This window comes from Neolamprologus brichardi, chromosome 16 (assembly GCF_056152115.1).
Source record: "Neolamprologus brichardi isolate AB-2024 chromosome 16, ASM5615211v1, whole genome shotgun sequence".
In the NCBI taxonomy this organism is placed as follows: domain Eukaryota; kingdom Metazoa; phylum Chordata; class Actinopteri; order Cichliformes; family Cichlidae; genus Neolamprologus; species Neolamprologus brichardi.
The window spans coordinates 20371417-20489273 of NC_142119.1; the positions used below are offsets into that span (position 1 = coordinate 20371417).

A 117857-nucleotide genomic window follows, 5' to 3' on the forward strand; every position below is an offset into this window, starting at 1 on the left:
CTGAGTTTTGATGTGGGAGAGACGGCTTCGCAGCTGCTGGGGGTAAGTGACCGGAAACTTGCATGCCCATAAAAGGCAACTGCCTGACTGTGTGAACTATGCACCAAGAGAGAGAGTAAAATCTAGGTGGATGAATTAAATGGATGTTGTAAGAAAAATAGTAAATGAATGTTTTAGTCTCTTAATACAGGTGGATTTCTCTCAACCAGGAGACCTGAGTACAGCAGCAAAAGGATAGATTAATAAAATTGGGACGACAGACAGGCCAAGCTCTGGCTCAAAATTTAACAGTTTGACCTCTCACTTTGTCCCCACCCGAAAAAGAAGCTTAAAGGACATCTTCTCCTCCAGTTATCGGTTACCATCACTGGAAATGTTCAGGCAAGTTTTTCACTGAATTGTTTTTGGCACCATGTGTCCCTGAATCTCACAAGCAAGCTCTAATTCCTGGCTGAAGACATGGAATGTTGTTATTTAAGGTGGGAAATCAAAATTTGGGAAACAAAATTAAAAACATACACAATTAGAGAAATGCCTTGTTTGAGAAAAAAGTTAAAATATCCCACCCACAAACGCACATACACGCAATGAAGAAACAGCTTACATTCATGAACACGTGAAGATTTTCCAGCAAGTTTAAAGCAGCGAAACTTAACATACACCTGATGTTAAATGATAAAGTCTATCCACTACTAACAATTAAACTCTCTGGGTTGCAGGACAACAACTTGACTTCAAAATGACAGACACTGGTAAATCACAAACCAGTGATGAAATAATAAATTTAGTGGTTAAAAGAGTCAAATTGTGACATGTTTTTTTTTTCTGATTGAATAATACAAGAGATTACTGAATGAAATAAAATTCCTTTTTTGAATTATTAAACATGATCTTAAGAATTTTAACGTGTACCTGTGTTGTCCTGTCAACTTGGTGGGTTATGAGTTGATTATATAGTGAGAAAAAACAAAAAAAAGGGGGGGAGAAGGCTGACACAGGGCCTGGCCCCTCTCTGAATAACACAGCCAAAACAACATCATTTTCAAACAACATCATTTTCCTGTTCGTCTGTTTTTGTTTTGTTTTTGTTTTTTCTCTTTATGCTTAATTACAGGCTGCTTTGTCGGCCCGGAAAGCCGAGGCTGACCTGGACTCCTGCTCTCCCCTCTACCATCTTGGCTCTCCCCTCTACCATCTTTGATGTGACCCTGACCAAATGCTACAGCAGCTGGACTCACAACAACAGCCTGAGAATGTCAACAGTGCTGCAGGAAAGAGATCTCATGCAGCGGAGACGGAGAACGTTAAATCCAAGGCCCGTTTCACTACACGGGGGAGATTTCCAGACAGCTTCAGCTGACAGAGCTGTGACGAGACGCCTATTAAGCCCGGATGAAAAGTGAGGCCGAGCAAAAGAATGCTGACCTTAACAACTCTGCATTAAAACTGTGCAGGACAGTGATGGACCAACACGGAGGATCGGGCAGCAAAAAGGGCGTGCCAGAGACACGAGGAGTAACTGAGGTCAGAAGGCACCTCAGATTGGACAAAAGCAGCAGAAGAACATAAGCTGAAGGCACAGGTGTCGGGGCTCAGCCAGGAGCTGACCTCTGAGAAGAGCCGGACAGCAGAGCTGCAGAAGGCCGTGGAGCAAAGCAAGGAAAACATCAATAAACTTCAATCTGACGTGTACGGAAAAGACTCTGAGGTTTCTGCCCTCAGTGAGAGCTCAAGACATCAGAGCAGAAACTGAGCATGGCTCAGGAGGAGCTGGCTGCTAATCAAACCCATCAGTCAGGCTTAGAGTCCCAGATACAGGACTTAAAATCAGGCCGGAGCTTGCTGGAGCAGGAGGTTGCCAAACCTGACGAGAAGCTCCAACAGCAGGAGCAAACCCTGAAAGACCTACAGAAGCAAAAAGGGTCAAGTTAAGGAGAAGCTGGACAAGGAGAAGATGCAGGACACTGGAGAAAAAGACTGCCTCAATTGGGGCCAGAACCAGTATGGAGAGAACTTTGGGCAGCAGCACCAATGGACCCAAACGGACTGAAAAGGAGGAGAGCAGGACCCCAGAGCACGCTTCAGGCCATGGTTTACCCAGAACACCAGAACAGGAAAGTGATGAACACAAACACACACACACAAACACACACATTTACATACACTGACTCAGAATCAAGAGAAACACACATATGAACACATATGCACTTGTTGATTGACTGAGAAATGACACACACGCACACAAATCGAAATGCTGATTCAATTCACTGAGAAGTGATCCACACACACACACATACACACATACATATACATGTTTGTGCAATGAAGAGTGATACACACACGCTGCTGCAATGAAGAATGCTTTACTAACAAATGCTATGCTGATACGCAAAATGCTGCACACAAACGTCCAAATACAGAATTTGTTACAACAACAAGAAGCCATTGATTGTTTAATTGGTTAAATGCATTTCATGACACCCAGAGGGCATCTGTGCAGATTTAGGGGACAGGGTCTAGAGCAGTTTGGTTATGAAAACAATGTCTGTGAGTGATGTCTGTTTATGGCTCAAGGCCTCAACTGAATTGTTTACTGTGCTTCGCACAGCCTGATAAGGAGCAGTGGTACAGAGTGAAAATTATGAATTAACGGTGTGAGCCTTACTTCGGAGTGCCACATTTTTGTGATTGAGATTTAATTTAAGGAGGAACACACTGAAAAAATAAAAAAAAATAATAATAAAAATAAAAATAATAACAATAATAAAATATAAAATTAAAATTAAAAAAAAGAAGAAAAGGGGGCCAGCCCTTGGATTTACGTAAGCATCCCACGTGTATTTAACACAATTGCCTCAGGCTTTAAAGATCTGTACAAAATTTAACAGGAAATCATAGCTTCCCTGTATTTCCTACATTGTTGGCATGCTGGTGAGTGCTGTTGCTCCACAGTAAGAAGGTCCTGGGTGCAAGTCCACAGTCTGGCTAGTTTGCAGTGGTTTCTCTCTGGGTATTCTGGTTTCCTGCCACAGTGAAAAGTCATGCAGCTGTTAGAGCTAGGTTAATTGATGATTCTAAATTATCCGTGAATGTAAGTGTAAATGGTTGTTTGTTTCTAGGTGATAGACTGGTGACCTGTTCGGGGTGCACCCTGCCTCGTAACCTATCACTTTAGAGTTATTTCCCAGCCCTCGTGCAATCAGGATAAAGATAGGAGGATGGTAGTTGTTGTAGACCCATTCAATTTTTATGGTAATCAGAATTTAGACTTTGTTGAACCGTAGGCAATATGAAGACAACATGTAGTAGTTAAGGGACCAAGTAGAATTTGGATAAAAGTTATTGAATAGTGTTGAAATAAAATGACAGAATTGTGAAGAATTAAAATATTCCAGGAGCTCAACTTACTCCATCTGAACATGTCTTAATCGTGTAATATGAACTCAAAATGCACAGGTTAACTGAAAATGAAAAGGTTGTGTTGATTTAACTCAGTTGTTTAAGTTTTTACCAAAGCAAAACATTTGTGTGCAACTAGTGTCCACTATTGAATCAAATAAGTCCAACACGTTTTTGTCAGTGCAAAAGAAGTTACGGTACCTGTATGCTTACACAATATTGTCCCGGGACGGAGAAAACTTTCTGGTGAAGTTTTTGTTGATTTTGGGTTTTGCTTAACACTAGGTTGATTTTATCAGTGAGGTTTGGATTGTTTTCTTTCTCTAAGAGAGAGAAAGATGGTTTTATGCTTGGACATGTTTCCAACAGGCCCCAGTATTTGTTATTATATGAGTATTTTATTGGTTACGTTTGTCTTTGCTTTTGTTACAGTGCACTGAAATAAGAACATCTGAGAGGAGTGATCCACCGGTGGTGATATTTTGGTATTTTGTGAGTTCCTGATTTAACAAATCAGCTCTTTAATCCAGGCCTGAGAGATTGAACTTTAAAGCGCTATAAAACATGATTACTAGAAACAGTCGCAAAGTATTTTTCTCCATGATTATAATGGGCTTGGGAGAAATTCACTTATATGGGACATTGATCACATGAGAAGTCCTGAGCCTAAAAGGATTGCAGCGAGTCAATCCAGTCCAAAAAAAAAACAAGGAACTGTTTTCCTTTAAAATGATGACGTCATCTTGCTGGTGATGGAGGCTTGATTAGGTTGCGTGTGAGACTCCATTATCAGCAATATCTGGTATGAATGTGTGTGAATGTATGCATGTGACTGGACTGTGATGGACTGACGACTAAATGTTTAAACTGACTTGACACTGAGACAAAAACGGTACCGACTTTAGGATTAGTACATGTCTACAAATAATTCACCCAGCTTGTAAAAGAAGGGTGGATGTTTTGTCTCGCTTTGTTTTGTTTTTGCAGGAGTAGGAGGACAGAGACTAGGGGGGGAGGCTGTAGCTTCACATGAGTGTGAACTGCAGACTTAACCCTTTGGTTGCTAATTTTGAGCTACTGATGTTTCCATCAAGAAAATTGTGTTTTATTAGCTGTGTTTCGATTAATGCAGCACATTATATTGTTGGGAATGTTAAATGCTAAAGTGAAGAGAAGCTTTGATTTCACTCATGACTGAACATGTTATTATTAACCATAGCGGGCCACTGTAAAAAGTCAATCAATTTTGATAGAAAAAGCAAGAAAAAAACTCTATTGATACCTACACAGCAAATCCAGCATGTCCAAATTAACACTGTCAGATTTGATTTCAACATTTTTAAAGTGTCTATATGGGTCCACACCAGAGAGTGTTAATTTAACTCTTTTTGGAGAGTTGGTACGTTAACTCTGATTTAGTGTTAAACACCAAATCTCTCTGGAGTTGATAATTTGGCACTTGGTGTTAAGAGTTTATATATTAACTCTCAAAGAGTATTTTAGTTTAGCTACGTAAGAGTTATCTTCTAATTAATTCTAAAAAGCGGGAATTTTACTGTTCTGAACTTCTAGAAATTTCTTTTGGAAATAAACATTTACTAAAAAGACACAATGGTTTTTGAAAAACATTTATTCTGAACTGTGCACCACAATTTCAAAACATTTTCTGAAAGATGTAACAGTGTACATGTTCTCACTTTCATTAGAATTTCGTTTATCAAAAGGTCTGACATAGGTGAGTTGGTAAATGCAAATAACAGCATTCTCATCACTTATTTCAATAAATACAAAATACAATATGCATGTCCTTCATTCATCACTTTGTGGAACTTCAACGCACTTCTGCTCTCCCCCATATTCCATCTTCACAATCATATCCTATGTGGAGATTGAATAAAAATTAGTTGACACTAATTAATGGCACAAATCAATTGCAGCACAGTAAAAAAAAAAAAAAAAAAAAAAAGGAATCCTTTTTGAGCCATTACTTGTGTAAAGTATTTTCCCAAAAGACAAGGACACAGACAACAGGTAATACTGAACTAAATGTAAAACCTCAACCTTTTTCATTTTTACCTAAAACCGTGTGCACAAAACTCTGGAGGAATCTAAATGCTAACGTAGAACTCAGTCGGGACTTGGGACGTCTGCTACTGCTGTTTGCTCGTTTTTTATGGGAGATCGTTTTCAGGCTTCAAGTAGCACCATTATATCAACATTTCACATTCTAGACATTGTTTTAAGTGTATTTGACCAAGAAATTTGACTGAAAATTCACATGCAAGCTTTTTTTTCAAGGCTGTGGTATTTGCCCGCAAACAATACCTTTCAGCTAGCTAAAACAGAATAATATGCTATCAGCGAGCAACATGGCTAATGCCTTTCACACAGCTTTGTCTCAACTCCAAAGAGCCACAGAAGTAAAAGCTAATAACAATAATTGAAACAATCTTTGAAAACATGACTTACCAAGCATGGCAAACAACTCAAATATGTAGAGCAAAATGTTTTGAAACGGCTTCACTTCAGCTTCGATTGGAGCCGTGCTGGGGGCGGAGTCTGTGAATTTACTCTATTGGTGTCATAGCCCCTGTAGGAGTTCAGAGTTAAGAGGTCAAGAGTTAATGTTTCCATTGTAACACCTCCAGATTTGAAATGGAAACACTCATTTTTAACACTCGATTTTAACTACTATCATTTTACACCTCAGAGTTACATTAAAAGAATGTGACTCTACTTAGAGTAAAATTAACACTAACACCAAAACATTTAACACTTTTGAATTTGCTGTGTATAAATAACAGGGGAATGATAAACTTGTCACATTCAAAATAGAGATATGTAATGACAAACCTTGGTCAAAGTCATTTAGATTCTCCATTGAAATAGTCAATAATTTAGAAAAGTAAGATAGAACCGACAGGGGCATGTGCTGAGATGTGGTGCTGCACAAGAACAAGAGCAAAATAAAGAAAAATTATTGTGTTTAGCTTTGATAAATTAAAATTAAAATGTACCATTACACTCAGAGGATCAATATGAAATTGAATATATGCTAATTTTGTATGAAGTACATGACTGATAATTGTTCTGTCCTGAGCTTTTGTTTTTACAGCACCCACTTGACCACACCAACAGTTTCTCGCCACCAAAAGTGGGTACTTGCAAAGAATAGGGAGGAATATCATCAGAAGTGGGAAAGGTAAGCCCCGATGGGGGTGATAATGTAACACACCCAAAGAAAGATTTTAGGTCTGACCAACCGTCTCAGTCGTGGGCAAAACGATGACAGTCAATAAAATTCTAAAAGATAATTTAGTGACAAAAAATATCAAGAGATAAAAGATAAAACAGTCCAGTGTCCCATTCATGAATCAAATAAAAACACACAGTCCCAAGGCCAGAGCCAGCTATGCCACACGGCCAGTTGCACTCCACATGTTGCCTTTAACAGGGGTAGAAGTTGTCCTTGGAGACCCACTACCCTGCAAGCATATAGCCAGTGATCACTCCAACCTGTGCAACTATGCTGCCTTTAGGCTGTGGCATATAATAGGCCCTGGCCTGCACAGAGAGACAAAATGACACAGCAGTGTTTGTAGTGTGGGCTATAAGTAGACCAGTGTATCAGTGCAATCAAGTACACCTGCCTCTAATTAGTCCAACCCCATTTTTGGCTAACCAAAAATGTGACACACGCACAAAAAACCACTCCCAACCCAGTGCAACTTCACACAATAATATGGAGCTGAATTAACACAGGCACACTAGTCTACCATGTTACAATAACACCATTAATTTCACGTATGGTCAAATTCTTAAAACTTGACCCCAAACATGAAAAATTGTGGAGTTCTAGATAAACATAATGTAGCAAACCACATAAGGATGGAGCGTTGGAATCAATAAGATGGTGAAAAAACACGCAGGAAAAATGTTGATCATGTTGATTATGTTTATTCCAGTGTGCAGGGATTGGCTAATCTGACCAGGAAATGTTATAAATGGATTGTCGGAACAATCAGCGTTAAAGTCACCTTTGACAGTCCAGACTAAGATGGCGTTGGACATCTTCAGGGCGGAAAAGGGTTGGTGTGACCAAAGTGTGGTTTGGCTTGTTGTATGTATATTTCATAATGATATAGCTCTGGATGGACCAGTTACCAGGGCATGGAAGGAGGACAGACTCATTAAATGAGGAGAAGGAATTTTCTGGGATTGGAGATCCTCTGGGTGAGTGGTTGACTAAAAGCCTGCATAAAATAAAAGCTGTCGTTTGTTATTGATTGTCAATAGATTGATAATTGGCCACATTTACAGCTGTATTGACTTGTAGTGGACGTAGTCTACTTCATGTTTAAGCACTCTAATTAACAGATTGAAAATAGTGACATTAAAGGAAGAATATGCAGCACCACCCTGTCAAATGCCAGTGCCGGTGGGGCTGAGTGATGAATCAGGTGAGCTTCATGGCTGAATTAAAACATAGATGCCCCTGCTGTGGTCAGTAGGGGATAAAAAGGGTGTGTTTTACTGTTATTTTAGCATCAGCATTATTGTTACATCAGAATCATATAACAAGCATTGCATTGAACATTTATTGAAGCTATTGACATATTAACATTTGTATTACAGTGATTGTTATAACCCCATGTTAATCTTCTATTTACAGGTGTCAAAAGAAGTCAACAAGTTCATGTTGAAGTGAAGTTCATAATAATACAGGTTTTGTTTGTAGACGATTGTGAAGACGCAGGCTCTGGGCGGAGCCAGGTGTTGAACAGATCTAACATGACAATTAAATTGATTTCATTCCCTAACACAGGATAACAAGACTGGAGCAATGACACTGGACAGGAGAAAGTTTGATACTTTCTAAGATATGAGCTCACTAACCTTTTCTTTTAATTTTTTAGCTTCATTGAATGGACACATGTTAGAATTAGAAATGGCTAATTTGTTTTTTATGTCTTTTATTAGAATGAGTGGTTTTAATCATTTTTATATATCTTGCAAATGTGCTTATAATGAGTTGGCACTCGGTCTTTTGAAGGTCATAAGCTTCGTTCGGCGATAGTCCGGACTGATAAAGTGTAAGAAATGCCTTGAGTGCAGCGGGTTACATGCAAACACGCTTACACACACATACACTAAATTAGGATAAGTCCTTGGGACATTCTGAATATTCTAAACAAATTCTGAACCACCAAAAGATCAGTGGACAGCAACATTAGATTGTTAGAGCTAGGAAGAGAGGTGTTTTGGTTTTCTGTCTCTTACAGAGAAAAGAACAGACACCAGACGAGGTCACAGATATACGAGGATCCTTCGCAGCAGAGACAGACACGGTGACTGCGGAAACATCAACTGGGTTCAAGTGTCATGGCATTTTGGGCTCCAGTTAGTCACCTAAAAAGGATGGATCCCATAAACACAGCAATAACCATGAAGGGGTTGATGGAAATCCAGGAACACCACACCAACGACGTTCGAGAGGCTGTTGGTCATAAGGAGAACACCTTTCTGTTCCTTTTCCTGGGGAACACAGCTGTGATCCCAGAATACACAGATCATTGTTTGAAATCGGGGCAGAATAATCCCCTGATCTGTGCAACGACTGAAGGGTTGTCTAACCCCTGAGGTTGAAGGAAACAAGAGCAGAGAATAACCGACTGGAAGACACTGGTGCCTACAGCAATAAAATAAAGGTTAAAAGCTCCTCGGACAGAGGTTCTAGTCCGAGTACGTTTGGAGGGTATAAGGTAGCACCGAAATAAAGCTGTGGGAGAACTGGGGAGTGATGGGAGTATCATCTGTACCTACTATTGTTGTTGTAATAAAAGTTTTTCTTGCATCTGAACTGCGTAAACACAGAGGTCATCTCACATATGGTTCACCCAACAGGGGGACAAAAGGCCTGAGGAGTAAGGAGAAATGAACCCGGCAACACTGGATTGCAGGGTGTAAGTGAGCTCTTTATGTCTAAAGAGCTCATCAGGGGGAATTGTGGGATTATGATATTATTTTATGCCATGTTAGACCCCTAATTAAAGATTGTGAATTATTATGTAGTTTCAGTTTGCATTATGCTCCTGAACTAGAAGAAGGTGATAATTATTACATTTGGTAAACTGATTTGCATTACATTAGACTGTTGATTTATTGTGAATGAATGATATTGTTTTATGATGCATTATACTGCTGAGTTATAAGAAATACTGTTCACAGAAAGTCATCGTCTCATTTGTCTGATTAGAAGAGAACAGAGCATACTGCCCCATTTCATCAGGAGCAGATAAACAGGGAGCCAAGGTCGTAGCTTAGGCGCTGTGTGAGAAAGAATGTTTAGGCTCTGATGATTAGGTGGGGGCCACTAGAGGCTATAAGAGTTTGATCAAGGCTCCACCATTTTGAGATCTGATGCTGTCTGTTGTATGGTGTCCATCTCCCACGCGTGTGTTCATTAAATCATCGTTTGACTTGACCCGGCCGGACCAGTGTTGTTATTTTGGTTTTCCTCTTGTATCCATTCCCAATATTTGAATCCGTAACAGTGTCTACAAAGTGAATGTTCAGAGGGTGGTTGCAGACAAAATAATAACCTTAAAGAACAATTACAGTTATGAAAGCAACAGCAAGCTTGGCCTTTCAATGACTCAATGACTAACTCACTCAGTGGTCTGATTAGAGGTACACAAATCAGGCATAACACTATGACCACTGACAGGTGAAGTAAATAACGCTGATTATCTCTTTATTATGGCACCTGTTGGTAGGTGAGATAGATTACAGAGCAGGCAAGCATGAGGATTTGAAAGAGTCTGACATGGGCCAAACTGTGACAAAGCACAAGAGCTGCACTAACTGCAGCACAAGGGCTGCAGTTTTGGAAATGCTCTCACCAAAGAGCATTTCCAAAACTGCAGCTCTTGTGGGGTGTTTTCAATCTGCAGGGGTCAGAACAGTGATCAACCAGCAGTCAAGCTAGCAGAGGCAGTGTGATGTTCTGGGCAATGCTCTGGTGGGAAACCTTGGGTCTTGCCATCCATCCATGTTACTCTGACATGTACATCCTTTCATGAAAACTGCAGTCCCTGATCATTGTGGCCTCTTTCAAGAGAATAATGTGCCATGCCAGAAAGCAAAAAAATGGATCAGAAATGGTTTTAGAAGCACAAGAATGGACTTGAAGTGGTGACACTGTCTGTGAAGCTGAACGTTTGTTTCGTGGTGTCGCAAAATAAACTGTTTACGGCAATATTTTTTAATCATTTTGATGGTCACTGTAGTGGCTATATTACTTTCTTAAAGTTCTCCCTTTCTCTTATATTTAATATTACCACACTACCAGTGTTGGGTAAGTTACTTTAAAATAGTAACTTAGTTACATTACTAGTTACTTCTATCAAAAGTAACTCAGTTACTTCAAGTTACTCGTTACTTTCAAAGTAACTAGTTACTAGGGAAAGTAACTTTGGTTTTACTCAGAATTCTCTTGTTAATGTGTTGCTTCCATAACTTTGCCAGTCTTCTAGCTTGCTTACTTGCCACAAGTGCACTGTGCCACCTACCAATAGAAAGGAAAAGATAATGTGCATATTTCCACGAGAGAAATCCCACGCCTGGACCGTCATTGACTGCTGCCATGATTCTAGCCTACGTCACAGCGTCATGTGCGCCTTTTACATCCAACACAAAAACTGCAGTCGTGATGCTTTGATTGTACTCAGAACTCAGAAATTCTGCCTTCTGAATAGGAAGATGTGGGTAACACCAGACTGCAGATGAGCTGCATACAGGGCTGGACGGGGACAAAAAATCAGCCCGGGCGTTTTGACAAGAGACCGGCCATTATAGGAAAAATCATAAAGCCTTTGACTGAAAACAAACGCTGTTGTGACAGTGATGTTCACTGTTCTGATGGTATATATGCATCAATCGTTTGTTGTAAGATTCAGATAATTATTTAATAAAAGCTAGACATTTTAAATGAGAATAAGAAAGAAAAGTACTTCTTTGTGCCCCCCTCTCCCTGTTAATGCCCTGGCAAAACTTTGATAGACCCGCCCCTGCACAGTTACCAGCTGTCAGCTACCTAAAAAGGATCCTGGGGTTATCTGTCTCTCAGAAACAGTTCATAACTTCCCTTCAACTCATTTATGTCACCTAAAAGGTAAACCTGTTTCTCCATCACCTGTTCAGCTCTGATGGTTCAGTAAGGACATCTCCTGGTTTCATGTTTCCCTCTCACCAGATAACCAAACCCACATCATGACCAGCAGCTTTACAGCTGTGGCTCCAGCAAACATCAGCTGATACTAGAAATTAATATTAAATAAATTCTAACAACAGCTGATCAAGCTTAAACGTGCTGCTGTTGTTTAACGCGACATCGGCTGGTTTCCTCTTTCTGGCGCAAAGTGGGCGATAAACAAACAAGAGAGCCGATCAGCTGATCATTGATCAGTTTTCATGATTGAAGTAGAAACGGGAGAAGGAGGGGAATGAAAGAAGAAGAGGCAGCTGTGCAGCAAAGACACAGAATAACTCCAGCTTTGTGTCTTTTTCATTGTAGCCGAATTACGGGACAAACTGTTCCTCTTCGCCTCAATAAGAAACGCGTAATGTTTTCTCTGAATACCAGACGGGACGGTTGGCAACTCTAATAACTTATGAACAAAATAAAGTTCAACATCATTAACTTCATAGCACCACCCAGCTGTATAGAAACTCCGTCATGCTAGCTAGTACGCAGTACGGAAAAAGTCAGAATAACGAAAATAAACTCCACCTAAACTTGGTTTATATCTGACCCAGATAGACTGCAGCTCATAACTTCTTACCTGAAGTTCAGTTCACACTTGGACCGGCGGCCGCCTCGGGTCTCTTTTCCTTCTCATCCACCTGCTGGCCTCCACCACTTGCTAATGTTATTGAATCTGTGGAAGCTCCGCGATAGCCACCACACGAAGTAACGAGTAACGACCCTATCTAAATCCCAGTAACGACTAACGCGTTCCTGATTTTGGCATAATAACTAGTTACCGTGCTCGTTACCACAATAATAACGTAGTTACTGTAACGCGTTACTTAATAACGCGTTACTCCCAACACTGCACACTACAGACAGACAAGCGCCTAATCACAACGATGGTAAAACCACCGCGTGTCCGCTTGTTTATTTTCCACATAAACCTTTCACAATAAGGCTCAAGATCCTGTTGAGACTTTTCAAAAATAAACTGAATCACGTGGCAGATGCAGAGTATTTACAGAAGAAAAGCAAAAAAGAGCCTCAGGTGCTAAAAAATAAACCTTAGACTCAAACGTTAGAACAGGCTTTTCCCGCAGCACGCTGTGTAATAAATGACTCCAGGTTACATTTCAGATCTTCTTAGCCTGCACTTACCCACTGGAGCTGCGCTCCTCCAGTCAGATGGTTTTATCAGTTCCACGCTCCCAGCTCAAATCTAGAGGTGACAGGGCTTTCTCCATTGCCGCCCCGAGACTCTGGAATAGTCTTCCCCCCTTCATAAAATCCTCTTCATCCTTGGAAGTCTTTAAATTGAATCTCAAGACCTACCTATTTTCCAAGGCTTTCGGATCTCTTTGATGAGTGATCTCTTTGATCACTCTATATATCTTTTTTTAAAATCCTAAAGTCTAGGTATATCTACTAGTGCAAGTATATAAACAAGAACAGGTGTAAGTAAGCGGAAAATGGGATACAGTGGTTTAAATGGGAAACTCAACAAGGTTCACTTCACACTGGAAAGTAGCGCAATGAATGAGCCATTGTGTGTTATGAAAAGAAATGAGTTTGGAACTTGAAAGCTACGCCTTCTTAAATAATGGAATTTTAAAAAAATACTACAAATAACAATTTGGGTAAGATATGTCTAAAATTTAAAAAAAAAAAAAATATATATATATACATGTACACACACAACATCTCACAAACGTCACAGAGGCTGCAAGAAAAATCAGGCTGCTTAATCGAGCACCGAGCGGTCGCTCATCTGTTATTCCTTGGCCCAAGCGAGAGGAGCAAACTTCGACATTTCAGTGGTGTTAAAATTGGCGACTTATTTATTCTCGCGGTGCTTATTCGAATATGAACGTTAGCCACGGCTTATTTCTGCTATTGTTTCAATGGCAGTTATATTTAGTTTAGAATCGTGTTATACAGGCGTAGCTTAATGTGAAGCTAACGGCTAACCGTCCGTAGTGTTATCAATGCGTTACAGTAGTTTGAAGCTGTGTGATAGTCACATCCGCGTGCGAAAGAAGTAGCCATGTACTGCAGCTAATATGACCGCCTTCTCCGTGTGGGTATAAATGGGGTCAGCGAATAAGTTTAGGCGAAATTGTGAACGTTGACACTCCACGGTTTAGATTGCCACCTTTTTGTGTGCTACCTGTGCGTGCGCTGCTAGCCACGTAAACTGCTCCCGCTCGGTGTTGACGTAGCAGGACGTAGCATCTGTCCCTTGCCTGCCCCGCCAGGCTACACTTTCTGTGAATTTGTGGTGCCATCGCCAGCCTGTCCGCCCAGTAAAACCGAGACACACCGAGGACATGAACCGATGTAAAACAAAATGCTATAGCTGGACCTGAACGTGCGGTTCGCTTGTTTCCTGGTCCTGCTGCATTGAGCGGATGATGAAGCGGATCATCTGGATGATATCAAGCTTAAACAGAAGAATCATGAAGCTGCTTTTTGCCCTCGCTTTGATCGCCTATATTGCCTGTAAGCGCACGATTTTTAAAAAATCTTTGATTCAAGTTGCCATCTCTACAGTTTATTTTCACTCTTGACAAACTGTACTCGTGTGACAACAACCAACTGTTGGGTGGCCAAGCCCTCCAGTCCCCCAGAGTGCACCTTTCAAAGGGTAGACTGCCTACAAGTCGCCCCTCTGGATGTTTTTGATTTCATATAATTGTTTCTAATGCCTTTGGGAAATTTAAAGGATATTTTAGGAATTAATCTGAAAAATTGACAAAGTAATAAGCAGGCTAATTAATACTGAGAATAAAAATTTGTTGTGAGTGTTCAGAGATTGGACACAGTCAAAATGTGACAGTTCTAGTAACGACACTAACTGCTATAGTAAGTTCATTGCTCAGTGATTTCAGATCCACTTGTGAAACTGTACAGCAGTAGTTGAAAAAACAATTGGATCAGTTTTCATTACTTGTTTGTCTTCAGCAGTTTTTGTGTTTATCATTGAAAGTCTAGCTGCCTCTTAATGTGACACTGCTCTGTTTATTCGTATTGCATTCATGATGATGGCATTAATATGTGTTCTCTTTCTCTCTTTTAGCTGTTTGGGGAACATACACCAACATGAGGTATAGTAATTCATTTATCTTCTGCTTGAAATTATATATAATCATATATCACATAATCATATAAAAGAGAGTTTTCACAGAACTCTGCGCATTCCTTTGGGAGAACTGAGTACACACCCCATGATTCAGTAGCTTGTAAAACCAGCTTTAACAGCAACAACTGAAGTAATGGCTTTCTGTGTGACTTTATCAGTCTCTCATATCAATGTGAAGGAATTGTGGTCCCACTCTTCTTTACGACATTGCTTCAGTTCATTCACGGCTGGGAGCATTTGTTTATGCAAAACTCTCTTAAGGTTGCAATAAAGCATTTCACTCAACACCCCTTCCTCCACCCTAATGTCCAAGTTATTCTGCTGTCGATTTGCTGCTGTTCTAGGGTTCATTAACCAACTGCTTGACCCAGTTTCAGCAAGGCTTTATCTGTCAGGCAGATGGTCTCATATTTGACTTTAAAATACTTTGGCATAGGAGGAGAGGAGTTCATGGTCGACACAATAAATGCAAGGTGCACAGGTCCTGTGCTGCAAAACAAACCCTAATCATCAGCCCTCGACCAACATGCCTGATTGTTGGTATTACATGTTTGTGCTGATAGGCTGTGTTTGGTTTTCTCCAAATGTGGTGCTGTGCATTATGGGCAAACATCTCCACTTTCTTCTTGTTTGTCCAAAGGATGTTGATTTTGTTTTTTAATGTCTCCGAGTATTAAATGGTCTGACCTCGGGGTGAATTTGCTGGTATGTTCACTCCCAGGAAGATCATAGCATTATGTTAACACACGCCTGACTCCTCCAGATCAGTGTACGGCTTCTACTTACTCTCTTAATTCCTAGAAGTAAGGGTGTACTTTGTTTTGCAGAGGACTGCACAGCATCCTGTGGATTTTCTTATCAATATGACTGTATGATTGATGATAGTCTGTTTAAAAATACACGTTTTATTTCCTTTGTTTTACTTCTAATTCTGACACAAACTGCTCTGACTGCTTGTAGGCCCAGAACTTTGGGGGGAAATATTGATACATTTATTTCTATTATTTCTATGTTGTAGAATAATAGGTAAAGTATTAGAACTGTAAAATAACACAATTCTAAATGGGGGAAAATGAAATGCACCTGCCGTTTGTCTTCATAACACGTTTGGAAGCTTTTATTCTCAGCCATCTGGCAGCTTTTGTAGATACTCGCGTTACAAGTTTTTCCACCAGTCACTGCTGCCCAACTTGACTAACATATAAACCAGGTTTGAGGTCAGGAGGAGACACAAACTCAGCGTCAGGGGATCAAAAGCTGGTTTACTCATAGTGCTGGTCCCAAGCGTCCATAATGGGAATGGCAGCTGATTAACCCATGACCAATTTGCCCGTGTGCTGTGTGTGAATATAGTATTGTACCTAATGCGTCACTAATTTACTGGCCAGAACAACTCTGTCTGTCTCATAATGGTAATGTAGTAGTTGGTAGTCTGAGAGGGTAACAATCTGCTTTTTCCTTTATTCATGCATTTATGTAATTTCAGAGAGAAACTATACTGAGATACTGAACTGTTGTTCAGTCCTCATTAGCTCCAACATGACCCGCTCAGCTCTGTCAGCGTTATTTAAAGTGCTCAAAGAACCTGAGACAGAAACATAGTAGCATTATTGCCATCTAAAATGGTTTTGGATGTGTCACTACAGTGTCACAAACACGTAAAACATAAGATGAATTACAACATACTGTTTTTCATTTTTAGTTTGATTATATTTGTACAAAAGTACAATAACTTTAAGCATTTACATTGAGACTTGAGGTAAAGTGAACAATAGTATCTGTAACCTGTTGTAGCAGGTGTAGAGCCATTAAAAGGTCAGTGTTTTATTATACATATACAAAATGAAATTTCCATTAATGAAAAGATAAAAAAATGTGTACTGTTAATTATAGTTATTAGAGCAATTAATAAAGCAGAACTGCTTTATTAATTGAAGCCTTTGTTATACACCATAGCCTATTACTGACTCTGAAAAAGTGCACAACAGTCCCTGCAGTGATTGGCATTTTATTTGTTAATGTTATCATTGCAGTGTTTTAGACTAAATTAATAGCTGTTTAAGAGCAGTGGGGATTTTATACTGCATACACGGTTTAGCAAACAGCAAATGAATGAGAACTGAAAAGTATGATAAACATTCATAAAAGTTGGTCTTAGTTAATTGCCATACTTGGGCAATACAGTGGTTAGCACTGCCGCCTTACAGGAAAAATGGTCTGGATTTGAATCTTCTTGTTGGCCAAGGCCTTTCTGTGGAGTTTGCATGTTCTCCTTGTGGGTGCCTTAATTTCCACCCACAGTCCAGAGACATTAGTGATTCTGAAATGGTTGTAGTTGTGGATCCAATGAATATAAAGCATTCAAGTTCACAGAATGAAGTACTCTATGAATGTGTTTAAAAACACACACTTTCAGTTTGAGTAGCTACTGTGGGGAAAAGCTCAATACTAGGGCTGCCACGATTAGTCTAGTAGTCACGAAATCATCGACGACTAATTTAATGGTCGACGCGTCGTTTGAAGCTTTGTAAGATCCCGAAAGACGCAGGAATACGTAGTAGGATTTAAGAGTGTAATAATGGACTGAATCAGAAGATGGTAGCGCTGCATGTTCAGGGATGCCAGTTGCCGTTAAACCCCCGAAGAATAAGAAGAAGCAGTGACCTCCATCCTTCATTTGAAGTGTAACTGTGTAAACTTCAAATATCTGCTCAGTTTATCAAGACACCACATATTTTCAAAAGCGCTCCAATGTTTTCGGAGACGTCTGTTACCCACTAGCTCGATAGCTAGCCAGGGTTCAAGGCTTATTAGAGCCGGTGAGAACACCGGACTCCCAGCCTATAATTTTCAAACCCCTATGGTCTTTCGTTACTCAGGTTAGACATGATATATAAGTCACTCAGATAATTAAAAAATTTTATTGTTTGGCTTTTTTCAGTGTTTTACTTGTTCCTCAGTAAATTGGTTTGGCTGAGATTAAAGTTATAGTTTTTACACAGCTGAATAAATATCAAGCAGAACTGATTAAACAGAAGTGTGAGATGGTAGAGAATTTACTCCAGTGTCCTGTTATATTTTACATAGAAAGAACAGACGGCCGAGTTTATTAAACTCCACTGAGACAATCTGCAAATTTCATTAAAAGTTTAATAAACAATCATCTTGTCTTTATTTTTAGTTAGCAAATACCTTAAACACTTCAAGCTGTAAGCTATCAAAATAATCGTTTGTTGCAGCCCTACGCAATACTAATACTTTTATTCCATTTGGATCAAATTAAAGTGAGGAGAATTCACATTTGGACACAATTAGATTTTTTCCTTGTCTCAGCTGATGTCAGCAGTGCTCCCTCAGTTATGGGAAGTTGTATAGCTAGCCTTCTTTTGTGTTGTTTTAGAAAATTAATGGGTGAATGTAAACTGAGTCAGTGTAAACCGGCATGTAACCACTCGATGGGACTGATGTGTAAACACATGCTGCACAGCTGTGTGAAAATTAACCTTCAGTGATAGAAGACTGCTGTCAGTAGCACTGTTAACATTAGCCTCACTCGGCACATTAATCTGATTATCTGTACAATGTTTTGCATGGTTTGCCACACCAGAATTTTATCAATGTTTTAAATGTGATTAGGCTATTGACAGATGTGGGCTTGTCTTTTCAACAAGCCCTATGAAGGGCTTGTTGAAAAGACATTACTTTATGTAGATGTGTTTAATAAACTCATAAACATAAATACCAGCTTTTTTCTGTTTCAAATTGTAAACATGCCGAGGAACCTTCTGTATTAGTAGTTGTGGCCAAATTGTTGTACTTCAAATGGGTGGGAAAAAAATATAGCCGATGTAAGTCTCCAACAATGCACTTAACACTAATCAGAATTCATAGCTTTCCCTGAATGCTGGCATAATGTTTACTCATCTCTATAATGTCTCATTTTTTGCCAGAAGTAGGGCGTCTCATGAAGACGACCATTCTGCTCTTCTGTTTTGTGCTGTTTTATCTGTTTAATTAACCAGTCCTGACAAGTGTCTGTGGAGCTCAGTCTACAATGTGTCATTACTCCATAATGACAGATGCTTATTGCTGCACAACAACAGGAATTTACGGTTATGAATATACCGCCTTGTATGATATGAAATAAAAGGAGTAATATAAAAAAGGCATTCTACTCCTGCCGTTCTAAGAAGACTTAGCTGTCAGGGTTAGATTGAATTGTAATGAAACAGCTGCAGTGTGGTAGCGATGGTGAAAAAGCAGCGCGTAGTAAGATGTGTTAATCCTCTTCAAAGATGGTGGGTATGCTGGCTGACTTTAAAGTCAGCTATGCTCGCTTCCAGCTCTGTATTTTATTCCTGGATTGTGCTTTAGGTGCTTTGAATGATTTTGCTGTTCAGAAAAAAAATTTGTATTCCTGTCAAAAGATACCTGAGAGAAATGGGCTGGAATGCAAACAGAAGTGGAAGCCGTCTGCACTCAGGAAATATAGAAGTGCATAAAATAGTGATTGTGTTGCATCTCTCTTATAGTTGCTTTTAACTGCTTTTCTACATACATTTTTCTTAGCTGTTGTAAAACAGCTTAAACGACTTAGTGGGATTACAGAGAGCAGCTTTATAGCAGACTATAGTCATAAGCTGTTTGATCTGATTATCCATACAAGACAAACATTTCATTGATATAATGTTATTTACATCTAGAGGTTCTGGCTCTTCAGCAGTGTAATTTACAGATGGGACTCCCCCCTCTGAGAGCATTAGCCTAGCCCAAAATCCGGCTTCAAGTTGGGCTGTGTTGTTGAGTCATCTGTGATGTTGTGAGAACAAACATTTTGCCTTTTGGCTGTTGTTGTGGTGTCAACCAAAACAGAAAATACTTGCATACTACTTCCTTTCAATTGACATCAGCACAACGCAAAAGTAGAAAAAAAATGTTGGAAACTGAGCTTTTAGAGCAGTCTCAAGCCGGCGCTTTTGGCTCACTGGGATTATTTATGCATCGATTTGCAATATTTGAAATCAATATTTGAATGTTTGTTGTGTCGGTCTGTAAATATGAAGGGTAAAACACGCCATGTCAGTACTAGACATGCAAATAAATTCAAATTAAGTTTAGAATGTAATTGATGAAAACATTAAGCTACTTAGGTGCATGTAATGAAATAAAGCCATACAAAATATTTACTGTGAGTTGGGTAAAGCATGTAAGACATTTCTGTATTGTATTAATCAGTTGCATTTAGCTGGACTTTTCCCTTGTCTTTTAATCATTATTATAATGGATTACCTTCTTGAGCTAGCCGGAAACACTCATCCCTGTTCTGCTTCGCTATCAATTAATAGTAAGCAGAAACGATGAATGTAGAGGGTTGAATGAACAGACAGGTGATGTGTTATGTGTTGCTGCTTATAGGTCACAGCATGCTTAAACTTGTAGTTATATCCTTGTCCTTGATTAAGTCCTTTGGCCTTTTTTTTGTATCTCTCTCTCTTCATAGATCAATACAAGAAATCGGAGAAATGAAGATCAAGCAACAAATTGAAGACGTGAGTTTGAAACAAAAAAGCAGTTCTCACCACACTGATCTATTTCATATTCACAGGTCCAAGAAGCTCTGCTCTGTGTTATCAGTTACTGTTTCACTTTCCCACAGACATATTTGACATTTGTATTAATAATTTACTAGAATACGCCCCCACAAAGGTGTACCTGTTGGGACAATCCATGCTTTTACTTCTTTCCTTATTAATCTGACCTAGATTTGTTTTGTTTTTTTGTCAAAAAACACACCACCACCCCAAATCAGGTCACCTTCTTGTCAAAATTGTTCAATAATATTCAGACTCTGCTTTTCATATGGTTGGAGTCACTTTTCTTATTATTTGTTTATATACTTTTCATTGACCAGTGACTTTTGTATGTATTGTAGTTTTTCCTGTTTTTATTTAGTTTGGAAGACCTATAACACAATTAGTTTCTTTTCAACGTAGTCTTTAGAATTTTATTTGTTTTTTGACTCACTTTTTTTTTTTCTTGACTCACAGATTACCACGAATTTAAGAGTACAGTAGATGGTTGGTTTTTTCTTTTTGTTTGTTTGTTTTTTAACCTCTATGATGACATTTCTTTGTTTTAAGCTTATCAATACTCTGCTAAAAACGGAATAATATGTTGACACATACTTTCCAGCCTTTTTGTACTGCTTGCTGTCAAATTGTCATGAAGTTGCTATTGGAAACCAGCTGTTCCCAGTTCAGCAATTGTATTGTTTATGTTTCTTGCTCTAGTTTTTCTGTGACCTGTTTGTTTTTTTTGTTTTTTTGTTATTAGAGCAAGTGATAAAGTTATATAAATGAGGGTGCCTTCTGTCAGCAAGGATCATCAAAGCTTTCAATATAACTCCATAAAAAGTGTGATAATGATCTCATCAAGCAGCACTTTTGCAGATAGCCACAGTTAAAATTAGAGATGGACCGATCCGATATTACGTATCGGTATCGGTCCGATACTGACCTAAATTACTGGATCGGATATCGGAGAGAAATAAAAAATGTAATTCGATCCATTAAATGTCAAAAAAAGCACCTCACAAAACCTGCGACACGGCGTAACTGGGCTCATAACGGTAGCACGTCGGAGCAGTGTGGTCACGTGATAGAGCGGCTGTGTGTATTTGTAGCCTGCTAGCAAACATTTCATCTCCGAGGAAGTTATCTCAGAGAGAAGTAAAGCAAGTGTGTAAGTTCATCTCTGAATGTTTGTAAAGCATTCCCGCGTTAAGCTTAACAACTGATATATAGAGCAACTGCCTCTTCTCTCTCCTTCCCTCTCCTGCTGCTACTTCAATCGTGAAACTGCTTAATGATCAGCTGATCGGCTTTTCTGTCGCGAGTCCGTCTCTCTTCTTTGTTTATCGCCCACTTCTCACCAGAAAGAGGAAACCAGCGGCTGAACAACAGCAGCACGTTTAAGCTTGATAAGCTGTTGTTAGAATTTATTTAATATTACTTTCTAGACCAGGATCCTTTTCTACGCAGCTGACGGCTGGTAACTGTGCAGGGGCGGATCTAGCAAAGTTTAGCCAGGGGGGCCGATAGGGCATTAACAGGGAAAAGGGGGCACAAAGACATACTTTTCTTTCTTATTCTCATTTAAAATGTCGAGCTTTTAATTATTTAATAATTATCTGAATCTTACACCCAAAGTTTTAATCTGATGTAAAATGTATAGAAGTCCATTACTGTATATAGTAACTGTTAAGTCTAATATACCCTAGTAAGCTATACTACTTTTTCCTTTGGGAAAGTACCATCTGTGCAGTCTGCAATTTTGTTGAAGAAAGATGTTGAATCTATTTAATTATTCTTGAAAAATAATTTATTTCTGTGAATTTTTTTCACCCTGCATCAAATTAAAGTTGATTACATTGATTAAGAATCATGAGGAAGAGGGTGGTTCCCTATTTTATTTTGCTGGGAGTTTGCAACCCTATTAGTTAGGTTGCTTAATATTTCTGCTAAGTACTCTTTAATATACCAGGATAGGGAGGATGGAGTAGGTTTAACTTTATTAGATTGATCAGTGTTGCTGATCTATGAAATATTTTGGGTGCAGTGTGTTTTTTTTACATACAGGTATAACAGAATAGCTTTAGTGTTGTTGTTGTTTTTTAACTTGAGTATGAACTTATACAAAAAGCAGCAAGATATTAAAAAAACAGTTTTATTGATTAAAAAACACACTATATCGGATTCATATCGGTATCGGCAGATATCCAAATTTATGATATCGGTATCGGATATAAAAAAGTGGTATCGTGCCATCTCTAGTTAAAATATTCAGTTTTTCTATAAGGCTGGAAGGGTCACCCAAGCAATGTAAACGATGTGGAGAAGAGCATGTAACTGCAGTTTTTGTTGAATGTAATTTAGTACATGCATAAGACTGGAAACATTAATCATAAATTCTTTTCTGAAGTATTGAATTTTGGTAAAGAGTAAATAGCAGTAAATCTGCATGCACATCTTTATCTGCCCTCTTGTGACTTGGGTGAAACTATCGTTAGACGTAATCCTGGATGGGAGATATATTTCAAATCTGTTAAGGCATTAAACATCAAAACCCACAAAGAGCAAATTCTGTGACAAGACTGTTACTGATAGTGTCAAAAGCCTTGGACAGATCTACAAATAGTGCACAGCAGGGTTGCTTCTTGTTGAGTGAATTAACAGTGTCGTCATCAGTAACAGCTGCAGCAGTTACTGCGCAATAAGCTCTGTAGCCGAGGGAAATTATTATTCTCAGGCGAGCGACAAATTGTGAGCTGACTCCTAATTCTAGGATTTAGAACAGGCAGCACAGGTGGATAGTTAAGTGTGACCAACTGCAGGGGATTTTACATGAAGTGAAAATGGATTTAAATATTTGTACAAGTGGTGACGAATAGGATCGTAGATGCGTGGAGTCAGGTCTGCAGACCAAAACAAAAAAACACTCACCAGCTAATTTTTTGCTGTTTACATTTGTCTACGCCTCATCATTCTGTGACAGGTCTGAAAAAAATGTTAAATAAAGACTAGAAGCAGAAAGGTTTTTTTAATGGTTGAGTTGTTGGTTTTGACTTTGGTCTTAAATATACAGCACTAACTTATAACCCCCTGTCAAAATAATAATTAAACGCTTACCATGTCAACTTGGTGGTTATTGAATGCAGTATGTGTATAGAGTTTTCTTTACTATTTCAGTATAAAAAAGCTAGATAGATGCTCTTTGTTTCTTGTAAAAGTAATGAAACATTTCCTCTGAGTTTTGACTCTTAGAAAAAAGTTGTTGTTTTTGTTGTCGTTTTGTTACATTTACATTAAGGTTTAATGTGAGTATTCACTTTGTGACACAGACTGGTAGACAATAGTTACTTAGATCAGGGCAAGATTATTAGAGGTAACATAATTGTTGTTTGGTTGATAGACTGCAAATCTGCTGTAACATATACGTTAATGAAGATTTGTCGATTTACATTAATCCAGGGGTAGGCAACTCCAGGCCTCGAGTGCCAGTGTCCTGCAGGTTTTAGATGTCCTTGATCAAACACAGCTGATTCAAATGGCTAAATTACCTCCTCAACATGTCTTGAAGTTCTCCAGGGGGCTGGTAATGAACTAATCATTTGATTCAGGTGTGTTGACCCAGGGTGAGATCTAAAACCTGCAGGACACCGGCACTGGCGTTGCCTACCCCTGCATTAATCTATCCATTATCCTCCCTTTATACATAGTCAGGTCATGATGGCAGCAGGATAAGCCATGTATTTGAGTCCTGCTTCTCCCCAGCAACACCAGTTTCCAGTTGTTTCAGATGATGAGATATAGAACCTTTCAAGCAGGTCGACACAGTCCTGCAGGAGGCATCCTAACCTGATACTCAAACGACCTCAAGTGGCCTTTTGACATTAAGGTGAAGCAGTTCTGCTCAAAGCTCCTTCCAAATTTCTGAGCTCCTCACCCTGCCTTTAGAGCTAAGCTGGGTTCCCTACAGACAAAACTCAGTTCATCTCAGTTTATTCGAAACCTTTTGGTCATTACCCAGATGTCTTCACCATAGGTGAGGGTCAGAGCATAGGTGGACTGGTAAATCAAAAGCTTCACATTTTTGGCTCAGCTCTCTCTTCACCACAGCACTCCAGCACAGCACCTGCCCTGCTGATCCACCACCTTGCTATCAGTATTGAATAGGATACCAGGTGATAAAGTTGGTGTAGCATTGCATGCATTGAAATTTTCAGTTGCTGTGTATCACTCAGAGTTTTTGAATGTAAATCTGTGTTTTTATTCAGGAAAACAGTTATTTGGAGTTCATTTTTGTTGGCTCCATCCAGCAAATTGAATCGAAACCGAATTTGATGCACACGAGGACACACACTGTTATAAAGTCAGCTTTGTAAAAGCAATTATAATACCCTTAATATTGAATAAAAGTGAGTGCTTATCACAGATTGCAGATGGTCACTGAAATAATTGCAGTCTGTTATGATGTTGACCTTAGAGTTTTTGATCCCGTGAAAGCCATCATATTACTGGTAACCTTTTTAATCAGTCTGAAGTATAAACTAAGTAAATCCACACTGTGATTATAACATGAGGTGCAAGCAGACTTGTTATTTATACACTGAAGCTGCCATAAAGCACTTAAATGAATTCAATAAAAGGTTGTGAGGAGATTTTACTCCTGTTAGCTAAAAAATAGGATTGTTGCACTTTGTGCATCCTGAAACCTCTTCAGTCCTGTTTATGCCTCAGTGCCACGACAGCTGTGCCCAGAGGTGCTGCGTTTTTTTGGCTTGTCCGTCTGTACCTTCGTCCAACTGTCACACTCTCATTAACGTGACTCCTCTTGAAAGCAGGGGATTTTTTTTCATAGTTGAAGTCAAAAGTGAATAATTTTTATTTGATGATCAGATGTCACTGTGAGCTCATGTTTGGCCCATTCGTGGGAAGGATATTGCAGGAACATATGGAGGGAAATTGTTTACATTTGGTGCGGCTGATTAGATTTCTTTTTTTGCCATTGGCCAAGGTCACTGTGACCACACAACACATGGTTTTGTTCATGACTTGAGGATTTATTTGCTCTTATGGTAATATTACAAACCAGTGTTAATGGGATAAAACAATAAGGTGAGGGTATTTTATAATATGGGCTGTTGCATTTTAGACTACATGCCATTTCACCCGACCACATAAGCACACATACTCTGTTCTGTGCCTTTTAAGCAGATTCTAACTCACACACAAGCTTCTGTGATTCATCGGGGACAGTTTAGGGTTTAGTATTTTACTCAGGGACACTTTAACATGCTGCCTGGAAGGGCTGGGAATTGAACCACTGACCTTCCAATTGGTAAATGCCCCAAAAATATCTTTTGACCTTTTAAAAGGTCTTTGGTTCCCAACTATTAAATACTTTGAAAGTCTTTACTCCATGTATTTATTTAAACACACAAATGGATGCAAACCACAAGTTGAGTGGTTGGCATAGAAATGCAAGGGGTAGATTCTAGTTCAGTTATACAGTTATACGTGTAGAAAACACTGTCACTGCAGGTAGCTGCAGGGAGTTTTGAGTAATAGGCAAAGACTTCATTGAATAGTTATTTTTAATGCAATGATACTATAAATTAGTTTTGTTCTGGTTTCTCTCGAGTTCAGTGCATACAGTGAAGTTGTCATTGCTGGTTCAGAGTGTTGGTCAGACAAAACAGACAGTGTTAATATAGTCATGTTGGTTTTCTGTCCTTTAAAATTGTTAGATATAAACTAACATAAAAAATCTATTTCTGACATTTGACAGATCAGGTTTTTTATTAAGAATCCTGCAGTGAAATAGGCAATTATATTAAAACAATCCGCAGTGAACGTGTTTATAGCATTTCGTTATTACAAATCATTGGATATACTATACAGGAGTGCTTGTACACTTGATTATAGGCTTATCAAGTATTTGACAAAGTTGCTGTCTGTGAAGTTCATCCTTTTTCCATCCCTTTAATCTTGAAATTCGACTCACATTTCTCTTCAACTACAGTGAAATGTTTCTATCAGCCCTGACTCAATTCTCTCTCGGAATATCTGTCATTTCTTGCTGCTTTAATCTGTACCAAAGGAAAAATATTTTCAAATGTCCATAGGGATCACTATGCTTTTTGAATTGTTTGCATTGTATAGGCCAGTTTGGGTCTAAAGGACAGGAATATTCAGTAAACATAAAAATTTGCACATTTTGCAAGGAATACACATGATTTCATCTCTTGACTAAATCAATGTTATGAAAATAATATGAACTTAGTGATAAACTTACATTAGCATGCTGCGGTGGTAAAATTGAACCACTGGAGGATTAATTTATTATTTACTTAAGGGCATTGCTAATTCAGCTCATGCATTTCTCCCTTTTTTATCTCACTTTAGGTTGTGGCTCCTCTCAAAGAAAAGATTCGTGACCTGGAACAAAGGTTTGCATGCATCTGGGTTTTTTTTTGTTTTGTTTTGTTTTTTTTTTGTTGTTGTTTTTGTTTCCATCGAGATGTTAAAATATTTGCTCATAGCTTGGTGTGAAGGAAAGCATAATGGACTAATAGATAGGTTTAAGGGTCAGCGTTATATATGCCTTCATTTCCTACTTTAAACTGTTGAATTTTCATTTGAAATTGCACTTATAGACTGAGAATGCAGCATCTGAATAACTTGCACATGAATTAACATTCTGTGCTTATTTAAAAGGTTTATCTCTCTTTAACAGATGTTGAAGACAGAATGAATGCAACGGCAGCTAATTAATTGCATCTGGTGGTCTTTGTTATTTGTGATAAGAAGATTTCTACATCACAGGCTATCAATTAATTAACCTAATTTTGCATTGTTTTTATGATAGCATCTCTGGGTACAGTAATCCAGCTTGAAGGTGTTAATTATACATATTTGTCTTTAGTACCTTTAATGCTAATAACACTGACATACAAAGGTATGTGTTTAAATGAGCCCGTTATCCCTAGTTTAACATGTGTGAGGGCAACAAGAACCTCTAAATGGAGCACATTTTATATCTACCTTATGCTCCTGAAGAGCGACTGTGGATCATTGAAAGCTAAGCCCTGTGAAAAACAGTTCTCCCTTACTGCTTTAACAGGATTTAAGAGGGGAAATATCAATTAGGTGTCGCCAATCAAATGGTCTTAGTTATTTGATCATCAGCAAGTGTGAGCACCTCTATAAACTAGAAGATCTCAGGGTTTGCTGGTATGAAGCATTCAGGTGTGTGTTACTAAAAGGCTGCAGTGTTCCTAAGAGTGGACGTTCTGGTAAATTCAAAGTGGAGATGTTTGCCCGTAAGGCACAGCACCACATTTGACAAAACCCAAACACAGCACATCAGCACAAACACTTTACACTAGCTGTCAAGCCAAAAAAGGGGCTGCTTTTCACAGTGTTTCCTTGTGAGTGAACAATATTAAAAGAAAGTAATTAAATAAATCAATGAATAAAAGCTTGAGCTAAAATAATGGAGGTACTGAATATTGTTTCCCCTTGAGTGAGCTAATTTTGTAATGAAATATATGATTGTTTAAGATGTCATAGATAAGGAATATTGAATACTTTTTGATTTTTATGGTAATTCTAAATATTCTTTGGTTCATGATGTTTTGGAAAACCATAAATAACCAAAAGGCAATAGTAAAAATTATTATGAGTAGTAGCAGCGCATTCATTTTAAATTTTCCTATGACAGCCAGGCCTTCATTTGTTCATATGTTTGGTTTTGCTACAAAATGTGTTTGTAAAACACATGAAATTATTGATAAAACACAGAATTTTGCGTGAAACGTTCATACACACAATTTATGCGCAGACTTGTGTTTACAGAGATTCTAAAGTGATCCTGAGCACAGCAGCAAATCTACAACAGAAAGGCTAACATGAAAAAATAGAAGAATCAAGGTGCTACAATGGCCCGGTCAAAGTCCTTTACTCAACCTGACTGAAATGTTTTGCTGCTACCTTCAAAGAGTTGAGCATTAATGAATGCCAGCGAATCTCAATAAACTTTAGCATTGTTGAAGGAGTAGAGTGGGCCAAAATTCTTCCACACAAAATGTGAATGTTCTATGAAAAATGTTCGTTTTTTTTCATCATGCAAACAGCACAGGCTTAGTGGTGCAGCGTTGTGGTTATTTAAAGGCCAGTTTTAATAATCAAGTTGAGGTTATTTTTGAAACAGTGTTGTATTCCCATAAGCAATCTTGAAATAAATACACTTCTCTAAATGATTAACCAGCTCATATCTTTGTTTTTAATTGTAGCTACACCAAAGGTAACCATAAAATATAGTTTATTGAGATTTATTAATAAGATTACAGGACCTGGATTGAGAGTAAGGTCCTAGATTGTTCTGTTTTGCTTTGGGCTTATGTGATTGTTTCTCCAAATGTTCTCTACAAAAGGTTTTTGTGTTCTCTCTTACAGTTTTTCTCAGAAATACCCACCGGTGAAATTCCTGTCAGAAAAGGATCGTAAGAGAATTTTGGTATGCAACACATCTAAGTGCAAATTGTATTTTCAGTAACCATGACATGACATAACCCTGAGCTTTCATAAGCAAAGGCCAACAGAAACACAATTTTTCCTTGAAGCCTGACTTATCTCCATGTTAACAGTAAACTGAGGGAAGTGTATCTTAAGTAGGGATGGGTATTGTTTAAGTTTTATCCAATACCGGTGCCAAATCGGTACTTTTGAAATGGTGCCGGTGCTTAAACGGTGCTCTACCGGTGCTTAAAGAATGGAGAACACAAACTTTGTCCAAAAACCTCTTATGTTTTTATTTTTAGCAGTCTCTTTTTTTCTGCAAAATGATAAGCACCGTCCAGCCCCACGCACGGAGCGATCCGCGCTAACTCGCTAATGGAGATTTACCACACCCAGTAGATGTGCTCGGTGTGAGGTCTTGCAGCAAGCTATCAAATACGGTGCATTTCTCGGCTTTTAAAAAAACGCTATGTGTTGCCAGGTGTTTCATCAGATTCGAGGTGTTACCTCCTTTGCACAGTATCACCTTAAAGCACTTGTTGCAGGCTGCTGAGTTTGCATCTTTTGCTGTGAAGTACAGCCAGACTTTTGACCGCTTTGCCTTGGGCACCTGTAGTTCTGCTCTAAAAGAACATACGTGCCTGGGCCCGCCTACTATCCTTGGAAAGGTAAAATGATTGGCTAGAATCCAAAGTGTATGACATCTCAAGAAAAAAAAAAAAGCACTGAAATAAAGCACTGAAACGTGCGCATCTTTTCAGTCTGGTTACTACCGTTTATGTCAGAACCGGTGCCATAATGGCACCGGATACCGGTACCCATCCCTAATCTTAAGGTGCTGTCTGAGAGAGCAGACCTGGATCGAAGGCCATCAGTGCTTCCTATAAAACACTTGCTTTATAGCAGTTTTACAGCAGCTATCGCCCGCCCTAATTCTTGAAGTGGTGCTCACTATTGGGCCAAATGGGTGGAGCGGGACCTAGTACTGAAGTAGAAGGTCAGTAGTGTTGTGTGACATGGTGCAAACTAAATACAGCTTATTTATAACTACACAACATCAGACAGAAAACCATTGAAACATACAGATACCACACAAGCAATTATGAAAAAATAACTTTAAGCTAATTCATAGTGTTCATTTTTACGTTATGCTTAATTTTATATTCTTTATATGATAAAAAAGGATAAGCTCTAGTATTAATGTTGGCAGTGTACCACAGAAACATCTTGAGATATTCTCAAAAGAAGTCTGAACTTAATTATCTAGCTCTTTAGCCCTCCTTTGAGTCAGACTGTGAGCAGTAATGTAGCAACCAAGGACCTTCTGAATTACTCACCATCCTGCAGTGGAGCAAACAGGAAGTTGTCACATGGGCACAGTTTTTTTTTTTTTTTTTTGGTTGTTTTTTTTTTTTGGGGGGGGGGGTTAGTGAAGAGTTCTGTTTTTTTCTTACGGTCAATGAAAACCATTTGGTAACTTTAGTAACTGTACATAAAAGATGTTAACAACAGTGGCCTCAAAATACTTGGATTAGACATACACACATAAAAATAAGTGAGTCAGACAAAAAACAATTTCACAAAACTAAAATAAAAAATGTGTTTATATTGTGATCAACAGTTCAACTGAATCCATATCGGTCACATGCACTACGCTCCAAAGACCAGTGAAACACATTCCATGCTGTTTATGCGGGGTCATAAACAGACTGATTATGTTGGCTGCCACAAAAGCAGCAGTCCCTGTCCTGCAATTTCAGCCTTTGTTACCATGTGAAACAAAAACATTGCTAACGGCTGAGATTGGGAGTGTGCTGGAATTGAGAAGCAGTATTCAGATAAAGCAAAGAACGCATGATGAAGGTGCTTATATTGTGTCCCATTCTTAATTTCTAATTTGAGTTAAAATAGTTCCACTTTTTGACCGTTTTCTTTTGCCTCTACTCCAGTGACATATGTCTCCAGAGTCACTGTGGAAGAACTTGCTTTCGGTGTATGCCACTGAGGATCAGTGCAGTCAAAGGGATGAATCAATTAATAAATATTTCCATTTGACAGACAGGAGAAGATCCACTCCAGAAATACCCACCCAGTCCTTGAGCCTATTTCCGTTAATTAACTTTGGGTGATTGATGATGTCCGGAGCTGCACTGAGGTCAAGCAGCACCTGGACGTAGATGTGTCTGTCCTGGTCTGAAGTCTGAAGACATGAATAAGTTATTTGTAACCTTCAGAAAAGCAGTTTCGGTGCTGTGTAGCTTGCTGTTGTGACTAAATACCACTAGCAGTTATTCTAAAACCAGTTTCTCAAGATTGAGGCCAAATTTGAGATTAGTTTAATTTCATCAATTTTCTAAATGAATATGTACGAATACAAAGCATTGTCTACTGCCATGGCTACATGGCATAGTTACTTCAAATTTAAAAATGTACATATCATCAGTGCAAAATAAACATTTTAAGGGATTATGTGAGCCTACTGGTAATGAGCAAATGAAACACAATATGCTTCTTATTCCAACAACGGGCAATAATTCAGGTCATGCATTCAGTTAACCTGCTAAAGAGTCAATAAGTTAACCCTTTAGTATTTTATTCAGTGTAGTAGAATCATTAATCATTTAGCAGATAAAGTGTTGGAAAGGTTAGAAAGACACTGCAAGCATAAAAAACAGAAAGTAAGCTTTCATAAAGATTGAAGAGGTCACAAGAGTATAAGTAGTGCAATGAACATGAGTTGAAACACAAATGCTGCATTGATTAAGAGGCGTACTGTTGGAAAATGGATGATCGTGTGTCTGACTTGGCACGAGTATTAACTGTGCGGCAGTTACTTTAGTGACTGCATACAAGGTGTGAAACACACTTAAAGATATCAGCCTCTATGTATTATGAGTAAGAAGGAAAAAAGTGAAAGAGATTAAACAGCTCGGGGACACCAGCAACTGCAAAGTGTTGGCCGTGAAACATGGAGGTGCCTTAATATTAAAGCTGGATATGGGTGACGAGTGACATTTATGGATGGCACTATATATATATTCAAGTTTGTATATGCAACTATTGATTGATTGCACAGGAATGCATGCAAACAACTTGGTTTTAAAGTTAACGTCTTCTAGTTTTTTCTTCTATTATCTTCTAGTAACCCTAACTCCTAAGTTGTTTGTTTGGTGGATGTTAAGAGGTAATAGTGGAAAGTAAAGCAACAAAATATTAGCCTATTATATTATGATACAATATCACAATAATCTATGAAACAATGGCACAAAACCTCTCCACAGATTTGAGTCTCCCATTAATATTCATTTAATGGGAGATAATGAATCCTGCTGGCTTACGTAGCATATTTAATTGTATTTTAAAACGGTGGAACACTTGCAGTTAGTGGAATACAGCTGTGGATTTGCATGCATGCTATGTTGAAGGTACTGTTTGCTCACAGGCTGCATTTCATTGCTTTGTAACGTAATATACTCTTAAGAAGACTCCGCATACCCTGACATTGCAAACATATCCATCACTGTATGTTTGCTATTAGATAACTGGAGGAGCTGGTTTTGTGGGTTCCCATCTGACCGACAAATTGATGATGGATGGCCATGAGGTGACTGTGGTGGACAACTTCTTCACAGGAAGAAAGAGGAACGTGGAGCACTGGATTGGTCATGAAAACTTTGAACTCATCAATCACGATGTGGTAGAGCCTCTCTACATTGAAGGTGAGTGAAAAAGTGAAAGTGGTAGGTAATGACCTTTTCTACTTATTTCTACTGTCTGCCTGTTGGTTGAAACAAGTGGTATAATCCACAGTGCTGCTATCTCAAGTTATTTTCCATTGAGTCAAATGTGTTTGATTCCAATCAGTATATCTGAAATAAGAAAATACGCTCTGTTTACTACAGCCGTATTGAATAACACCCCTTAGAAAACAAATATTACATCACTGCCTTGTGAACAGCTCACTGAGATATAAGTGCTCTATGTCTTCAGCATAAAGTAGCACAGTGCTTGATGAAGCCAGGCGTTCAAATGATGATGCAGGCTTATGTACACTCTAAGTTGAAAACTCAGACTTCATCCTGAGCTAAAAGCTAGGATTTTAACATGATTTTAACACAGTCATCCACCTGCTCTTGCCCACTTTGACGTGGGCATCATGAGCATGCTTATTAAAACTCTGCACGCTTTGCTGGTTGATCACAAAATGCTTTTTCTGTTATACAGTAAAGTTGTTTATTTTTAAAGAAATGCTAAAAGTTAAGGTTCTACCTGCAAGTGGAAAGAGTATTGAAGTGACTGTGTTTACCTCAAAATATGAAGTTTTAGAGTGAGGAACATGTTTTTTCAAATTCGTTTTTTAGTTAAGTGTTTCTCAAAACCATTCGATTGTGGTTGCTGAAGTCTGACCTGAGCGAGCCAGAAATAATGGAGGAGGGCAAAAGAGACAGGGGGGCTAAAAGGGCTTGTTTCATATGGAGCATAAACTGATGGTGTTGCACAGAGGGCCAGTATAACAGTTGACATGCAAAACTACTCTACTGGAGTCCCAGAATAAGAATGTAGAGCTAGAAGCTACAAACATAGGTCATCTTTAATGCTGTTCTGAGTAGAGGTTACACCACTCCAACCCCCAAAAGGATCCAAAAAAAAAAGAGTAATTTTAAGAAACATACAGTACTTTGGTGTCCACAGTGATGACTTATCACAGGGTCGTCTGACAGTGTTGTAATCCTAACTGCATTTACATTTTAAAAGTTTAATGCTGGAGAACCTCAATTAAACCTATGTAACTCAAAACATTCATGCTTTGTAGTGTCATACAAAAATATACAAACTATCAGGTTAGCATTTCCTGGATGTGGTTATTTTTAAGAATGGCATTTTAGGAGTTATGAGAATTGAAAATGGGATACAAAAACAAAAGCGTCCATCAATAGTTATCAATAGAAGCTATCTGCACGGATTGGAGTGATCAGTAGTGGTACGGCATGTTTGATGCACTTTCTATCACGATCTGACACCTCAGAGTGGTCAAGATCTGTAGGTGCCTGTCAGGATGGAAAGAGCTTTGGTATTCTGTTTTGATGCCAGAGTATTTGAGTTTCTCTGTTTATCACTTTTTCTTCCAGTCTATCTTTAAATTCTCAGTACATGCTTAGAAGAGAATTGTTCCAGGATGCTGAGTGCCTTGATATTCTCAGTCAATCCAAGTGTGTTGACATCATTTGTTTGCTTTGGTATACCATCTGTCAAAAGCAGCCTAACACTCTGTTAGACTTGGTGTCTACATAGGTGGACGAGAATGGGCAGAGGTGGGATTGTTAACGGCAGGGAAGATTGACGGCTGAGGTAATAGCAGCCAGCATGTCTGCTGCAGAAAGGACATACTTAGTATTTTGTTCCAGCGTAGCAATTGGTTTTTCTGCCTGATAATGTCTTAAAGACGTCACTGCAGTTTGGTGTGAAAAAATTTCTCCATTAAAGTACCATACGCATGGAGAGTGCTAATGATGAACACATTTCATATGGAAGAGATCAACCAAACATGTCTGATTTACATTTAATGTTATTGCTAATATACAGTCTTGAAAATGTATTCTAAAAATAAATGTGCACAGTGAAAGAGATCTCCTGTTGTTCGCAATAGTCTGATCTGACGTCAGTGTCTTTGGAATTTTGAGAGGAACACAAGGTACTGCAATGGACTTAAAAATACTGAGTGATGGGATGGAATAAGCTTTGAAAGTAAGGCATTGAAGAGGAGGTCACGCTTTCAGTGGCTGATAGGCTTTGCCTTGAAAAGAAATGATTTAACTGGCCTACAAAAGAGGAAAATGCTGTGGAGTGCTGGGAACGAGACAGATAAGTACCTGTTCAAGACTTATAGGGCAGTAAGGACTACTTACAAGGATAACCACAAAGATCAGATTAAGTACACATAATGCATTTCAAGTTTTTTTTATTGCTTATTAAATAACTTTGAGGATCATTGTCATTTTATGAAACGTTTTAATTTGACACATTTGAATTAGTTTAGTTAAAGAAAGGATATGGAGAACAAGTTTTGCTCCTCTCCACACAAATGATGGATCCAAAGGAGGAAAAGGTTGCTACAGTTTGGTGCCAGTCAGGTTACAGGAGTTTCCATTTAAAACCAATGTGCAGCTTTTAGGACTCTGACTCTGGGGTTTATTCTCAAAGCCTTTGTATAATCAAAGATTCCCGGGAAAGCCATGGGGGACTCAGTGAATATGGAAGTATCCCACATATTGTTTTACCCATTGGCCATTTGCAGTTTGGGGTAAAAAATAATAGAAATAACTCAAATAACACAACCTACTAATTTCTGATTACGTATGTACGATTTATATTGTTCTAAACGCTTTTAAAAACCAGTTTTCTTCCATTTAAAATGTTTGACACATATAGATTTGCAACTCAACCTTGAAAGCCTCAAAGAACAACTGTTCTGGTTTGCAGTAGTACTGTTTTAAACCAAGCATTTCTTCAGAGCTAAAACTTGTTGTATTTGGAGTTACCTGCAGCTCCCAAAGTATAGATAGTTGTTTGTAGTCCATTGTTCTAATATGATATAGCACATATATCTGTTACTCTTAAGCCCTTCAGCTTGAATCTGCTGCATTATTACAGCTTTTTACCTCTCAGCCGTAAAAGGTTAAAGGGGTATTGTAGTCACCCACAGACACCCAAGTTTGTGAATGCGATAACTCAAGGACAAAGTGATGTAGGAGTTTTTTGCTTTTTGAGTTTAGTCTCTTCTCCTGCTCTTTTAAAGCCTAAGCTTCTTAAATTGATTATCAATAAAGGCTTTAAAACTAAGGAAAAAATCTTCATATACAGATTTTATGAAAACAGGATTGATTTATTGATTATTGTTTCCTCTGCTCTTCACAGTGGACCAGATCTATCACCTGGCATCTCCAGCCTCTCCTCCTAACTACATGTACAATCCCATCAAAACACTGAAGACCAACACCATTGGCACACTTAACATGCTTGGTAAGTAAACTCAGTACTCAAGGATAACTTAAGGATAGGGTTAAGAAGACTCACTAATTGCATTGCCTGTAAATCAGAATTGATGCAGCCTTTTTTTTTTTTTTTTTTTTAATTTTTCCATCCGTTTAACAATAAAATATCGCAAATAATTCTTCAGTCTTCAGTTAAGCCTGTATAAAAAAATGTCTTTGTTGTAAAGTCAGACTGAAGAAGTAAAGGGAAAGAAATAGGATCCATTAGTCTCGCTCATTAAATTGTCAGCTTTTTGTCCAGCTGCTCCAGAAAAAAATGCCTGTCATATTATTTTGTCTGGGTGCTGTCAGAATATTCAAACTTAGGTTCATTACTTAAGGATATATGATTCTGCGACCTATTCGATCCTTCATGAGAAGTCTGGTGAGGCTTTTTTTGTGTGCTAACAATAGTGATTAAGCTTTCAGATGTAAAATGCATTTCAAAACTCCATCAGTGGTACAGCTCTGAGAGAAGCAAATAACTTTTCTTTTTCATTTTCCTGCTGTCAGATAATAAGTACTGAGTCAGAATAGCAGGTATATCCTTAATAGTCCTGTCATTTTTGACTTAGCCACCATGAAACATTTATATAATAGAAACCATTGTTGAACAAGTCAAGAGTCGTCTTTGTTATTGTTATGGAAATCTATTCTATTTTTTTTTTTTTTTTTTTTAAAAAGGCTAAGAAACTTTGGACATGGATACCAATATAACAAAAAGGACCAATGTACTGCTCTATGAGAATGATTCCAGACACTCTCGAGTTGTATTGTCATTGTTTGAAGACAGGTTGCCTCCCACCAGATCACTTGCGCGGCCACCTCACAATCTAAAGTGGTTGCCCAGAGGTTCAGAGTGTTACCCGCTCAACCTACCATAACACTGTTGTTTTGTTTGTGTCCTAGGCCTGGCCAAGCGTGTGGGCGCAAGACTCCTGCTGGCTTCTACCTCTGAGGTTTATGGAGGTAAGAAAGATCTCTGAAGCTGGTTTTGTTTTCCACTGCCATTGTGAGCCTTTCCCACACCTGATGTTATTTACTGCTCATTCCTATTATCCATCCTGCATCTTTCACTAAAACGCAGTTTGGGTTTCAATCACAGCAAGAGCACAAGATTGAACAAACCTGGGTGTTATCTTATGTGTATGTGTGCGCTGTTATATTCATTCACACACGGCAACTACAGTTAATCAGATTTTGAGAGTCATAATTGATGAAGAGGTTTAAAAAATCCAAATGATTTCTTAGAATTTGTGCTTATTGTGAGGCTGAAGTATTGTACCGTGTTTACTGTGAGATTCAGAAATGGCAAATGAGAGCCTGAATGCTAATGAAGGTATGTCATTCAACCTGTTCTTACAGGCCTTAATTATTCATTGCAAATGTTTCATCTTATCTGCTAAGTGGTAAAATGCAGCTGTATCTTCTAGGCATGGACCTGTCTGTGTGTGCACCAGTGAACAAGCAATTTTTTTCTGTGTGGAGAAAGCTGAGCTGAAATTATGTGAAAACTGCTTGATCTGTTCCTGAAATAATTTTGTTTCAGATCCAGAGGTACACCCCCAAAATGAGGATTACTGGGGTCACGTGAACCCGATCGGTCCTCGAGCGTGCTACGATGAGGGGAAGCGTGTAGCGGAAACTATGTGTTATGCCTACATGAAGCAGGTATCCTCATCATTTAACATTTACTGTACAATAACATCGTCTATTCCTGATAATTATTATAAAATAAACCCTACAATAATCTAAAAAACATTTAAATACAAATGAAAATCTCTACAATAATTGAATGTTTCTACTTAAACAGACACTTAATACTTTCTGGATGAGAGGACTAGAAATAACTGTCCATGCAAGTGGTGAAAGGGTTTCTAAGATAAACAGGTTTCTAGCAATATATTTTTTTAAAGTGATCATGTTTTGCTATGAGGCTGTTTTTAAGGCGATAGCTTCCTATCAGGCATGTCGACCTTGTGTTGAGACTTGTGTTTTATGATGAAAAATTCAGCAAAGCTCTTCATGATTTCAGTTATGTTAAGACTGATTGGTATTGACTTGATTGACAACAGCCTTTGATGATCAGATATGATTGACTTCTCTTGCCTTTCCTTCAGGCAGGTGATATTTATTTATCTGCCTCGTCACCCGCGCCCCCCTCAGAGCCTCATTATTTTTTTTCACACTTGCTGAGAGAATTCTTGGAAATGGCTGGCTTTCAGAATCAAATGTCAGCTGTTTATGCTGCGGGACGAGAATATCGCACATAACATCTATTGCCCGGTCATGCAATCAAAATTCATTAACATTTAAAGTGATGAATGTGGGTTATGGAGCAGATGAAAACGCATGTCTTACCTGCCTGTCGCCATAAGGAAACATTAAAGGGTGTGTGTGTTTTTTTCCAATCAAGTTATTTGATTGGACAATATGAAATAATGCTTAAAATGTCTCTTTACTTGGTTGTTATATTAACGATCATATGCATAACTGTGTTACGTTGTAACAAAGGTGAAGATGAACAAGAGTTTAAACAAAACATGCGACAGAGAGAGGGAAAAAAATGGAGCGTATGCTTTTGTTTTTTGCTTTTGATCAGAGATCCGAGGGCTGCCCATTTCTCACACTTGGTTACAAAGAGCAGAGGCAATCCTAAGGTGCTATTCAACACCATTAGTGACATTGTTACTCCTGCTCTGCCTGTGGCCCCTATTTTTTCTAACGAGGACTGTGAAAATTTTCTCTCTTTTCTGCTTGCAAAAATTCATAACGTGAGAATGAATTTTACACACTCAGGACCTGTTATCTCGATCTCTACCCCATCTCGGCCCATTATCTTGGATACTTTCTCTCCTGTTTCACTACCTGAGCTGGTAAAATTAGTGAATTCAGTAAAAGCATCCTCCTGTTCACTTGACATTGTACCTGCATCATTATTCAAAAATGTCTTCCAGTCTATTGGCCCATGTATGCTCACTTTAATCAACTCTTCACTGGCATCTGGTATAGTTCCGGTTTATTTTAAAAACGCTGCTATTCTTCCACTTTTAAAAAAACCTCAGCTAGACCCCTCTCTTTGGAGCAGCTACAGACCTATCTCTAAGTTACCGTTAATTGCTAAGCTTCTAGAAAAGGTTGTGGCTAAGCAACTTATGGCAGCTCTAGATAAACATGGCATTTTATAATAAGTTTCAGTCCGGTTTTCGTCAATTTCACTCCACGGAGACAGCTCTTCTTAGGGTCTCAAGCGATATCTTGATGAATAATGATGCAGGAAAATGCTCTGTTCTACTCATGTTGGACCTCACATCAGCTTTCGACACAGTTGACCATCACATCCTCATTGAAAGGCTGAAAAATTGGGTTGGTGTATCTGGAACTGCATTAGAGTAGTTCTCCTCTTATCTCCATCACTGATCCTTTTCTGTGGTGGTCTCCGATTTTAGGTCATCCTCTTCTTCCCTTACTTATGGTGTCCCTCAAGAGTCAGTTTTGGGGCCTTTATTGTTTTTAATATATCGTCTCCCCCTCCAGCATATAATGGGCTCTTTTGAGGACATTTCTTATCATTGTTATGCTGATGATATTCAGTTGTACATTTCTTTTAAGCCCCAGGATTTATCTAAGCTTATCGTCTGAATGACTGCTTAGATTTGATCAAACGTTGGATGGCTGCAAATTTCCTCCAACTCAACAAGGGGAAAACCGAAGTCCTTGTATGCGCCCCTGATAAATTTTTATCGCAGATAGTGAAAGCCCTTGGTCCTCTTTCGGTGTATCTTAAATCCTCTATCAGGAATTTAGGTGTCACCTTTGACTCGAGTCTCACATTGGATGGGCATGTGAAATCTCTGGTTCGGTCTTGTTTTTATCATTTAAGAAATGTGGCTAAGCTAAGCCCTATTTTATCTCGCTCTGAATTGGAGATTGCTATACATGCATTTATTTCATCACGCTTGGATTATTGTAATTCGCTGTTTATGTGTCTAAGCAAAGGTTCTCTGGATCATCTGCAGGTTGTGCAAAACGCTGCTGCTAGGCTTTTGACAAAATCCTCCAAGTGACATGTGACACCGTTATTATCTCAGTTACACTGGCTTCCTGTTAAATTTAGAGTCAATTTTAAGATCCTGGTCTTGACCTACAGAGCTGTGCACGGACTGGCACCAGCCTACATCTTTGATCTGCTACAGCCCCATGTCCCTAGCAGGTCTTTGAGGTAATCTTATCAGGGCTTACTTGCTTTAAAAAAATACTAAGAGGAAGACTAAGGGTGACAGAGCTTTTGCCACTGTGGCCCCTAGACTGTGGAACTCTCTCCCCCAAACATTAAGAATTGCGGACTCAGTAGCTGTTTTTAAAAAAACAACTCAAAACTTACCTTTTTAAAACTGCTTTTGGTAAATTTTTTGCCTGTTTTATTTTCTCATTTTAAATCTTTTTGTGACTTGTAATCTTATGTGCAGCACTTTGTGATTCTGTCTTGAAAGGTGCTATATAAATAAAAATTTATTAATTTATTTATTTGTGGTACAAAAAACCCTCCGATCATTCTCTTGAAAAATACCTGTGAGGAACAAAAGAGGTAAAAGTGTCATCACAGATTTTCAACAGCAGGGAGTACACGTTTCTTAAATTAAGCACAGAGAGCCACTTCCTTATGGGAAGTGCCTGATGTGTTTTACATAAAGACAGTACTGTGCAAGTCTTGAACTACTTCTCATTTCTTTGTTTTTTTGTCAGGAAAATTGGGAAATAGTTTATTGAAACATACAGCCATACATGGAAATATATGAGGCAAAAACAGAGTTTTTACAGTTGTACAAACTTGGAAGTCAATATTTGGTGTGACCACATTTATTCTTTAACACACTCTCGTAGGCAGATTTTCTGATAATTTCTTTAAGTAGTCTTCAGGAATAGTTCGAATGTTTTAGAAGAATGGGGGTTTTTTTAAGGACATTCAACACTCTTTTTTTGGATGTTGGCTGGCTTTGGTTCAGGTCTCTGCCAAAATGATCCCACACTACTTCAATAATGTTGGAATCTGGGTTCTGGGGAGGTCAGTCCATGATTGATTGTGCTCCACTGGCTGATTTTTCTATCCAACTATGTTTTTACTCCAGCAGCAGGGTGTTTGGGATCGTTGTGATGCTTAAAAAAACAACAACATCTGCCAATCAGAAGCTTTCCAGATGATATTGGATTAAAATCTGATAGTACTTTCCTGCGTTCATACTTCCATCAGGTGTGATAAAAACTTAAACTCCACTGGCTGAATTGCAGAATGACAGAGTCTCCACCATGTTAGATACTCACTGTTGGAAGTCTAAGGAAGTCTCACTGTTGTACCTCGCTCCTCACGACCTCTGGTACATATTGACAGTGATTTGAACAAAAGCCTAAAAATCTGGATTTGTCACAGAAACACTGATTTTTAGTCCAGTTCTTGTGTAATCTCAGCATTTTCTCTCAGTTACCCTTGAGAATGGTGTCTTTACAGCTTTACAGATTAACTGAAGGGACAGATGCAATTTTTTCCCCAGGTTATTAAGGACATGACTTTCAATTTCTTTTAATCCGTTACAGCTATATTTGGGGCGTGTCACTTCTTCTTTTGTCCTCAATTTGTCCAGTTTCCTCAAATTTTTAAGGGCACACTGCACACCATGTTGAGATATGATACGTTTTCAGCTAATAGTTCTTTAGGAAACACCTTGTGTGGTTTAGGCAACAGGCTGTTAGTAACAAAGTGGCTAAACATACAATTTGATTTTTTTTCTTTGCTGAGTGTTCTGTTGTGTATAGACAACACTGCCTCATGCCTTGGTTAAGGGTTAACAGATGAAATTCCTCTGAAAACAGTCAGGTGCAAGAACTGGACTGAAATTGAGTGAAAAAGACCTCAAGACCAATTTTAAAAAAAAGAAACAAAACTCTGACTTCCTGGAAGCAAAATATAAAGAAATGAGGTGTGACTCAAGACTTTTGCACAGCACTGTATACTACTGTACAGCCTGTAGTGGAGCACAACTTCCTGTTTCTTCATGAGTATCTGAAATCATGCTGAAAAGTTGGAGACTGTTAGAAATGATGGAGTACAAAATGTCCCCCTCCCCAATATTATCAGATTTATGCTTCAATATATGAAAGTGAATAAAATTATTCAGCTGGAGCTTCACTTGAAATATTTTTGAAGGTAGAAACCTGCCAGTTTTGAGTGACTGGCTAAGCAATGCATACAACCTATAGAAAATGTTCAGCATAAAATGTGAAATGTAAATGAAACATGAGGAGTGGGGGATTAAAAGGTTCTGAAAATGGACCTTTTAAACATGGAAAACCGTGCCGAATTTAGATTTGGCGGGTTTCCTGTTTGGCATCATGTTGTCATGCACCTCAGGCTCTTTTCAGTGCATCTGATTTTTTTTTTTTTAAAATATTTTTTTATGTTCACTCTAAAAATGTAGCTATGTCCCCTGAAGCTGGGTCTCCTGTAGTGTGTAAAAATGGCAATCCCTTAATCAAATTTTCTTTTTTCATGAAGTGGGCAAATTTGCATGGAGTTTCATCTGGATCAGTCCAGGTTGAGAGAGAAAATTGTGTTGGTGTGCCAAAAACAGTCTCCAGGCTAACTGGCACTTTCTTACTCTGACACCTCAGGGGGCCAAACAAAACTCTGCATTAACAGCCTGACCCTGAGCTTGAACCGCCTTTAGGTTTGAACGCCTCGCCTTGAGGCGACTTTTGTTGTGATTTAGCGCTATATAAATAAAATTGAATTGAATTGATTTGAATTGAACACTGTGACCACTTCAAGTGTCTTTGATTTAGCTTGGAAATCCAGCTCTTAACACCAGTCATGATCCATTACTAAATGTAGGTCAGTTTGAAACCCACGTTGATGTTTTCTTTCATCTGCAGAGATTAGGCAAATTTAAATCAGGTGTTTTTCATTTTTGTAGGCCCCATTCCCAGAACCTTTTGATCACACTCTCCTATTTATGTAGAAGAGGGTGATTATATAGATATATATGTATATAGTTGTAGCTTACATGCATACCAATGCTTACATTAAGACTTTCTGTGTTCACTGGTTAAGTGATCTTTCTATATTTGCAGTTATGCAGTCACAGTGTGTCTAAGACTGCATTAGCTTAATGTTAATTTGCAGCTTTGTTAATGTCAGAGTTTAGAGGTTCCAGGTATTTTGTCTGAACTTGTCAGTCTTCTTCCTCTGTACACTGGAGTAATTTTTCACTCTGTTTAATGCTGGAACAGCCTCATCCTGGCACTAAAGATTTATCCTACGGGCCAAGTATTCAGTGTTTCATCTGCAATTCGGCACGTATTGGTACATATTTATAAATCCCAAATTTTTACATTTTTAGAATGCCATCCTGTGCTTTGAGTCATATTTATTCATTCATATTTATTTTTTTCTTCTTTTTATCCAAGAAGTTATATTATGGGTGGTGTTCCTAAAAGTTTCCCACAGGTAATGTAGCTGCAAGTAATTTAAATGTAGTTAGTCTGGCTCATGATCCGAACATAGAATCACAGATATCCAGGGCTACAGTTTCTTAAAAATGACATATTCCTGAGAGTCCTGTCAACTCTTTTCATGGTTCTTATTTATTGTCTATTGTCGTAAGTGTACTAATTTCCTCTTAGACTGTTTTCACCAATATCTTCGGTGAGGTGCATGGACTGAGATTAGTGGAGGAAAAGTAACCCTGCTGAGTGTGTAGAAGTTTACCATTATTTACGAGACTGGGTTACATGAGCACACACGCACAGCCCTTTCGAGACCTCTTCATCATGTTGTCCTCATTGTGTCCTTGATCCTCACCACACTGAATATATTTGCAGGATGTGCCTTTTGAATTTCATGTTCCACATTTTCAAGAGAGCAATTTCCATAATTTTCATGTTTTTATTCATATTACACGACCAAAGACGATTCCACGTAGCATCTGAAGTAGTTTGTGGTGGTGCATGAGAGTGACTTAAGAAGGTCTGTGGATTTAAAATAAGGAAGAACTTTCTCACTCTGGGATCAAGCAGAGTATCTATCCTCTACTTGGCCTCGATTATTTACTGATTTTTGACAAGTGGAGGTGATTATGTATGTGTCGGGACGGTATCCTGGAAAAAGTTCTGGCTAAAGGAGTTGGTTTAATTTCCTCCAAATTCTCAGATACTGCTTGAGTAGAAAACATGTTTAACGAGCAATGCAGGAAATTCTTTCTAGATAATCAACAACGTATGCAAAATGAGTCCTGATGCTGTGAAGATGACTTAAAGCTCTGTAGGGTCCATGGAGTTGATCAGGAGGAAGTTATCCTTTAATTGTTATCAGGTCAAAGAATCAACCTCAATAAAGTGGGAGATGGTTTCCCCATAAACGGAACAAAGAAAAATGTCCGGTTAAACTAAATTACTTTTTTATATTTGGCTGTTTTGCTGGGCACTAAATATAATTGAAGCAGTTTCCTAGTTCAAAGCTTTTTCTCCATTCATTGACTACAGATAAAAGTTAGCATTTATCTATGAGAAGTTCATTATATCTGATTGTCCATGTCTAAATAAAGTGTTTGTCAGACATTCAAATGCTCATTATGGAAGTGGGCTGCTAAAACAAGTTATTAAAACAAGGACATAGCTGTGTTAGTCTAACAGCTGGAGAGATTCTTAATATGTGATTGTGAGACAGACAGTGTAGAGCCAGTGATGTGTATAAAAATGTATATTTGTAAAAACCACAGGAGGCTCAAGGATTGAGTATTGAGATCCTTAAAAAGTATTCAGACACCTCAGAGTTAACAAGTTCTCGGTTCTCCTTTGCTTACAGGAGGGTGTAGAGGTGAGAGTGGCAAGAATCTTCAACACGTTCGGCTCCCGTATGCACATGAACGACGGACGTGTTGTCAGTAACTTCATCCTTCAGGCTCTTCAAGGAGAACCTCTCACTGTATGCATTTTAAGCTTTTTACTTGCTCGGCTTTCACCTCATTTGTATGTGCTGCAAGTATCGAGGCACATCGGGATCATTTTAAAGCGCATTGGATTAGTCCCACGTGGAAGATGGTTTAATATCCATATTACATATAATTTTCTTTAACTGAAAATTAAAGGATGGGGTTTTATTATTTCAAATCTAGATCCTGACCTGTTTAACATCATTTTTTACATCGTAAAAGTGGTTTAAAAGCATTACATTGAAACCAAATATGGATGCAGTAGAGAGAAATGTAAGGAATGGGAGCAGGGGAATAACATACATCCAGAGATCCAAAGGGGAATCTGCTTCTGAGGGTATTTACACAGGGTAATGTTAACCTTGGCCTTGACTTTGACATTTTACAATGTCAGCTTGCTCATCACTCAAGGATAGCCTCTTTATTTTATTTCTTCTTCTAGGTTTACGGTACCGGCTCCCAGACAAGAGCCTTTCAGTACGTAAGGTAAGTTTACTAAATTAAACCCATTATATTTATCCCTGAAATGCACAATTTTTCTCGTCAATCTCCATTGTCTCATTATCTTAAACAACTCTTAAGCCACACCCCCTTTTATTTTTATTTTGCTTCCAAGGAGCCAAACTTTCCTTCCATTTTTTTGAAGTAATCTTGAGCAATAGTTCTCAAGACTTTCTGAAGATCATACAAAGTTGTTTCTTTAGACATTTGTTGCTTTTTCACTCGTTTTCAGTCCAGTTCTTGTATTTTCAGCTTTATATAGTAAGACCCTCAGCACTGACCTATGAATCATTCAAGTATAACAAGGCACCTGATTCAAAGGATGATCCTGTGTCTTAGCAGAAAAATAATTTTAAATTGCATATTGAAGCACTTTGTTATGAGCAGCTGGTCACATAATTTGCATTTCTTTAGTTGAGTCTACAAAAAATAATAGTAAGGATAACATAGTTTGACATTCATAAAATAGTATTTTTACAAGAGCTTTTAGCTGAAAGCTTATTCAGTTTCCTCAAATATATTACGAATACACTGCTTGTCGAAATATGTCAAGTGGCAGGTCTAAAGTAAACTATCTACAACAAACGAACAGTATCTGAAAGTCAAGTTTTTAAGAGACCAGAAAAAGTCTAGCAGAGGCCTGACACACGATTGTTGCCACTGTAAATCTTGTGTATGTTTGGAAGAGGTCAGGACAGGGTACAACAGTGAGTGTGTCCAGCCATCTGTAAAACACAGTGGAGACTCATTTCAGCCAGTGGTGTTTGAAGTCTGAGAAGTACAGTCAGATTTTGAGACACCATTCATACCAGCTGAAAAGCTGCTGATTGGCAACACCTTCATTTTTCAGCATGACAATGACTCGAAACACACTGATAATGCAGTAAAAGCATTTTCAGACAAAAACCCCGTTTTCAAATCTCTCCAGGCTAGTGTGGACATAGCCCAAGGCTGTCAGTCATGGATTAGCCTCCCCAAAGATCCATCCTCAACATTATTGAAGCGGAGAACAGAACAAAAGGCAGCCAACATTCAAAGAAGAGCTTTGAATGTCCTTGAAGCTGCCTGGAGAACAATTCCTGAAGACTACTTAAAGAATTTAAAGAAAGCCATGAAGGAGAGTTTAGACCAGCGGTCCCCAAGCCCCGGGCCTCGGACCGGTACTGGTCCGTGAGTCGTTTGGTACCGGGCTGCGAGAGTTGAGGCTCAGGTGTGAAATTTATGGTTTTCAGGGTTTTTATCAGTTTTCAGCGTTATTTTGTTATCGTTTTTATCGTTAACTCTGTTTCCTTGGGTCTTTTCACGTGTGTTATGAATAAATCTTCTTTTTTTTGGTACCGGTACTAGTTTTATTTTGTTGTATTTATCCGCGACACCTTAACAGCCAGTCCGTGAAAATATTGTCGGGCATAAACCGGTCTGTGGTGCAAAAACGGTTGGGGACCGCTGGTTTAGACTATGTTAAATTAATTAGTTAATACCAAATATTATGTCTTGTTAGTAATGTAAAAACCCTGTTTTGTTTTTTTACCTCATCTACTCTATTTCCATTTATATTTGGTTATTCTTTACTGAACATTTCTTTATAAATGAAACGAGGTGTGGCTCAAGACTTTTGCACACTATTGTGTGTCACCTGTTTCAAATATTATAACAAAAAAATACTAATAATGACAAATAACTTTTAATATGAAATATTAAGCAGTCTCTGTACACACACATATGCCAATGTAAACCAGAGTGAGGCTTTTGTTCATGGTGGCATTAAAATGTATGAAAGATATGTTTGTGGGTAGAGTTTTACACTTTTGTAGATTTTAATATAAAGTAAAGAAGCATGGTGTAAGTTCAAAGAGTATTTACTGGTTTCATTTCGTCAGACTGAGCAACAGGGATCAGAGGCACAGAGCATTTGAAGCTCTCGTATCTGATCGTAGCATTTACCTGATGCCCTGTATGACTTTCGTGTTGTGTAAACAGTCTTTGGGTAATCAGATCTAAACTTTCACATCAAGCAATTAAAGATGCGCACTGGAGAATTTCATGATTTCAGTTCTAAAATGTTTTATTAAAAGTTTTTACAGAATTTACAAACAGCATTCATTCATGCATTCAATTTTGCATTGAAGTTTCTTTGTGAGTGATCAAAAGAAAAACAAATAGTTGGATTTCTAAGTGAAAGTAAATCCTTGGAAATTAACAGCAAATGTACCAAAAGTGTTTATGTAAATGGTAACTGTGTCAATAAATAAAGTAATATGATGAGATAAAAGGAATGAACTCAATGAACTTTAGATTTTTCAAAGGAAGAAACATAGGGTGAAAAGGTGTAATAAATATGGTTGAAGTTATAAAGAAAATTTGCAGAATTATTTATAAATAATGAACAATTTGGGGAACAGCACTAAAAGATTCATTGGTGTGAAGAAGTTCACATCAAGTTTCTGCCGGGGGAGGTTCAAACATGCTGCTTTGTCTAGTTCATCGTCCATTTTCTTAACTGCTTATCCAGCTCAGCTGTTTAAGAGGCAGGGTACATCCTGAATACAGCCATCACACGGCTGTTTCATCAGAGTTAATTAAATATAAAGTAATATTAAATGTAATAGAAACACAAATCACAATTAAGTTCCCTTAACTGTCTCTGTGTTTGTTTTTGATTTCAGATTGTTAACCTGCTAAATTCTAAATTAACTTTTCCAGAGTTGGACAGTCTTATCTCAGTGTGCACTTGCCTGCCAGTGTTAAGGTCTAATTATGTTAATTGTGTGTGTGTGTGTGTGTGTGTGTGTGTGTGTGTGTGTGTGTGTGTGTGTGTGTGTGTGTGTGTGTGTGTGTGTTAGGAAGAGAGAGAGGGAGAGAAACAAATGGTCCATATTTGATTTGCCCTTTAGGTGAGAATCATAAATTGTTCCGTACACTCTCCAGACACTTTGTTAGATACACCTTTGCTAGTATCATGTTGGACCTTTTCTTTCAGAACGATCTTTAATTCTTTGTGGAAACGGTTTTGGTTGGAAATTTGTTGGTTGCACATCCATGATGGGAATCACCCATTCCACCACATCCCAAAGGTGCTCTGTTGCACTGGGACCTGGTAACTGTGGAGGCAACTTGAGTACAGTAAACTCATTGGCATGTTTTAAAAGCCAGTTTGAGAAACCAGTGCATTACCCTGCTGAAAGCAGGCATTAGGCAATGGATTCACCATAAAGAGATGAATGTGGACAGCAATGATACTCGGCTAGGCTGTGGAATTTAAACAATGGCCAGTTGATACTAAGGGGTTCAAAGTGTGTAAACACCTTTACACCACCAGCAACAACCTCAACAATTGATACAAGACAGGATAGACCCATACTTTCATCCAAATATCACAAAAATGGAGTTCAGGCAACATCTTCCATTTTCCAATTTTGGTGAAAGTGTCAAAACTTTATCCTCAGCTGACAGATGTGGCACGGTTGATGTGGTGTGTACTCATAGATGTTCATTGGAACACCTTGGTTGTAACAAGTGGTTATTTGAGTTGCTGTTGCCTTCCTGTCTGCTCAAAGCAGTCTGACCATTTTTCTCTGCTTCATATCTTTGTGTGTGAACATGTGTGAGGTGAAACCCCAGCAGATGTTCAGTTTCTGAAATAATGGTTTCTGGTACATCTGGTACCAATGTCAGTGCCATGTTTAGTCATCTTTCTTTCTCATTTTGATTAACAATTTCAACTTCAGCAGGTCATATTGATCACGTCTGCATATCTAAATCCATTGAGTTGCTGCCATGTGATTGGCTGATTATACATTTGTTTGGTATATTTTGTTTGTGGTCTGTGCAAGTGTGAAATACGTATACCTTTAAGAATGACATTATTTAAAAAATAAATATAGGACAACAGAAAAAAAATCAAACTTCTGTTCGTGGTTTTTAATTAGCATCCCTGAAAAGGAGCCTTTAGCCAGCCACAATGTCCAGGATATTCTGAGAGATTATCTGAAAGTGGACGTGCCCTATCTTTCCGGAAAAGTGTTTATAGCCCTGTGTTGCTGTACTAGGGTAAAACAAGTGTCAGTCAGGGTGTGCTGATACACTTGCATAGATAACACGTGGAGTATACACTGTGTTCTGATTAAAGAAATCTGTGCATGTTCATAAAGTGTCCTTCATATTAAAAATAGAGCGTGCTCCTGTGTTTTCCAGTGATCTGGTGAATGGCCTTGTCTTGCTGATGAACAGTAACATCAGCAGTCCAGTCAATCTGGTGAGTTCATAATATGTGGCTGCGTTTCATAAATTGAAAGGCAAATTGATTCTGTGTGTCTGACACTTGCTGACTCTGATGTAATGGATTAATTTGTTTTTCAGGGAAACCCAGAAGAGCACACTATATTGGAGTTTGCTCGCCTCATTAAAAGTCTTGTTGGTAAGTCTTGTGCGGCCTGTGCCAGCTCATGCCTCGTCATCTTTTTATCCTGGTGGTATAAGGTCGCCCTCACAGGGAGGAAGTTGACAGGGCATTTAAAAGCAGGATCACTTTCTTGTTTGGAGCAAATCACAGCTAACCATAAATGCAACCAAAATAGCGTCAGCTGCAATGGGGATGTCAGCGGGCCTCAGCATGAAGTATGCTAATGAAAACATACCTGAGGCAGAGAACCATGAAAGATTGCTCGGTCATAACCAGAATCCAAGAATGTGATAAGTTGATGGATGTAAGGCGTATTCCAGTGGATTGGTGACAGGTGAAGGTTCACAAGCTTTAAATGGGCTGCAAAAAGTGACCTCATGTGACAAAATAACCAAAAGAAGGGACAATATGTCAGATGACACAGTGTTGTGTATATCATGTGTTGATCAGTGTTACTTATTTGTGGTAGTAGAGGCTCCAGTCTGCAGAGCAGTTCTAATCAAGACAATAATAAGTCCAACATGAGAGTTATACCTGCTGATTTCTTTTCTTTTTTTTAAACGTGTGTATACATGCAAGGAAGGTTTGTTTAAAAGTGTGTCTTGGGAAGTCTGGCAGCATCTTATGCCCACAGAGTGTATGATAAAAGATGAACTTTTGGGGTCTGAATAGTGAGGTGGAAGTGCCCTAAACCTGCACTCTTTCCTGTGGCCAACAGGGGGCATTTCCTTTGTTGGCACCAAAAAAATCTATCTATATGTTGAAAATAGATATATTTAAAAAAATGTGAAAATGAGTGTTGATGTCTGCTTTACTACCTCAGTAAACTGTTTATGGATTTTCATTTTCATTTTGTAAATTGTGGTGCCCAGCAGAGTGAAAAAGACGTTTGTGTTATCAAGTTCTCACATAGGAGGAGGGATGACTCCTTAAGTACACACTTTAAATTTAAATCGAAGTTCTGCACTGCAGAAACACCAAGAAGGAGGTGTTTTGTTGTTTTGCAGTGGTAAACAAATAAGTCTACAGTGTGAAATGTTTGTCATCATGTGAAACACACTCTGTATTGAATGAATAGTTGTGATTGGTCCAGCACTATCAAAACCAGGCGTAATCTCAGGGGTGTCGAGGGTTATTTAAGGTGGAATTACTTTTTTTTGTCTTTGTGGTCTCTGCAAAGAGATGCATGTTTGTTTGTTTGTTTTTTATGTTTTACTGGTATAGTGTCTTACATTATCACTATAGTGTGACATCATATTGCAGTCTCTGACTTACTTTCATAGTAAACAGCCAGGGCCAAATCTGGCACTGAATGTAGTTCCCTAAAGGTAAAACAGTCCCTTCAGTTGGCTCTGTGAAGAATAATAACATCCTCCTCCCTGCTGTCCTTTAAAACACTTCCATGTACACACACGCAGTGAGCCGAAGCCAGATCCAGTTTCTTCCTGAAGCCCAGGACGACCCACAGAGGAGAAGACCCGACATCCGCAAAGCCAAGATGATGCTTGGCTGGGAACCGGTGGTACGTGTGACGCACGACAGACGCCGAGAATATTCTGAGATATTTGTAGTGCACACATGCTGTCTTCCACCATCAGTATACTTGATGTCCTGAAGTTTTTAATAGTGACTGAGCTGAGTGTTAAAAATGTTACATAATTTAAAGTTTATTTACACATGAGACTGTTATACATAGACTTGCGATTAAGTGTAAAAGAAACTCTTTGCAGTCCTGTGAAAACAAAGTACTGCGTCGATAGGAATTAGGAGGATAAATACCAGCTGGATGCTGCTAATCTTTATAAAAGCAGAAGTTTGGGGAGTTATCCCACGGGGGGAAAAAATCAGTGATGAGCTTAGCCAACCAGCTACTCCTAGCATCAGTTTGGCACATTTCAGACTCTAGAGTTAACAGGTCTCAGTTAGCATGTTCAGTTTAATTCAGTTTTATTTATATATCGCCAAAACACAACAACAGTTAGCTCCAGGTGTTTGATATTGTAAGGTAAAGACCCACAATAATACATAAAAATCAGAGAAAACCCCCTATGAGCACATACCTAGGTAACAATGGGAAGGAAAAACTCTCTTTTAACGGGAAAAAACCTCCAGCAGAATTGGGCTCAGGGAGGGGCGGCCATCTGTCGCAACTGGTTTGGGGTGAAGGGAGGGAATATTAAAGTTAAAGACAGCACAGTTTGAAACAGGAAAAAAGAGCTTATAGATGATAGGTATATTTAGTTTTTCCCTCATCCAGTATCAATCTCACTGTTACCTCTTTAACCTCCTGAGGGAAAAATAAATGAATTTATCCAAAACATCAAAGGCCAGTCACACCATGACTTCATAATATTTACAATTATTCCTATGAATTCAACACCTTAACTCGGAAAGAGAAGGGCAGGCTGTGAACATATATGACAGGGGCCTGTATTAGCCGGACTGTCAGTGATGTAAGATGCTAAATGATCGGTTAAGGAAAGGTATTCGACTCCGAGGTGTCGAACACCTCCTGTTCCTCCTGGTAGTATGTCAGCGTTTGATGTGTTGTCTTGTGTTGACAGGTGCCCCTGGAGGAAGGCTTAAACAAAACAATTCAGTACTTCAGCAGAGAGCTGGAGCACCAGGCTAACAACCAGTACATCCCCAAACCTAAAGCTGCCCGCATGAAGAAAGGAAGACCCAGACACAACTGAGCCTTACTGTTCCACCTCAACACAAAGATGTAAAGACTCCTTAAAGTGCAGCTCTGTGAAATACACTGCTGATTGCTGCACTCTGGGAAATGGAGTCTTTTTTTTTTTATTGACAAGCAGAGACATCCTACTCTTAAAACGTATTTTACAAAGACTGTTGGCCTGCACTGGACCTATAGTTTTAGTGTCAGTAAGGCCGCCTTACTGCAGCTCGTGTGACAGACGAGCCTGAATCAGAAGCAACAAACTGAAGGCAAGAAACTTGCCTCAATCTACTTTCTTTTGTGAATTTATGCTTTTGCTATTTAAATCGCCGACATGAGAATTCTGCAAACAGCTTGCACTGTGCATCTGTGCTTTGTGTTTACTTTGTGTTTTGTCTGTAGAAACAAGCTATCTGAATTTGGTTTTTTCCACTGGATGTTTTGTCCTTCGATCAGTGGCGTGCCGGCACCCTGTTGGCTGTCCGTGCAGCGCACCGCAGGGCTGGGATAAACCTTCTAGAAAGACTGTTACAGATTTGCTTTTCACAACATCTTCCGTGTTTGTTGATTAATTATTTCGGGTGAAGATGCTATTTTAATAAAATATTTCCAATACTTTGCATTTGATGTTGATGGTTAAAGACACCCATGTACTGTTGAGTCGGATTTAAGAAAAAAAAACATGGCAGAGCCAAAGAAGTACAGAGCTACATCTTTATTTACAGCTAAAGGCAGAGAGGAAACCAGCTGTAGTTGTCGGGCAGGTGGATGTCTATGAATAAAAATTATTTTAGAATTAGTGCGTAGAAAGACAGAAAATTATCATGAGAAATATATAAAGAAGGGGATCAAAGGATGATTTTCAAGGGGCTACACTACACAAAAGACAGAATACCTGTGAAGTACTTGAACAGGTGTGAGACTAAAGAGATAGAAGGCGACTAACTGAAAGATCCAAAACCTTTGGTGCTTGTATTCTCAATGCAGTGAGTGCATAACTCTGCTCATAATGCAAATGATTCATTTTAGTACACCTAATTTAAAGTTGGAGTAAGGGTAAGTCTCCTGGGAATGAATGCTGCTTGATGTACCACACTCTGATGGGACTGATATGCACCCAGATGTGTGCGTGTCTGTGGTTAATAGTAGTCGTAGTTAACATTAGCGCCGTGTCTGTAAGAAGAAGGATCTCGCGGGGCAATGGGAGCGTTTTCATCATAGTGGTGCTGACGGCCGGGGTCGTTGGCACGCGCATGGTCCCTCCAGTACGCCATGTCGGCCTCCAGCCTCTGGTGAGACAAAAACACCACGGACGTCACTTGTTAAGAAAGCCAACAGACGCACAGGGTGCTGATAAGATGACCACCAAGACTGTCAGCAGGCATAGCTGTGGCAAATAGACCTGCATGAAAGGCAAACGCTGAAAAGGCCGATGCTATGACAGCTTTGGCCTTTTAAAGGAAGCAACAGCAAATGGCATTAGCACAAGGTGTCAACATGGCGCTGCTGGAGAAATACTGCTGTAGCGGGGTGAAACACATGCTGTCAGCTGTCAGAAATGGTAGCGGGGAGCTACTTTGTGCACTCGGCTCTCCTTTTTCTGCCCTTGTTCTGCGTTCCCTTCGCTCCTTAGGGTCCCCGGCGAGTTCTACACGAGAGCCGCTGACCTGGAAGAAAGCTGAATCTGGCGCTGTAAGTGGGTTTCTGTTTGTGCGTGAGAGAGAGGAAATTCATGTTGTCGCGTGTTCAGCCCTGCACCTGTACTTATCTGTTCATGATTTGGCCTTTTGAGGAATGTTTCAAGCATCGTTCAGCCATCAGACCAGTGTTTAACTTAAAATATTTGTCTTAAAAACAAATGACATGAATGAAAGGTCTCAGCTTTTTGTACTCTCTGTGTATGTGTTTGTGTTACTCTCAGTTATTTTTAAGTGTTCCTCTTGGTTTTACTCACCTAAACCGACATTACTGAATAGTTGTAATGGTATTTTACTATAACATAAAGTAAGTCTTAAAGTTGACCTCTCCCAGAAGAAACATAACTCACCTGCTCATCATATCCCATGTACATAAACTGCATGATCCACTGCTGTACGTCAGGTCTGCTGCGATCCCAAAGGTTCCTCTTGGTTCTGCTCAGTTTTGCCAGGAACTCTTTGGCTTTGGAAGAAGGAACTGCAACTGAGGACCGTGATGCTGCAGTACCAGTTCCTGCCACTGGATGGAGGCACAACAGGGGGTGGTGGGGAGAAAGGCATGGTATTTTGAAAAATACTTAATGTTGTTGAGTTTTCTATCAGCCGCACAAAGACAATGTTAGGTATGTGTTTAAGGATGTTACCATCTCGCTTCAAGATCTTGTGTAAGTGGCCGTCACTGGATACTGTAAAGGAGAGTCAACAGAGACATAATGAGCTGCAGTACAAATGCTTTTCTTCGTGGCAGGTATGTTAGACTGGTGATAAAATAATAAAAACAACTAACTCAGATATAATTAATCTTTAAAACTTCCACACATTTTAACCAGTCAGTTTAAGGTGTCTGTTTCTTTCTGATGCCATCTTCACAAAATTCTAAATATTATTCATTTATACACACTCACCGGATGATTTGTTAGCTACACCAAACTTCACCAAACCTTTATAACAGCCTTCATTCTTAATGGCACAGATTCAAAAACATTCCTAATTTTTTGACATGACCGAATGACACAGTTGCTGCAAATTTGCCAGCTACATAGCCATGATCCCGCTCCACCACATCCCAAAGATTCTCTATTAAATTGAGATCTGGTGAGTGTAAAGACCATTTGTGTGCAGTGAACTCAAACATACAGAAGAGCATGGTTATTTTAAGTGGTTACTTGTTGCTGTTGCTTTCCTATCAGCTTGAAGCAGTCTAGCCATTCTCTGGCCGCTGACCTCAACAAGACATTTTCATGCAGAGAACTGCTGGTAACTAGATAATGTATCTTTTCCTTGTTCATTCTCTGTAAATCGTACAGATGCTGATCAGCAGTAACACCTAGACCAGACTATCCCTCACTGCACGATCTGATATCCTCGTGTTGGTGTTGTTCCCAGATCATCATACTAAAGGTTGTTCCAGGATCAACATTGCAAGTGATCAATCAGAATGTTGTGATGTCATACTTTTGCGACTTCGGGAAAAACCGGCGTAAAACAAAAAACTGTACTTAAGCTGCGAGAAACCGCCTTTGTCCGCCGATCAACGGACCCTAACCCTGACCCTAACCCTTTAATAAACGCTAAGCAGAATTGATATTGTCCTTGCAACATTGGAATTTCATAAATGCACGAATGGGTTGGTGCGCAAAAGAATAACGTCACAATAATGTGATTGGTCACTTGCAATGTTGAACCTGGAACAACACCAACACGAGGATATCAGATCATCCATCTCACTAACAACTGCTCCGCATTCAAAGTCACTCACATCACTTTCTTCCTCATTGTGATGCACAGTTTGAACTTCAGCAGGTCGTCTTGACCGCGTCTACATGTTTAAATATACTGAGTTGCTGCAATGTGATTGGCTGATTAGATATTTGAGTTAGCAAGCAGTTGAACATGTGTGCCTGACAAAGTGGCTGGTGAGCATCTGTCCGCATTTCTTTATGTTGTTTGCAGTGCAGCAGTTTTTCTGGTTGGCATCAGTAGTTTTACACCCTTCACTTGTGCTTACTCAGCTGGCAAGTTGCCAACTCGCATCCAAAGAAAGCAGCTTCTGGCAAATTTGCATGTAAATAAATGTGCTGCGGTCACTTCCTAGAGCTCTTCTGGCACACTGTTGACCCAATGTTTGGAGCACTCGTGTCCAAGAGTTCACCAAACCAATCTAGTCAGATGACATTTTACTGCACTTTATTGAGCCCCGTGCATGTGGGTGATGTTTCTGTAACTTAGTCTTTTGTTTGTTTCGGAACATTTAAACAGAAAACTGAGCTCAACACCGGAAGATGCACAGAAATACAGCCGCACAGGCATTTCAGTGGCATAATTCGAGATAAAGTTGGAGAGAAGTAGATTTATTCAGAATGTTCTCAGTACTGCAGCAGCTTGGCCTTCATAATGTACTATTAGTCATTATTAGTCATTCTTTCCACAGCTCTGCAGTAGTGTAGGTAATTATTCTTTTCTCTAACCATCATCATTAGAAATGTGTCCACTTCCTGACATCTGTAATAGTGCGTCAATCTGCTGACGTTTGAACCTTCTAGAAGACAAATTTGAACTATGAAAATATGTATTTAAGTGTTTTTCTGAGATTTTTTTTCCGTGATGATGTCATTTCATCACAAAACATGAAAACATGTCATCAACTGTTGGTCTTGCTGCTGTGACATTTTACACAAACGTTCAAGGTCCCTAGATGATTTATCCTACTGGCTTTGCTCATTTACTGACCTACTCTGTAGTTCCAGCAACTAATCAAATAATCAAAATCCAGCTTTGGTTGTTTGAGTACCTACAAGAGTCCTGACAGCAACTTCATCCTTGGTTTAACCTTTTTGCCTTGCAAATATTATCATGCTAACATGATAAACTGTGATTCATTCTCACAGAGGAATGGGCAAACTGCTTCAACTTGGTAGGAATATAATGGTAACTAAAATAACCACTAATTACAACAAAGGCATGACTGAGAGCGTCTCTGAATGCTGTTGAACCTTGAAGCAGATGGTGTACAGCAGTAAAAGCTTACTTCAAACAGGAAACTGTGGCTACAGTTTGTACAGGCTCATCAAGACTAGACAATGGAAGACTGAAAAAATGTTTCCTGGTCTCACGAGTCTGTTTCTGCTGTGACACTGGGGTGGTCTGATTAAAATATGCCTTGCTGACAATCTCGAACTGGTTTCTTGAACATGGGAATGAGTTCACTGTACTCAAATGACCTCCACAGTCACCAGACCTTAATCCAACAGAGCACTTTGGAGTGTGCCGGAACAGGTGATTCCTGTCATGGATGCACACCTGACAAATCTGCAGCAACCGTGTGATCTGTGAATGAAGTGTATTTTAGCATGAAAAAATTAGCATTGCACTGTACCTAGCAACCTCACAGAGCTGCTTGCATGAGCCTCTGTAAGCAAAGCTATCTGTTGAATATTTTGATCCGTTTTTAAAGTCTGATAGTGCGATACCAGGGCACGGTGGCTGTACAGCAGGATGCTAAAACCCATCAGTCCTAAAACTATGCGTGATGCATGTCCGGAAACATCGTTTGCTGTAGAAACCACATGGTTTGCAGGCTGGTGCTTCAGACCATGAAGTTTGAAGGAAACCATAAATAAGCAGAAGCAGAAGCACATTCCCTTTTTTTCAGAATGACTTTAATAGTGTTTTCCTCAACTATTTACCTTCACATTTCTGTTTCATATCATAGTTAGGGCCATTTAAGTGTTGGATATCTTGTTAGATCACTGTGTATTAGTTAACTTTGTCTTATTCCTCATACTTGAACAAACTTTAATTTTAAAACAGATCCTTTTCAGATTCAAACATGCAGGGATTGTTTTACTCTTATTTTATTTAAAGAAAAGCTCTTTATGAGCCATGTGTTTGCAGGCGTTTCAACAGAAGATTATTGGAGCAGATGTGAAGCAGATGTGAAGCAGATGTGAGTTTGCTCATATGGATTTTTCATTTAAAGTGACTTTAAATTCTGTGGAACCTTCTTACAAAATAGAATGAACTGAAAACAAAGACGACTTTGCAGGTTTCTAAAATGCATTTCAGAAGGGATCAATTGCACTTTAAGTTTGTGGAATATAGTAAAACACCTAAGTCTGATCCTTTTTTCTTAACAAATGTAAAGAAGTGCATCTTTTTAACTAGTGCCAGTGCAGTTAAAAAGAAAAAAAGCAGCTGCAGAAATAAGACCTAATGGTATTGGAAACACTCGAGTCAGTAAAAGATGTAAACTTAGAAGAAGCCAAAGAAAAACAAAAGCTTTTGCTTACCTCTAAGAGCTAATAATGTCAGGAGTACAGCCAACCCCATTACCCTCAAATAGAAATGCTGGGATGCCATGTTGTACCCACTCACTCTTTCCAGATTTCCTTAAAGGCAGCAACTGTGCAAAAGCATTTGCACAACCATAAGAATGGGCGGAGACCCCAACTTTCCAAGTGGAAACTGGCCTGTGGCAGTGGAATGGTTTCACCTCCTTGCCTTCAGAAACACGACTGCACCTGGGAGGGTTTTTTTTCTCCCCCTTAAGTGAATTTTCATGTGTGTACCAGATACTTTTCCATCTCCAGCTCGTACAGTGTGTGAGCAGCGGGGTTTGTGGGAATGCAGTTTGTCATGTGGGTTTATTCTGTGGAAAAAAACATTCCAGATTTTGAGCCTTTGCAAAGTGAAGTTGGTTAACTTCAGCTGCACCAATATGTTTTAATTTAACAAGAAATGTTGATACACTTTCTAAAGGGATTCAAACTGTGCAGCTTTAAATCTTTCTGCATTTTTATGCATATTTCTAGCAGCAATTTCCCTCCAAAAATGCACTAAAATACCTGAGCAGGAAGCCAGAAAGTGGAGAGAGCTGCTTGAGTTTTATTTCAGCAACAAGTCTGTGACCAGCAGCGAGAATCTCTTTGCTCTTGTGTAAACCTTCAAATCTTTTGCAACTGCCTGAGGGACAGAGCGACGCTGCGAGTCTGAAGAATGTATAAAAAGCAACATTCAGCTGAAGAGAAGGTGAAATGACTGAGTGGCTGCAGCTTGAATTATCTTCTCTCTTCCATATTTTAAATTCACCAGCTGAAAGTGGAGACTTTCAATACAGCCACATTACATCTAATCAGTTTACACATATACTGGCACCTTTCAGCCAAGCGGTATCTTACTCTATAAAACCTTTTTGATGTGAAACATATTTGCATGTTAATGAATTCTATTTAATTCTATATACAATAAATTCTGGATTTCTCCTCTTAAAGAAGTTGTAGTTCTGCCTTTCAGACAGTTTTTCCGCAATTCAATGTGGGAGTAATCTCTGATACAGAAGTCTGAGTACAGAAGCCCCGCTCACCTGTTATTCAAAACTTCAGATTGAAAAAGGTAACCAATCAGGAGACGGTTACCTAAAGCTAAAGTTGGCTGTGCCAAGCCTCAGTATAAGGCAAATATGATGGATTTGTAGTCTGGATCCCGCAAAGCTTCTCTGTAAAGTCCAAGAATAAAAATATGGAGTCTTTAAAAACCTTCAGCTGCTGGAGTCACTGTTGTTATTCGCCTACCTCAGGGGCTTTATTTCATCTGTTGTTGTGTGTATTACCTGGAGTGGTTGAAATATAGGTTTTTTAGCTTTTGTGTTTGTCAGGTGGCTGATTGAACATGCACATTACTGTTTCTGCTGCTGCCTCCGTGCTCCACACAGCAGATTTACAGTTGTGGTCAGATGTTTGTGTCAACTCATCACTGGCATGAAAGTCATGGTAGTTTGGGGGCTTTTAATTACTTCTTTGAACGGTTCATTTTCCAAGGTGGAATGATTGTACAGCAGACATCTTTAATGACTTTAAGAAATAAGAACTGAGTGAGCATGTTATTTGGGATATTTTTCTAACTGAACACAGGGTCAAGGCTCGTGTATACGTGAGCTCAAATCTTTTAATAAATGGTGTCCAAGGCCTATTAACTTTTTGTTTGTGGTCATGATGGACTACAACTGATAGTTTGTCTTTGCCAGCATAAAAAGGACACATTGATCAAAACTCGAAAAACAGGAAAGTCCGAAGAACTCAGTGCAAATGTAAGAAGGAGAATTTTAGATTTACACAAGGTAGGAAGGTCCCATGGTACAGATGTGTCACCACTTTGCAAAGGTCTTGAAGAAACTCAATTCAATTCTCTTATCCTGTCTTCCTTCTCTCACCCCAACCGGTCGCAGCAGATGGCCCTGCCCCTCCCTGAGCCTGGTTCTGCTGGAGGTTTCTTCCTGTTAAAAGGGAGTTTTTCCTTCCCACTGTCACCAAAGTGCTTGGTCACAGGGGGTCATATGATTGTTGGGTGTTTCTCTGTATGTATTATTGTAGGGTCTACCTTATAATATAAAGTGCCTTGAGGTGACTGTTGTTGTGATTTGGCGCTGTATAAATAAAATTGAATTGCTCCAAAAATTGTACAATACACTTAAAAGATGGGACCATGCGAGGAAACCAAACAATTAAAATCGACTCACACAAGAAAAGAGTTCCAACATCCAGCCAGGATTATGTCAGAAGCTTCTTGATGGATACCAAAAGCATCTGGTCAAGGTGCTGAAGGAAATTTAACCAAATATTAGTGGGAGTGTGTGAATTATAGAAAATCCAAAATTATGCACCAAATTCTTTTTTTCTTTCTTTCTAGTCCTCAGAAAAAGCTTGAAAACAGCTCAAAGACATTATTTAAAGTCTAAAATTGCCATGACATCCATGACCATGAGTGCATGTAAACTGTGTATTGTAAGGATGTGCAGCCCAGAAAACTGCGTGTATAAAAGTAAAATGACGTTAAAGCTTGTTTTCAGTGGGAGGTGACCTGCCAGCCTGTTCACAGAGGTCTGCATTTATAGTCTGCAGTAACCCTGAATGGCAGCACAGTGTGCAGCTAATGATTAACACTTATTTACTAATAGAAGCTGGTGATAGTCATCACAGCAGTTAGAATAAGTGTTTACAATGAAGCCGTTCATCTCCTATGCATTCAAACTTTCATGTGTAAGGAGAAGAGTGTGATTAATAGAAATTAAAAAGTCTCAGATGAGTAACTCGTGGCAGTTGTCACTGTGTTTGTCACCAGAATGAAAACAAACAAACACTTTTAGAAGATTTATTTAGAAATTCAAATTTGACTTGGCTTCAGTTTGTCATATAATGAACGTGTGTGGGACTGTGTTTGGTTTGGAACAACAAGCAGCCTTCGCGTCTCTCAGGGGTAGAGCTGGAATGCAGGAAACCAGAAGCTGGCTGATGACTGTGCAGCTTTCACCGTGAGGTTTGAAAAGAACGGATAAGACTCAAGTAAACAAAAGACAGAAAGAGGCGCGATACGGAAGGTCAAAAAATTATTAAAATGGAGGAAAAGCGTGAGTATGAATATGTTCAGAAAGGTTTTTTGTATTTTCTTCACTCAAGCTCTTACAGAAGTGGCTTTATAAAACCAGCACTGCTGCAGCTGTGTGCTCTTCACACACAGACACAATTCAGCTCTTTGCTGATCAGATCAACAAAAAAAAGAGAAAGAAGTTGTTCCTTCTGATCTTGACCGGCTGGGTGGATAGCTGGATGCTGTGAACCTCGGTGAAAGAGAAATGCCTCCACTCTCAATTGCGGCTTGTCTATAGAAATGATTGCACAGGAGTCTATCTTAATCACTTCATGCACCGAGTCCTTGGGCAGGATGGAAAACAAAATCAAATAAAGATGCATGTGAAGTTCTTTCTGTACCTGAGCTTCAAAATAGTTTTGTCTGAAAGCACCTCATCTCTGAGAAAAATGTGAAACAGTTACAGTTTTAAACTCTGCACAAAGTGTTCACAGTAAAGGCAGTAAGACTGTGAGATATGAAGGGCTGAGAAGGAGAGAATCCTGCAGAAAATGTTTACATAGTTGTTGCACAGACTGTCCTGTAATTATGAAAGTGTTTTGTGTGAACTGTAGATTTATTAATTGTGCAATCTGTCATTTAATTGTTAATCTGTTAGTTAATTACAATAGGAAAAGCTCTAAAACCTATGAAAATGCACAAAATTTTTTTAAATCTACACACCCCTTCACAAGTCCAGTGGGCCAGATTCGACTTGATTCAGGCCCTCGGGCCTTATGTTTGAAACCTATTTTAGAGCCTTTGTGTTATATTTTGCTCTGTGGACCACTGTAACTCTGACACACTGGAACAAGGGAGGAGAATGGGAAAAAACGTGGAAAAAGATAAAGGGCTGAAATTATGTTTCTGACATAATGAAGAACTTCACAGCCACGAAACCTTCATCTGGCATCTGTTTGATCCTGCCCAGTTAAAGAACAGCAAAGGTTTGGGATATGACTGCCACAGGGACTCCAATTCAGACACAAAGCTTTCAAAAAAAAACTTGACACAAAACTTGCATTTGCTCACAGAACCTTGAAATGAGCATCTCTGTATCAGAGCATAACTGGGAAAGGATAAAGTCAAAGAGGTAATCCTCTCATACTGTATATGCCAAAGTGCCAGCTGGTAGTTCAGGAAATTAGGAGCAGGAGCATCATAAGATCTGAAAAATACACTGAACTTTGGACTGAAACACAATTTCCTCTTATCGGTCCTTCACTCTTGCCCTCCGCACTTGTCTTTGCTCCCTCCTCACCCCTTCTCACACTTGATTTGACAGTCTGTGTGTTATGACCCGAGTCTGACACAGACATCCAAAATGTCTCTCAAAGGTAACACAAACACTGGGGAAAAAAGAGGTGCCAAAGTAAATATCAGACTAAACTGAAAGTCCCTTTTATACAAAACACACCTTATTTTAGAGAAAGCTTTACCTTTATTTGACCCCCTGAAAGTGCTATAATGCTTTTCCTTATTTTTTTAATTTTATATATCCATTTGTAAGATTCTCTCTCTTATGATGATGATGATGAGATAGCCTTTATTTGTCAGTTGTAGGTCTTTTGCCCACAACCGAGATGACAGACCTTGCCGACCGTACATACAATACAAACGTCACATTGGGGAGACAGGTCAGGCTAGGTAGCGAGGGAAAAAAAACATCGAAATGTGTAACACAAAGGGATGATACAGGAATGCACAGATATCAACACACCATAGCACAATAAACACAGACAAGCAACATGGGAAAGAGTTCCAGTGTGTACATCTGATCTGGGACCGCTGCAATCTTTCGACTGCGCCTCCAACTGACCCGATGTCCACATCAGAGGGGAGGTAAGCGTTGGAGGTGGCGTTGGATCCGGGGTAGGGAGGGTGATGCGTCGGTGAGTGCTTATCAGTATCAGTATATGTATGTGTGTGTGTGTCCAGAGTTCAGCTGAGACAGTGTCCTTCGCCCTGCCAGGCTAAGTAAACAGTCTTCCAGCCAACCCAGGTGGCCTTGCATGGAATGGGAAGGAACAGACTAAACAGTCGTTATCAGGGAGTTTTGTTCAGCTCCGGCCTTGCAGCTGGCGCCGAGAGGGTATCCGCATGAAGTGATGGTATTTTTTACTTTAGTGCGAACAGCTCATATGAATTTCAAAGCAGTTCTACAGTCCAACACTGGTCTCTCAATCTCCCGTTGGAGAGCCGCGAGCTTCGCCATACTTGCGTTCTGTGATGTTGTCATTTCTTGTGCTCAAGGAGCCAATTTCTGAGAACTCACGGCAGTGTGCCTCCCCGAGATGTCATCCAATTTTGCGCCCAGAGATGTTATTCCGGGCTAGCCCTTCCGAGATGTATCCAGTCTGCAGTCAGAGATCTTATTCCGAGTATTCACGGCAACCGTAGCCTCTCCAAGATCTTATCCGTGCTGACTCAATGAGCCCATTTTGAGAAACTCACGCCTCTCCCATCGTTCCAATCCCAGCGGGCAGCCTTGTGGGGGTTTGAACAGCCGGTTCCGCTTTCTTAATTCTTCGATAAGTCAGGGCCAAGCCAGCTCCGATCAGCCAGAACCCTGTTACCATGGTTCCGAATAGGTAGATATCTTCAGCACTCAGGCTCACCCAAGCCCAAACTTCTCGTTGAGAAAGGGCTGTCAATTGCATTTAGGGACCAGTTGATCCAATCCATAATTCCTCTTTTAGAGAACAGACTGTGAGAGAATGTTCCAGGGAAAAGTAATAAAAACCACGAGACTAGACAAGGACATAAGCAGGGAAGATAAGGGAGAGGAGAAAAAGTGCGTCCGCCTCCTCCGAGAGCCAAATACAACCTCAGATCAACCACAAAGCGTGCCATATTACATCACATCACTATTTATCTAAAAAAAAAACCAAAGCTAAAATGAAGATCCGCTGTTGAAAAAATTAAGTAAACCCTTCCTATTTCCATGGGAATTATGAGTGGTAAATATCAGCCAGGTGCTGCCTGACAAATGTGCTTGATTCATGTACCATCAGTGAGTGTGAGTGTCTCTGTAAAAGCAGAGGTTCTGGCAGTTTGTTGGTTGTGAGCCTTCAGGTGTGCATGAACACAACACCAAAGAGGAAAAACATGAGCAATGATCTTAAAGCAGAGAAGCGAGAGCGACGTGTCAGACTCTACAGGTCTCAGCTAGAGTGAAGTTCAGACAGTGCAATTAGAAACAGATTGAACAAGTATGGCTTGTTTCGAAGAGCCTGCTGAATTTGGTACCACAGCGGTGGTTACTGTGGTGATTGTTACATGTTTTGCAGGCACATGACCTGGGCACCTTGCAGTCATTGACTCAACCATGAATCCCTCTGTACTCAAAGTATTCTAGAGTCAAATGTGAATGAATTTGTTTAACAGCTAAAGCTTGGCTGAAACGGGTTCATGCAACAGGAAAATGATCCCAGGCACAGGAGCAAATCTACAAAAGAATGGCAGAAAAAGAAAAGGATCAACATGTTTCAATGGCCAAGTCAAAGCACAGACTTCTACATGACTGATGTGCTGCGGTAGGACTTAGCAGAGCTGTGGATAAATGAATGCCTGCAAACCTCAATGAACCTTTTAAAGAAAACTGGGCCAAAATTCCTCAGCAATGTGAGAGACTGATAAACTCACACAGGAAATAATTACTTCAAATTACTGTTGCTAAAGCTGCTTCTGCAAGCTACTGAATTATGGAGTATATTTAGGTTTTCGCAGGACTTGCATCCATTTTGCCTTCATGATTCTTCATGGCACAGATTCAAAACAGAGCGAGGTGCTGCAAACATTCCTCGGAGACTTCGATCTCATGACAGTGTCGCATCCTTACACTTCCACAGTGTGAGTCTCCTGTTCCACGACACCCCAGAGGTGCTCTGTTGGACTGAAGCAACTGCACAGTCAGCAGTCTCCGCCTTTCACTGTGTTTTTGCATTTACTGAGCTAAACTGTCAGCACGTACAAAATATACTCAAACCAGCAAAAAGTAAAAGTGCTCATTCATCATCATCCTGTGACTGTTAATGTGATGTTATTGGAGTGATTTGGTTTTCAGGTACTTTACATACAGTCATGCAGTTTGAGTGATTTACTCCACGGCACAAATGGGAAGAGAAGGAAGCACAAACAAAGCTGTCCTGCTGCAACTTGCTCTAAATTTATTTCACTCTTTGTGCTTTATTTTTAATGACTGCAGCGTATCCCAGCTGTCAGTGAGCAAGAGGTGGGATCACCTCGACCATGTGCCAGTGTAATACAGACAGAGTAAAGAAGCTAAAGTAAGATGCCCCAAGTTTGTATCTACTTATATAATCCCACATTACATCTCCCTGCTGTAAACATGTTTAGATAAAATGCACACTGACATTGTTTTGTTTTTTTTGCAATGTTTAAAGCATGTAAAAAACTCTAATAACAATGATTATCATCATATGTGATGATTTTTTTCTAGTAAACATCTAAACAGGTAATACAGGTAACTTCTTCCTGTACTAACATCTTTCAGTTTTCCATCTGTACCCTTCATCTCACTCCTCAGCCTCAGTCTCGGGCTCGGGACTGTCATAGCCCAGCTCGCTGCTGATGGGGAAGTGAGCCCAGAAGGTGCGAGCCAAGTCCAGCATCCCATTATCGGCCGCCTGGGCTCGCAGCTCCTCCATCCATCCGAAAAAGTCAGACGACCACAGGCCCCAGTACGGCACGCTTCGCTTCTCCCTCTCCTCCCTCCTGCCAGCCGCCTCGCTCCCCTCTGAAAGCAGACACAGACGGCAGTGTGAGTGCACATTTCACACCTTGTCTCTCATCTCAGAATATCTACGAGTCACAATAGCAGGTCCACTAATGTGTAATGCCTTATACGAGCTGCAGACATACCTGCAGGAGGCAGGAAGCTCAGCAGCAGAAGAAAGAGCAGCGCTGACACGTACGGAGCATGCATGCTGAGAGACGAAGAGACAAAACACAAAAGACGTCTCATGAATGCCATCTCAAAAGCAGGTACAATTTCCACGGGATTATTGCATATTGTTTAAAAAATATTCACATTTCAGCCGACTGCACGTGTCTATAAAGAAGAGAAATGTTATCACGTGTGGATCCATGTTGTCTTACCTGACCAGCAGGGGATTCAGTTTTAGTCCTGTCCTCTGTCCTTCCTCAGACTGATCTCAGCACGATGACTGCATCTCGGTTTAAAGGTGAGAAAAAGGCGGACATGTTTGTTTTTCACATTTTGCCTCCCTTCTTACCTCTTATGGTCCTTTGCCAAAATCTTCTAATGTCAGATGGGTAAAAGATTCCTGTGTAAACGGGAATGTCAAGAAAACATTAGTAATTATAGATTTAGATGAGGATGTTCTAATATCTGATGGAGCCGATTAAAGAATGAATGACTCTAATATAACCAGACTGTCACAACCATCAGCAGTTAAGTGTGACATCTGTGGCCTTGATTTTCTTTCAAGTCAAAAAGAAGTGAGAAAAGCAGCGAGAGGAGAGGAATGAAAGGCCATTAAAAAAAAAGACACACACACATACCAGGCGGTTTTCACACCTGCTATTCAGACAGTCTACACCAGCATTGAGCCAAAGGGCATAAAGTCAGTTGGCAGGTTTTGCACCCTCAAGTCTTCTCCCCTGTGAAATCTGCTTCATTCATTCATAACTGACTCCACGCTGATCAGAGGAGCAGCGCTCTGATAGAGAAGACGCTGCACAAAACTTCAAGTGATCTTTAGAGGATGAGTGAATGTTATTGACTTACTGAGAGCAAATCCGGTGAAAAGACCAAAACAAACAATAGCTCTCGAAACTTTCTGACTTCCCTGCACCTCTCCTTTCTGCCCCCGGCTCCAGCTGAAGACTTAAATCTTTAAAGGTACCTCAGACATGTAGTTTTACTTTTTAAACAGGCTCAGTTAATCCCCAAAGGATGAAAGCCTGAATGAATAATGGTTTTATCTAACCTTTGTTTAACCACGGAAACACCACTAAATTAAAAAAATAAAAAATAAAATAATAAAAAGGCCTTTAAAGAGCATCCTGGCCAAAAGAGGAGGGACTGACAGCGAGCGGAGCGGTAAATTGTAATTACCAAAAGCTTAATTAAATTTCTGTTAGAAACTGAAGCTTTATTATAAGCAACTTTTAATAAAGCTTTTTTTCTACAGTCACACTTGGTTGGATTATAAAATTATTGTGAACACGTGCAACAAGTTTGCAGTCTCATTGCTTTTAAAATAATTGCTTGGAAGACAAAGACGAGTTTGAAGACTTGAAGTCAGTCGGCATCTTTAAAACAACTTTGGTGAATCAAGATGACACAAAATCAACAATAGGAGCTGCATGCAGCCGAGCTGGCAATTGCATGTAATCTGATTGGGATGCTGTCTCGTTAACTATGATAAAAGACAGAAACTGTGAACCTGCTGCCATCCATCCATCACTCCAGCTTCCCTAACCTCGCTAACTGCATGTCTTTGGACTGTGGGAGGAAGCATGCAGACACGAGGCAAACATGCAAACTCCACACAGAAATAAGCCAGCTAGATGGCGGCTTGTAACCCAGGACCTTCTTGCTGTAGGGCAACAGTGCTATCCACTGTACTGCCGTGCTGTCTTACACAGAAATTTACATCAACTAATTATATTCAGAATAACGGCAAAATCAGAGATTTTTTAAACAGAAATTTCCCCACAAATAGTGACATAGTTGCTGCTGCAGGATGACATAATTGCTCAGCAACTTTTATATGGCAATATAATCAGAATCCAACCAGATTCAGTTCGATTACATTTTATTTATATAGCATCAAATCACAACAACAGTCACCTCAAGGTGCTTTATATGGTAAAGACCCAGCAAAAATACAGATGAGTCATGTCGCATGTTCTTATCCACTGTTTCTGTTACAGTGGAGGCACGGACAATGATTTTAGCCACAGGTGTTTTGTGGGTTGCCCTTGGGTTCTTTCTCACCTCTGACAGTCTCAGCTCTCTTGTGAACTTTGCCCACTACTTTGTTGTGTTGTGTTGTGTTGTGAACACCCTGGTCTATAGAAATGATTTTGTAGCCTTTTCTTTGGGTACACAGGAAGAAGTGTTGAACAATTGAACAGATTCCCATGTATCATTTTTCATTTCTGAATTGTAAAAAATGACTCCAAGCAGGTTTTTCTTAATTTTGAAACTCTGACAGCATCACTCATCCGCTTTTTAAATATTTCTTATATCATTTTTAACACTGGATTAATCTGTTTTCCTACCTGCAACATCTGTGCTTCCAAAAGTGTAAAAGACCTACTTTTTTCTCTCACAGCTGTCTCATTTGTCTTTTTGTATTACCCAGCATTCATTACTCCACACTATCACTCCATAGTATAAGAACTGCAAACCTTTACCGCACCAACATACCCTTGTGTCACTTCTCATTTTTATTTCCAGTTTTTAACCAGGTGGTAACAACTGTGGTGTTTATCCAGGACCATTTTGAGCTCTAGCTTTTGATAAGAGAAATCTTTCTCCTTGTTGGAATCTGGACAGATTGAGTTGGTTCACACTGCCTGCTCTCCTGGCAAAACACCATAGCTTATCTCTTTAAAAAACTTTTTGTTATGCTGCAAAGTATTTTAAGGTTTCTGTTTACGTGAAAACTTTTTGACATTTTGGGGGGTTTAAATAGGCTGAATTTGATTGAAAGGAATAATGTTTATAATCACAGTTATGTGCAGGGCTGATGAGCCAATGGATCATCATTAAACTGCAAATTCTCAACACATTTTAATGCTAAATCATTGGGACTTTTACTTTCCTCAATAATGAGTCATTAGAAAATACACATTTTAGTTTTTCATGTATTTTGAGACTGGGTTTTTATTGTTTTTGGAGAGCTGGAATATAAATGTGTCCAGCTTTAAAGCACTTTGGGTCAGCTTCTGTTATTTAAATGTGCTACAGGTTGTAAAAAAAATCTGAATTTAACAGTCAACACAAAAAAGTTCAATTTTAATGATACATGCCTGAGGTATATTTTAATTTAACACAATTGTTTGGGCTAAGTACTGAACTGAACGATATTAATACTTAGTTGTTCACCAACTATATTTACATATGAGGCCAGATAATACAGTCAGTTAAGTTAACCTACTCGTACGTCTTTATGATAATAAATGCATTGATTATCTCTCATTTTAAACTAATACATTCAGACAAAACTGAGGTTATTGAACTCTGCACAACACTATCTTGACCTTCAGTAACACTGTGAGAAATCTTGGTTGGTTTTGACCAGGATGTTTCCTTCACTGTGAATAATAAACACATACATGAGATTACTTTCATTAATATGCACAATATCTTTAAAACTGTAAATATCCCTTCTCAGATTGATGTTGAAAAACTAGTTAAAGCATTTCCACTGAGAAGCCTTCAGCTGATCCAAACCCCTGCAGCAAGCGTACCGACAGGGACTAGAAAGAGAGAACATTTCTCCCACACTGGCTTCTCTTCATTGGCTCCCTTTAAATCCAGAATTGAATTTAAAATCCTTCTCCTCACATAAAAAATCTTGAGTAATCAGACCTGTCATATTTTAAAGATCTCATAGTAACATATTATCCCAACAGAGTACTTCTTTCTCTGCTAAACAGACATCCTCTCCACTTTTACGATTTGATAAATCTTATTTCATTACACTGATATACTCTGACTGCTTTGAGGCTTTCCATAATGAATTGAGGGTTTCTTCTTCACTCATCTCTTTTCACGCTCTGTGTTTATGCATCACCACTCTCCACATCTGGTCATGGCAGATTCCACCCTGAGCCTGGTTCTGCTGGAGGTTTCTTCCTGTTAAAAGTTTTTACTTCCTACTGTCGCCAAGTGCTTGCTCATGGGTGTCATATGATTATGGAGGTTTCTTTCTATATTCTAGTGTATTTACTTTACAGTATAAATTGCCATGTGTTGTCCCCCAGCATGTTGACAGCACTATGTGGGAAAGCAGATCACTGGATCACTTGTCTACCAATGTCAAATTAAACTTTGGCTTCATCTTGAAGAGGTCAACCAGGTGGCCAGTGAAGCCTATTTTGAAACAACAGATTTAGTTGTGCAGACCACATGGGGGTGATATAAATAACATTATTGAGTGCGTGACAGTGGCTGTTTTTCTAAAAACAAAATGACCTACAGACAAGTATCTGCTGATGGATAAATAAATAAGAGGAGAGGTTTGGTGACAAGAACAAGCTGAAAAGGGTACAGTTTGACCTTAAGGTGAGACACGGGGAGTGCAAGGACTCCCACAGACGAGCTGGCAAATAAATTAAAGCAAAACAACATCAAGAGAGGTGTGGATGAGCATGAGGCAGATTATAGACTTTGACATCAAAGAGTAAAAAGAAGGGGAGGGCAGGGTAGATAGGATTGGTGTGAACGCAGTGCTGTGAAAAAGCATTTGTCCTTCCTGATCGCTTAGATTTTTGCGCCTGTGTCAAAGATAACCTGAGTAAACACAAAACGCAGTTTTTAAATGATTTCAGTTCTTAAAGGAGAACAGCTTTCATACCCATCTCACCTGTGTGAAAAAGTAATTACCCCTTGTTAAATTATGAATTGATTGATGTCATTGAGGTGATTAACCACATTTTTCACAAAGCTGAGTTCAGTTTCATTGCCACAACATATCACTTAAATGAAACCCGACAAAGTGAAGCAGGCTAAACGATCTTAAAGATCAACACATAGCACAATCTAAAGGAAAAGCTGACAAAGTCACTGACACCGATTAATCTGGAAAGCATTACACAGTCATCCCTAAGGCTTTGAGAGCCACAGTGAGAGCCATCATCTACAAATGGAGGAAAGTGGGAACAGTGGTGAACCTTCCCAGGAGGGACTGGTCTATCAAAATGACTCCAAAAGCACATCAATGACTCATCCAGGAGGTCACAAAAGACCCTAAAACAACATCTAAGGAACTGCAGGTCTCACATGTCGCAGTTAAGGCCAGATTTCATGATTTAACAATAAGAAAGAGACTGGGTAAAAATGGCATTCATGGGAGAGTTCAAGGAGAAAACCACTGCTGGCCAAAAGGAACACAAAGGCTCGTCTCACATTTGCCAAAAAAACCCATCTTGATGACTTTTAGGAAAATACTTTGTGGACTGCCGATACAAAAGCAGAACTTTTCGGAAAGTTTGAGTCTCATAGCAAATCATAAAAGATCACGCCAACCATCAAGCATGATGGTGGTTGTGTGATGGTCTGAGGCTGTGTTGCTGGACTCGGGTTCTACATTGGGACGATGATCCAGAACACACCACCAAGTCCACTTCTGAATGGCTCAAAACACAAAATAAAGTTTGTGCAGAGGCCTGGTCAAAGTCTGGATTTACATTGAGATGATTTGGGATGACGTCATACAGGCCACTCTTCAAAACCCTCCAGCATAGCTGAAAGAAGAGTGGGCCAAAATTCCTCAACAGTGACAGGAAAGACTCCAGTTATCCAAAATGCTTTCAGCCAAGGGTGGCACAATCAGTTAAAAGGTTTAGGAGGCAATTACTTTTTCACAGCGCCAGGTAAGTTTGGATAAGCATTTCCCCTTAATAATAAATCATGATCTAAAAACTGCATTTTGTATCTTCTCAGGTTATCTTTGTCAAATATTAGAGTTGGTTTGATGATCTGAAACATGTGAGACAAATAAGAAAACAATAAATCAGGAAATGGCGAAATGCATTTGTGCTCTCTGCTGGATAAGCCGTACCTCAATATTGAAATATTGTTTTATTTAGTGATCCCGTTTGTGTTGTGGCCCCTTCTCTCAGTTGTCGGTGCCGCACACGGATGGCCACAACTCTGCTTTCAAACAACAACTCTGATTGTGTTTGTGTTTGTGTCAGTGGGGTATAAACATGCTGTGGAGCTAAGAAGCACAAATGTCTTCATTAATTTAATGTTTCTGTTTTTCCACTAGAGACGGGGAGTCGACTCAGCTGCTACGAACACTACAAAATAAGAACAATACCAAAATAAGTGACTGTGATAATTGGATTTGAATTACTCTAAACAAGAGCAGTCAGTCAGTAATGATCCCTCTCCCTGCTGAGCCTTTGGTTGCTTTGAGCTCACTCTCCTTTTACAGTTTTTCTCCATTGGTTTGGCTCATTTCTTTAAACAGAAATTACATTCTCAAAACTTTAAGATCATTTGGCAAAACACTCTTACAGTTTAGCACAACACTATAGCTCACCTGCAAAAGCTCATATCTCTTCCAAAACTGTTCACTCAGGCTTCAATCTAAATCCCTTTCTCATTTAAACAGTGTCTCCAAAATGGCAAAGATCCTTCTCAATGGCTTTGGCTCATTTCTCGACACAGATCGGACATTCTCATCATTCTTGGTGCTTTTGTCAAAATAAACCTGGATGGTTGATCACAACAACATGGTCCACCTGCAAAAGCTCATATCTCCCCTAAAACAGTTCACTCATGTGTCAAAACTACATTTCTTTCTAATCTGAATAGTCAGTGCCCCCAAAATGCATCGTCCCTTTGGCATTGTGTGAGTACTGCCATACAAAATGTTTAGATGTTTTGTCACTATGGCAGAGGACCAACAATATACCACAGAAAAGAGTAGCCTCCAAGGTTTGACATCACAGATTGCACTCACACTACCAAGGAAATGATAACCATTTTTTATTCACATGCAAAAGAAAGTTTCATACATAAGTAAAAAGAAAATGTACATTACAGTAGTAAATTGTATGAACACAAAATCAAAAAACAAGGACTTATTCAGTGGTCGCTGTACTCATTCTCCCGCTGCACAGTGACTGGAATACTACTCTAAACTGTATAAATTATGTAATTCCATAGTTTACAGTAATTTGTTCAATATATTTCTTGTCATATTTAGTATCAAAACATTCCACTAGTCCTCTCCACCTGCTAGTATAGACCTACTACTGTAGGCAGATGCACACAAAATCTCTACAGTAAGTTATACATTTTTTGCCTCACGCACAGTGCCCTGTCCTATACAACATATAATTCCATCATAGATTACATAGAGTACATACCTGTTTTCCCTGCGAAAGGTGTGGATGATGGAGGAGACTGTAGAGCGAGGCACATTAGGCTGAACTCGACGACCTGCCTCTGCCATTGTGAGGCCATGGTTTATGACATGGTCTATAATTGTGGCCCAAATTTCATTCGGGACTGCACAGTGTCTTCGCGCTCCTCTTCCCCCTATTCCTCCACCACGCATTCTCAGTCCTCCTCCTCCTCCTCCTCTTCTTCTTCTTCTTCCTTGAGGAAGAACTTCCCCTTGTCCGTTTGCTTGGCCTTGTCTATCCATGTTCAGAGATCGGACTGGCTCTGGTCAAGCTCTATACATCTGTGTTTGGCAGCACACAATCATGGAACACACCTGTGTGTGACACCTAGTTTCACCTGACTGTCAATGACTGTCATCAATTTATCAAATATTCAAAGAAATTCATATATGGTATTTATGGTATTATGTTCTTGACCAATTTTGACAATTGAACAGACGGTTGTGCATGCGAGTACTTATACAATGAAATCATGCTGACATGTTTTGGAGAGAATGATCATTAGACTGAGAATCAACTAATCAGTTTAGATCTACAAGATCTATTCATTTGGAAAATGTGCTACATGTGGGCTAACTGTATAACTGTAGGCTACTTGTACTTAATCATTTGCAAAGATGCATTGAGACAATTGAGACATGTACTAAGGCATTTGCCATTTGATAAAATGAATGAGAAATGCCATTCTGTTGTGAACATTTGCCAAGAGGTTTGGAGGTTTGTCCATGTTATTTTGAGAATGTAATTTCTGTTTCAAGAAGTGAGCCAAACCAATGGAGAAAAACTGTAAATCAAGTACACTAATTTTAGATAACCATTCACGTGTGCTCCCCTGTTCACCAGTTTATTCTTTGGCCAGCTAACCCTGCATTATTATTGAAGACGAATTTTGAAAGAGGCTGAATGGAAATCAATGAAATTGCTGACATTCAGCTTTAAACGAGTTTAATTCATTCAGACTAAATTTGCCAAAGACTCCCAGCAGTGTGAGTTGCCAGAACAACCAAACACATAATCCTGCTGCTCAGGTGAACAGTTCAGGTGACAATCGAAAGAGCCCAATACTGCCACCATGTGGGGAATTCTGCGTACTGCGGCCCACATTTTCTCCAACGTTTTCAGTCATTATTAAAAATAATAATAATAATAATAAAGTAACTTTTACAGCTCTGTCTCATCTTTCCACTTGGACACTGCTTTGTAAATAACAGCTGGCCCAAAAGACTGTGTACTCGATCTCCATTAAAAATGTGAGACTAGAGAGCCAATCCAGATAAACCCCGGTGCAGTTAAAGGTACGTTGACATGCTGCAGTCATCACTCTCACATAAAGATATGAAATCCCAACTGGCAGCTTGGTCCTGTCAAAGCTGAGGCAGATGGTGGTTTAATTGTGACTGACTCAGACACAAACACCCTGCGAGGGTGACCTCAATCATCAGAACGATTCTGGTTACACCAGCTGACGTTTGTAGGGGTTAGCTATTTGCCAGACAGGATTCAAGAGGCCTGGGGGGACTTTAAGGCTGAATGGTCTTGTATACAGTGGTAAACCCCGTTAGATTCCCTTAAATAAATGTGTGAAATAAAACAGGAAACGCTCCTATTTTAAAAAATAAAATTTTTTTACACTAAGATCTGTTCAGACCGGTGCAGTCAGGTTTATTAAAAGCAGATGTGCTTCTCCCCTCTGTTTTTCTTTCTCTCCCTCTCTTTCTTTCATTCTTTCTCCCTGTCCTATCCCCCAGTCATGTCTGTCCCGTTTGTCGCATCCGAAAATTAAATAAATACATAATTATAATAAAGGTCAATCAAATGGCCCAATAAGGCAAGGCCATGATGATCCACTTGGTAAAATAAATCCGCTTGGCATCTTTCTTGGCCTTAAGACAACAACTCTGATGGCTAAAGATCCAAACGGGACACACACAAAAAAAAAAAAAGCAGATGTGCTAAAAAGAACACATAGGAGCATAAAGTACAATCCTGAAGTGGTTTTAAGACCCAAGGATGATAGAAAAACATCTTTAAAATCTTCATCTTCTCCACATTGTGCTTAAAGCTGCTTTCATATAGTTTAGACACCAAAACAATCCCAGGACAATACTGAGACAAAAGTTAAACTCAGCCAAGCAATGAAGCACGGTGGGGAAATTATTTGCAAATGCTCTGAAACCTCAGGGCCTTGATTTCATTGCTGTCTAATAATTAATCAGACAGCAATGAAATCAGCAGAGAAGGAATTTAACAGGAGTCTCGTATCACCGTTAATTTGATCGCATTAGAAAATGAGAAAGTCTCTCTCTCAGAGCAGAACGGCTACACCATGCTGGCATTAACCTTTCAAAGTAATCACTGAGACAGTAACCAATCACACGTAATTTAGTATTCTTCAAAAAATTTTATTGAACAAAAGTATCTCAATTCTCATCACGTTGTCGGTGATACAGTACCATAGTTGGATCTTAATGATTCATATATGCACCTCTTCTTATTTTGAATATATACATACAGTGGAGACAAGAATTAAATAACAATGCTCAATAACATTCAGATATATCATATAAAAGCTGAGGACCCCATGATCAACACTTCCATTGGTAAACAAATGCACATAGCAAACGAAAATAAGAGGAAAATGCGTGGCGGGACTAAGATTATAACTTTCAGCTAAGATGAGAATGTATTTGGTTTCTTCACAGTGAAAGATGAATTTTTTTTATATATGTGTATATAAAGAGACAGAAACCTAAGCCCTGTTCCACTCTGTTACTGTTCCTACACCTGTTAGACATGCACAACACATATCAAGGGTACAATGGTATCTCTATATTTACCCAGAAACAAGTATCTTTGATTTCACTTCTACCTGAAGTGTCACAAACTGTTTAGCTGGCCATGCTAAAGGCAGCCAATCCCGATTTCAGGGTGGATTATTACTATTCATTGTACTTTTATAAAGATAAGTTCGTTCAATTTTTCTTTTTTTGCAAGATTCAAAGAGGCCAGGCTTCAGACCTGTCATATGTTCAGTAAAACTGGACTACTCCAAGTCATTTTGTGATTCATTTGTTAATAAAAGAAAGATTTTGTGATTTGTAAAGGCAGTATATTATTTCCTAAATACTCTGAAACACGGTCTCAGGTAATAACTTTACCATTTTTCCTTTTTAAAGACTTTTTTGGTATAATATCCCTTCCAAAGTTCTCATCGGTCACATGTGAGAAGGTATTTTATTTCCATGGGCAGGCGCTGGAGCACATCAAGTGTAATTACTCAGGTTAGCAGAAAAAAGCTTTTTATTATTCTTCAGTCAGTATCGTGAAATACTGGAGAACAGTAACATGTCCAGCGTGACACTATATAAGCATGAGCACAGAGTTATGAACGACTGCCGTACTATGGCGAGTGCAGTGCAGCCCTGGAGCCAGTAGTAATGGGTACAAGGTGGCACATTTGGTTACACAAATAAAACATTTAAACTCTACAGGAAATCAGAAGTCTCCACTATTGCATTAGTGCTCCCACCTAGACTGCTTTTAGGAAGTGCTGTATCCAGATTTTAAGTACTACAAACTAACGATGGGGTCTGTGAAGATGGAAACAAGGAGGGATTTAAGTTAAACAAAAAAGAAAGTAGAAATTTAAATGAGGAGAAAATGAGGAATGGTGAAAACTCTGAGACAAAGGGCAAAAGGCAAGAGAGTGATTCTGGTCACTTTGTGAAGTCACTGAATGAAGAAGCAACAGTTTAAACCTCCAGAGAGGAAATTAATTTAACTATTTTTTAAAAAGAGACAAAAAAAAAGCATCAACTCTGTAACAAGCATTTCTTAAAAAGAAAAAGCAAAAGTGAAGAAAATAAAACAATGGCCAGCGATTCGACAGGACAACAACAGAGTTAGGTCCCACAGAGGTCTGAGTTCACTCTGAACTCTTAAATGTCTGTTCTCCTGTGTGGATTAAGAGCAATGGTGTAACTTACAATGTGCGTGCTAGTAAATGGACATTATGTATGACATCAGAAGGAGAGCTCAACACCCAACAAGGCTTCAGGCGTTCTGTTAGCAGCAGATTTGGTCACTGCAGTTTGCACATCTTAGATTGAGAGGCTGTTTTGTTTTTTCCTTTTTTCTCGTATTTAATTATTTTGGCATGGTGTTGTAAATGAAGGATGCAGATATTTGCTGACACAGTGCTGGCTGTCTTCAGGTTAACGGCTCGTTGGAGAGCTAGAGAAAGTTTCACCTGCTCACTGCTAGGACAGATAAGACGCGGAGGTGCGAGAGAGCATCTAGACGTGGTACAGACGCCACAGCAAGAGGGTCCAGAGCTAAGGCTTGAGTTAAGACAGTTGGGGAGTGGCATTAGTGTTTGGTGTATGAGAGCGCATGTGTGTGTGTATGAGCATCCAGTGTAGGTGTGAGGGTGTGTAAATCACAGCAGCGCTTTGACCAGGTACAGCTTCTCCCCATGTTCGCTGGTGAAGATGGGAGCTTTCTTGTAATGCTCCACAAGTTCATCCATGGAGTTAAACCTGCGCTGGCCAATACAGTACACTCCGTCTGACAGCTGCACTTTAAAGTGCTTATTCTTACCCACCGCCTTCAGAGACACGGAGAAGTCACTGGGCTGAAAAACAAAAAGGCAGACAGTTGTTACGGTTAGAAATGTGAGAGAATGACTGGGGGAAAAATGTGGAATTAAATTCAAAAGCACACTGTGTTACAACCAGCAGGTGGCAGCATACGCCTAAACTTAAAGAGCTTGAACTACATTCATCCAACTGCAACATGTGAAATTCTGGTGTTCCATGAGGACAATAAATAAATAAAATGAATAATCCCATATACCATCCAACTCCACGTAGAAAGGTGTTTTAATGCATGTCATTGCTCTTCTTAGATGTTCAGTCCGAGCAGAGTTGTACTCTTAACGCTTCAATTTCCACTGCTGTAAGTGGGACGTTTTTTCTGAGGTCACCTAAAATCCAAGTTTAAAGTGTGCAAGCTGTATTTATGACATCAAAAACGTGCTGAAGAAATCTGAAACCCTGCACCAAGACACAACCTAATCTTTTTAGATGCACTTAAAACAAAAAAAGAAGACATTCACTTCATAACAGCTGACATCAGATGGCTGCAGTGCAATGACAGAAGTGATCTACAGCAACAAATAATATACAATTCAATTTAACGGTCACCGTGAATTGTCCTTTTTTTATTAAATTTAATAAACTCTGTCCTGCATGGAATCGCCTTTATTCCTTATAACACAAAGATGCATTTCAAAGCTGTTGGTTTGTAACCATTTCAGCCAGTAATGAAGCCACAAAGGCTTTTGCTCCAAACCCTTAACCAGATTTATGCCTTCCTTAATCAGCAGCTTTTCAGCTGTGCTTGCATAACTGAAGATATTTCAAGACAAGCTTGTTAACAATATTATGTGTTGTAGGTACTGTATTAGGTTATACAATGTCACTGGACCACAAAAAATGGTGGTTACGGAGAGAGCACTGTGCAGGCTATGCCATCATACACTCACTGGCAAATTCATGTTCAGGTGCTTGTCAATAAAAATATCTAATCAGCCAATCATATGGCAGCAATTTAATGCATTCAGGCATGTAGACGTGGTCAAGATGACCTTCTGAAGTTCAAATTGAAAACCAGAATGGGAAAGGAAGGAGACTAAACATGTGACTGAACTGGCACTGTCATTGGCACCAGACAGGCTGGTCTGAGTATTTCAGAAACTGATGATCTACTGGGATTTACTACACAGCCACCTCTGATGTTTACAGAGAATGGACTGAAAAAGAGAAACTATCTACTAAGTGGCAGTTCTCTGTGTGAAAACGTCTTGTTGATTTCAGAGGTCAGAGGAGAAGTGCCAGACTGCTTGGAGCTGACAGGAAGAGAACATTAACTTAAATAACTACTTGTTACAACTTAGGTGTGCAGAAGAGCATCTCTGTATCCACAGCATGTTGAACCTTGAAAGAGATGTGCTACAGCAGCTGAAGACCACATCTGGTACCACTTCTGTCAACTAAGAACAGGAAACTGAGGCTGCCACTCACATGGGCTCACCAGAATTGGACAACAGAACACTGGAAACACTGGAATTGTTGCCTGGTCTTATAAGTCCCTATTTCTGCTGCAACAATCAGATGGTAGAGTTTAACTCAGAATCCATTCTGCCTTGTATCAATGATTCAGGCTGGTGGTGTAACTGTGTGGGATATTTTCTTGGCACACTTTGAACTCCTTAGTACCAACTAAGGATCATTTATCAACAGCTGAGCATTGTTGCTGACCATGTCCATCCCTTGAACAGCCCAGTGTACCATCTTCAGATGTGGTTACATGATAATGCACCATGTCTCAAAGCTCAAATCATCACAACATGACAGTGGGCTCTCTGTAATCAAATACCGTCCACAGTCATCAGATCTCAATCCAATAGATCAACTTTAGTATGTGGACGAAGAGTTTCGCATCATATGCAGCTAGCAAATCTGCAGCAGCTGTGTGACGCCATCACTTCAACGTGGACCAAAATCTCTGAAGAATATTTCAACACCTTGTTGAATCTGTGTCAAGATTTAAGATGGTTCTGAAGGCAAAAGGGGGTCCAACGTGGTGTAACTAATAAAATGGCATGTACTGGAGTGTAATTATTATGAGCTTCAGCAGCAACACATCACTGAAAAAACTTGAGGATTTGACCAGAAGCCTTTTGTTGTTATTAGTGTAAGCAACAGCAAAGGGTATATTCTGTATAGATTTAACACAGTTCTACAAATTAAGCTTCTAAGTAGTTAAAAAGATGGATGAAAAAAAAATCCTTGCTAGAAGTTATTTTCACTGAGAGTGTAATTACTGTAGCAGTTTCAGGTTAAATATTTCTCCGACCAGCTGCTTCTGCTCTAAGCATGTGAATGTGAAAAATCATGTGATTACTTATCAGCTGCTCTTAATGTTTGTGTTAAATAGGACTGATTACTAAAAATGTCATATACATCATGTCTTTAAGCTTTTAAAATACTTAAACGCAGGTCCTGACATGGAGAAACATGCGGACTATATTTCCAAACTCTGAGGATGAATCCTGGTAGAAAAAAAAGAGCAGTTTCTCCCAGTATCCAAAATACTACTCTATCATCACTTCACCCAAGTGACTCACCGATGACTCGCTGTCTCGTATGAGGAAGTCACCCTCTTCGCCTTTCTCGTTGAGTATACACTCAGCCTGGTGTCTGGTGATGTTGCCGTAGTACCAGTCCCTGCCAGCGAACCTCCCTGAGCGTGCTGGTGCCAGGAGGCGGTTCTGTGGGGAGCTCGACGTAGAGGAGGGCGGGCCAGGCCGCTCGTCCAGCACCGTCACATAGTTTTTAGGTACCAGGCCCACCATGCCACGTGAGTTTTTACACCTCCACCACTCTGGGTCGTTCTCGGGCTTCTCCACCACTTCCATGACTTCTCCCTTCTCAAAGTTTAGCTCCTCCTCCGTCACAGAGCTGAAGGGGTAGAGAGTCTGAACCAGGTGAAGAACTCCCCCACGGCCACCTGTGCGTCCGTTTGCCAACAAAGTTCCTTGAGAAGCTTCGAGATATCCCCGCGAGGAATCGCCCTCCCCTCTATCATCTGACCCTCCGAGCTCCTCTTGGACATAATTGGAGGGAAACCAGCCTACCCGCCCCGCCTGATTACCCCGCCACCAGCCGTCACTGCACTTCTCCATCACGATCACTCTGGAGCCTTTCACCAGGGTGAGCTCATCATCCCTCTCTGCTGTGTAGGCAAACTTAACTATAGCAGGGATATTGAGGTCGTAGATTCTCTCTGCTGCTCCTACCCCAACTCCTCCACCCCCACTGCCATTGGAGTGGTACTCTGTGTCTGAGCTTGGTGTTGGGGAAGCATCTCGGGCACTCGTCTTTCTCTTAGTTTTTCCTAAACCTGTACACATAAACAGAAACAAGAGTAACGTTACACAGATGGTAGCAAACACACAATTTTTCCCCCGCATTTCTACCAGATTAGTTATATCATAATTTGGTCTCCGCAATACCCCACTTTTCTTACCAGGTCGACACCAATTGTGTCTGTCTGGTGCTAGTTAACAAATCTCATATGTCCCCATAGCTTGTCTTATACATGTCAGCTCAAATAACTGGATAGATCGCTCGTTCTACTCTGCATGTACTTTCCTGGTCAGACTTGTTCCAAATTGTTGACTATGCCACTTTCCAGTAAAGAGTCAACATGGCAGACTTCTCTCACTCGCGTCATACTTTCACTTCATTTGTACAAACGGTCCTCTCACATACACCTAGTTGGTTTAGTGTGTTTAACCATGTCTGCCCAGCTTAATAACCTAGTTAATCTGCGAAGGTGCAGAATCCATTCTGCATCCAAACTTGCATTTAGAGATAAAGATGTGATCATTTTTAGGATGAAAAGGCTTTTGTAAAAAAATGCCACATTTTGGAAAAGCATTGAATAGTTTAGTTTTAAAATTTTGCCATTACAAATTCTAATAAAGAGCACAAAGGGCACCCAATGATAAGTGGGAAATGTTATAAACAGCTGAAAAGTAGGAAATTTTTCAAATAGTCATGGACATTACAACATTAGACTACCAACATCTAATGTTGCAGGTTGTTGGAGAAAGTCTATGCCCCACAGCTCTGATATATTTCTACACTACCCTTATTAAGAGAGCCTTCAGCAGCTGCACGTGTGATTCTACATGAAGCTGCACTCATCACAGAGCAGGAGGGTGCAGGGGACTAACAAACTGGGTCTGCCAGTACTCTCTATGGCGAGTGGCAGAGAGGAGCAGTACATTCAGCTGATCAAACAATAGATAAAGATGCATAGCAGTGCATGGAGGGGAGAAAAGAAGAAGAAAAAAAATCCTACATTCTAGCTTTCAGTCATTGTGATCTTTTTATATGAATAGTGCTGTGAAAACTTTTTTTAAACAATTTTAAACAGCTTGAAAGTCAGTTTATTCCATTCTCTGTAGAGATGATTCCATACTGCTTCAACAGTGTTGAGGTCCAGGCTCTGAGGAAGCTTGGTACATTTTTACTCCACCAGCAGCATGTTTGGGATCACTGTCATGCTGAAAAATGAAGCTGTTGCCAATCAGAAACATTATAGATGATATTGCACGGGGATCAAAATCTGATGGTACTTTTCTGAATCCATAAATCATCAATTTTGACAAGATCCCGAAAACCACGGGCTGAAATGTAGCCTCAAACCATGACAGAGTCATGCCTGTAAAAACTCCGTTGTACATCTCTCCTGAACTCCTCTGTATACATGGATGATCATTTACACCAAAAACTTCAGATTCTTTCCAGTTCTTGTGAAATTTTGCAGTAGCAGTTTCAATTTATCTCAGTCTTTTATAGTTCCCAGCTGTCATTTCTTTTGTCCTGCACTTGTCCAGTTAAAAAAAAAAAAAAAAAAAAAAGTACACTGTGGAGATATGCCTAGTTTTCTGCTAAAGCTCTTTCAATTCAATTTTATTCATATAGTGTCAAATCACAGAACAGTTGCCTCAAGGTGCTTTGTAAAACTGCCGTCTTTGGCTTTTTTCATATATTCAACTAAAGAAATGGAAACACATTATGTGTTTTTGTGACAGGGTGCTATTAACAGAGCGCCTAAGGTAAAAATTAGTTCTTTGCTATACTATTATGACACAACAATGGTTCATCCCTTGAGGCAGGTGCCTTTTTCTGCTTCAGTGACTCATAGGTGAATGTTAAGTTGCTTAACAAAAACAGCAGCAAACTGCAAAACAGCAACAAAAAAAACATTCCTGTGAAAATGGTCAGGTACTAGGATTGGACTGAACGAACTAAAAAGCAGCCACTGTCCAAAAAGACATCGAAAGACCTTCAGAAAGCCTGGAGAAGTATTCCTCAAGACTACATTTAAAGTAGAATAAAATCTGGTTGCTTGGAAGCTACATAAAGAAATGAGGGGAGCTCAGGACTTTTGCACAGTAATGTAAACACTGCTGGAATGACGGCAGCCGTTGTCATTAACATGTGGGTATGGTGATTTTGTCAAAGTGTGGCTACAAAAATGTATTTTTACAGAGCAGAGCAGCACCTTGGAAACAGCTGTTTTGACTGCTGGTTATCATGGGCCATACTTCTGTTATTTAAAACTCCTTCAGCTATATGATAATACAAACATGGGTAAATGAGAACGGCTTTTCTGGGATTTCTCCTGTTGTAAAATAAAGTGTATATGAAATTAGATAGTAGCAGATGAGCCAACAGATGCAACTAACTGACAAAACGGCTGATAATAAATCACAAAATTTGCAAAAATCTGTATTAAATCAGTCCTCAAGCCTTTCACTGAATTACAGTTTAGTAGTTCTGATGTTCATACATATGGGCCCCATATTGTACCAACACTAAACATATAGAGATATTTCTGTTGTTGTGGGGAAATGGCATCAAAAATAAACCAAAACTGCCAGAAGGATGAAGCTTCTTGATCATCTCACATTTTGTGGGTCTTCAGACTCACTGGAGGGATGTTCATAAGCAATCAAAAACTGAATTTTGCATAATATGTTCCCTTAATCTTGTAAGAAATAACTAAACATTAATCAGTTCTTGTATATGAGCAGTAATGAAAGTTGCAATAACCTGAAGTAGATAACTGGAAGTAAGCAATAGTCAGAATGGCCTCTGCTGCTATGGGAAAGAAGGCAGTTACAGTCACAAGAAAACTAATTGAGGCTGCAAGTTGTACTCGTGGGCTGTTTGAAGCATTACAAGTGCAAAAAATACTTTAGATACAGGATATGCTATGAGAAACCTCAGAGGTAAAGGGCAGAGTGATACTTGCGATATTAGAATTAACAAAGAGCTACTCCTCCACTCACACCGAGCACCCCCGCTACTCATAAGGATTGAAATGAAAGCTCATTATCTGCTTGGTATTCTGACGACATTCATCTACACATCTATTTAAATCAAAAGGCTGAAAATAGTTGGTGCTGACATGGGAACGAAAACTGGAGCAGCCACCATGGGCTTGATAATGACAGGCATATCTAGGATCAAAGTCAACTCCTGTCTTACCTGCCTCTGACTTTTTCATTCATGTACTTTCAAAGAGAAGTATTTAAAAACACGCGTGCACTTCAGTGAGACCTCAAGTTAAAGTCTCTGAGCTGAACATAACCAAGGAGGTCTCCTCTTTTCTCAAATTCATGTTAAAATAATAATGATATGCCACACGGCTGACAACATTTATACCGTTTACTTGACAGTTGAGGCTTGTGTCATATGCTCATGTGTGCCACTAATGAGTGAAGTGAGCATCTTGACAGCTAATCACCCATTTGTGCCACAGAGCAAGCTGAAATGTCACTGCTGAATAGAACATTTACATTGTTTTGAAAATTGCAGGGTTCACACAGAGTACCATGAAACTTGTTGGCAGAGAGAGGGAGGAGAGAAGAAGTGGAGTGAAGAGAGACAAGAGGTCCCTTGGCAGCTGTTCCACACACACACACATACACAAAACATGCAGGAGACCAGGCACATCAGAGGCCACAGCTGACAAAAATGCAAAGAAGAGGGATGAGATAGGAATAACAAACAGATCATGTTTATGGATAGCATATATCTGATGGCTGTGTGTGTGTATGAGTGTATGGGGGAATATTCTGTATCCAGTGACTGCAATCCAACTACTAGACTCTTGGGCCCATTTCAGGTGAACCTTTACGGAAATTTAAACACACAGACATACACACACCACCCAAGTAAAAACACCTGACTGCACGGGGGTGGGGGGGTTTACTTGTCAAAGAGGCTAAATCATCCTTTGCCAAGTTAACACTGATACGCGCTATAAAGTGTCTTTCTCCCTCGTTCAAGTACATATATGGACTAAAGCCAAAAACGGCTCAGCTGTTCAGTCTGTACCTCACTAGTGTAGAGCCCAGTCAAAGACCCCAGGGTTAATTTCTTTCCTAGCGGAAATGTTGCTTTTATGTTAAAAGCTGTGGTGGCAATCGGCTAGAGTCTCATTCAAACATGCACTGCACCACCGTATTTCTATAGGCATCAAATGGTCTTTAACCTGACAGATCTCTAGTACAATCCCCGAGTAATCACTATGCCCATTTAAGAACACCAGCAACAACTGTCTAATTCAGAGCAAACGAGTGGGCATCATGTGTCCTTCCTCCTGCATGTTCTAACCAGGCAGCTTCTCCACCTAAACCAGAGTACTTCCAGTACTAAGAACCTGCCCGACTATACCCTGCTGAGCACCATGTGTGAGAAAGCCCAGTTGTGAACAATGTCTATCGACACTGTATAGATTTTTCTCTGTGTGTTTTGTAATAACAGCTCAGTGAACTAAAAAGTTGATTCTGGCAATGTTTGGTGCCACACACCAAGAACTCTTGAGCACATGCATGAAAAACCAATCACTGTCAGGGGTCTCTATTAACTCATTAGGAACATTAATGTACAAGTGACCTATAACTGAATGATAGAAAGCAATGGTACCTATCCTAGATAGGTACACATACCTCTCAGGTGCACATTTTTCCCCCCTACTCATTTCCACTTCAAGGCACTGGCCTACTGGTTTGAGCAGCAGCAGGCTTTATTCTCTCCTCCCACACATTCACTCCCAACCTTCACCTACCTCTTCATCTTCTGAAAGAAGACTCGATTTTCAAGCCCAGAGGACTTCAACTCAGAGGGAAGTGAGTTGATGAAAGCCTCAGTGTCTGCATGTTGCAGCATATTGCTTCACTCTATAACTGAGAGTTGAGGACAGTTGAGGGGAAAGTTACTGTAATAAATAAGTCCACAAAATCCAACATTGCCCAGCAGCAAGTCTGTGCAACAATCAAAAAGCAATACCTGGTCCTGGAGGAAAGTATTGGCACTGACTCATCGAGTGGCATGATTTAGGAGTAGTTGAAGTGAATCACATTTGAGCAATGCGTGTGTGTGTGTGTATTTTTTTTTTTATAGCAGTGTTGCTCTGTTGATATGAGTGCCATGGGAAGCAGCTATGGACACCAGTATACCACTAGTGGGCCATGGGGATCTTAATGCATTACTGTGTGTTAACACCAGCATAACCTGCCAAAAGGCTCAAAGGAGACAAATGAGGTTGAATAAGCTGTAGATCCCCCTTTTATCATACACTTGTTTACATTTTGTGTGTGGTATTGCCCAATTGGCCATTAGCAGTTTATATTTGTACTGTGCCCATAAATCTATTAGCATACACATATGACTGGATTACTTTCATATTAAATAAAAAAAAAAAAAAGATTTATCTGTTTTTTGTTCTGCTGAAAGTCTACATCTATTACAGATCATATAAAACATATTCAGTATAGTTGCTGGTAATCTGACTCTGTTGTAGGGATGTGCAATATGACCAGAGTCTCATATCCCGATATAAGACATTTATCGTCTTGACAACGATATAAATCACAAAAATTTAAAATTTTCTGTAAATTCTGTGAATCTCGGGCAACTCGACTCGTGAAGTGTTTCCAGCTGGGTGTCCTTTACCTGGAGTCCATGCATGAAACTATACATTTTTAGACATAAGTTGTAACGGCCAACATTTTCTTTCAACGTTTGAGTCTAAGGTTTATTGTTTAGCACCTGACGGCTCTTTTTTGCTTCTCATCCGTAAACTCTCTGCATACTCTTTCACGTGATTCGGTTTATTATGAAAAGTCTCAAAAGGATCTTGAGCTTTATTGTGAAAGGTTTACGTGGGAAAACAAACAAGCGGACAGCGGAGCCACGTGATGGTTTTACCATCATTGTTGCTAACGACAACACGTAAAAAACAGGCTCTTGTTCGTCCGTAGTGTGGTTATATTAAATATAAGAGAAAGAGAGAACTTTAAGAAATTAATATAGCCACTACATTGACCATCAAAACGATGAAAAAATATTGCTGTAAACAGTTTATTTCACGACACCACAAAACAAACGATAGCGTAATAGGAAACGATAGATGTTTTTATATCGTCATCTGATATATATCGTTATATGGAACAGCCCTACTCTGTTGTGTTAAAAAAGATGGGTGATCAGAAGTTGCTAGAACCCAAGACCTAAAGTACCAAAATAAAGTGTGCTTGAAATGGCTGCACATTCTTTTGAAGCTTGTATAGTTTAAGCAGGACACAGGTCTATTTAACCTAGCACTGACAATGACCATGTTTATTAAAAAGCGCTAAGTGAAATGGGCCATGGGTATGCCACTTTTTAACCTGAGACAGGAAGAAGTGCTTTGCACAGCTCCATATTCACCCACGCACCATCACTCACTGATCGCAGCAGATCAAACAAAAAGACAACAACAACAAAACAACAACAAAACAAAACAAAACACACAGGTGGACGGAAATCTAACTTTTCAATATGTTGTACAGTGAGTACTGGCCCTGTTTCAGGATTAAGTAGGACTTTAGCTGAATTCTTTCAGTCATTACTGTTTTTATTTCCTGGGAGAGCAAAGTGGGGCACAAGGCAGCATGCAGCCATTTAGAGTTCAATTTTGCCTCGAGTGATGTTGATGATACAGCCACATTAAAGCACAGAAAATGAAAAGGAAAAGCTGAAGATAACAATAATTATAGACTACCAACACGCTGCATAAACACAATGGACTGACTGAAGAGTTGAAAAATAGAAGAAAAGGGCCAGGCTACTGAGAGGATGAAATAATCAAGCTCCCAGCCAATCAGATTCTCCATTTCAGTGTGTAAGTTCCATTAGCGGCCGACCTCACCTATTGCTCATCACCTCATCATGACAGCGTACTCGCCTATTGAATTTTCTCTGGCTTTTAACACTAAAGAGCTACTAGCTGGAAGCACGCTACTTAGACTGAAATGGAACTAGGCCATAATGATGTAGTCGATATGTAACTTAGTCAGGGGACAGAGAGGTAATCCATCATTCTCGCACAACCATTAGGCGGTTGATTTCTCCACTAATTAAACCACTGATCATAGAAAAGCAGAGACCTACAGTGACGGAGAAAAGAGCTGATGGGAACAATACTGAGGTGGGGGAGTGAGTGAGGGGATGCTATTGTCTCTGTACACAGTGAACTCTTATGAGGGTGACAGTGGCAGGCTGTGCCACGCTAGCCCACATGAGGCTACAGAGTTTCCCCGAGGGCTGGTAGCCACAGAGCTGAGAGTAATCAGAGCATTAGGCTAGACTCCTTTCAGCTCTTTCTCTATTCTCCACTTCACTGTCCTCCCCTCAAATCTAAATATGGCTGCCTTTCAGGGCCACACAGTTACTATTTTTATTCCAGTTGCGCATCTTGATCACCCCCCCCCCCCCCCCCCCCCCCCCCCCGTTAAAATTTAACAGCAGGCATTTCTATTTTTTCCCCTTCTCACCATATCAGCCTCTCTCTCCTTCTCAAAAAAGATATGTCATACTGAAAGTGTCAAAACAGATAAATTTCAGTGTTGCTCTGCCTCCGGCTCTTTTCCTGTTACAAAAAAAACAAGAGCAGGCTTATTTCTTGATGTCGGCTGTTTACCAGGACACACCACAAATCTGTAAGCAATCGGCCATCTCATTTGTGAAGGCTATTTTTCTCGGTGGTCACCTCTGTGGCATTTGTACTCCAGGGCAACTTCTCTCCAATCATTTTGTCACCCTACTCCTAAAGTCCAAAAGAAATATGTAAAAATAACTTAGAACACGCGCTATTCGAATACTTGATATCTAACAGGACCCCATTGTGAGACTATTTGTCTTGCTACGAGTTATAATAAATTAAACAAATACCAGGATGCCTGACAGCCATCACAGATCATATTTTGGAGCCGTAGCTGAAAGCTCAGAAATAGATTCCACTGTGCAGCCGCACTAAGGAGCTCACTGTTAATTTAGGAATGTCTCAAAATACCAACATCCGCTACTGTACAGAAAGTTAAAGTCAATGTTCTCCGGCACGTGTGAAAGCCCTGTGTGCCACATATTCAGTCTATGCCACTTTAAGCTGTTGTATTATGCATAAGGTCACATATAAACTCTACTATATCTCTGTTGATGTCTTGATTGCAAGACAGGCAAGCACATAAAAGAATTACACTTATTTTCTTTTAAAGGTTTGTCATACTTGATGCTAACAGTCAAAACTTTGCTGTCTTTCATCCATATTGTTTTTATAATTGGCTATTATAAAGAAAACCTCTATTTTGATCACGGTGCTTAAATGGTGAATGGTAAATGTATTTAATTCATTCAGCCATACTATATTCTCTGCAATCCCTGTCACAAGCTGACAGCTATGGCAACATATAATTTCTAATATATTCAAGTCACGAATGGGGACTGAGAGACAAGAGTGCTGACAGCTGAGAGCAATGGGCAACTCAACAAGATCCCTGCAGGGCACAGTAACAGCTCCCAGCAAGGAGGTAGACATGGTGAAGAAATCATTTTACTTTTTTTGAGAGAGAGAATTCAAGCAAACACAAGTGCACACACACAGACAACTGCTTAACACAGCATCTTATCTCCTTCACCACGGCGCACAGAGTATTGAAAAGAGGATGCAGAGATTTTCTGCTTTTACTGAGAATAATCTCCTGGCAGTAGCAACTTGTACACACAAGGCAACCTTTGACTTCTAAGCAGCGTGTGACTGAATTCCTCTTACCCAGAGTGTCTTTGATGTTCTTCACAAGTGAGCCTTTCTTCAGGCTGTTCTTGCGCTCGACGTAGTTTGATGGCACATATCCCGTTTGATTGGAGGCGTTGCGGACACGCCACCAGGTCTTCGAGTCGTCCAGGAGGAAGAGACGCTCATTTTTACGGATGTCAAGTTCCTGGTCCTGCTGGGCCGTGTAGTCCCACTTGGCTACAACAATCACCTCCTCTGTCATCTTTCATGGAGTCCTCCTGTGGGGGGGAAAGAGAAACCTGGAGTGAGCCAAGGACTAAAACTCTTTGTGAACTGCCATACAAATGGTGTACATCAGTATATACATTCACAGCAACTTATGTGCTATTAGTAAGCACATAAGTTAATTATTATAAGGAAATACCGCTTCTGACTCATCACCTGACTCCAGCCGTTAGGCAAGTTATATTTCATCTATAAATCACAACCATAGAGTTGTTCTTTTGTTACTTATTAACCAGATTTGCTGTCCAACATTATTAACAATGACAAATACAAAGACTGCAAAAACATCTTTTACAAAAAGTCAAAATATGTATTTTTTCCCCCCTAATGCAAAGGATAATTTAGAGGTGAGTTTATGTGAGGCTCTGCACTGCTGTGACACATAAGAAGTCATTAAAAAAATAATCCATACTCATCCCTGCACAAAGTTATTAAACCGCTTATCCCAGCTCACACTGGACATTATTCTGCATACACCCTGTACGGGGGTTCCAGTCTATCAGAAGGCTAGATTACGTAAGCAAGCTAAATATGACAATCTCATGTTTGTGAGTCATATTTAATCAAAATTTAAATAGATAATTCATTGGGTGGAGACTAGAACAACTCTTCAAACTGCTAATGAAATTCTTACTGGCAACCTTTTTCTTTTTCAGGATAACGGTGCTAAAAACATCAACCCCTCAAAATAAATAAATAATAATTCTCAAAGGACTTCTTTGGAAGAAAACAACAAACACACAAAATCAATTTGTGTGCTCATTTTGAATTCACCCTCTCTAGCACGCACACACATCCACATTACTTTGCCTATTAGATTTTTCTGACAGACAGTGAGCAATTACATGCTCTACTTCACCAAGCTTTAGGTAAGGTCATTCGACGTGAGGCATTGACAAGGAATCACTTATGATGCAACCAAATTTGGGGGAATCTGCACAGAGATATAAGGAATGTTTGATGGAATTTTTTACTCCAGTTTGTCAAAATCCGCTCTGTGATAAAAGCTACCTCATGGTATGAGAACCATCTTAACAATCCAGTTTATATTTAGCTCTCTGCCAAGTAAGGAGTTTACAAGTGGAAGCTCGATTACTTCAAGACATGACTGACGAGAAATTAGTGGAGATTATAAGGAGCCTTTTGAAGATACGGATAAGTTAAATAATTGACAGTTGAAAGGGGTGTTATAAAGCTTTTTTGCCATCTATTGCCAAGCAACTTAATCAAATAAAACTGCCCGTTTGATATCTACTGTCTAATCTAATGTAAGGCTATCAGGGAGCTATTGTGAGGCACCAAATTACAGCAGTAACAAAGTTCAGGGTTCAAAACAGACAAGCACAAGCATGGGGAGCATATGTATGCATATATGAGCACAACAGTACATGGACTGGACACAAGGGAAACAATCAGCAGCACATATTTATAATGCAGGGGGATTGTATATTCCCTTACGCCTATAATCATTTACATTTTAGTCTTTAATGAGAGGGCATAGCACAGATAAAGAACAACCACAAAAGAGATTTATGACTCATGAGAAGAGGAGCTGCACAAATTAGACCGTATAAAAAGATTCCATTACTGGTGGAACGATTGATATCTTCTGGGTAGGCTACATTTTATGAAATGCAAATGGAAGCACTCTAAAGCTCCGGCTGTTTTTTCAACCGGAGAGATTCAATTCTGCTTCAATTAGGCCACGACCGCAGAGACAGTGCAGCCGATACAGAATACATTCTTACAGTTACAGCCGAAAGCAGGGTTGTGTGTCACTGCACGGCAGCATCTAATAGCCGCTTTCTGTCTCTGCAACAGAACAATAAAAACTGAAATGCAACAGTTTGAGCAGATGAAATCTGCACTCATGAATGTGTCTCTGCTTGTTGTCACTAAGGCTGTCAAACTGGATTTCTTCACGGGCTTGAGCACGGACAACAGAAGAAAGGAAAGGAGGAAGCTTGTGCAATGCTGTTATAGCTAAGTTCACCCTAAGTTAAATTACTCAACTTTCCAGGAGGTGACAACTTTTAGTGCACTACAAAGAATTCAGTAGGAAAAAAAGAGACAGAAGGGACAGTTTGATTTTCAGGAAAAGCAGCAGCTGTGCATCTTTGGAGAGGGCAGGAAATTGAAGTGAAAAGGCAGATTTATGACAAGATGAGGGACAGTGACGTCAACTCTTCTAGGAGACAGGAGGTATGTGAACGTGCTGTGGCCTTTATCTGCCCCAGGCTACAGCTTCTAGGCCGAGCTACTTCGGTTGCATGATTACACTAAACCTGAGGAAGTCTGATTGGTTATATGCTGTACAGTTGTCGCTTTTAAGATGTTGTATAAAGCACATAAGAAATGTTCAACAGCAATAAATCTGGCCACACTTCTACACAAGAGTGGTTGTTACACTCACTCAGACCTTTGAGCTGAAAGTCGTTTTCACGCTTGTAGTGCAACTAAATTTGAACAAATCAAGTAAAAAGCAATTACACTGATTCCTAGATCTGAGCTCATTCGTGGTTATACTTTTGAAGAACAAATTAACAGCTGCGAACATGCAACCAACTCGTTCCCTCAACCGATTTGCTGTCATCACAAAATGTCAGTGTCACATATAATCCATTGTATAAACTCTAGAGCGTAACAGCAGGTCTTGCTGCACTTAACTGAACTTTATGTGCTTACTTTTTTCCACCCCACTGGTGTCACCCCAGCGAGTACTCATTAAGGAACAACTGATGATTATTAGATGAGACTGCAGTGACAAACAGGTAGAAAACACATGAAAAAAAGCCACAGTACCATCATGTTATGGGGGAGTGCAAAATGAGTCAGCCTTATGTATCTGTTGATATCAGCTTACTACAGAGAGTATTTGAGCAAAAACATAAGTGAGTAGTAAGGCTAACCAAAATAACAAAACGAATCCAAACTAAGACAGTCTTAAATGTCAGTATAAACTCCGTAACAATGACACACTGGCCTGATTAAAACATTAAAGATCCATTTGAAACTGTTAATCACATTCTTCATTAATCAAACCACGTTTTAAATTGTAGGTATAACGTTGCACAGACATGATGCAATAGTGTGGAGATTGGGACTAAAGTTAGCCGTATTAACAGCTACAGCCTTCCTGCCTTGCAAGCTACCATCCAGATGTCTGTGCAGACACTGCTTAGGTCCTGGGGTTTTTTTTTTAAGTTGTTGGAAAATACTAAACATACAAAGCACAACTGCTGAACAGCAGCAAAACAAAGTGGTTACACATTGCACCAGAATAACTGAATAATATGTGACCGTTTTTCCCACCATCCTATCATGATGGTCACCACCTATCAACCATTAGGCCAATTTCTGTCTCTCTGCCATCCTTGCATCAGGCAGAGTGATGGCAATGCTGCTTCAAATAAAATCTGTCATCCTCTGTCAGCTATCATGTATGACACAGTGGCAGCTGTATCACAGCTCAGTGTGATACCCACATTGCTCTTGCTGTTGCAATGAAATCCATCAAGGCAGTTAATATAGAAATCAGTCTGAATGCCTTTTTTGATACAGTGAACTGAGCTTAAAAACAGGATCTGCTAAAGAAAGAAAATTAGAAAGAATTGCCATTTAATAGGATCAAATGGCTTCCTTGGTATTATTAACAAACAAGACAGGTGGCTAAACAAAAAGGTCTCTCTCTGCATGAACGCACACAAATATACAGGAAAAGAAAATAAACCAATTTAGGCGAGTGTGAATTTGAAAAGGGGGGGGGGGGGGGGGGCACACATTTGAGTGCTTCTCTCATAACCCCCCGTTATTCAGCTAAGAGAGTTATGAGAGAAAAGATGAGCAGCAGACTGCTGAGCTGGGCTTCACCAGCACTTCACAACTCCCTTCTAAGAGGGTGTTAGGGGCCCTTTCAAATGTGCACAAAGAGAGGGTGAAAGTAAAAGAGGATTATGAAAAAAGAGAGGATGTTTAAAGGGTGAAAAAAAAAGAAAGAAAACGTCTGGCAGAGCTTTCCGTGTTCAGCATTCAGGTCAAAGCTAGCCAAAATTCAGCCAATGGGAGAACACTTCCACCTCCCCCTCCACTCCACACTGTTTGCAATAGTTGCTTCTCACAGGAAGGAGGACTGCTTTACTCCCTGCTGGCGATCAGTGTCGGAAGCATTTGGAGTGCACTGAACAGACTGAAACATGAGGAAGCCAGATTCACTGCTACAGCCACTCTGGACAAGGCTCTGCAATTTAACGAGGCCTAATGGTCCTCTTCACAGAATGATTCGTCTCCAGCAACATAACCATGCCAGAGCAGCATTCAATGCCTTTCACATACAGTCAGTGTTGACAATATTTTCTACATGTATGCCTGCTGCCGTCTCATTTACCCCAGTTTTGCAGGCTGAAAAAGTGTGGCAGCTACGTTGTTAAACAGAAATATGTTACATCCTCTCGATAGGCTTTCAGTGCATCACCCACTCACACACAAAGTACATTTTCTGTCTCTCACAGCCCTTCAACAGAGGGTGTGGTATATGACATGAGCTCATCTGCCTCCGTATTGAGGTTGGTGAGTGCTCTTCAGTTTCAGGAAAATAAATGGGCGCTATACACATGGATGCCATCAAAATAATAAAAAGAAGACGGAAAAAAAAGCACCAAACTCAAACCACTCGAGGACAGCTCCAATACAACACCAAAAGCGCTTCTTGCTGTCTTCTCAAAATAGGACTGAGAAGAAGGCACACTCAGACCACACAAATAGAACCCGGCCTGCTATCACAACACCATATGACTGAACATCTGACGACAGAGGAGGCTTTATCAAATTCAACTTTTCCAAAGCTGCAAAGCACAATCTAAACCAGAGAACAAACACAGCCAACTCTAGTAATAACATCCCTAAAAATCCAGCCCTGTTTTCTGATGATTCCATTGAGTCTGAGCAGCAGACCCCAAAAGAAACATATAAACAGAAGTATCCAAAAGTAAAGCCAAATAAACATTTGAGTATGAGGTTTTAAAGTGATACTACACTATCCAGCACTGTGCTTTTAAGTTTGGGATTTGTGGATGAGATTAAACAAAATCAAAGGCAGGCTTAAGCATCCTACTATCATTACGTACTTCAATTGCCTTATATTGGGGCATTTAGCATTCAGTACCTTTTTAGCATCTTTTAAAGTTTTTTTTCCCCTCTATGTAAGATCAGTTTATGTACGACATAGCCTGTGATTAAAGTTCCAAATCCTCTGTGCCTGTAGAGTGAATCTATTTAAACTATAATTACAAATACACACAGCCCCAAAATACTAAAATGATGCTCTTTTGTTGCTGCGTTGCGCAAACAAAATATGATTACATGCACACAAGCCACAAGTTAATATGCTGAGCTTGTGCAATTCAGGTGCACGCAGCCACCTGAAAACAGAGTTTAGAAAGTTTTCTGTTTAACCCTCTGAAAGCAATATACTAAAATTCCTGCTGCTCTAGCAGAAAAGCATCCGACTGTTCCCATGAGCCGAGCTGGAGCGCGAGCATTCAGCACACAGATGGCAAGTCTTCACAAAAGCGCCAAATTATATCCAGCATGTCAACTCGTATTAAAAGCTTTGGGTGTTTGTATTAATGAGAGTATTAACTGCTTCTCATGGGGGGGAAAAAAATCACTTGACATAAGGCCAAACAAACAAGCAGGGGCTTGCTTTTGGGGCCTGCTTGTTTAAAAGCACTGTAAGTGTGAGTAAGGGCTTTTGATACCTTTTGCATATACACAGAATGTGCCAGTGGTAGCGAGTAAAACCAAACCAGAAAAAAAAAAAAAAAATACAAAAAAACCAAAAACATGTCATGGAAGTTTTAGGGTATGTATTAAAGCACCAAAAGACTAATTGAAAAACAGAAAAAAATAGATACATTGAAATTTGTAGTTGCCATAGCATACTGCGCATTTTTATATAATCAATAAGAATCACTCCAGTTCACTTCAACCACTGATGAAGCAATCTTGCAGTGTCACAACACAACCATAAATCTTAAGCTGCCTAAAAACCAATGAAAGAAACTTCCTTCTTTAACAGGACCTTCCTCTCTATAAGCAATTTTTCACATGTCACTTTTATTTTCTGTCATGACTTCAGCTTTTCTCTCCTATACAGAGCCAAAATTGTTAAATCGATCTCCATGACAATAATCATGGGTGGTCCCTTTTTCACTCGCAGGGGTTTAAAATAGAAAAAAAAGGAGGTGGAACCAGAAGAGTGTTTCCAAATGCCTTATGAAGACACCATTAAAGAACAAGGTTGGTGTTAACATATTTTATGATAACTTATGTATTTCATGTTAGAAATTACATAAAAATGTATATTTAACACTTAATCTCAACAGTGAATCTGTTCTGAATGTGAAGTGTTATTTAATCTGTTGATGTTAAGATACAACTGTACAATATCCACTAATCAACAAATCAGTGATTACTACAGCAGTACATGATGTGCCTTACCAATCCCTGCATCACACATGATCTCTGCAGACAAATGGTAGGTGGTGTTTTTCCTACTTAAGCGTTTCCTATTTAAACTTTTTTTAATGATTGCATTATGCGAGTTGCTGTTTTAATTAGCATTTTCTTAATTTAGCAACACAGCAGTGAAATCAGGTTAATTTTATATCATTATTCCATCATAATGATTGCAGTGAACGATGATAAACAACACTGACTCCCTACTGCATCGAGTTCCTGCTAAATTCCCTATTTTCTCTCCTCTTCACGCTTAAATAGCAGACTTGGGTTGTTTTCTCTACTCCTTGACGCCTACTTTAACTCCCTTCGATAACAGTGCAGAGCTTGTTCACTTTCCACACCTCTCTGCACTCCAAACACATGACACTGCTCTACTGTGCACCTTGTTTTCTGTAAATTTCATAACCCAAACCTCTGTACACAACCTCTCCCCGCTCCATGGCATCACCTATTAGCATTGTTTTCTTGTATCTGTTTTATCCAGTTTTGTAGCCCTGGTTCACATAAGGAATAGACAGCCTCTATTTTTAACAGTGTGATACTATAGTATTCATCTCCCTTGGCAGAACAACAAAAAGCAAGCACAGTGGGGCGAGTGTAGTGAACACAGCTTTGATGTACAATGGCAATGTTTTCTCTCGATTGGAGTGGAGACAGAAAGCACCTGAGGTGATGCTGTGTTTGTGTCTGTGACAAAGCTCGAGAGAGAGCGATAAAGAGAGGGGAAAAAATGTGTGAAAAGGGTCACTTCCAAGCCAAACACCAAAGATGGTGCACTGGCTTTAAGCTACAGACATGTTTAATTAAGTGCACCAGACTATTTTTCTAATCCCTCACCATAAACCATGCCTCCAAGGATCTGCGCTCTGCACGTCAAGACTAAAGTGGTGCCCAAACACTAAGCTTTTTCAAAAAACAAGCCTTTATATTGGTTAATTGTATTGCAGTCTGGAAAGGGCTTTGGAGTATGCTGATACAGGTATGCAGGACACATGATGACCACTGCAACTACTATTATTATTCCCTGCCCTGTCTCATACCATCACAATTTTACTCAATCTCACGCCACACTGACCTACATCATACTAGAGAGTTGCTACGATTGATTTGACTGGGTTGCATATTTGTGTTTTCAAATGCATCTCCATCAAGTAATGTCTAGAAAAGCTCAGGGATGGAGTCCCTGTGTGAAAACTGCTTAATCCTGTGTTCATGTCTGCTGCATTATGTGTGTGGATTGCAGTAGACCAAAGCAGAGGACAGATGGTTTACTTGGGCAACAGTGGGAAGGAAGAATGCTCAGTGTATCATGACAAGCCCACAGTATCCTAAGCCTAGCAGCGTAACTAAAGAAGGCTTCAGGGTCACCCGATCTAGTCGTAACTATAAGCTTTATCGAAGTCTTAAGTGTGATCCTAAAAGTAGAGCATGTCTTTTTCCTGAATCCAAACTGGGAGCAGTTCAGGGGCCTGAAAGCTGAAGACTCTTTCTCCCATTCTACTTTTAAATACCCTAGGAACCAGAAATAAACCAGCACTAAAGTGCTCTATTGGCGCGATATGGTACTATGAGGTCTTTAAATTAAGATGGGGCTTAATTATTAAGGACAAGATTCTGTATTTGAGGAGAAGGATTTTAAAGTCAATTCTGGATTTAACATGGAGCCAATGAAAAGAAGCCAATATAAGAGAAATATGCTCTTTCAAGACTGTTTCAGTATTGTAAAATCACTCAAACAAGCGTTAATTTATTCAAAGCAATCAAGTTAGTGGGACACAGACCATCAGTGGATTACTTTGACCCTGAAATCTTAAAACTGGACATGTCTCAGGCAAGTTCAGAAGAATTTCCCACTCTTGTCCCTTAAGTCATTTGCAACTATCTTAAAAGATAAGAGAAGACTTTATTGATCCCACAGCAGGGAAATTTTTGTATTACCTCAGCTCAGGTATAGATATCAGAAGGAAAATACAAAAAATACAAATAAAATACAAACAAATATAAAATAAGTAAGATAATACACTATATACAATGGTAGCATACACAGTATGTGATTATGGATATGGTTGTGGAAATATGCAAGACATAAAATATAAACTATATAGTTATAACATAACTATTCTACCACTACTATTCCTATGTATAATCGAGATCAGAAACAAGAGTTTATCTGGCCCTCATAATTAAGACTGTTAAGTGTTACTCACTAAAATAGCATATTTAAGGTTTCAAAATATGCGACTCCCTTTCAGACTACTTGTGCACCTCAATTATATGGCCTTGGACCAGACCAGGACCAGGTTCTGACCTGCGATGCATACCAGTTTATCAAAATATGCCAGCACACAGCACACAGGAAATCCTAGTATTTTCTGGCCAACACCAACCAGATGTAACAAGCACTTTCCTGAAAATTAAATTCAAGTTGAACAGTTGTAATAGTTGTTTTGGCATACAGGACATAAGCACTGCTGAGACACAATTGCTAAAACATGATCAGTCCAGACATGCACGAGGAGGTGACTTCAAGAAGGAAATATGTCAAATTTAAATTGGGTACTTTTTAAAAAAAATTCTATTATATATATATATATATATATAAAATATATATATATATATATATATATATATATATATATATATATATATATATATATATATATAAAATATATATATACACACACATTTTACAGAGGATGTTAATGAAGTGGACTTAAAATATATCCTTTTGTTCAAAAATTTGCCACAAAATAAAAACCACTGGTTTTGTTTTTTTGTAGGAACTCCAGGTTTCATAATAAAAAGTTAAAAGGATATAGATATAAGATTGCTGGGTTTGCGCATCATTAGGGTCCCCTGAGTGGTAGGGTGGAGTTTTGCCCGCTCGCACTTCTTCATGATGCATTCCGTAAAGGCATAATTGGATTGGGATCTCGGGGGTTTGAATGCTGGGTCATCACCTTGGGCTCTATGCCATATTCATCAAGAAAGAATATTCCTGACAATAATGGTCTTTTTTTAAATTTCTTTTTTTTTTTTTTTTTTTTTTAGACTTTTCTATTGGGGAGGGGGGGGGGGGATTAGCCGTTTAGGGGAGGCAGCACCCTTGCACTTGCGGTGTATGTTTTGTCTGTAACTACATTTATGTCCACATAATTGTCAAGTCCCAAGGTTTCCCGGAGAACACCGTAACAATGATTAATCTTTCTCTCTTCACCTGTCAGCAATCAGTGTATCAAAATGCAAGCTGTGGCATCTTCATAAATGAATAAATGGGGTTATGAAATAACGCACCAGATACAGATCAAATACAACTCCCTCGTTACAGCTGTCCAAATCATTTCTATGAAATTGGCTGGACCCCTCAATTTTTTCCCCCAACAATTTCTTCTTAATATGAACTGTTCTTCCAGAGGATACTTAATTATAAGGCAAACCGTCATTAACTATGGTTATTTTAATGACATCACATACAAAAAACTATGACGTCCACATTGCTAACTATGGCAAAAAAAAATTGATAATTCAGAATAATAATACAGAATTAATTTTATTAAATGTTTATTGCTTATTCACTTTTACCTTCTGCTTTTATATAGGATATTATCTGGTCCCAGCCCTAAATACAGAATTTAACACAACCACAGAATATCACATATATGCTGGCAAATGGTCAAAAACCCTGTCTGATTATGTGTTCATTAAAGTAACTTGGAAATGATATACACATACTCTGCAAAAACAATACTTTCCCCAAGAGTTAAATCACCATCAACATTTTTCACTTTGAACTGCATCACAAAGTTCCCATACTACAGGAAACAAAGACTGGTTTCTTATCTTTTTGAAATTGCTGCGTCCCATTCATGACTCACAAAAATGTTGGATAGTTTAAAAAGACCTGATCTGCAATGTTGATGTAAAGTAAGGCATCAGAAAACAAATCACAGAACAATAGCTCACAACTAAGCAAGTAACTGCTACTATTACTCAAAATACAACACCCTCCAGGAAATTATTATAATAAAGCATGTTTGACCACTGCAAGCTCAGGTTCAACAAGCCCTTACTTCTAATGCACTCCTTTACCTTAACTAGAAAATAAGGCGTCTATTTTACTGCAAACTGCAGGTTCCTGTCAGAGCAACATTAGATCTCGAGTACACTTTATAGCAGTAGCACAAACGTGTGTGCGTCTGTCGGTCAGTACAAAGCAAAGTGCTAACAAAAACCTAATACTTCAATGGATTAGTACAAAATTTGGTTGTTTCCCAGTATGAGTGGAAGTTGAAACTCTTGACACAATGCTCTAGGACAGGTGCACCACTAAATGTATTATTTTAAAAAACATACAAACAAAAAACAGGAACATAAATGATTAAAGAAGCAAAATGGGAAAATGAAAGCTTTTTTACAAATATTTTTTACTAATATTTTTTACTCTCAAATAGCTAACTTGACAAGTGTACAGTGACCATAAGCATGCACAATTGGACTGTAGTTTAATACATTAACATGGAAGATAAACAATTCAAAATGACTGTTGTGTGTATAAATTGCTTCTTCGACTTAAAGCATTACATATTTAAAAGGGGTAAGATTGCATGCCGTGCACTAGCAACAGTCCAGCGTTGTATGAGGAAATAACCACCCAATGAACCAATGCACTCATTTCATGTTAATACTCAACACTCTCAGAATATGTTGTGAAAGACTACGATAGAAAGTGAGGAAACAAGAACACTGAGCAAAGTCTTCTGAAACTATTCTACACCCATCCTTTTTTGTGTAACACGAACCACTGCTGACTATTAACCATCCCAAGTTTTACCTTCTCTCTGTGCCTTCAACTCCATTTGGTTTTCATTCTACTCCTCCCTCGGCTATGGACCTGAATTATTCTCTTTGATCAGATCCTACATTGAAGCTCCCAAGAGAGAACAGACTGATGTAGTAATAGCAATGCAAAAAGAGTGGTGCAATTCAATGCAGACCTGTTGAACAACTTCTACACCCCTGTGCACATGTGGATAATTTACAGCATTTATTCTTTATTCATAGTCATCCTTTGACAGTGGCTTGTTTTTAAAATAGTATGTGCCTAAGTCTTCATTAAGCAGATCTCCTAACTAATATCACTGTAAACTACCGTGTCATCAGACTTTGAGTGCATACATTTGTTTCCTTTACTCAGGGGGCTCGTTTCTTTTCCTCCAACCTCACAACAATCAAAAACAATCCAGCAAAAAGGTCTCAGAGTTAACACACCATAAAGCCTCTCTTTCTCCGGAAAGCATGGGAGAATAAATGGAATTTACAGCATGTAGTGAAATTATTTTAGGCTTCTGAAATTGTGATTGTGGCATTAGTATCAGAATCTGGGTTTTTTTTTTGTTTTTTCTTTCTTTTTTTAAATCTGAGCCTTAATCTTTGCTTAATGATCAGCATATAAAAACAAAAACAAAGACTTTGCATACTCCACCTACATTCCCATGCGTCTGCTCTGTGCACTAGTGCTCACCGCATTTGAAGAAAACATTTTCCAGGAAAGTTTACCATGTTATTCATTTTTCCTGCCCAAGGATGTTCCATGATCTATATTTATCTACATTTTCCAAGACACTTGGGAACTCTTTAACAAGCTTCAAAATAAAGTTGTTAAAGCTTCTCTTTCTTTCACATGTTTATTTGTCTGTATTACATAACTGTTTTGGAAATATACCCATGGAAAACAACAGAACAGTGTGGTAAAAATTAAAGTGTCAATACCTCAAAGCAACAAAGCCTTTTAATATACAGTCAAGGTCCATTTCAGTTCTTAGCAGCCATGTTTTAAAATCAGCCAACTAAGTTACAGTGGTGCTGTATATTCTCTATGGTTTGAGGGTAGATAAAGCTGGAAATGTGCCATTTCATGCCATCAGTGTGTTCTTCTTGCTGGCCACTTCTTTTTGCTGATAACGTAAACAATTTAAATACATCACACCATCTGAGCTCTCCTGCTCATATTATATGGTTTTCTGCACCACAGGCATCCATAGCTTGACATTTTACACTACACTTCAGTGCCAATTTAGTGTGGGCTGAGCACCGGATGCCATTTCTGCTTCCACGACATGCAGATGATATCATTTCTTCCACATAAAACAGTGAAGCACCGTACACACATCTGCCGGCAGCTCTTTCTGCCCTCCCAAGGTCGCGTTCTAACAACTGTAGCTCTGCCAACCCAAAAAACAGCAGACTGGGTGAATAGATGTCCTGTAGCAAGTGTATATGACTGTGTCCATGTGAAAGCAACAAAGAGACACTCAACAGTGGAAAAACAGAATGTGTGCAGTATTTAATTCTCCGGAGACCCCTGTGGCATTCTGAGCCTTACATCTCATAAATAAAGAAGGATTTCCTTCGGCTGTAGCCATGCGTGTGAGAGAGGCTAAGAGAGAGAGAGAGCACAAATGGATTAGGGGATGCCTATCATATTGCTACCAGCAACTGAATCAACTCCCAAGCACGCAGCAGTATATTTGAAGACAAATACAAGACAACAACATATCTTTAAAGCCTAGATTTTAACAAGTACATGATCTGGTGATTTCAGATGGTAACCTTCCTTAAAAGCAAAAATATCCAACTTGAGTTATTCCAAAGCATAAGTCTGTCCTTGAACAGATTTCATGGGCTCCAAGTTATGTCTTGGTGAGCCAAACTGTCACGCAGACAGTAGCTGTGACTGCTTTTGACTGAAGTTCAGAGAGGCTGTCTCTGCAGCTCTTACATCACACAGAACTGTGATACAAGCCTGGGAAAATACAAGTCAAATAAAGTTAGTAGGCCACTAGACAACAGTTGTAATCCAATTACTGCATAGATCATAAATATTCAGTAGCAGCAGCACGATCGGTCTATTAAATATTTCATACAAATCAAGATAAAACTGGGTCATTTGACTAATGGCGTTAATTAATCAATTTATTCGATTAATGGTGCAGTCCATGTTCAGAGGCACATCAGGCTGCAAAACACTGCTGAGCAGTTTGTAATAATTGAGGTTTTCAGGCAAGGCTAAGGGTGGTGTCTAACATTTAATGAAAACATCTCTAATGCTAATGGAACTAAAGGGCTGCCAGTTTGGGCTATATAACATTAACCGAGCTAAAACCTGCAGCTGCATATAGATGTTCTGTGTTATTTCTTGTTTTCTTCACCATGTAACTGTGACAACAATGTTTAGCTCCTGTATTGTATAAGCTGTGGAGCGGGTGGCACGTTTTCACAAGAATTGAATTCCATCCATATAATCCCTCCCATAATGCATGCCCCAGCAAATGCACACTGTCTGCTCTTACTTTCTTTTTCTTTTCTGTAGTGTGGGGATTTCCTTAATCTCAAGGATTTCTGAATGATCTTGTGGGAAATTACTTAGAATCACATACCCGATTCTCTGCAGACTAAAGTCACAAGCTATCGACAAACTTCCTCTCAAAGTCATACTGATGAGAATTCAATAAAACCCTTTAAGATAAGCAGCTGGGCAGTGGGGCAAGCTACACTGCATGCCCTTGGTGCACAGATGGCTACGAGTGCATTATGTTAAATCTAATAAATTGCCAAATAGGCTGGTTTTGCTGATCTCGGTTTGCATCTATGCTTATCTTAAAGACATGTAAACTGGAAAAACTGGAGTCCAGAACACAGAACAATCTCAGATCAGTTAGGCTCATCTAAAGTCCCTGAACTTCCAGTTTGTCCTCCATTACACAGTTCAGAGCTGAAGATGCTGAACTTGTGTATCTGTATTGCAAGGGCCAAGAGTCAGAAATTTCTGAGAAAAATATTGACTATTCAGGATTACAAAGTTATACAAACTCAGAAGATCTCACAATACCACAAATTTACAAAAGAGAGAGAGAAAAATTTTGCAATATAACATTTTTTGGGGTTCAGGGAGACACACGGGGTCTCACTATACACGGCTGGTAGACCCACACACATGACAGACCACTGCTTCCTGTGTATGTTATTGGTAAATGATACTGAATAAAATTTGTAACTATATTTTGCTGAAGAAAACTACATGTGATTTTACCTCAGAATCACAATATCATAAACATTTGGAGTTTAATAAGAAAAATGATGTGAACTAGGCTCTTCAGAACAAAAACAAAAAAAAACTACACAGTGATGTGGATAAGGCAAGGGCTTTTTAATGCATTAAGATCTAAATTGGAGAGATGCAGTGATAGCTGGTTCCATCATGTATACTCATATACCTGAGTATGGATGTATGTGTGTAAAGCAGTCCCTCTGTGGTATGAGGAGGCTGCTGCAACCTTGCAAAGTAAAATCAGTGGGGGTTTTTTGTTGTTGTTTTTTTTAATACATGCAAATTAATCTAACACTATAACATGCCATTGTATGTACTAGACAAACTAAACAGACACAGTTATCAACATTTGCACTCAGAGGTAGTGTGTGCCCCTTATAATCAGAAATATTCAGCTGATAAACTCTGAAAGATGAATGAAATCTTAACTGACTCACAAAACTGAGGCAAAGCAAACAGCTAGATTGTTTGCACTGGTAGGGCAGTGGCTCTTTTGGGAATGTTGGGTCAATTTTCAGTCAGAAAAAAAATAAAAACAATTTCCTATTATCCGATTCAAATCATCCCATTTGTAAGAGGAAATATTTTCATTTCATTTTCAGCCTACAACTGAAAACACAGTCATGTTTTTAGCTGAATATAAATCTACAGTCTGCAGCCTATTACCTCTGGAAGATTGGAAACAGGGGAAAGCAGCTCGTATATGTATCAGCAAAAATAATAAAATCTGACTACCAGCAACTCCAAGATTAAGAGTATTAACAATGAACAATGCATATCAATGTAATCTGTTAGAATTAACTCTATGGTTTAATGAGAGAATTACTTCTTAAACTTGGTTTAAGCCATAAACCAGTGACTTCCCCAAGTCTTCACTGGCTTGAAAGAACATTTTCTTTCCTAAATTGTCAAAACAATGAAGGTCATAAGTATTTTTTTTCCAAATCAGATTACTCCCATTTTTCAAATTAATCTCACTAGGTTTTGATGAGTTTAGCCAATTAGCGAAATTACTGGACACGTCATTCCAACCTGTAACAGTGAGAGGCGTGTATTTTAGCAATCAAAGAACGCAGCAGCTGCAATGGCAAATCTGAATGGCAGGTCAAGATGCATTCACGCTGAGGTTAGAGCAAGGGCAGAGCGAGTGAAGAGCCTATATGTTAGTCCCGGCTGAAGTTCATTACTGGCAGGAATAAAGAACAGCTGGTAAAACATAATTTGGCATTTGAGGTAGTACATGTGTGCATGTTCCTCAGGCCAACATCAGAGTCATCAATGCTTGAGTAATTTTGAGTAAACAAGAGGGTAAAATCAGTAATAAAGAAAAGTAAACATCGTCCCAAATGTTACATAGGGCTATTGTTATCTTTTTAAAAATATTATTTAGCTTGTTTAATTTTATATTTAACAAAAATTTACCAAATCCAAGTGACAAGATTACCTCATAAAAACATAGCCGATGTCTCTCCATTGCAGAATGTGCGCCCTATGCGGAATAACTCATCCATTCAGAAAAACTAATCACAAATATGAATCATAATGTTTACTAGAGTGCGAGTGCCTTTCACAGCGTCCATAGGAATGGTGAGAGCTTGTTAATGAGGCTGAACCGCAGAGGGATGGGAGTAACGTGGGCTGCGATGCTCGGAGGGGAACTTGGATTTTTCTGTGAAATACAGATAAGCAAAGCCCTCATGCTCTGTCTGCACGCCGCCTGTTTCTGCATCAGTACAGCCAAAGGGGAAAACGTTCACTTAATTAAATCAATTAGAGCATGAAGGGCCTGTCAAAGCCTCCGCAGAAAAACAACAAGATGGAATAAACTCACAAAAAGTTCAAGTTTTTACATGAGCCATATAAATTTCTCTTCATTTCACGACTTTTAGATGTCGACGTCATGCAAATGGTCTGAATAAGATGGTGCTGTGGCCTTTAATTAGTCTTTTAAATTCTTTCTAATCTGAGACATGAGGGGTAGAGGGCGCATCAGTATTTGATCACTAATTTTTTTTGATGTACTTATAGTTATTTTCACTTTTGATCAATCTAATGAAATTTTAGAGATGTACAAATATTGATACAAAACATAAAATGTGACTTTTTATTTATGTCATTATTTGCACCCAAGGTAAGATGTCAAACTTTTGTCCAAAGTTTTAAACTCTTACAGTAAAGTGTTGGGTTTCACCCTTGCTCAGATTCTCTCTCCACAGCCCAAGTAGCAATTTTCTGCTATGCAATCTGAACCCCATACCTGCTTAAGGAACATGTGGGACAGCAGTGGACTCTTGATTACTGTTTAATGAGCAGTTCACCGGAAGGTTTATAAATTTAAGGTCATATTTCTCCACAGAGTGAAGCAAAGCTGAAATCATAGTCTGCATGGGTAATCTCCCTGAAGACCTCAGAAGCTTTACATCTCCCAACGCTCAAATCTCCATCTATATCCATCATTTCAGTAAGAAAACCTGCCAACGTATTGCCTCAAACTCGATAGCTGTCTGCAGAAATATGCCGTCTTCTCTTCTGTTTTTAAAATACAATATAATGTCCCTAACTTGCACTCAAACTTGCAACTCAGGTCTTAACCCCAAACTGCAGATTAAAAAGTGTGTAGTTTTGACTCTGTGGATAAGAGAATGCAAGACTGAGAAACTGTGCAATCGTACTCTAACCAGCTTTACACTTTCACAGCCTCCCCTCCCTCCAGCACTCACCCCTGCCACCTCCCTTTCATCACAGAGCAGGATTAGGCCTGATGCCCAGTGGTGACACAAGGACACTGAAGCCAACAGACTGTTAGATCAGTTGTTGGGCATGAATTAGGAACTCGAACCGGGTGGAAGGGGATGGAGCTGGGAGGTGATGACAGAAATGAAGGACAAGAAGGAGAGACTAGACAAACTCAAGGAACAAAAGAGGAACACAACAGAAGGAACAACAGAAAGTCTAAACTACTGAGTAAAGTCATCAAAAAAAAAAAAAAAGAAGCCAAAAAGTGACAACCTGGGGTGTGGTGTCCACTAGGCACTAAATGTTTAGATGCTGATGTTTCAACAGGTGATGTTTCTCATGGCTTTGTTAGCCTATCATAAAGTAATATAAATAAAGATGTATTGCTACAGGCATGAAAGTCTCTGATGTTGTAGTTATAAAGTAAACTCTGGGCAAAACTTAAAACATCATAAAGCAAAAAACAGACTTCAGATAATACTATATACTGGTAAATCTCATTAATCTGACCCATCTTCATTACAGTAAAGACTTTAAGTCTTATGTATATAGACTAGGACCCAATGCATCAAATGTACTCAGTTAACAATTTAACAGAACAAACAACATGAAAGGTGTTTGTTGGTTTTGGAGAGGTCTGTGTGAGCGTTTAAGTCACACAAACTCTCTTGTGCTCTGTGATGTTTATGGACCTGGGCTGGCGGTGAAATGTGGAAAAAGCCTGATGTTCCGACACCATCCTCTGTGCAGAAAGAAGTAGTCTGTTTGTCACTCCAAAGGGCTTTTTGTTTTGTTGTGGGGTTTTTTTTTAATCCTCTACAGGTAATATTGCCGTTTATGGCATTTTGAGAAAACAGTGAGCTTTTTTCTTTTTAGCGAGCTGAGACCTTCAGCTGTAGCAGACACTTCTCTTACAGGTAGGTACTAAGTTTGGGCGATTAGACGAATATATCAACGATAGGTCGTGCCTTTCACCAATCGTTTTTACAAGAGCAATTTATTCATCTATCCATCCATCCATCCATCCATGAGTAAGTTTGCTAATAATGTTGGTAGAAGCTAAGAGAAGCAGTCAACGGAAAAAAAAATAAAATAAATAATAGCGCAATTATAACAGCACCCTCTTCCAGCTGCGAACAAATGCACCCTTCTCAGAGAGCACCCAAATGCAGCGATTCATTTACTCAAACTCAAATAAAAGAAAGAAGGAAAGGCAGTACACAAAAAAAACCAAACCAAAAAGTAAGTTAAAAATCAAATAATCTCTTCTAGCGGACATTTTAAAGAGAAAAATGTTCTCGTAAACGTAAAGTATTTGGCGCATCTCAAATAAATAAATAAACGAATAATCCAAAAAGTAGCTATATTATTGCTGTAACAAACGAGAAAAGAAGATCAAATATTCCCTTCAAACAAAACGTATAAATTCTAAACACGCAAATCAGTGTGTGCATGATTACATTGCTCCACCTATCAAAAAGTCACCTTCGCAATTATATTGCCTATCGTCGGTTAGTGGACGCACTATTCAGTTGGAAAATTTTTACATATTGACCAACCTTAGTAGGTACACACCTACCTGTTAACAAAGAATCATTCTATCTTGATGATGAGATATAAATGTTATTAGATCTGTTAGAATAAAGCCTCGTGCCTAGGTTATACTGTTACGATCACTCATTCTGTTATACTTTTTTAAAGTCAAGGCCCGTGTGACTGGAGTCTTAAATTGCCAATGGGATTGAAGCAGACATGTTCAGATGCCATCAGATTAACAGAAAGAGAGGAATGAATGTCTACATTTTGGCTTCCAAAGAGAAGAAAAAATAACCACGATAGACCAATACATTTTTAACATTTAGTTTAGCTATAAAACTCAAAGTTGAAACTCTACCATTTTTTTCCAGGTGCAGCTAAGATTACTAAAGAAGAGTTTTAATCAGTAAGATACATATACACTTTACTTGGTGTAGATGTATTTTGTGTCAAAGTTTATAAAGTTAAACCTGTTAAAGGAACTTTAACAGTTGCCTTTATCTCTGAATTGCTTAGGATCTCTCGCATGGTTCACCCACAACTGCATGCAACATTAACCGTCAAGTGCAGGATCTCTATTGTTTGCTGGGCCTACCACAGCCATAAACAGTATAAAACAGACACAGCTTCCATGTTGGTGAAATAAAGCCAATGCGGAAGACCCTAACAATCTGCATCTATCTGGAAGACACCAGATGGTGATAGCTCCAGTTACAAAGAGATTTATGGTTCTATAAAAGTCTATGGGAAAGGGTTTTTCATCCCTGACCTCTGTAAAAGCTTTTCTACAGAGTTTATGGGCTCAGTCACTAATTTTAGGTTATGCTGAATAAATATTAAGTCAGTCTTGAAAAGAAAAGCTACTTTTCAGCTGCTGCCTTAGTGACAAACGATCACCTCCGTGGATCTGTCCGTGTATTTGATTTGGCAGATTTTTATGCCGGATGCCCTTCCGATGACACCCCCAAGGGATTTGTGTCTCCTCCCGGCATCAAACCAGGGATCTTTTGCTTGTTAGGCAAATGTGCAAATCACTACACTGTGAAAAATCATGTTAAAAAAAAATCATTGCACAGAATAAGCAACACCTCGGACCAGATGTAGCACACTAGGATAAGGAAAGGAAAATTCTTATGATGATCACTTTATACACTAACAATATTTGTGCATAACTTAACTTTCCATTTTTTAATATTTGTTCAAATAAACCACATTGCGCTAAAGTGACCGGCTGACACTTCCATCTCAGAGCCATGTTGATAATAACATTGAAAAAACAGAAGAGAAGGAAAAAAAACATTGATGGGCTGCAGTGACGTGGTTTGAAGGAAATAACACCAACTTTAAAAACAAACAAAACCTAAATGAAGAAAGATTATATTTCACCAACAAGACCACACACACACACACACACACACACACACACACACACACACACACACACACACACACACACACACACACACACACACACACACACACACACACACACACACACACACACACACACACACACACACACACACACACACACACACACACACACACACACAGTAACCTTCCTGAGCCAGTTTAAACAGCAGCATGAATCAACTTTCTTCTCTTATAATCACAGAGTCACAGAAGTCATAACTGCATGTACTGTCAGTTTAATGGATAACTATTCCCCAGATTACAGATGATTACAATGACAATGAGATGGCCTTCATCTTGCTTCCATCATGATTCTCTTCAGAAGCATTGCTCAGTGTCTTCTCACAGCATTTATTAATTCCTTCTTCACTCCTAGTAAGCCCTTTCCCTGAGGGACACAAAATGTTATGCTTTCCACATGAAAAAAAAAATCATTTTCCATGGATGTTTCCCCCCTGCTGTAGGCTCCTGAAAATATTGCTTGAAATAAATTTCTTTTAGGGCTGGGCCATATCATACCGTTCACGGTAATACCGGTATAATCTTGGGCAATGATAAGAAAATGAAATATCGCGATAGAATATGGGTAAAATGCACATGTGCAGTGCCTTTGTTTTCATACGCACATGGCGGATAAAGCATGGCGGCGACAGAGAATGAGAAGGGCGAAAGCGGGTCGTTGAATGAAACAGATAAACCAGAATTGGTTTGTAAAAATGCTGCAATTTCAGTGGTGTGGAACTGGTTTAGCTTTCGTTCGTCAGATACACAATAAAGCACTATTTTTGGTAGAGCATGCTAGCGGGCCGTCGATATTAGTGTTTTTTGGAAAATACGACACAATTCAATCCTTTGATTTTTCTGAAAATCCCCTTATAATTCCGTGTGCCTTATGTACGAATTCTGGTTGTGTTTACTGACCTTGAAACAATTTTATGTGTTTGAGCACATTTGACAGAGCTCAAAAATCTGTCAAATGTTTTAGTACTACTTTGCTAAGCTACGAAGCCGCACCGCTTGATGGATTGTCAGAGCATTACTGCTATCGTAGTCAGGAGCCTTGCGGAGTGACACATACTGTGCTTCAACATAATATTACCATATTGTGTGTGTGTGTATAACTCCTTTTTAAGTTTTGTGGATATTATGCATGGTTATGGTGAGGACATGTCAGCTAATTTCCACTGGAAACGCCTTTTGGTTAAACTGTCAGCAAGGAAAGTTGTTTCGTTATAGCAAATTTTCAAATTTATTTTGTGATAAATATTTTTGGTCATATCGCCCTGCTCTAATTTCTATTATTTTGTTTGGGAAGTCTACACAGAAACCTGCGTCTTATACTTTCTTCACAACGTTCTAGACAATGTGAAGAAAGTGTAAATAAAATTACCCTCACTCTCCAAGAGACAGTCCATGTAATATAGGTCATAAAATAAAAGGGGATGATGAAATAGGCTTTAGAACCCTTTTCTCACAGCAGGCATAAAAATAAAGATATATTTTGCCTGCACTCTAAATCTTAAATGATTTAACTACCACTTATGTTATTAGACTATAAATGATTCATTGCTACATTACAGACAATTTAAGATCGCATATGATCGACTCAGCGCCTTCTTCTCTTAAAAAGAAAAAAAAGAGAGAAAAAAAAAAGACCACTTCAAGTACAAATCACATAAATCAGCAAAATGAGAAAGAAGCAAAGCATCACTTGCTCGGAACAAAGTCATTTTCCACTGGCTTCCACTCAAAACAACAGAAGAACAAAATATTGTGTGGGCACAGCGCGGCAGTATGCAAGGGATTTTTTTTTTTAAAGGCCCATTAGGCATATACAAGAAAGACGAGCAGAGTAATTAGTCACAGCTCATGAAAGTGCAATCAAATACACAGAAGAAAGAGGATTTGGATTAGTATCTCGTATGTAAGAAGAAAATAAATGCAGCTCAAATGACAAACGTGCACATGTTCCAAGTTTGATAGTGGAAGTTAAGACATGCAGACGAAAAATAGCAATTTGTCACTAAATGCAAGGGTGATCTACACGCTTGTATATAGCAACATCACAAATACTAAGAAATATTCATATTATATTATTTTCTCTAAATCGGCACCAAACGTTTATACAATACCGCCTCATCTGACGTCCAGAATATTTTGTTCAACACTTGCTACGAGCTGCCTTCATATCAACTTCAAGTGACAAAGCTCATGCATGGTGGAAACAAACAAAGTCATATATTAACACCAGTGTTTGTTCTTTCTATCAGATTGGATATGAGGTTAATCATTACCTGTTGTCCAGGCTGCTTCATTCACTTAGGCACATTACGGTAGGAAAAACCATGCATGTTTTAATACCCCAATGCTGAATCACACACTGGTTAAAAAAATAATAATAATGCTTCAGTTCATCTCCAGCATTTAACACTTGGCAGACTATTAAAGGGGAAGTTCCCACAGATTGACTCTTAAAATGTTTGACTTTATTAATTGATGATGGCTGCCTGAACGCACCATTGGTTTCAGTCTCTGCAGCACATGGAGCCAATTTAATGTGTGTCATTTTGAAAAGGGCTCTTCTACAAGTCCAGCTTATAATGAAACATGTCAATTATAAATTCTTGAAAGGAGAGGTAATGAAAGACTGCTTTAAATGATGCGATTGGAGCAACCAGCCAAAAAAAAAAAAGTCCCAAATAATTGGTTTACAAAGACTTTAAAGAGGGAAAAAAAGCAGCATCTGCAAAATTGACTTAATCAACTTTACATTAAAATGACAGAATTGCTTAATATGTGCACACACTTGGTAATCAATGATTCCTTCAAAATGTACCTATAAAACATAAAATATGCCTTAGATCGAAACCTCATTTAAAAGCATGCATGCAACAGGATACAGCAGGTTTGCAACAATTATCTGACTCACTTCTATTTTACTTTTTCAGTTATAAGTCGTAAAATTGAAAAGAAAACAAAAAGGCATGGCGTGAGTTATTTTAATACCGCTTTTTTGTCTGCCAATCAAAAATACAATAATATTCAGCTTACAATCATAGAGGATCAATAAATGCAGCAAATATGCACTGTGAGGTGGAATCAGACCCAAATTACCCGATCACCGTAATTCCCATAACTAATAGTTTCAGGTCAAATTTAGGGTTTAACTGAACCACCACATAATCTACAACACTCATACTAAATGTTACTTGAGTGTGAAGTCAGCCCGAAAAGCTCACCTTTCCAGTGAGTACATGCAGTTACTGCACTTCTCGGTATCATTAGCAGTCTTTCTAGTTTTAGTCATGTTTCTGATATGCTGGAAATGCAAAGCACTGAAACTCGCGTTCTTTCTTTGCTTTGTGATGTAATGGAAGTTTATGCAATTCACACTTTATCGCTCCATTATTGCACATGCCTACACGGCATACCTGTTCATTTCTGAGTGAACCTTGTCCTAGACTCAGAGCTAACATGGTGTTCTTGTCAGAGGGTGTGTCGGCAGAATAGGTGTGCCACGCAAGTGTACCTGCATGTTGAAAAAAAGAAAAAAGAGAAACTGTGCTTTCTTATAACCTCAGTCCTTGCATTTGCATGCAAGTGCAAATTTCCTCCCGTCTTCTAGAATAAAAGGGACTTTACTTATGGACAATAACTGCCACAGCAAGACAGACAATGCATGCTATTCTCTGCTGCTATTGATGAGGAGGACGCACGGTGTAGTTACCATGAAAAGCCACTAGACATTCAACATGACAATCTCGGCATGTGGCACCAGTCGCCAGTCTATGGTGTTTTGGCAAATGTGGTTCATTGTGTAAGCCACTGCGTTTTTAAATAGGCCTGCTGACAAACGCAGTTCATTGTAAATGTAAAAAGAATGACAGGAAATTGTGTGGGGCGTTTTATTAATCAGATATATAAATGCGAGAAATTACTCAAACAAGAGCAGATGCCTGAGAAAACAGTCTAAAGGACCTGCCTGAGGATTGCTTGAGTAGCTTGCGCTTACAGGCCGTTAAGAAGTGGCCCCGCAAAAAAAATGCTAAATGGTAAAGTTGATAAATTGGAAACCATTTGTTCTGACTCTAAAAATGAAAAAAGAAAAATATCACTGTTTGTGTGGCTCGTTAACAGCAACCACTCAAACGCAAGGAAAAACCGAGGCTGTAGCACACAGCGTCCAGTGAAACCACCTCTGAGTGGACAAAGACCCAGCGTCAAACCTACAAAGTGGCACGAGCAAGCTGCCGTTTTTCTTTACCCCAACTTTTACCTCAGCTTGTAATGACATTTTCCCCGGGCAAATTTAACTGAAAACGGTCGTTTAAGCAGCACTGAAATGGCCAAAGCGACCAGTCCAACTGCACCAACTTAACACAGTTCATTTGTGGTTACAAGGCTTACCTTAGTGTTCACTCCAGTGAGAATGGGCAAACAGCGACACGCTCAACAACAAACCCCGAACCAGAACCCGCCAATCAAATTGTAAGTTAGGGAGGCCGCGCGAAAGCCGCGAAAATAACCTCCTACATCCACATAACCACCGGTTTCTCTATTTTTTCTTTCTTTTAAAACAAGAACCGAGCATGAAGTGTCCGACCTATTATCGCTTGTTTTTTCCGTCGCAGGCTGACTGCCTCCACCTCAAGCACTCGTTTCAAGCTCAGTCTACGGGGCTGCCAACTTCCGCTCTTTGCTTTCAAAAGAAAATTCCTCTGGGCGTAGAGACGTTGCAGTCAAACGAGACTAAATTTGAAGTCCGGAGGAGATGGTGACAGAAATGTAACTTCCAGGTGGGAAAAATAGGCTTTTTATTAAATGTCTTTAGATTTTTAAAGTTTTCTTTTAAGTTTTTAAATCATATATGTCTTATGTTTCGGTTTATGGCTTTTTTATCTCCAAGTAACCAATAGTTTTATTTAATAAGTTGATTCAGATGATTCGTCAGGATATCTGCCCTTAAAGGTGTCTGGAGGCTTCACAAAAACTTGTTTCCAGAAGAATTCTGGTTCTTCTCCTTCAGCCGGCTGCTCCTTTTAGGGCGTCACCACATCAGACGCTCTGGCTCCATCTCACCCTATCACTGACAACCTCCTCTTTCACACAACCACCTTCACTACATCCACAAATCTTCTCTGTTATCTTCATCATCTCTTTTCATATACAATAGTCTTTGTTCAATCTACCACCTATCCCTCCTCTGCACATGTCCAAACTCTCTCAGCATTACCTCTCTAACTCCCTTTCCAAACCTGTCCATGGACTTGCCTGGTGAGTCACAATGAAAATTTTAGCATTTTCAAACCACACATAACAGCAGGTCTCACTACCCTCCCAAGGTGGCTGTGGCTTAGGATGTAGAGTAGCGCCAGAGTATTCTTGGATAAGATACTGAACCCTGAATTTCTCCTGATGTTCATCAGAGAGTAAATGCTAGATAAAAAGCAATTAGATGGAGAAAAACGTGTTTGTATGTGTGTGAATGAGACATGTTGTGAAATGTACTATATAAAAACCTGTCCATTTATTTTTTTTATTTTAAACCTTCCTTGTTTGCATGCCTTTCCATCTGTCTTTGACTTTTTACAACGACTTATGAATATATCATGTCAACCCCCAAATTATTTATTAATTGAACATGAAACAGCTAAATGTGAAAAGAAATGCAAGAAGGATGCAAATAAAGATTATGAATTTGAAAATATTTTATTGTCTATTTTAATTTTTATTCAATCTGCTGTTATTCATTTTTGCGCCTACAATTTTCAATGACATTTTGCTTCTGTGTGAGCTAAGATGCCTAATGCTTTTATTTTGAAGACAGATTCTTTAACTCCCGGTTTGATTTCGTTGAGCGCGCTCAGCTTGATCGCCGGTCCCCTTGGTGACGTCACCCACACCGGGACTTGTACAGGACAACGCCGAGAGAAAGGGAGAAAATGTGGGGTACTGTGTCGCCCCTTGGCGACCACACTGGGAAATCTGATGTATTTTATTTTATTATTTTACATGAAAAGTGTTTTGGTTTTTTTTCAATAGCCTGCAAGTAATTATCTTGAGTAAACTCATAAACAAAAACTTTGTATTGATGAGTTCATCAAATAGTCCCTCCTCGCCCGTCAACTATGTGATTAATCATTAATCATCATTCGTCGTATTACAGTTAAGTAAACTTCATTGTTCACACACTAAATTTAGACTTTGTGCGGTTGCTTTCTCACCTGTGTATTCCTTCTCACTGTTTTCATCACTCAGATGGTGTGCTATTTACTACCGTGCCATATACCAATCATCCTACACACTTGTAACTGTTAAAAATAACACGAGGCGGAAAAAAAGTTGCATTTAGCTCATGTTAGAGTTAAAACAGTCATACACCTTGACACTTCAGAGGTCCAATGAGCAAGTCTGATATTTACCAGTACTTAGGTTGAGGAATAAAAGAGCAATCAGATTAAAGGCAGCACCACCCCATGTTTTATTTTGTTTCTCAGACACACCTAATCTACAATGTATGACCTCATGAGTGCTGACAAGGCCACATTTTCATGAGTAAACCTTGAGCACGAGTAACTGGTTGCATAATAACAGGTTGGTTTTTACATCCAATCAAAACAAGTCAGTCCTAAGATGGTTTTAAAAGAAAGCTGCACTGAATCTTAAAGTGATGCTGATCTAATTTAAAAATGGAGTCCCTACTGAAGTGTCCAAAGTGTCCCATATTTCCTTGCTCAGTATCCCACGGTGATTTGCTGTTATAGGCACCATTCGAAATCAAATAATGTCTTAAATCTAATTTTGTCATGAGAATTAGAGCTGTGGCAAAAAGCCAGAATTTAGTCAATATCTC

At 39.2% G+C, this 117857-nt stretch overlaps 4 protein-coding genes across 8 annotated transcripts; 1 reads left to right on the top strand and 3 right to left on the bottom strand.

The window, feature by feature from the left end:
* The first annotated feature begins 13386 nt into the window (after window positions 1-13386).
* Window positions 13387-53105, top strand: uxs1 (UDP-glucuronate decarboxylase 1). 3 transcript variants are annotated; one of them, XM_006788272.3, is made up of 15 exons: window positions 13387-14149; window positions 14727-14754; window positions 20290-20338; window positions 26756-26799; window positions 28808-28868; window positions 32409-32589; window positions 35786-35890; window positions 36811-36870; window positions 37451-37572; window positions 44759-44878; window positions 45328-45362; window positions 49581-49641; window positions 49746-49803; window positions 51207-51310; window positions 52353-53103. In XM_006788272.3, exons 1-15 carry the CDS (start codon window positions 14059-14061, stop codon window positions 52482-52484), a joined length of 1251 nt encoding a protein of 416 aa, XP_006788335.1. In that variant the 5' UTR covers window positions 13387-14058; the 3' UTR covers window positions 52485-53103. The 3 variants fall into 3 exon arrangements, with proteins under 3 accessions (XP_006788335.1, XP_006788334.1, XP_087685715.1); XM_006788271.3 differs by having other exon boundaries at window positions 13388-14149; window positions 45328-45371; window positions 52353-53102; XM_087829589.1 differs by lacking the exons at window positions 13387-14149; window positions 14727-14754 and having other exon boundaries at window positions 20165-20338; window positions 45328-45371; window positions 52353-53105.
* Window positions 53106-53168: 63 nt separating this feature from the next.
* On the bottom strand, window positions 53169-58692 carry ecrg4a (ECRG4 augurin precursor a). The gene is made up of 4 exons (XM_006788273.2): window positions 58455-58692; window positions 54810-54851; window positions 54516-54685; window positions 53169-53757 (listed from the first exon to the last, which is right to left on the bottom strand). Exons 1-4 carry the CDS (start codon window positions 58522-58524, stop codon window positions 53608-53610), a joined length of 432 nt encoding a protein of 143 aa, XP_006788336.1. The 5' UTR covers window positions 58525-58692; the 3' UTR covers window positions 53169-53607.
* Window positions 58693-65816: 7124 nt separating this feature from the next.
* Window positions 65817-66718, bottom strand: LOC102794506 (otospiralin). 2 transcript variants are annotated; one of them, XM_035906631.2, is made up of 3 exons: window positions 66688-66718; window positions 66451-66515; window positions 65817-66325 (listed from the first exon to the last, which is right to left on the bottom strand). In XM_035906631.2, exons 2-3 carry the CDS (start codon window positions 66512-66514, stop codon window positions 66105-66107), a joined length of 285 nt encoding a protein of 94 aa, XP_035762524.1. In that variant the 5' UTR covers window position 66515; window positions 66688-66718; the 3' UTR covers window positions 65817-66104. The 2 variants fall into 2 exon arrangements, with proteins under 2 accessions (XP_035762524.1, XP_087686272.1); XM_087830146.1 differs by lacking the exon at window positions 66688-66718 and having other exon boundaries at window positions 66451-66562.
* Window positions 66719-76109: 9391 nt separating this feature from the next.
* Window positions 76110-115683, bottom strand: nck2a (NCK adaptor protein 2a). Of its 2 annotated transcripts, none has more exons than XM_035906782.2 (4): window positions 114436-114519; window positions 90445-90686; window positions 80897-81672; window positions 76110-78340 (listed from the first exon to the last, which is right to left on the bottom strand). In XM_035906782.2, the coding sequence occupies exons 2-4, from the start codon at window positions 90668-90670 to the stop codon at window positions 78146-78148; spliced, it is 1197 nt and encodes a 398-aa protein (XP_035762675.1). In that variant the 5' UTR covers window positions 90671-90686; window positions 114436-114519; the 3' UTR covers window positions 76110-78145. The 2 variants fall into 2 exon arrangements, with proteins under 2 accessions (XP_035762675.1, XP_006788337.1); XM_006788274.3 differs by lacking the exon at window positions 114436-114519 and adding an exon at window positions 115412-115683 and having other exon boundaries at window positions 76111-78340.
* Between the last annotated feature and the right edge of the window lie 2174 nt (window positions 115684-117857).

Bases quoted from the DNA above. Each gene is read 5' to 3' on its own strand.
- LOC102794506 (XM_087830146.1), bottom strand. From the start codon at position 66,562: ATGGCATTCATGAGACGTCTTTTGTGTTTTGTCTCTTCGTCTCTCAGC. The intron at 66,326-66,450 runs GTATGTCTGCAG...GTCTGCTTTCAG, and splicing joins GAGCTTCCTGCCTCCTGCAG to AGGGGAGCGAGGCGGCTGGC.
- ecrg4a (XM_006788273.2), bottom strand. From the start codon at position 58,524: ATGGCATCCCAGCATTTCTATTTGAGGGTAATGGGGTTGGCTGTACTC. The intron at 54,852-58,454 runs GTAAGCAAAAGC...TCTCCTTTACAG, and splicing joins GACATTATTAGCTCTTAGAG to TATCCAGTGACGGCCACTTA. The intron at 53,758-54,515 runs GTGAGTTATGTT...TTGTCTCACCAG, and splicing joins ACATGGGATATGATGAGCAG to AGGCTGGAGGCCGACATGGC.
- uxs1 (XM_087829589.1), top strand. From the start codon at position 20,165: ATGAACAGACAGGTGATGTGTTATGTGTTGCTGCTTATAGGTCACAGC. The intron at 36,871-37,450 runs GTAAGAAAGATC...ATTTTGTTTCAG, and splicing joins TACCTCTGAGGTTTATGGAG to ATCCAGAGGTACACCCCCAA. The intron at 51,311-52,352 runs GTACGTGTGACG...TTGTGTTGACAG, and splicing joins TGCTTGGCTGGGAACCGGTG to GTGCCCCTGGAGGAAGGCTT.
- nck2a (XM_035906782.2), bottom strand. From the start codon at position 90,670: ATGACAGAGGAGGTGATTGTTGTAGCCAAGTGGGACTACACGGCCCAG. The intron at 81,673-90,444 runs GTAAGAGGAATT...TTATGTGTACAG, and splicing joins GAACATCAAAGACACTCTGG to GTTTAGGAAAAACTAAGAGA. The intron at 78,341-80,896 runs GTGAGTCACTTG...TTTGTTTTTCAG, and splicing joins TACGAGACAGCGAGTCATCG to CCCAGTGACTTCTCCGTGTC.